The sequence below is a fragment of the Salmo salar genome, chromosome ssa24 (assembly GCF_905237065.1).
Source record: "Salmo salar chromosome ssa24, Ssal_v3.1, whole genome shotgun sequence".
NCBI lineage: Eukaryota > Metazoa > Chordata > Actinopteri > Salmoniformes > Salmonidae > Salmo > Salmo salar.
The window spans coordinates 26786222-26902757 of NC_059465.1; the positions used below are offsets into that span (position 1 = coordinate 26786222).

A 116536-nucleotide genomic window follows, 5' to 3' on the forward strand; every position below is an offset into this window, starting at 1 on the left:
GCTATGAACAATCTGCATAGGATAAGTGTCTCACCAACATCTTACATGACATAACGGTGTTGTTATCAATTGTTTCTGTTTTTCCTCATCTAAGACAACACATAATTCCCAAAGCTGTTGCAATATTGGTGAGTGGTGTTGCCTTGCAGTCATTCTCATTAGCCCCATTTAATGCTGAAACAGTACAGACAGCACATTCCATGATGAGCACATTCCATGATGCACAGTCCATTAACAGATCCACTTCTATAGATTGTCTCATGCCCAGACAGACATTCTATAAAACTGCCTGTTTTAGTCACTCAGGATACAGGCAACTCTTTTGACTTGTTGCCAGAGATTTCCACGTCACTAAGGACCTATCATGGTCCAAACACACCAACACAGTTGTGAAGAAAGAGGACACAAAAACGCCTCTTCCCCCTCAGGAGGCTGACATTATGGGCCATCAAATCCTTAAACAGTTCTACAGCTGCACCATTGAGAGCATATTGACTGGCTGCATCACCACTTGGTACTACTCGGCATCCAACCGCAAGGCACTACAGAGCGTAGTGTGTACGGCCCAGTACATCACTTGGGCTGAGCTCCCTACCATCCAGGACCTCCATACCAGGTGGTGTCATAGGAAGGCCCTAGAAATTGTCAGACTCTAGCCACCCAAATTATAGACTGTTCACTCACTAGACTCTACCCACACACTCACAGATACTACACTGACAATCCAACATACACACATACACAAACACACACACACACACACACACACACACACACACACACACACACACACACACACACACACACACACACACACACACACACACACACACACACACACACATTGACTTCACACTCACATATAGACACACTTTCACACTCTTTCACACTCTTCACATGTGCTTCTGCTACTGTTTATGATCTGTTCTGAGTGCATAGTCACATGTTCCCCTACCTACATGTACATATTACCTCAATTACCTCTTAACCATGCACATTGACTCGGTACCAGTACATAGCCTTGTTATTGTTATTTTATTGTGTTACTAATTTCCTTTTTAATTTAGCATTTTTTTGTTCTTACTTTTTAGCTCTGCACTGTTGAGAAAGGGCTTGTAACGCCTTGATCACGCCTACAGCGTTGTTGCGCAAAATGGTACGCAGCATCATCTGGATATGTGGAAAACAAAAGTTCAACATTCACTATCTGCAACCATTTCTATCAAGCCATCTACGCATACAGTTTGACGCATACGTTCGATAAATCCAATGTATGCAACACACAGAACGCACTGCAACTGCCTCTGCAACGCAATGCTGCAAGGCAAACGCAGCGTTCCATTGGAAATGAATGTACTTCTGGTGTACCAAAATGCAATGATGCTGTCGAAGTGATTGAGGCGTAAGTAAACATTTCAGGGTAAAGTCTACACCTGTTGTATTTTCAGCACATGTGCCAAATAACATTTTATTTTATTCATACTGTATGCCCCATATTTTTCTTGATAGTACATTCAAACAATGTCTTTTGGCATGAACTGAATGGTTAAACATATTCATGAGTTATAATTAATATGAATTTTCATTATCTGTTCAAGTCTTCTTTCACAACTCATCAGTGCTCCTTCACTGGGAACAATAATAGAAACACAATACTTTGTATTGTATCGTGATAATAAGCTTGTAATAATACTGTTGGAAGTGGAACATTTGGGATCTCCTTGTTCTCATGTGTGTGAAGGTGGTTTTGTTCTTCATTATGGCTATAATTGGATTATGCTCTGCTCTGCTGTGTGTGTGTGTGTGTGTGTGTGTGTGTGTGTGTGTGTGTGTGTGTGTGTGTGTGTGTGTGTGTGTGTGTGTGTGTGTGTGTGTGTGTGTGTGTGTGTGTGTGTGTGTGTGTGTGTGTGTAAGTGAGCGTGGCTTGTCCTTTCCACCTGGAACCTAAGCATATGCAGCTGACGAACGGAGGGTTTACACGACTGGAGAAAGCTGGAGAGATCTACTGAATGAAGGTAAAGTATATTACTTCATACAGCATAACACTGTATTTCATATTTCTATAACTTGCAAATAAGTAGCATTAGCAAAGGTTGTCTTGTAGTTTTTGTTATTTTGCTACAATAGGTAACACTTGCATGCTTTCTGCATTTTATGTTGTCATTTGTTTGAATAGTTTATAGCTATAGTGTTAGTTCCAGTAACAATAGTGCTAGTTGCAGTTACATTCAAATATATTGTAATATTACAGTGGGTGTTTGTGCTTTTCTGGTAATGACATTTCATATTAATTTGGTAATGTTGCAGTGGCCTTTTTCAAGCACTGGAATTATTTTCATGTATCTATGTATGTTTTCAATATTACACATAAATAATGTATTATTCAAAAACAAATTGATAGCATTTTGATGGTTTGGGAGCCTGTCTCATTGGAGTATGATTGTTCTTTCACATAAAAATGCTGCTGACAAATAGTACATGCCTATAAGGCGAAACATCTGAAACCAAAACAAAGAAAATCTTAGGGGAAAGAGAGACAGAGCATTTAAGTGCTTGAGTGAGAGATTAAATCCAATCTTAATGACTCGCTAAACTGCTTGCGAGGTAAATGGTCTGCTGTGAGGCCAAAGCAAACACACACCCCCAGGCTCTCATCAGATGTGTGTTAGCATACCCACTGCTGGCTCTGCTTCCCATGCCAGATGAGTCAGTCCCGTAAGTGCCCATTCACATGCCCACTATCAAGCACTTCCACTACCAGCCAGGGTCCATGGCCATGGGACCACTTTCACTATCACAGTGTTTAACCCATTACAGTCTAAGACATCAAAAATATGAAATAACATATTTGGAATCATGTAGTAACCAAAAAAGTGTTAACGTAAAGCTAGGCTTCCCGCTAGCGGGACAACTTCTGGTGAAACTGGAGGGAACGCAATTCAAATAAATAATCATACAAATTATGGATATTAAACATTTAGGTACATACAAGTGTCTTATATCGGTTGAAAGCTTAAATTCTTGTTAATCTAACGGCACTGTCTGATTTACAGTAGGCTTTACAGCGAAAGCATGCCATGCGATTGTTTGAGGACAGCGCCCCACATCAAAATATTTTCCCACCGGCACAGGTTTCATAAATTCACAAATAGTGATTAAAAATTTACTTACTTTTTGAAAATCTTCCTCTGATTTGTCATCCAAAGGGTACCAGCTATAACATGTAGTATCGTTTTGTTAGATAAAATCCTTCTTTATATCCCAGCACCATCGATTTGAGCAATCCACTCGTTCAACATGCCAAGATAGGAATCTGAAAATCTACCCCTAAACTTTGTTTCAAGAAGTCAAAATATGTTTCTATTTAATCCTCAGATACCCTAAAATGTAATTAAACTATAATATTTCATGCAGAAAGAAGTATGTCCAATAGGAAAACAATATTAGCAGGTGCGTGTCCTCTTCATCTCGCGCGCATACACAAATTTCCAAGTCTGTGTCCCTGTAGTAAAACTCATTATTCTTACTCGTTTTGGAAGAAACAAGCCTGAAACCTTGAGCATTGAGTGCTGACATCCAGTGTAAGCCATAGGAATTGCATCCTGAGAGCTAGATTTCAGAATGGCCCTATACTTTCCATTGTAATAGCATGGGCACTCCAAAAACAAAATTCTGGTTAGTTTTTCTTTGGATTTTCTCCTACCATATCTATTGTGTTATAGTCTCCTACATTATTTTAACATTTCTACAAACTTCAAAGTGTCTTCTTTCCAATGGTACCAATTATATGCATATCCTGGCTTCAGGGCCTGAGCAGCAGGCAGTACACTTTGGGCACGTCAGTCAGGCTGAAATTGAGAAAAAAGGACCCTAGCCTGAAGAAGATTTATTTAATTTAAATTAAGCAAATCAAAATATATTTTATATTTGAGATTCTTCAAAGTAGCCATCCTTTGCCTTGATGACAGCTTTGCACACTCTTGGCATTCTCTCAACCAGCTTCACCTAAAATGCTTTTCCAACAGTCTTGAAGGAGTTCACACATATTCTGAGCACTTGTTGGCTGCTTTTCCTTCACTCTGTGGTCCAAATCATCCCAAACCATCTCAATTGCATTGAGGTTGGGTGATTGTGGAGGCCAGTTCATCTGATATAGCACTCCATCACTCTCCTTCTTGGTCAAATAGCCCTTACACAGCCTGGAGAAGTGTTGGGTCATTGTCCTGTTGAAAAACAAATGATAGTCCCACTAAGCGCAAACCATATGGGATGGTGTAACGTGCAAAATGTTGTGGTAGCCACGCTGGTTAAGTGTGCCTTGAATTCTAAATAAATCACTGACAGTGTCACCAGCAAAGCACCCCACACCATTACACCTCCTCCTCCATGCTTCACGGTGAGAACCACACATGCAGAGATCATCCTTTCACCTACTCTGCGTCTCACAAAGACACAGCGGTTGGGACCAAAAATCTAAAATTTGGACTCATCAGACCAAAGGACAGATTTTCACTGGTCTAATGTCCATTGCTCGTGTTTCTTGGCCCAAGCAAGTCTCTTATTATTATTGTCCTTAAGTAGTATTTTTTTTTTCTCAGCAATTCGACCATGAAGGCCTGATTTATGCAGTCTCCTCTGAACAGTTGATTTTGAGATGTGTCTGTTACTTGAACTCTGTGAAACATTTATTTGAGGCTGGTAACTTTAATGAAATCCTCTGTAGCGGAGGTAACTCTGGGTCTTCCTTTCCTGTGGCAGTCCTCATTAGAGCCAGTTTCATCATAGCTCTTGATGGTTTTTTCAACTGCACTTGAAGAAACTGTCAATGTTCTTGACATTTTCCGGATTGACTGACCCTAATGTCTTAAAGTATTGATGGACTGTCATTTCTCTTTGCTATTTTGAGCTGTTCTTGCCATAATATGGACTTGGAATTTTACCAAATAGAGCTATCTTCTCTACCTTGTCACAACACAACTGATTGGCTCAAATGCAATAAGAAGGAAAGAAATTACACTATTTAACTTTAACAAGGCACACCTGTTAATTGAAATGCATTCCAGGTGACTACCTCATGAAGCTGGTTGTAAGAATGCCAAGAGTGTGCAAAACTGTCATCAAGGCATAGGGTGGCTACTTTGAAGAATCTCAAATATAAAATATATTTTTATTTGTTTAACACTTTTTTGGTTACTACATGATTCCATATGTGTTATTTCATTGTTTTGATGTCTTCACTACTATTTCACAATGTATAAAATAGTCAAAATAAAGAAAAAACCTGGAATGAGTAGGTGTGTCCAAACTTTTGACTGGTACTGTAGATGTAGCCCAAACTGTTCAGACTCCACAGACAGAAGTTGGCAGATTGGCTGTACTGACTTCAGACGAGTCCCAAGACGCTGTTCGTGAAAGTCTCATCTTTCCATAGAGGGGTCATAATATACTGAACTAAAATATAAATGCAACATATAAAGTGTTGGTCTCATGTTTCATGAGCTAAAATAAAAGATCCCAGAAATGTTCCATATGCACAAAAAGCTTATTTCTCTTGAATTTTGTGCACAAATTTGTTTACATCCCTGTTAGTGAGCATTTCTACTTTGCCAAGATAATTCATCCACCTGACAGGTGTGACATATCAAGAAGCTGATTAAACAGCATGGTCATTATACAGATGCACCTTGTGCTGGGGACAATAAAAGGCCACTCTAAAATGTGCAGTTTTGTCACACAACACAATGCCACAGATGTCTCAAGTTTTGAGGGAGTGTGCAATAGGCATGCAGGAATGTCCACCAGAGCTGTTGCCGGATAATTAAATGTTCATTTCTCTAACATAAGCTGCCTCCAACGTCGTTTTAGAGGATTTGGCAGTATGTCAAACCGGCCTCACAACTGCAGACCACGTAGCACCTCCACATCCAGCTTAGTCACCTGCGGGATTGTCAGAGACCAGCTACCAGGACAGCTGATGAAACTGTGTTTGCACAACCGAAGAATTTCGCACAAACTGTCAGAAACCATCTCAGGGAAGCTCATCTGTGTGCACGTCGTCCTCACCAGGGTCTTGACCTGACCGCAGTTTGGAGTTGTAACCAACTTCATGTGGCAAATGCTCACCTTCGATGGCCACTGGCACGCTGGAGAAGTGTGCTCTTCACGGATGAATACTGGTTTCAACTGTACCGAGCAGATGGCATACGGCGTTTATAGCATTGTGTGAGCTAGCGGTTTGCTGAGTGCCCCATGGTGGTGGAGGGGTTATGGTATGGGCAGGCATAAACTACGGACAACTAACACAACTGCATTTTATCGATTGCAATTTGAATGCACATAGATACCGTGACGAGATCCTGAGGCCCATTGTCGTGCCATTCATCCACCACCATCAAGTCATGTTTCAGCATAATAATGCACTGTCTCATGTCCCAAGGATCTGTACGCAATTCCTGGAAGCTGAAAATGTCCCTGTTCTTCCATGGCCTGCATACTCACCAGACATGTCACCCCGGGAGCATGTTTGGGATGCTCTGGATCGACGTGTATGACAGCGTGTTCCAGTTCCAGCTAATATCCAGCAACTTCGCACAGCCATTGAAGAGGACTGGGACAACATTCCACAGGCCACAATCAACAGCCTGATCAACTCTATGCTAAGGAGATCTGTCGCGCTGCATGAGGCAAATAGTGGTCTCACCAGATACTGACTGGTTTTCTGATCCACGTCCCTACTTTTTTTAAAAGATATCTGTATTTCCAGTCATGTGAAATTCATAGATTAGGGCCAAATTAATTTATTTCAGTTGATTGATTTAGTTATATGAACTGTAACTCACTCAAATCTTTGAAATATTTTTTTGTTGCATTTATAGTTTTGTTCAGTGTAGTTTTTAGGCCAAACCTACAAACTTGGGCGCTACAGACGATTTTGTGAGAAGACTGTTTTTCAGGACATTTCATGGTCTGACAAACACTGCTCCTAACTCTGTCACCTTTCACCGCAGATTGAGATGCATACAATGCAAAAATATATCTCTAGCTTAAACTGACAGATTGTTTTGTATTTTTAGTTATTATGCTAATTAGATTTGTGTGGGGGTACGGACATGGCCTCTAAGGGGTACGTTTTCTGTGTCCATACTGCCTGCACTGTTACACTTAAATTAGTGTCCAACTGTCAGTCGTCTACTTCAATATTTACATTGAATGGAAATTGAAGTGTAAGCTTTGTTGCCTTTGGTGTTGTAAGTTTCCATACTATTAAAATCAATGTTCATGTGCGTGAAACACACGCCTCTACGAGCACCAACTGTCACATCATATAGTCATTCTATCCTTACATGGACATGTTGGGCTGAGCATGAGCATGAAAGCCATGTGATCAGACAGGCAGCTTTCTTCCAGGGGGGCTGATGATAACTGATCTTCACAGTACAAAGCTCCGCAGTCCTTTTCATGTCACCTTCATTGAGTGGAGGGGCTGCTGCTGCTGAACTGGAGGATGAAGTGGCTGGCCCATTGAAGAGAAAAAAGAGGCTAGTAACAGACAATGCTCCACTGCCATCGCGGTACCACTGAAACACACAACCAAAATAGGAATCCTACAGAGCGAGAGAGAGTGAGAGAGAGAGAGAGTGGTGCTAAGTGAGCTCTTTCATATATTACATGGAGCACTGAGAAAATGCATACACACATGCACAAAAGAACTGCAGCAGTGCAACACAATTGGCAACCCCTTTGGATGCAAAATATTATTAGTTACGCACTATAATAAATCCACAATGAGATGAATAATTGCAAACAACACAGGGAAAATGTGAAATATACCAGGCCAGGCCCCTGATTGAACTGGTCAAACATTCAAGCTACCTTTTTTAAACCTACTTATATAGTATGATGGACACAATGTTTTTCAGGACACGTACACTGCTGGTGCCATGGACGAGCCTCTCTGGACCTCAGTGTCAGGTGGAGCCCTGCAGTAAGATGCTCGAGTCTATGTTTGTCTGCAGTTCCCCTCCTGTGACCTCTCACCTTTGGCTGCTCATTCTCTCCTGCTCTCTTCATGGTCAACCAGCCCTGTCTGACCTGGGTGAGTGAGAGGCAAACTAAATACAGGGTGCACAGTATGTATGCTTTCGCTTTTGTTGCTGTTAATGCCGTTTAATGTTAAAGAGTGGGGCCAAATGTGGTCATGAACTTGGTGTTGCCTAATGTTTGCATCCATAATTAATGCATAGACTGGTTGCTGCACAAGTATTGCAGCATGCTGGTGATTTTTTTCTTGTCATATCATTAATGACACTTACAGAACAATGTTTTCATTAGAGATAGGTCCACCTTTATGAATTGCAACACTAATACTACGAGATAATTATGTATCAATTAAATACTGATAACTATCATGATTTCTGCAATGATCGAGACCAGTTTTTCTAAATAGTCCCAATGCTAATTTCCAGACCCCATGTATAATGTGACAAAAGGCTTTAAAAAAACCTGCTTCAGCTTCATCTGTCTCCTAGCAACATGCAGCATCATGCCACACTGTAATCTGTGATTTCTCTCAGTCCTCAGGTAGACTGGATGTTTGGGAACATATTCAATCATTAGATCTTTTATAAATTCATATATTCATGTTATTGAATCCTCTTATGTTTTTTATTTTACTCTGTAAAGTAATAACTCAAAACAATACTCACTTTTGCTGGGTACTTCACTGTCAATGATTGCATCTAACATTAATGTTTTGAAGTAAAGAATTCATATTACTATACATAACTAGCAATGTGGGTGCCTAACTGGTGCACTGATCATTGCTGTATCCTTTCCTATGACAAGTTACTGACAATTAGACTGACTGGGTCTCATGTCTTACTTAACATAACTTATAGGATCAACCCTTAATAGGGAAGTCTCAGAATACAGTTTGTCAATTTGCCGCCTGTTCTCTCTCTCCGGTGTGTATCTCACACTTGTGTCTGTGTTCAGTGTTCTCCACCCATCCAGAGGATGGTGTTGGTGTACTGGGTGCTCCCCTCACACTGTACTGTGCAGTGTATGACTCCAGCAGCCAGGGGGAACTGTCTGTTAGATGGGAGAGGGCCAGTGGAGAGCCAGCAGCATTGAGTCCTGGTCCTCGCAGAGGGATCCACCAATTGGCCAACGGATCTCTGTTCTTCCCCCAGCTGAGAGAGGGGGACCTGGGGAGATATGTCTGTAGCGCTGGCATTGGAGCCAAACACATCATGACTGTTGTCCAAGTGATGGAAGCTGGTTAGTTGGCCTTCTCAGCTCTTCTATATGCTTCTGCTGAAATAATACAATGCATTAGCTTTAATACACATATCATCTGGCTTTTTTGTGAAATCTGTCTCGGAAGTGAGAAAAACATAGATACATTGGATCCTTTGTTTGATACTGTGTGTCTTTGTGTGTAGACCTGGAGGGGGTGTTCTTCAGTCCTCAGTCTCAGACAGTCAGTGAGGGTCGGGCAGTGTTCCTCCAGTGTGTCTCAGGGGACAGCTCCCCCCCAGCACACATCACCTGGCTCAAAGACAACACACTCTTCACCAAAGGCGCTCAGATTCAGGTATCAAATGCATTAGGCTTTGCATGCATTGTATGGATTTGATCGCATGTCAATTTTTATGTCTTTGTGTATGTAAATTTGATTGTGTGTGGCTGTGTATGTTTAAATACAAAGTGTGTTTCTCCAGGGTCAATATGGAGGGGGTAACCAGAGGAAGACCTCAGGCACTCTTCACCTCTCTAATGTCTCAATGGAGGACGACGGGGAATATGTCTGTGTCACACACAACGCCTTACTGAACACCAGCCGGGAAAGCAAGGCAGCTACACTCAGAGTACAAGGTGAGACAAAGCACAGCCTCTCCCCTACTCCCTATCCCTTCTGTCTGCCCTGTCCTGTCCTCTTAGAACAGCATGGAGGACGGAACTAGTGTTGAGGTCGGTCTGTTTCTGTTTCTGTATCCTGTATCAAAGCAGTGGTGGAAACAGTACACAATTGTCTAACTATGAAGGTAAAGATTTCACCTTTATTTAACCAGGTAGGCTAGTTGAGAACAAGTTGTCATTTGCAACTGCGACCTGGCCAAGTTAAAGCAAAGCAGTTTGACACATACAACAACACTGAGTTACAACAAGCATACAATCAATAATACAGTAGGAAAATCTATATACAGCATGTGCAAATGAGGTAGGATAAGAGAGGTAAGGCAATAAATAGGCCATGGTGGCAAAGTAATTACAATATAGCAATTAAACACTGGAATGGTAGGATGTGCAGAGGATGAATGTGCAAGTTGAGATACTGGGGTGCAAAGGAGCAAGATAAATAAATAAATAAATACAGTATGGGGATGAGGTAGATTGGATGGGCTATTTACAGATGAGCTATGTACAGGTGCAGTGATCTGTGAGCTGCTCTGACAGCTGGTGCTTAAAGCTAGTGAGGGAGGTAAGAGTCTCCAGCTTCAGAGATTTTTGCAGTTCGTTCCAGTCATTGGCAGCAGAGAACTGGAAGGAGAGGCAGCCAAAGGAAGAATTGGCTTTGGGGGTGACCAGTGAGATGCTGGAGCGTGTGCTACGGGTGGGTGCTGCTATGGTGACCAGTGAGCTGAGATAAGGCGGGGCTTTACCTAGCAGAGACTTGTAGATGACCTGGAGCCAGTGGGTTTGGCGACGAGTATGAAGCGCGGGCCAGCCAACGAGAGCATACAGGTTGCAGTGGTGGGTAGTATATGGGTCATTGGTGACAAAACGGATGGCACTGTGATAGACTGCATCCAATTTATTCAGTAGAGTGTTGGAGGCTATTTTGTAAATGACATCGCCGAAGTCAAGGATCGGTAGGATAGTCAGTTTTACGAGGGTATGTTTGGCAGCATGAGTGAAGTATGCTTTGTTGCGAAATATGAAGCCGATTCTAGATTTAATTTTGGATTGGAGATGCTTAATGTGAGTCTGGAAGGAGAGTTTACAGTCTAACCAGACACCTAGGTATTTGTAGTTGTCCACATATTCTAAGTCAGAACCGGCCAGAGTAGTGATGCTGGACGGGCGGCGGGCAGGTGTGGGCAGCGAGAAGTTGCAGGCCACGGAAGGAGAGTTGTATGGCATTGAAGCTCGTCTGGAGGTTGGTTAACACAGTGTCCAAAGAAGGGCCAGAAGTATACAGAATGGTGTCATATGCGTAGAGGTAGATCAAAGAATCACCAGCAGCAAGAGCGACATCATTGATGTATACAGAGAAAAGATTCGGCCTGAGGATTGAACCCTGTGGCACCCCCATAGAGACTGCCAGAGGTCCGGACAACAGGCCCTCCGATTTGACACACTGAAATCTGTCTGAGAAGTAGTTGGTGAACCAGGTGAGGCAGTCATTTGAGAAGCCAAGGCTATTGAGTCTGCCGATAAGAATGTGGTGATTGACAGAGTCGAAAGCCTTGGCTTAGTAAAGTACAGATACCCCTAAAAATGACTTAAGTAGAACTTTTAAGTATTTTTACTTAAGTAAACTTATCAAAAAAAGAAACGTCCTCTCACTGTCAACTGCGTTTATTTTCAGCAGACTTAACATGTGTAAATGTTTGTATGAACATAAGATTCAACACCTGAGACATAAACTGAACAAGTTCCACAGACATGTGACTAACAGAAATTGAATAATGTGTCCCTGAACAAAGGGGGGGTCAAAATCAAAAGTAACTGTCAGTATCTGGTGTGGCCACCAGCTGCATTAAGGACTGCAGTGCATCTCCTCCTCATGGACTGCACCAGATTTGCCAGTTCTTGCTGTGAGATGTTACCTCACTTGTCCACCAAGGCACCTGCAAGTTCCCAGACATTTCTGGAGGGAATGGCCCTAGCCCTCACCCTCCGATCCAACAGGTCTCAGACGTGCTCAATGGGATTGAGATCCGGGCTCTTCATTGGCCATGGCAGAGCACTGACATTCCTGTCTTGCAGGAAATCACGCACAGAACGAGCAGTATGGCTGGTGGCACTGTCATGCTGGAGGAGATGGCTTGCAATGGCAACAATCTCAGTCCGATGATGCTGTGACACATCTCCCCAGACCATGACGGACCCACCACCTCCAAATCGATCCCACTCCAGAGTACAGGCCTTGGTGTAACGCTCATTCCTTCGACGATAAACGCGAATCCAACCATCACCCCTGGTGAGACAAAACCGCGACTCGTCAGTGAATAGCACTTTTTGCCAGTCCTGTCTGGTCCAGCGACGGTGGGTTTGTGGCCATAGGCAACGTTGTTGCCGGTGATGTCTGGTGAGGACCTTCCTTACACCAGGCCTACAAGCCCTCAGTCCAGCCTCTCTCAGCCTCTTGCAGACAGTCTGAGCACTGATGGAGGGATTGTGCATTCCTGGTGTAACTCGGGCAGTTGTTGTTGCCATCCTGTACCTGTCCCGCAGGTGTGATGTTCGGATGTAGCAATCCTATGCAGGTGTTGTTACACGTGGTCTGCCACTGTGAGGATGATCAGCTGTCCGTCAGGTCTCCCTGTAGCACTGTCTTAGGCGTCTCACAGTACGGACATTGCAATTTATTGCCCTGGCCACATCGGCAGTCCTCATGCCTCCTTGCAGCATGCCTAAGGCACGTTCACGCAGGGACCCTGGGCATCTTTCTTTTGGTGTTTTTCAGTCAGTAAAAAGGCCTATTTAGTGTCAGAAGTTTTCATAACTGTGACATTAATTGCCTACCGTCTGTAAGCTGTTAGTGTCTTAACGACCGTTCCACAGGTGCATGTTCATTAATTGTTTATGGTTCATTAAACAAGCATGGGAAACAGTGTTCAAACCCTTTACAATGAAGATCTGTGAAGTTATTTGGATTTTTCTGAATTGTCTTTGAAAGACAGGGTCCTGAAAAAGGGACGTTTCTTTTTTTGCTGCATTTACTGAACACTACTGTATCAATGTATACCTAATTCCTGTAACTCATCCAACTCATATGCTGTATGCTAAATCAAGGTTGACTATAGTAGGGCAACTAAACATGAGGAAACTGAACCTAGGAAAGAAAGCCACTGTATAGTATTGAGGCACACCCCCATGTTTTTCTGTTGCTCTGCAGGAGTCCCTACAAGGCTGCAGATCACTCAGGGCCCTGACAACATCACAGTTGCCATAGAGACGGAGGCCTCCATGCGCTGTGCTGTCCGAGGCTTCCCACCTCCCACAGTGCAATGGTTCAAAGACAGCCATCTCATTGTGAACAACTCTGCCTTGAGTCTGCAGAACAAGGGACAGCTGCTTGTTTTCAAGTGAGATCTTGAGGACATTAAGACATTACAAAAGTTGTTTACCTTTAAATCAAATGTAAAAAGCAAGCAGAGATAACAAAAGTGATATGAATGTGTGTGCTGTGCCCTTTATCACCAGGAACGTGTCTGAGGATGATGAGGGTTCCTACCACTGTGAGGCCAGGAACAAGAGGGAGACAGTCAGGTCTCAGACTGCCTTTCTCCTTCCAGCAGGTACTCTGGTTGTTGTCAATCAAACCCAAATATCATGTCCATACTAGCCCCTTTACTGACATACAGTACCTCCCTCCCTCTCCACAGTGATGGGGTGGACCTTTGTCCAGCAGCCTACCAACAAGGCTGTGAAGATGGGAGAGTCTGTTACTCTGGTTTGTAGACCCCCCTACAGCAGGCCTCCAACAACAGTGTCCTGGTTCAAAAACAACCGCCTCCTCGCTCCCAAGACACACTTCACTGTCAGGCCTAGTGGAGACCTCATCTTCCACAGGTGTGTATGACTAGATAATTTTTCTGTATGATGGTAGTCCTCCAGTCATACTGTACCAGACAGTTTCAAGCTGTATTTAACTGCTTGTTTCTCCAGTGTCTATGACACAGACAGTGGAGTCTACTTCTGCAGAGCATCCAATGTCCACCTGAACAGATCTGTGACCTCCAGAGCTGCCAGACTGACCGTTCTGGGTAGATACTGTATGACATCACACAGGATGTAGGCTTATTATTGTCTAGCCATGTGTCTGTATAGGAGATATTCAGGATGATACTTGATACAGCATGTTAATATTCATACAAATACACTTGTATATAATAATCAAAGACAGTTAATTATCTGAGATATACTTCCTTAGGTACAGAAGTAATAAGCTCACCAGCCTATTCTTCCTCCTCCCCCTGACCACCAGCATCTCCCTCGGTGAGGCTGTGGCCCCCAGTGGTGACGGTCCCTGTAGGGGCCCAGGTGGTGTTCCAGTGCCAGGTCTGGGGACAGCCCCTCCCCTCCATTGTCTGGTCCAAACAGGGACGCTCCATTCAGACTGGTGGCAAGATCGCTGTGGGGTACGTTCAGTGTAACAGAGGTGGATCTGTGAGGCTTTAGCTTAGTGGGTGAACACGGTCTTGTGTTACTGATCACTAGAGGAAGTATTTGACGTAATCAACCAATCTGTCAGGAACCGTTAGCTTACAGACCACTAACCTTCTTGTGATAATGAGTGACACGCTTCTCTGTTCTCAGCGTGAGAAACACTACCCTCTACATCCTGTCTGTCAGGAGTTATGATGAGGGCACGTACACTTGTGAAGCTTCCAACACTGTGGGGCATGACCGGAGAACAGCTACTTTACGTGTCGCTGGTAACTTACCTCCCCCAGTACAGTACACACATTCTGTTTGATGTTATACTTTAGAACTGTGTGTATAATGGTTGTCTGGATGCCTTAATAGAGCCGTGTACTGTTGATCATGCTACAAATCTTGGCCTATATCCCATGTATGGACAACAGAGTTAACTTCATCACATTAGCCGGAAGTGAAGCGCAGGCGTGTGATTAAGGTGCTTAGTACCTGAATGTATTGAGACAATGTGGTGCTCTCTCTCTCTCTCCCCTCTCTCTGACTTAGTAAGCCCCATCATAGTGTCCTTCCTGGGGGCAGTGAGCAGCTCAGAGGGGTCCTCTGTGGTCCTGCCATGCAGGGCAGTGGGGGACCTCCCCATCAGGTACACCTGGACCAGGGGACACTCCATTACTCCAACCCTGGAGAGGCATGTAGATGGTGAGCCAGTCACATTTTAAATAAAACTTACACCTGCCAAGAAACATACCCTACCACATTCCCTTATGATGGCATAGTCCCTTCTACTTTAGTGTTTGCAGATCTGAAGAGATGAGATTGGTGGTAAGGAGAGTAATGAGAGCTTTGGTGAATGTGTGACTGTGCCTTCATGTGTGTGCAGATGAGGGGGCTCTGCATATCTCCAGTGTTCAGGTGTCTGATGCAGGGGACTATCACTGTACCGCTGAGAACATAATGGGACGACAGCAGAGAAGAGCCACCCTCACCATCTCTGGTTTAACCATGTCTTTATGATATCACCTCAACATTAAAGTAGACCACTTTTGCAGCTTCAAAATGACTAACAAATATATATTCATAATGAGTGGGACATAAGGTAATACACTTGACATCAACTTCTTATACATGTGTAGTAACTTTGATTATGACAATAGCAACATTGTTGTTACATAGGACTTGCAATATAGTTGCAAATTGCAATATAGTGCATCACTATTCCTTGTGTACAGTAGTTACAAAAACTCTCAGCTCATTGCTATGCAAGTGTAACAGTGTAGGTTCCGTCCCTCTCTTCGCCCCAACCTGGGCTCGAACCAGGGACCCTTGCACACATCAACAACTAACACCCACGAAGCATCGTTACCCATCGCGCCACAAAAGCCGCGGTCCTTGCAACGCAAGGGGAAACCCTACTTCAAGTCTCAGAGCGAGTGACGTCACTGATTGAAACGTTATTAGCGCGCACCACCGCTAACTAACTAGCCATTTCACATCGGTTACACAAGTATTATGGCATACTAATAAAATGTTGCTCCAAAAGTAATTACAGTTTTATTACACAGGCACAATACCAATTTAATGTTAAGTGTTATTGAGAATGATAACAGTAACAAAATATGTCTATTAAGTGTTGAAAGGAAACTAAATATATAAAAAATGACCTTCTTGAATAAACTACACCCAAGGTAGCTGGAAAATCATGTTAGTTTGTATTCAGCGTAACTATCCCTTTATAAATGTTATAGTGTGTGTTTGAAACAAGAACACTTTCCTTCAGATGGACAAAGAGGTTCAAAGTTGTTTTTGCTAAGCATCCAACTTGCTGTTTGCAATTGGCTTTGAATTTCTCTTCAGTATTTTCAGGTATCATAAAATTAAGGCTGTGGCTACAGATAAATCGTTTTCGCCCCACCCCGCCCCTCCTGAAACCGATTTCTCAAAGCTAATGCTTCTATCACACCTACATCATCTTTGCATTTTGGTACACCAGAAGTGCATGAATTTCCAATGGAATGTTGCGTTTGCCTTGCAGCATTGCATTGCAGAGGCAGTGCAAACATTGGGTTTGACAGAAATGGTAGCAGAAGGTGAATGTTGAACTTTTGTTGCTCACATATACAGATATACATAATATTTTGTGAAATAAAGCAGTCGGTGTGATCAAGAGGTAAGATCTGGGTCACATTCTGCGCATGCGTTATTTTACGCACACATTTGTTTCTCTGGCCTTGGTCACACCGATAGTATTCTTGCGTAAAATACTCAGCATCGACTGGAGATGTGAGCAACAAAAGTTCAACATTCACCTTCTGCTACCATTTCTTTCAATCCGGCTATGCATACAGTTTGACGCATACGACGATAAATCCAATGTATGCACCACACAGAACGCACTGCAACTGCCTTTGCAGGGCAATGCTACAAGGCAAACGCAGCGTTCTATTGGAAATTAATGTATTTCTGGTGTACCAAAATGCAATTTCAATGTCGATGTGATACAGGCGTAACGTAGCTGCTGCTCACCCTCCCCCTCCCTTCACATTTCGGTCTTTACTCACCCTCTTCTACCTCTGGGCAGCCGAACGGTCTAGGCAGCCAAGCATTTAAAGTTATCCAGAAAAGTAAAAATACATGTCGATAATGAGCAATGGACATTCAGGAGAATGGACATTTACAGAATGTTTAGATATAAATGTATTGTCGAGATCAAATATGACTGTCAGATGGATTGGAATAGTACAGGAGATTGTTTGTGCTCTATTTATTTTATTTCCAACTTCAACATGCAGTTCCAGATGCAGCCCTACCATTAGCTGAAGGCAGCCAATCCAATAGTTTCTGAAAAGTAGTTACTTCCTGAGATCTGTATTAAAATATATTTTTTTAAGTAGTTGCTTTCTCAGAACTGTATTCAAATAGTTTAAAAAGTAGTTACTTTCTAGGATCTCTATTCAAAGAGTTTCTGAGATCTGTATTTAAATAGTTCTAAAAAGTAGTTACCTTCTGGGATCTGTATTCAAATATGCTCATCATTATCTTCTCTATCTTAAGCTGAAGATGACCCAGCTGATAGAGAAAGGCAGCATAGACAGATTGTGTCTGCAGTGAGTAATAATGAGGTTGGTGTGAAAGTCTCTATCGCTTGTCTGCTGAATTGTTGACCATAATCAGTAGTAGACATGTCTAACATCCTGAGTCGCATCTTTGTGGCTCTCTTCAGTTGTGTAATTATTTCAAATGGCTTTCAGTGACTCAGTGTGTTATGCGTTTTATCAATGCCAAATTTCATGAATCTGACAAACATCTTTTCACAAATTGCAGGTTCCAAAGACTGAAGCAGAGCAGAGAACGCCCCTGTCCAGTAGTGATCTGAGTCTAGTTCAGCATTCTGAGATGACCCACTCACATGTCTCCCTACAGGGAGGAAGCACAGGTGTGTAGAGACAAAAACATAAACTGTAGTATGCAGTGCAGGCACATCCTTGTACTAACTATCTTTTGCTGTATTTACTTGCCAAAACAATATTTGACCTTTTTAATGTAATGTGCATTCTTTAGATTTTAAATCACACTCTTTGACATCAACATTTATACAGTCAGCTATTGAGCCTAGAAACCCAAAGAAAGCAGTGGTTTTCTTGGTGTTCTACTAGCATGCATTGTTCTGTTTGATACAATTATTTTCTATTTGCAGTCCGAGCAACTCAAAGAGACTCAAGCAATGACATCACCCAAGTGTCTACTCCTGACACTCTACGACTGCTCTCGTCTCTCAGGCAGACAGCTTTAGGACTAGCAGGTCTCTTCAGAGGACAAACAGGACTGCTGGTTCCACCTGACCTTCACTCTCTGCTCCCATTGGACCTGGCCTCGGTCAATCCAACCCAGCCCCCAACACAGATCCAGCATCCAGTGCTACAACCCCCACCTCCACCTCTATTTGAACCCTTAGACCTACTCACCCAGCCTTCAGTAACTCATAGAGTCATCTCACTCACTCAGATTCAAATAATACATAACCAGCCAACATTAACACAAAACCCACCCCCAGTGACACAACGGCAGGTTTTAGTCCCACATAGACAATCTCCATTAACACAGTCCGAATCCCAAAGCCTCCACAACCAGCCATCAGTCATGCATATCCAGCGTCAATTCACTGAGCAACCAATTAAACCCCTAAATCACATTGGCAGTATTACACAGTCTCTTGCCTCACTCCTGCAGCCTCCAGACTCTCCCAGCCACCCTTCTGATCCCTTTACCCAGCGCCCTGATTCTCTTACCCAGCCCAACGAACCTTTGACTCAGTCTCTACTCATACAAAGCCTGCATGCTCCCGACTCAATCACTCAAACCCACCATCCTGTAACTCAAAGTAATCCTTCAGACCCACATATCCAGGATCCTAGCACCATCACCCTGTTTTCACTCTCACAAACCCAGACTCAACCATCCAAAACTCAGCCTCAACCATCACCAACCCAGCCTGAACCTACACAAACCCAGCGTACAGATCTCCTCACCCAGCCTTCAGGCTCAAACACCCATCTTCCTGACCTTATCACCATACCCCCCACCCCTGACCCCCAGGGCCCTAGTGCCCCCTATGCCTCCACCCCAGACCCCCTGCAGCAGAACACGAGCCAGCCTACTAACCCAGCTCATCCAGCCAAACCAACCAGGCCCAATGACACAGAGCCCACAGAGTGGCTGAAGAAGAACACCTCTCAGTCCCCCATGAGGACCAACGAGGACCCCAGGTAGGGCACCATGCGGTACAGAGATAGGAGGCGGGAGATGGAGGGGACTTTTTTTACCTCCCAGGCTTGCCTGGTTACATCACGGTTCCCCAACTAGCAGCTCACCACAAGTGATTTTATTTGGCCCCCCATGTTTTCTGAGCAAAAACAACACATTTTCTATTTTATTTTTATTGTTGCACATAAAAGACTAAAAACACCAGCAAATCAGTTTCAAGTGATTTTAATTTGGAACGTTTTTCCCATATTATTCCCACGCATAATAGAGAGAGATATGTGACCGTTTACAAATGTATGCATGGTTTGAAATGATGTTTTAGGCAAATATTATATCTGTTTGGGCTTCTTGCGGTCCATTTGCAGTCTACATATTATTTGTGATTATGTTCTGGCCCCGTGACCATCCGCTCCAGTAACAGTCGGGCCACAGCTGAATCTAGTTGATGATCCCTGCCTTACATCATACAGTACATAGTTTCCACTGTCTCTGCTTACAGTGTACATACATTTATTTGAGAAAAGCAAAATATAATACTCAATGTTTTAAGTAATGGAATGCAACAATAAGGCTTAATCAATGCAACAACTTTCAAGACCTAAATTTCTTAAAATAGATAATGATCTGCAAAAGATGTCCGGTTTTGGTTTGGTGAAGATTGTAGATACCGGTATGCAGCTTTTATCTATCTGGGGCTGACAGGCTTAAACTCCAGATGAAACTCCATCCCAGCTGCTATCACTTTATCTTGCTTACATAGTTGCACGAGTTACGACATGCACGTGGGCGTGTTATTCTGTTGACTGTAACGACCTAACTTTCTGCATGATGAGACCATGACTTGGTTATGTTCCTAATTACTTTGATTGGATAATGTTGCAAGAGAAATGTACATCACAACTGAACCTCCTAATATCCAAAGTCTGTCTTTTACATACTGTATTTGGATCTTTAGACAATTATAATCACCATTAACAATGAGAATAATTGAACAGTCTCTCTCGCTCTCTCATTCCCTCACTCTCCTCCACCAGAGTAAAGCCTCCTCCTCCGTGGCTTCCAGTGCTGGAGAAACATGACATCCCCATCGTGGTGGGAGTGGGCGTGTCTATGGCCTTCATCTTCATCACCATGGCCTTCTACTCCCTGGTCCAGAAGAACGAGCCTGTACCCACTATTAGAAGTCAGTGGGCCTGTATAGCTCACTCTGTACTGTAACTTCCTCCTATTGTCCACCCTTTGGCATACTGTACTCATTGTTTAAAATACTCTAAGACAACACTCTCTCATAACAAACCAGGGCACCCCCTAGGAATGTGGGAACCCCTATAAAAAATATCAAAATTGTTTTGCTCATTCCCAAGATTCTGTATGTGATTTGAACCTTGCATGGAGTCAGAAGTGGAAATATTAATTTCTCTTATTGAATCCCATTAGCCTTGTCTTCCACAGTTCCCAGGAACCTGGGCGTCTCATGCAGACATGCTGAACGTCTGGACACTGGGAGGACTTATGAGAACAGGTGACTGTTTTCAGCACTATTGTTGTTGTTGTGGAAGGATATCTCTATGAAAATAGGACCGTACTTTCCCTAATGGCTAATATTAAGTATATGTATCCTCTGTACTGAAAGGGCGTTTGAGGATGATGATTTGGTGGCTGTGATTGAACAAAGCCCCAATATATCAGATACACGCGCCAGGCCTCCTGCCCCCAGCCCAGTCACTGTGATGATAGACCCTGCCTCTGATGAGACACAGCCCCCGCACACTCCAGAACACGCGTTCATAGCAGAGACCTATCCTGAGCCCAGCGAAGACACACAGGTCAGTGTGTGTGTGCGCGTGCATGAATATGTAAAATTGGGTCAAATATAACATTTCCCACACATTACCATACCAATATATTACAAATTCGGTTGCAGCAGCTGTCTGGATCCTCTCCACCTCAGGTTGACCCCTTCCTGGATGAAGAGAAGGAATGCAGCCTGTCTCACCCCAGCATCCAGCTGCAGTGTGTGGAGGACTGGGGGGGCGGAGGAGTAGAATACGGACAATGCCAGGGCCAAGAAATCCTACCCCATTCCCCCTCTCTCTCTCCTTCCCCCCCTCCTGTGCGTGAGGAAAGCCTGCGCTCCTCCCTGACCCTCCAGACTGCTGAGCCCTATGCCACGCCGGTCCGCCACAGTGTCAGCATCTGCCACGGTAATGCCCCCCTCCTCCTCTCCCACTGCATCTCCCTGGGCCTTACCACCGTCGCCGTTGATGTCCACTTCTACCCAGCAGCCCCTGCTTCCACCACCACGACGACTGTGGCAGCCGTCACCCAGATCAATGCTACCACCGCTGCTGCTCCAGGGCCCCAGCTCAGCTCTCAATTGGCCCACAGTCAGGAGCATGACCAATCGGCTCCTAGCGTGCGCCAGAGTAAGTAACTAGATAGAGGGAAAGGCAGATGGAGAGATTATTCCAACACAGATTTTGCCATTAGTCCCCACTGGAGAGTTTGGCTGGATTGCTGGTCGTCTTCACATTTCAACTGTCTTGTTCTGACGAGGAGATGAGGAGAATGTGGTGAGGAGAATGTGTGTGTATGAGAAAGAGGGATCCATCTGGATTCTGGAACCATCCACTGAAGACTATAGGACAACAGCCTTTACTCTGATGCCTTTATTCAAACCTAAATGCGCTACACATACTGTACCAGTCAGCTACAAATGTGTCAATAACATACAGTAATGTCAATGTATTCTGTTTCTGTCCTTCACAAAGAAAAATCATGAGAATAATTTATTCATATTTATTATTTCTGCTCAGTTTTCTATTTTCTTCAATGTGTATTACAAATGTCAGTTACATAATGGTTCTTTAGGCCTAAAATAATGCATTCATAGGAAGCAAAAACAATATGTAATATAGGCAGAAAAGTATTATCTGCTTCCATAATCTTCTACATGCCATGGCTTCTGACTTTACTGAATATATATATAGTGTTGTGTACATGTACATTATATTTATATACTTCATAAACTAGTTTGAATGTGGCAAATACATTTTTATCAGTTGTATATTCTACAATGAAAAAAGCCAAGGAGAAAACAGCGGTGTACAAAATATTGCAATCTTTGTTGCTGTACACTTCCTATTCAGGTAACCCTCTCTCTCTCTCTCTCTCTCTCTGTTGGGCCATAAACAGACTGTTACTTCTGTGCTGAAACCAAAGGAAGATGTTATGACGACAGGGCTTAAGTCCCAAATGAGACCCAGCGGACCCAAAATTGAGATGATCAGTGATTTTATGTTTTCATTATCTGGATCAGTTAACTTTATGTTCAGTGAAATGTCTCAATTTCATGAATTTCCTTTTCTACTGCCACGAATTCATCCCTCAGACATTACTGTGTAACAATTTAGAATTCTGTTTTTCCAGTATTTATCATTGTATTTGTTTCAACAACATGTACAGTACCAATTGTTGCTAACAATTACCATGTCAACAGAAGTGATTGTAAACAAAGGTTTTTATTTTGTAATCTTACATATTTATTTTGGTGTATAAAAATATCAATCTTTAGTGATCTTGTTACCTTTGTATGGGTGATAAAATTGCAACTAAAAATATTAAAGTTATTTGACACAGATCTAACATTCACATCCTGTGAAGTAAAACAAACAAAAACAGTACTGTATCAAATAGATTTTTTTATTTACTCAAGAATTGCCAACAAGGTGAAAATAATACTGCTGTACTTCATTTGACAATATTCTATTATACAGTTTCCACAATGTGATTTTCGTTTGTACCTTTTTGCAAAAATACTGTTAAATCAATGACCATAGCTAGATCATTATGGATGTACTGTAATGTAGACCTAAATCAATATCAAATAAACCTTATTACAGACTATTTCACTGTTTGACTATTTTATTATTTTATTTTATTTATATTTTATGAGTTTTTATCCGGGCTACTTTTCATGTTCACAAAGTACAACGTACATAGGGAACTTGGTGATGATTCATAAATGCAGTCCTTGCATTGTAAACATAATATACAGTACAGGCATCAAAGGTGGGCAAGGGCATTAGAATAATACCATACAACAACACTAACGTAACCATGGAATACAGTAAACTCACTATAGCTTACAGTTCAGTGGACGGTTTCCTTGGCGGCGGCTCCTGCCCGGCTGGAGGCACACTGAAGGCTACGTACGGACACCACTTACTGTTCAGACACACCAGTCTCTCCAGCGAGGCTGAGTTGACTATATCAAAGCCTGTCTGGCCTCCGAACGTGCTGGGCTTCCAGTACTCAGGGGAACAGATCGGGTTACCCAGAAGGCCTTTCAGGGAGAACGGAGCCCCCATCTCCACCATGCTCTCGCCAAATATGGCGTTGGGGCGTGTCTTCTCCAGCATGAGGGCAGGGTAGAACTCCAGCGCATCGATGTCACCATAGAGCTCCTCCAGCTCCCTGGCTATCTCCTCCTCACCTAAGAACAATATAATAGATCTTTATTGTCCCAGAAGAGCAATTCAGTTGCAGCACAATTACACCGATAGGGCACATTTAAAGCATATTAATACAACATTTTATTTAGGTTATTTAGCAGATGCTCTTATCCAGAGTGACTTACAGTTAGTGCCTTTATCTTAAGATAGCTACAGTGCATTTGGAAAGTATTCAGACCCATTGACTTTTTCCACATTTTTTAAAAATGTATTAAAAATCGTGGATACAGTACTTCGTAAAGAGGTAGGTTTTTCAGAATTTTTGGAAAGTTGTGCAGGGACTCAGCTGTCCTAACGGTAGGGCGAAGCTGGTTCCACCATTTGGGTGTATACAATACAGAAGCGTAACAGAGTTCATCAGAAACACATGAAGTTAAAAGAGAAGACTGGTTTGAGATGACAGGACGACAGACTGCAGTTGGCTTCTTAACCCATAAGAGTCTAATCCCTATCTAATCTGGGGGGGTGGGGGGTTACTACTAAGCTATATGGAATTGTTTTATTAAGCAGGTCATACCAAGGATTATTTTGCTATTTGATTTAGATTTTTAAATACCCTTTGAAATATATATTAAAAAAACATATTTGGCTTTACTGCTATTAGCCCATAAAAACGCATTGAATAATAGATCTTTTGGGGGGGACTATCTAAAGAAGCTTGCTTTTGTAATTTTTTTTACATGTATTTTTACCCTTATTTGTGTCACTAAACAGTCTCCATACATTGAGGGAAAAAGGTATTTGATCCCCTGCTGATTTTGTACGTTTGCCCACTGACAAAGAAATGATCAGTCTATAATTTTAATGGTAGGTTTAATTGAACAGTGAGAGACAGAATAACAACAAAAAAAACAGAAAAACACATGTCTAAAATTTTATAGATTCATTTGCATTTTAATGAGGGAAATAAGTATTTGACCCCTCGGCAAAACATGACTTGGCGGCAAAACCCTTGTTGGCAATCAGAGGTCAGACGTTTCTTGTAGTTGGCCACCAGGTTTGCACACATCTCAGGAGGGATTTTGTCCCACTCCTCTTTGCAGATCTTCTCCAAGTCATTAAGGTTTCAAGGCTAATGTTTGGCAACTCAAACCTTCAGCTCCCTCCACAGATTTCCTATGGGATTAAGGTCTGGAGACTGGCTAGGCCACTCCAAGACCTTAATGTGCTTCTTCTTGAACCACTCCTTTGTTGCCTTGGCTGTGTGTTTTGGGTCATTGTCATGCTGGAATACCCATCCACGACCCATTTTCAATGCCCTGGCTGAGGGAAGGAGGTTCTCACCCAAGATTTGACGGTACATGGCCCTGTCCATCGTCCCTTTGATGCGGTGAAGTTGTCCTGTCCCCTTAGCAGAAAAACACCCCCAAAGCATAATGTTTCCACTTTCATGTTTGACGGTGGGGATGGTGTTCTTGGGGTCATAGGCAGCATTCCTCCTCCTCCAAACATGGCGAGTTGAGTTGATGCCAAAGAGCTCCATTTTGGTCTCATCTGACCACAACACTTTCACCCAGTTGTCCTCTGAATCATTCAGATGTTCATTGGCATGTATATGTGCTTTCTTTCTTCCCTGTGGCTCAGTTGGTAGAGCATGGTGTTTGCAACACCAGCATGGTGTGTGCAATGCCAGGGTTGTGGGTTTCGATTCCCACGGGGGGCCAGTACAAAAAAACAAAACAAAAATACATGAAATGAAATGTATGCATTCACTACTGTAAGTCGCTCTGGATAAGAGCGTCTGCTAAATCACTAAAATGTAAAAATGTAAAAAATGTTCTTGAGCAGGGGGACCTTGCGGGCGCTGCAGGATTTCAGTCCTTCACGGCGTAGTGTGTTACCAATTGTTTTCTTGGTGACTATGGTCCCAGCTGCCTTGAGATCATTGACAAGATCCTCCCGTGTAGTTCTGGGCTGATTCCTCACCGTTCTCATGATCATTGCAACTCCACGAGGTGAGATCTTGCATGGAGCCCCAGGCCGAGGGAGATTGACAGTTCTTTTGTGTTTCTTCCATTTGCGAATAATCCAACTGTTGTCACCTTCTCACCAAGTTGCTTGGCAATGGTTTTGTAGCCCATTCCAGCCTTGTTTAGGTCTACAATCTTGTCCCTGACATCCTTGGAGAGCTCTTTGGTCTTGGCCATGGTGGAGAGTTTGGAATCTGATTGATTGATTGCTTCTGTGGACAGGTGTCTTTTATACAGGTAACAAACTGAGATTAGGAGCACTCACTTTAAGAGTGTGCTCCTAATCTCAGCTCGTTACCTGTATAAAAGACACCTGGGAGCCAGAAATCTTTCTGATTGAGAGGGGGTCAAATACTTATTTCCTTCATTCAAATCAATTTATAACATTTTTGACATGCTTTTTTCTGGATTTTTTTGTTGTTATTCTGTCTCTCACTGTTCAAATAAACCTACCATTAAAATTATAGACTGATTATTTTTTTGTCAGTGGGCAAACGTACAAAATCAGCACGGGATCAAATACTTTTTTCCCCCTCACTGTATATACTGTACTTCCGTACAATTTTTGACTGGTACCGGGGGGCCTTCAGATTAGTTTTGTGAGACCTGTGGGCATCCTAGAGTAAAACAACGACATGTACGTAGCCCAAATTTGAGCAAATTTATAGAAAATTTCATACATAAATATCTAATTTACATAAGTATGCACACCCCTAAGTCAATAGTCTAAGAGTTTTGCACACGATTTTCAAGCCAATTTAAAGCAAAACTAACTCGGCCATTCAGGGACATTCCCTTTCGTCTTGGTAAGCAACTCTAGTGTATATTTGGCCTTGTGTTTTAGGTTATTGTCCTGCTGAAAGATGAATTTGTCTCCCAGTGTCAGAAAACAGACTGAACCAGGTTTTTCTCTGTGCTTATAGCTGTATTCCGTTTCTTTTTATTAAAAAAACCTCCCAAGTTATTGCCGATGATGATAAGCATACCCATAACATGATGCCACCACCATGCTTGAAAATATGAAGAGTGGTACTCAGTGATGTGTTGTATTTGCCCCAAACATAACACTTTGTTTTCGGGACAAAGTTTATTTCTTTGCCACATTTTTTGCCGTTTTACTTTAGTGCCTTATTGCAAACAGGATGCATGTTTTCGAATATTTTTATTCTGTACAGGCTTCCTTCTTTTCACTCTGTCATTTAAGTTAGTATTGTGGAGTAACTACTATGTTGTTGAGCCATCCTATCAGAGTCATTAAACTCCGTAAATGTTTTAAAGTCACCGTTGGCCTCATGTTGAAATCGCTGAGTGGTTTCTTTCCTCTCCGGGAACTGAAGTAAGAACGACGCCTGCATTTTTGTTGTGTCTGGGTGTATTGATACACCGTCCAAAGTGTAATTAATAACTTTTCACCATAATCAAAGGGATATTCAATGTCTGCTTTTTAACATTTTTACCCATCTATCAATGGGTGCCTTTCTTTGCGAGGCATGGGAAAACTTCCCTGGTCTTTGTGGTTGATTCGGTGTTTGAAAATCACTGCTCGACTTAGGGACCTTACCATATAATTGTATGTGTGGGGTACAGAGATGAGGTAGTCATAAAATAATCATGTTAAACTACACTATATAGTGCATTCAGAAAGTATTAAGGACCTTGACTTTGTCCACATTTAGTTACGTTACAGCGTTATTCTAAAATGGATAAAAAAATATCCTCATCAATCGGCACACAATACCCCATAATGACAAAGTGAACAGGTTTTTAGAAAAGTTTGCAAATGTATTAAAAATGGAAGTAACGTCAGCACAAGAACTGTTCGTCGTGAGCTTCATGAAATGTGTTTACATGGCCGAGCAGTCGCACACAAGCCTAAGATCACCATGCGCAATGCTAAGCATCATCAGGAGTGGTAGTTTACCACCATTGGACTCTGGAGCAGTGGAAATGAATTCTCTGGAGTGATGAATCACACGTCTCTATCTGGCAGTCCGACGGACAAATCTGAATGTGGAGGATGCCAGGACATTATAGATGATTCTGTGCTTCCAACTTTGTGGCAACAGTTTGGGGAAGGCCCTTTCCTGTTTCAGCATGACAATGCCCCCTTGCACAAAGCGAGGTCCATACAGAAATGGTTTGTCGAGATCGGTGTGGAAGAACTTGACTAGCCTGCACAGAGCCCTGACCTCAACCCCATCGAACACCTTTGGGATGAATAGGAGCGCTTCTGGTCATGTAGTGTATTATTGCTGACAGAGTCCATGCAACTTATTATGTGACTCAGGAACATTTTGATTCCTGAACTTATTTAGGATTGCCATAACAAATTACAGTTGAAGTCGGAAGTTTACATACACTTAGGTTGGAGTCATTAAAAATCATTTTTCAACCACTACACACATTTCTTGTTAACAATCTATAGTTTTGGCAAGTCGGTTAGGATATCTACTTTGTGCATGACAAGTCATTTTTCCAACAATTGTTTACAGACAGATTATTTCACTTAAAATTCACTGTATCACAATTCCAGTGGGTCAGAAGTTTACATACACTAAGTTGACTGTGCCTTGAAACAGCTTGAAAAATTCCAGAAATTGATGTCATGGCTTTAGAAGCTTCTAATAGGCTAATTGGCATAATTTGAGTCAATTGGAGGTGTACCTGTGGATGTATTTCAAGGCCTACCTTCAAACTCAGTGCCTCTTTGCTTGACATCAAGGCAAAATCAAAAGAAATCAGCCAAGACCTCAGAAAAAGTTTTGTAGACCTCCACAAGTCTGGTTCATCCTTGGGAGCAATTTCCAAACACCTGAAGGTACCACGTTCATCTATACAAACAATAGTACACAAGTATAAAACACCACGGGTCCGCACAGCCGTCATACCGCTCAGGAAGGAAAATCAAGGTTCTGTCTCCTAGAGATGAATGTACTTTGGTGCGAAAAGTGCAAATCAATCACAGAACAACAGCAAAAGGACCTTGTGAAGATGCTGGAGGAAACAAGTACAAAAGTATCTATATCCACAGAAAAATCGCTCAGCAAGGAAGAAGCCACTGCTTCAAAACCGCCATAAAAAAGCCAGACTACAGTTTGCAACTGCACATGGGGACAAAGATCGTACTTTTTGGAGAAATGTCCTCTGGTCTGATGAAACAAAAATAGAACTGTTTGGCCATAATGACCATCGTTATGTTTGGAGGAAAAAGGGGGAGGCTTGCAAGCCGAAGAACACCATCCCAACCGTGACGCACGGGGGTGGCAGCATCATGTTGTGGAGGTGCTTTGCTGCAGGAGGGACTGGTGCACTTCACAAAATGGATGGCATCATGAGGAAAGGAAAATTAAGTGGATATATTGAAGCAACATCTCAAGACATCAGTCAGGAAGTTAAAGCTTGGTCGCAAATGGCTCTTCCAAATGGACAATGACCCCAAGCATATTGCCAAAGTTGTGGCAAAATGGCTTAAGAACAACAAAGTCAAGGTATTGGAGTGGCCATCACAAAGCCCTGACCTCAATCCCATAGAACATTTGTGGGCAGAACTGAAAAAGCATGTGCGAGCAAGGAGGCCTACAAACCTGACTCAGTTACACCAGCTCTGTCAGGAGGAATGGGCCAAAAATTCACCCAATTTATTGTGGGAAGCTTGTGGAGGCTACCCAAAACTTTTGACCCAAGTTAAACAACTTAAAGGCAATACTACCAAATACTAATTGAGTGTATGTTAACTTCTGACACACTGGGAATGTGATGAAAGAAATAAATAATTCTCTCTACTATTATGGGTCTGGGTCCTGGACTTCCTGACGGGCCGCCCCCAGGTGGTGAGGGTAGGTAACATCTCCACCCCACTGATCCTCAACACTGGGGTACCACAAGGGTGCGTTCTCAGCCCTCTCCTGTACTCCCTGTTCACCCATGACTGCGTGGCCATGCACGCTTCCAACTCAATAATCAAGTTTGCAGACAACACTACAGTGGTAGGCTTGATTACCAACAACGACGAGACGGCCTACAGGGAGGAGGTGAGGGCCCTCGGAGTGTGGTGTCAGGAAAATAACCTCACACTCAATGTCAACAAAACAAAGGAGATGATCGTGGACTTCAGGAAACAGCAGAGGGAGCACCCCCCTATCCACATCGACGGGACAGTAGTGGAGAAGGTGGGAAGTTTTAAGTTCCTCGGCGTACACATCACGGACAAAGTGAAATGGTCCACCCACACAGACAGCATGGTGAAGAAGGCGCAGCAGCGCCTCTTCAACCTCAGGAGGCTGAAGAAATTCGGCTTGTCACCCAAAACCCTGACAAACTTTTACACTCAACTTTTACAGATGCACAATCGAGAGCATCCTGTATCACCGCCTGGTACGGCAACTGCTCTGCCCACAACCGCAAGGCTCTCCAGAGGGTAATGAGGTCTGCACAACGCATCACCGGGGGCAAACTACCTGCCCTCCAGGACACCTACACAACCCAATGTCACAGGAAGGCCAAAAAGATCATCAAGGACAACAACCACCCGAGCCACTGCCTGTTCACCCCGCTATCATCCAGAAGGCGAGGTCAGTACAGGTGCATCAAAGCGGGGACCGAGAGACTGGAAAACAGCTTCTATCTCAAGGCCATCAGACTGTTAAACAGCCATCACTAACTTTGAGGGGCTGCCTCCAACATACTGACTCAACTCTAGCCACTTTAATAATGGAAAAATGTATGTAATAAAGGTATCACTAGCCACTTTAAACAATGCCACTTTATATAATGTTTACATACCCTACATTACTCATCTCATATGTATATACTATTTATTAGATTGAGTTCCCTGTAGCTCAGTTGGTAGAGCATGGTGTTTGCAATGCCAAGGGTTGTGGGTTAGATTCCCACGAGGGGCCAACACAGGAAAAAAAAAATGTATGAAATGTATGCATTCACTACTGTTAGTCACTCTGGATAAAAGCGTCTGCTAATGACTAAAATGTAAATGTAAATACTGTACTCTATACCATCTCCTGCATCTTGCCTATGTCATTTGGCCATCACTCATTCATATATTTTTATGTACATATTCTTATTCATTCCTTTACACTTGTGTGTATAAGGTAGTTGTTGTGAAATTGTTAGGTTACTTGTTAGATATTACTGCATGGTCGGAACTAGAAGCATAAGCATTTCGCTACACTCGCATTAACATCTGCTAACCATATGTATGTGACAAATAAAATTTGATTTGGTTATTCTGACATTTCATATTCTTAAAATAAAGTGGTGATCCTAACTGACCTAAGACATGGATTTTTTTACTGGGACTAAATGTCAGGAATTGTGAAAAACTGAGTTTTAATGCATGTAATCTTCCGACTTCAAATGTAAGTCAAGACATTTCAGCCTTTCCTTTTTTATTAATTTATAAAAAATTGTAAGCCAGTGAAAATCTCAATTTAATACATTTTAAATTCAGGCTGTAACACAATAACATGTGGAAAAGTCAAGAATACATACGGAAAGCACTGTAGGTGCTCTTTCGACCGCAAATCAGTCTTTGTTGACGCTTCATCAATTGAGGTCGAAACGAGTCAGCTTTTTCATTAGTAAAAGAGCAACTATGCATTACAAAATACTATATGGTTGTTGCCGTCTTTTTGGATTCATGACTTTACCCGATTCCATAGAGCCATTTTCTGTTTATCATCAAACGTCACGTTCGATTGATGCGCACGCATCCCGACATCAAAAAGCTCTGTCGCAGGATAGCTAATTCTGATGTCGAGACCTTGACAAAATTAACAGTGAGTGAGTGATGACCATGAAAACAAGCAAGACTAATGGCTATAGCTATGATCAACAAGTATATTATACTTCTGGCTTTATCTAGCTCTATTTGGGATATTTTACCTCGCCTCCCTGGCTTGCTAGGTAATGAATCCTCTCATGACATCTGCAATGTTGTAGACGATAACCATCTGATTAAGTGTTAGTTTACTTACACGATCTGCATTTGAATTTGCATGTGATCGTATCCACTGCTACGTAAACAAAAAGGTTTCTGATTACGAACTGTTTGTGTGTATGTATTGATATGTAGGATACATGTGCCTTTTGTAAAAAAAATATATATATTTAAATACTGATGCAGTTCTGTCCTTGAGCTGTGCTTGTCTATTAATGTTCTGTATTATGTCATGTTTCGTGTAGACCCCAAGAAGAGTAGCTGCTGCTTTCACAACAGCTAATGGGGATCCTAATAAAAGACTAATACCAACTGCGCATGCAACTTCTTATGATGCAGCCGGGAAATGGTTCTATAGAAGCCTTTAGTATCACCGGAATTTCCAAAACTCTAAATATATAGTCTTACCAGTGAAGTCAGAGAAAGATGTGTAGGGCCTCAGGTTGAACCTCTTCCTGTACTCGTTGAAGGGTTGGAGACGCAGAGCCCTGGACTCTTCAATAACACCCTCGGCCACCTTGGTCACCACTGGGTGGATGTTCTTCCCACCTCCTATCTGAGAAACAGAGAAAGGATTAAAACCAACTTAACCTCTGACCCCATACCCATAGGTACTGGTGTAGACTAGATCTAAAAGGATCAGACAGGCATCACCTGTATAAATATAGGATGCATGACTTCATGAAAAAAGTATTCAAAAGAAACAGGTAGCATAATAGCTCTCAGATGGATAGTTGATAGGGATTGATTTGGAAATCGGGAAGAGAATGATCTAGGAAAGATAAACATGTTCAGACAAATAAGAAAGCGAGAGAGCTTAAAACTGCACTATTCAAGGCAAGCATAGTGTGATGGAAAATGTTACGTTTGTGCTTTTCTAATAACCAATTTCTGTGTTCATGCAAGTGACTGATTGAACGAATCCTCACTATCAGTATCTGCAATTTGGCAGTACACTTAGAACCTTGTTTTGAGAACAAAAGGATATCTCAGTTTCAAGGTCTCAGCTTGGAGACAAGAAGCCTCGTAAGGTATTGGTCTGTCACATGCATGAACCAAATGTTAATGATGAATTAATTATGAATGATGAATAAGTTAAATCATGCCTATGTAACGTGTATGTAAGCAGGATATAAGAGATCTAAATGGGACTGCCCCGATAGAGCTCCTGACAGACGTGTACTATGGTGCATCAAGTTTATTGGAACCTCTCCAGTTAACTGTTAATAAACAATGATTCATTTAAGATTGACTTTGAATGTCCCTGTGTAGAATTTCCGCAACAATAGAAATCTAAAAACAGGTTCTTTCACTTAACTCTTCCTGAGTAACCAATGACTATAACGAGCAGAGGATTGCTTCTCAGGCTACATGACAGAAGGTGAGAAAGGCGCCATCTCAGCAATAGTATATTTTGTATACAGTGGGAAAAACCCCTTTAGACATGGAAGTGACTGCATACGAAGATGAAGTTATAAAAACTGCAGTTTAGGGTCAGCTACTCTAATGTGGTCTGGGTGAGAATGGCCCTCCCAAGAAGGGCCCTCCCAAGAAGGGCCCCAAATGTGTTACTCCATATACAGTATACACCCACAGGACTTCACAGTACATGGATTACATTCCGATTGTCTGTCACTGACCTACACACAACACCCCATGCCAAAGTGGAATTATGTCTATTTTTTTATTAATAAAAATTGAAAAAGCTGAAATGTCTTGAGTCAATAAGTATTCAAACCTTAGTTAATTGTATTTATTATGGATCCCCATTAGCTGCAACTGAATCCTGCTAAATTAAGGCAGTTATAACCTCAACTTGCTTTAAAAACATTACAACACATTAAGTGTGTGCCCTCAGGCCACTACTCTACTACCACATATCTACAACACAAAATCCATGTGTACGTGTATGTATAGTGCGTATGCTATCATATGTGTGTGTGTGTGTGTGTGTGTGTGTGTATGCATGTGTCTGTGTTTGTCTCTCTTCACAGTCCCCGCTGTCCCATGTTTTTTTTTTAAATCTAATTTTTAATCTAATGAGTTACTTGATGCGGAATAGAGCTCCATGTAGTCACGGCTCTATGTAGTACTATGCGCCTCCCATAGTCTGTTCTGGACTTGAAGACTGTGAAGAGACTTCTGTTGGCATGTCTTCGGTCTTCTGGGGTATGCATGGGTGTCTGAGCTGTGTGCCAGTAGTTCAAACAGACAGCTGGGTGCATTCAACATGTCAATACCTTTCAGTAATACAAGTAGTGATGAAGTCAATCTCTCCTCCATTTTGAGCCAGGAGAAATTGACATGCATATTATTAATGTTAGCTATCTGTGTACATCCAACGGCCAGCCATACCGCCCTGTTCTAAGCCAATTGTAATTTTCCTAAGTCCCTCTTTGTGGCACCTGACCACACGACTGAATAGTAGTTCAGGTGCGACAAAACAAGGGCCTGTAGGACCTGCCTTGTTGATAGTGCTGTTAAGGCAGAGCAGCGCTTTATTATGGACAGACTTCTCTCCATCTTAGCTACTGTTGTATCAATATGTTTTGACCATGACAGTTTACAATCCAGGGTTACTGGATTAGTTACCTCAACTTGCTCAATTTCCACATTATTCATTACAAGATTTAGTTGAGGTTTAGTGAATGATTTGTCTCAAATACAATGCTTTTAGTTTAAATATTTAGGACTAACTTATTCCTTGCCACCTATTCTGAAACTAACTGCAGCTCTTTGTTAAGTGTTGAAGTCTAACAAAACAGCCCCGACAATCTTTTTATCAATTTCTCTCAGCCAGTCAGTCATTTGACTAAGTGCTGTGCCTGTTGAATGTCCTTCCCTATAAGCCTGCTGTTGTCAATTTGTTTACTGTAGCATTGTATCTAGTCAAACACAATTCTTTCCAAAACTTTACTAAGGGTTGGTAACAGGCTGATCGGTCAGCTATTTGAGCCAGTAAAGGGGGCTTTACTATTATTAGGTAGCGGAATGACTTTTGCTTCCCTCCAGGCCTGAAGGCACACACACTTTCTAGTAGGCTTAAATTGATAATATAGCAAATAGGAGTGGCAATATCGTCTGCTATTATCCTTAGTAATTTTCCATCGACGTTGTCAGACCCCGGTGCCTTGTCACTGTCGATAGACAATTTTTCACCTCTTCCACACTCACTTTACGGAATTCAAAATTACAATGCTTGTCTCATAATTTGGTCAGATATACTTGGATGTGTAGTGTCAACATTTGTTGCTGGCATGTCATGCCCAAGTTTGCTAATCTTGCAAATGGTGAAATCCCTGAGTGGTTTCCTTCCTCTCTGGCAACTCAGTTAGGAAAGGCGCCTGTATCTTTGTAGTGACTGGATGTCTTGATACACCATCCAAAGTGTAATTAATAACTTCACCATGCTCAAAGGGATATTCAACACTATTAAGCACTATTATTGCACACAGAGTCAGTGCAACTTTTTATGTGACTTGTTAAGCACATTTTTACTCCTGCACTTGTTTAAGCTTGCCATAATGCCTCTGCTGATCCCACAGATATTGTATGTCTCTGCCTGGCCGGTTCCCCTCTCTCCACTGGGATTATCTGCCTCTAACCCTATTACAGGGGCTGAGTCACTGGCTTACTTGGTGTTCTTCCATGCCGTCCCTAGGAGGGGTGCGTCACTTGAGTGGGTTGAGTCACTGACGTGGTCTTCCTGTCCGGCCCCCCCCGCAGTAGTTTATGTGTCAGGGGGCTAGGGTCAGTCTGTTATATCTGGAGTATTTCTCCTGTCTTATCCGGTGTCCTGTGTAAATTTAAGTGTGCTCTCTCTAATTTTGTCTCTTTCTCTCATTCTTTCTTTCTTTCTCTCGGAGGACCTGAGCCCTAGCACCATGCCTCAGGACTACCTGGCATGATGACTCCTTACTGTCCCCAGTCAACCTGGCCGTGCTGCTGCTCCAGTTTCAACTGTTCTGCCTGTGGCTATGGAACCCTGACCTGTTCACCGGACGTGCTACCTGTCCCAGACCTGCTGTTTTCAACTCTCTAGAGACAGCAGGAGTGGTAGAGATACTCTCAATGATCGGCCAACTGACATTTACTCTTGAGGTGCTGACTTGTTACACCCTCAACAACTACCGTGATTATTATTATTAGACCATGCTGGTCATTTATGCACATTTGAACATCTTGCCCATTTTCTCTTATAATCTCCACCCGGCACAGCCAGAAGAGGACTGGCCACCCCTCATAGCCTGGTTCCTCTCTAGGTTTCTTCCTAGGTTATGGCCTTTCTAGTTTTTCCTAGCCACCGTGCTTCTGCATTACTTGCTGTTTGGGGTTTTAGGCTGGGTTTCTGTACAGCACTTTGAGATATCATCTGATGTAATAAGGGCTATATAAATACATTTGATTTAATTTGATTTATGGGTATCCTTGCTATCAGCAAGAACTAGGGATTTTTTAAAAACAAAACTAAATGGAAATTCACCTTTTAACAGGACAATAACCTAAAACACGAGGTCAAATATACACTGTAATTGCTTACCAAGACGACATTGAATGTTCCAGACGGGCCTAGTTACAGTTTTGACTTAAAAATTGGCTTGAAAACGTATGGCAAGACTTGAAAATGACTGTCTAGCAATGATCAACAACCAACTTCGCAGAGCTTGAAGAATTGTAAAAATAATAATGTACAACCCAGGTGTGCAAAGCTCTTCAGCCTTTTTCACACCGCAAGCCTTAATGCTCAAATGAGTTTGTTTTTCAAATCCGTGTTGGACTACTGACTGTCCAAACAGCAAATTACAAGTGACCAAATTGGATGTGTGTGTTCTGACAGCAGTCATTTGCTGACAAGGCTATGCTAGTTGTCACAGTAATAATTGGTGTGTGCGCAATTGTATAGGCTGTTTTGTGGTGGTGCTTGTGCTTCCTATCACTCAGAAGTTACGTAGCAATTTGAATGTTCCAAATCATAGAGTAAGAACACTTTTAAACCTTGAAAGGATAAGACGACCCAACTTTCAAAACAAGTCCTTTTTGGCTAGCCACAACAGCCAACTAGCTTGCTAGGTAGCTGTTTAGTTTCCTAGCACATTCACAAATTTGTTTGTAAACAATTATCAAGCTAGTTAGCTACCACATGTGCTTGTCAAACTGTCAGAATACCTAGCAAGCAACAAGATATGTCGAAAAACAGTCGAAAAACAACTTGAGGGCAAATAAGTCAGATTTGACCATTCAAACAAGTCACATGGCCAGGAATCAGATTTGTATTTGACTTCAAACCACCTACAAAGCTGGTTTGAAATGTGGCTTGAAATATGCGATTCCATGTGCTTTTTGGCTGTTCAGACTGCAGGAAAAAATAACAGATTCGAATCGGATATGCAAATAAATAGCATGAGTCACTTTAAACTGCCATCTGCCAATTTAGAGACTTACCCAGAAAGACTCATAGCTGTTAATCGCTGCCAAAGGTGATTCTAACATGTATCGACTCAGGGGTGTGAATACTTATATAAATGAGATATTTCTGTATTTCATTTCCAATAGATTAGCAATATTTAAAAAAACATGTTTTCACTTTGTCATTATGGGGTATAGTGTGCAGATGGGTAAGAACCCCCCCCCCCATCCATTTTGAATTAAAGCTGTAACAACAAAATGTGGAATAAGTCATTGGGTATGAATACTTTCTGAAGGCACTTTCACAGCCTTATCATTTCCTCTCCATCTCTCATACACAACATTTGCCTGGCTCAAAAGAAGAGCTATGACAACACACACATCAGGGTTGGGGTCAATTTAGTTGAAGTCACTTCAGATAAATAGCTTCTGCTTTTTGGTAAAAATAAAAAATGAAAATAGATTACATTCTTCAGAATTTCAGTTTACTCCCTGAATAGACTGACATCAATTCGAATTGACCCTAACCTTGACACACAATCCTATCAGACAGATCATTATAGCCCAGATCTGTATGCACTTTAGACAACTTTTTATGTAGGGGAGAGTGCCAGGTAAGTTAAGCCAAAGAGTTAGTTGAGCAACCCTTTGTTTCTAGGAAACAAAATTAATAAATGTAACGAAATATTTAGGAAGCGGTCATAATTTCATGGAATCTATAAAGGAAAATCCCACATGGAAAAAGTGGTTAGCAAGTTAGGTAAAATAAAAAAGATTTTCACAAAGTCAAATGACTTTATTGTGTTAAGAGATTTCATGATGCTTGTATCTAAACTGAATTAGATTGATTTATAAATCAGTTGGGGTCTCTATAAGCTACGAGATGAGGTCCTAAACATAGCATGAAAGTGCATCCTTGTAGCTGTATGGGCTAATATAGTCAAAATGTTTGCCTGGGTTAAGTTGAACCAATGGCTATCATACCCCATACAAATTATGATTACATTTGTCAGTTTGATGCATAATACAAATAGTATTTTTGCATTGTGTCATGCATATGAATGCATTTTTGTTACAGAGCAGATATCATGCAACAAGCCCCCCTTAAGGTTATTGAGAGAGCAGCCAAGGAAGTGAGAGAAGGGAAGAAGTACAAGCAGCAGCAAGGGATGATAAAAATAACTGAATGACACTGAAGTAGATTGACAAAAAGGAAAACAAACATGTTGCTGTGTGAAAGAGAAGCTATGATAGAGTAGTAGAGGCACAAAAGGTCTTATCTGATGACAAATTAATGATTTAACAGAAATTACTGTAACCAAACAAACATTTTAGAATAGAAATGATAGCAATTAACAGTAAATGTACTATTGGTGATATACTGTATGTAATGGGTAATTGATACACACTAAATCAAAACACAGACAACTCACACAATGTAGTTATGAAACAATGAATGTGCACAAATTTGCAGGAGAGAGCACATTCTAGAGAGAGACATGCATTGTGCATCTTAGCCACAGTCTTGGCCTCCGCAATGGATTAGTTCACTGAGATGGGCGCGAACCAGACAGGTGTCTCGTGTGCCATAAAACAATATGTTTATTTGCTACTTCTCTACAAAAGCGACTAATTGGGGTCAACCCTAATTGTTTTACAGAGTCAGCCCTAGTAGTACGGTGCCCCTGGAGAAAATTAGGGTTACGTGCCTTGGTCAAGGGCATAGACAGATTTTTCACCTTGTCGGATCGGGTATTTGGACCAACAACCTTTCGGTTACTGGCCCAACGCTCTAACTGCTAGGCTACCTGCCGCCTTACTGATTGTACAAAACATTACAAACACCTTCTTAATATTAAGGTGCACTCTCTTTTGCACTCAAAACCGCCTCAATTTGTCAGGGCATAGACTCTACAAAGTGTCAAAAACGTTCCACAGGGATGCTGGCTCATGTTAGCTCCAATGCTTCCCACAGTTGTGTGAAGTTGGCTGGATGTCCTTTGGGTGGTAGACCATTCTTGATACAGACAGAAAATTGTTGAGTGTGAAAAACCCAGCAGCGTTGCAGATGTTGACACGCTCAAACCGGTGTGCCTGGCACCTATTAATGAATAGCATTCTCACAAACATAATTTGTGAATGCTGTTCATTGACTACAGCTCAGCGTTCAACACCATAGTGCCCTTTAACCTCTTGGGGCTAGGTGGGACGCTAGCGTGCCACCCGTGGTGCACTCCATCAACAGCAGGTGCATTTCAAGAGCGGCAAATTTGAATCCAAATAAATGTCAAAATTCAAATTTTTCAAAAATACAACTATTTTACACCATTTGAAAGATAAACATCTCCTTAATCTAACCACGTTTTACGATTTCAAAAAGGTTTTACGGCGAAAGCATAAATTTAGAGTATGTTAGGACAGTACATTTACAAGAGTTGTGTGTAATGTTTTGTCAAGTCAAAGACAGGGTCACCAAAACCATAAAACCAGCTAAAATGATGCACTAACCTTTTACAATCTCCATCAGATGACACTCCTAGGACATTATGTTAGACAATGCATGCATTTTTAGTTCTATCAAGTTCATATTTATATCCAAAAACAGCGTTTTACTATGGCATTGATGTTGAGGAAATCGTTTCCCTCCAATAACCGGCAGTCAAGTCAGCGTCACAAATTAAATAATTAAAATTAGAAAACATTGGTAAAATATTATATTGTCATTTAAAGAATTATAGATTTACATCTCTTGAACTCAATCAACTTGCCAGATTTAAAAATAACCTTACTGGGAAATCACACTTTGCAATAATCTGAGCACTGCGCCCAGAAAAATACGCGTTGCGATACAGACTAGACGTCATGTTGGGGAGATCTAAAATCGAAAATACTATGTAAATAATCCATTACCTTTGATTCTCTTCATCAGATGTCACTTCCAGGTATCACAGGTCCATAACGAATGTAGTTTTGTTCAAAAAAGCTCATCATTTATGTCCAAAAATCTCCGTCTCGTTAGCACATGATGTAAGCCAGCCGGACTTCTCGTCATGAACGAGGGGAAAAAATATATTTCCGTTCGTTCAAACATGTCAAACGTTGTATAGCATAAATCATTAGGGCCTTTTTAACCAGAACATGAATAATATTCAAGGTGGACGAATGCATACTCTTTTATAACGTATTGGAACGAGGGTACCCAACATGAACTCGCGCGCCAGGTGTCTAATGGGACATCATCGTTCCATGGCTCTTGTTCGGTCAGATCTCCCTCCAGAAGACTCAAAACACTTTGTAAAGGCTGGTGACATCTAGTGGAAGCAATAGGAAGTGCCAAAATATTCCTAAACCCCTGTGTTTTTCAATGGGATAGGTTTAAAGTCAATACAACACATCAGGTATCCACTTCCTGTCAGAAAATGTCTCAGGGTTTTGCCTGCCAAATGAGTTCTGTTATACTCACAGACACCATTCAAACAGTTTTAGAAACTTTAGAGTGTTTTCTATCCATATATAATAAGTATATGCATATTATAGTTACTGGGTAGGATTAGTAACCAGATTAAATCGGGTACATTTTTTTATCCAGACGTGCAAATGCTGCCCCCTAGACCCAACAGGTTAAAAGCTCATCAATAAGGACCCTGGGACTATACACCTCCCTCTGCAACTGGATCCTGGACTTCCTGACGGGCCACCCCCAGGTGGTAAGGGTAGGTAACAACACATCCGCCATTCTGATCCTCAACACAGGGGCCCCTCAGAGGTGCGTGCTCAGTCCCCTCCTGTACTCCCTGTTCACTCATGACTGCATGGCCAGGCACGACTCCAACACCATAATTTTAGTTTGCCAATGACACAACAGTGGTAGGCCTGATCACCGACAACGACGAGACAGCCTATAGGGAGGTCAGAGACCTGACCGTGTGGTGCCAGGACAACAACCTCTCCCTCAACATGATCAAGACAAAGGAGATCATTGTGGACTACAGGAAAAAGAGGACCGAGCACGCCCCCATTCTCATCGACTGGGTTGCAGTGGAGCAGGTTGAGAGCTTCAAGTTCCTTGGTGTTCACATCACCAATGATTTATCATGGTCCAAGCACACCAAGACAGTCATGAAGAGGGCACGACAAAACCTATTCCCCCTCAAGAGACTGAAAAGATTTGACATGGATCCTCAGATTCTCAAAAGGTTCTACAGCTGCACCATCGAGAGCATCCTGACTGGTTGCATCACTGCCTGGTATGGCAACTGCTCGGCCTCCGAATGCAAGGCACTATAGAAGGTAGTGCGTACGGCCCAGTACATCACTGGGGCCAAGCTTCCTGCCATCCAGGACCTCTATACCAGGCGGTGTCAGAGGAAGGCCCTAAAAATTGTCAAAGACTCCAGCCACCCTAGTCATAGACTGTTCTCTCTGCTACCGCACGGCAAGCGGTACCGGAGTGCGAAGTCTAGGTCCAAGAGGCTTCTAAACAGCTTCTATCCCCAAGCCATAAGATTCCTGAACACCTAATCAAATGGCTACCCAGACTATTTGCATTGCCCTAACCCCCCCCCCCCCATATCTTTTACACAGCTGCTACTCTCTTATCATCTATGCATAGTCACTTTAATAACTATCTACATATTACCTCAACTAACCGGTGCCCCGCACATTGACTCTGTACCGGTACCCCCCTGTATATAGTCTCGCCGTTGTTATTTTACTGCTGCTCTTTAATTACTTGTTACTTTTATTTCTTATTCTTATCCGTATTTTTTTAAACTGCATTGTTGGTTACGGGCTCGTAAGTAAGCATTTCACTGTAAGGTCTACACCTGTTGAATTCAGCGCATGTGACCAATAAAATGTGATAATTTACCATACCCTGTTCAAAGACATGTATGTGTGCCTATTACACAATCCATGTCTCAAGGCTTATTAGATCGTTCTTTAAACTGTTTCCTCCCCTTCACTTATTGAAGTTGATTTAACAAGTGACATCAATAAGGGATCGTAGCTTTCACCTGGTCAGTCTATGTCATGGAAAGAGTTCCTAATGTTTTGTACACTCAATGTACAATATACCACACCCCCATTCCATGAATTAAACTTTGACCTATCAGCACCGTCACCCACTTACCCCAAGGCGGTTCAACTTACGCTGTCTCTATGCTCAACTTAACCCATACCCTGGGTAAGTTTTGCCAAGAGACCACTTTTTTTGGACATGCTATTTTCTCAAACTGTTATGTTTACATGAATTCTAGCATCCTGAAATATATGTAGATATCTCTGTTAGAAAGAATGCTATATTTCCCTTGAGTTAGTGATGCTGAATAACATATACCCCACTCTCCCCTATGGCATGACAATGATATTGAGACCAGAGTTCATCAATACAACACTGCATATGACATCCCATAGTCACAACACAACCCATACCTGTCCAGCACACTGGCGTGAGAAAGCGTCCACCAGTTTCTCCACCCCGTAGTGTGTGACGATGGAGGTGTTGAAGATGAACTGGGAGTAGAGCACCACGTCTCCGTCTATGTGGAAGCTGTCTGGCATCAGGGGGTGCCAGTGGTATAGTTGGTTGAACTCCACAGCGATGCGGTTCCTGTACTGGAACGTGGACTTGAAGAGCAGGACCGGATCGAACTTCAGATCCAACAGGTAGCCGCTCAGGTGCTGCACGTAGTCCTCGATCACTATCCGGATAGTCTCACCTGAAATATGAACAAAAAATGAATCCACTATAGCGGTGTGTGGATTATTTTCCCCGTAACTATTCACTCAACCCAGAACATGGAAAGGTTTCCTTAATATTAATATTCCGCCTAAAGCACAGTGTCTAAAATGGACAGTGTGTGGCAACATGAAAGACTAGAGTGAGATCTCTGTTCAGTCCAGTGTGTACTTACCTATGACGATGAGCCTGGTGGTCTGGAAGAGCTGCTCATCCCCCCAGGTGGGGTGCTCGGCCTTCAGGATGTCACAGATGCGGTTGTGTTCTCTCAGCCACAGGGTGGCGTACAAGGTGAGGCCTGGCAGCAGCCCAAACACCTCCTGCCCAATGGCCATGCGCTGCCCCTCGGGAACCCCTCGAGGGTAGCTCATATTCACCGGCGCCTCTGCTACCGTTGGAGGGTACACCTCACCTTTAATTACCTGGAAGAGAAGACAGACAGTGAAAAAGGGAAAGTAATACTATGGACCCCTTAAGAGCTTTACTGACTCAATAGCACAATACTGAGCTTTAGTGATTCAATGAGCATGCTTTACTAATTTCTTTGGATGATAAAAAACTAAACATTAGTGACCCCTTTGGGGTTTTGTGGAAAAGACATTTGAAATATGTCACTGACAGGAATGGACCTGACTGTAAACTTTATTATGTATCCTTCCTTTATACATACTGTAACTTAAAGGAAGTCATTTGTTCACCAACGTCTTCATCCTAGGACTCAATTTCACCAGCAACCTGCCAAACTAATCAATGAATATGTCTTGCCAGAGCCCAATCATTAGCAGTGGAGGAATGGGCCGTGCCCATGACCACAACATTTTGAAACACTACTGTTACAGTAAATACTGTTTACCACAACAACCCCCCTAAATAACCAACAGTTGTACAGCCATCTCATCCTGAGTATTATATGCATACTGTTAAGTTAATGTTTTAAGTATCCCCCCTATACTTCTGTTATTACGGTGCTATCGCTCTGTTATTAGTGCACCTGCGCAGAAGTCTCTCTTTCTTAGACCTGGCCTGAGTGTGATGACAACTACGTACTGTGGAAATAGAGCAGGGTTTCCCAAAGTCGGTCCTGGTGCCCCCCATGAGTGCACGTTGTTTTTTTGCCCTAGCACTACACAGCTGATTCCAATAATCAACTCGTCATCAAGCTTTGATTATTTGAAAATCAGCTATGTAGTGCTTGGGCAAAAACCAAAACGTGCAGCCATGGGGGGGGCAAAACCGAGGGAAATCCTGATTTAGAGTTAACATTGGTAGCAGAGGATGGCTAATAACTACAACGTGCCAGCTCGCTTCGACGAGAAGAGGTTTTATGTAAGTTTGAAAAATGAACTTGGAATCTGGACGAGAAAAAGCAAGCATTTGCGGTGGTATTATCGCTCGAGGGGAGAGCGAGAGATACAGCACAGGAAAAATCTGCGAAGGATTTGAACAAGGACAACGGTATTCAAACTTAGATCAGAGTACTGGATTCTGCTTCTTAAAGAAGAGAAAGACTGCCTACGAGGCATATTCAAACTTTGATAGTGTTACTAGACATATTTTGGGTTGCAATGACTGACTACATAATTTATTTTGAACAGAGGTACAACAGGATGTGCAAGTACAACATGGTTCTCCTGGATGCAGTGTTCACTTTCAAGTTGCTAGATACTGCCTGTCTGGATAGTAGGGAGAAACAGTTGGCTTTGACTGCTTGTACGGTGCTGACTTGTACGGTGCTGCGTCTATAAAGTCGGCACTAAAGTCGGCACTACTGTGTTATTTGTCAAAGCACTTCCATTGGGTTAAAGACTGTCCTCATAAAAACTAACAAGTTAAAATAACAGAGGAAAATCTATACAGAGAGATAGAGCAGTGTAACGTTACACTGTTTTCAAACCAATCTGCTTCTAATACTGAGATCTTTATAGTTGAATCCTTAGGATCTGCAGTGATTGATAGTGTGTACATGCACAGTGTGTGGTACAAAATGGCTTGATAGCCATGTCAGTGAACTAAATATGAAAGAAGTACAAAATATGATTGACACACCAAGCAACAGAGCTTTCAAATTTGTAGATGGGAGAGTCGTCCACTCTACCAAGAGAGTCAAGATACCAGCAAAAATTGTGTCACATTAAAACAAGAGGTGGTCCCTGTAGATATCCCTTTATTATTAAGCAAAGCTTCCCTCAAGAAGGCAGGGGCTGTACTAGACATTACAAATGACAAGGCAGTGATGTTTAAACAACCAGTGACCCTTGCACTTACGACCTGAGGCCACTATTGTGCTCAAATTTCAGACAAAGACAACACACAAAGTCCATGTGAAAATGAGATTCTGACGGACACAGAGCACATGGAGAAGAAAAACAAAGTATTGTTAAAACTTCAAACAGTTTGGACCAATGGAGGCTCATAATGGCTGGAACGGCGAGAATGGAATGGCATCAAACACATGGAAACCATGCGTCTGATGTATTTGATACCATTCCAATAATTCCGTTCCAGCCATTACCACGAGCACATTCTCCCCAATTAACATGCAACAGTTGACAGACGTCGGAAATTACTCAGCAGTTCTGGGAATAATGAAGACGAGCGTATTTCCATTCTACAGCAGATAGTGAGCAGTTGTGAGACATTTTAAAAATATATATATTGAACCTTTAACTAGGCAAGACAGTTAAGAACAAATGCTTACTTACAATGACAGCCTACACATGCCAGACAAAGCAAACCCAGACCAGCTGTTGGTTTGCCACTGGCTTCCAAGTAAAATGAAACACTGGCTGTAGATCTACATGAGCTAGGACAAAGTCTGTGGTACCTTCACATAAATGGACCACTTCACACGCTTCAGTGCTGGAAGCATTGTGAATACATAGAAACCCAGTGAAATCGTCAAGCACTTCATTCATTCCTGGATAAGTGCGCATGGCCCGCCCCAGAAATTGTACAATGACAACGGAGGAGAATTCAATAATAATGAAACAAGAGAAATGGCTGAGAAATCCAACATGGAAGTAAAGACAACTGCTGCATACAGTCCATAGAGCAATGGACTTCTGGAAAGACAATCAAACTTGCATTTCTACAGGGAACAGAGCTGTCAAGGGACATTCACGTCTGACCTGAGGGTAAGGGCGATGGAACACTGTGGAAACTAAAAAAGTGTATGTATGGCCTGGCAGATGCATCACTCTACTGGTACAACAAACTCAAGGCAACAGGCCTCCCGAGTGGCGCAGCGGTCTAAGGCACTGCATCGCAGTGCTAGCTGTGCCACTAGAGATTCACAGCCGGCCGCGACCGGGAGACCCATGGGGTGGCGTACAATTGGCCCAGTGTTGTCCGGGTTAGGGGAGGGTTTGGCCGGCAGGGATGTCCTTGTCCCATCATGCACCAGCGACTCCAGTGGTGGACCGGGCGCAGTGCACGCTGACACGGTCACCAGGTGTACGGTGTTTCCTCCGACACATTGGTGCGCCTGGCTTCCGGGTTAAATGGGCATTGTATCAAGAAGCAGTGCGACTTGGTTGGATTTCGGGGGAACGCACGGATCTCGACCATCGCCTCTCCCGAGTCCGTACGGGAGTTGCAGCGATGAGACAAGACTGTAACTACCAATTGGATACCACAAAATTGGGGCGAAAAAGGGGTAAAAAAATCTAAAAAATGTCAAGGCAACAATGCTGAGTACAGATTGCAAAATGTCACAAGTGGGTCCTGCAGTCTTCTATTGGCTTGATCAAGACTGCAATGTGACTGGAGTACCTAACTGTCATGCTGATGACTTCATCTAGTGTTGCTCACAGACCTTTGCTACAACTGTGATTCCACACCTCAAAGCCGTTTTCCATGTGGAATTGAAGCTGATTGAGGTCAAAAATAGGTCAAATGCTATGGGTTGCTAGACAGTAGACCTGATGTAATGTTTGATGGCTGCAACTTGGGATCCAACACAAAACATGCCACTGTACAAACCATTCATGAGGCAAGCCAAGTTGTTTGTAAACTGAAATCAGAACAAGTGACTAAAGTTTCAGCATGTGGGAAAAGATGACTCTCAGAAACCAGTTGTCTTCAGTGATGCTTCCCTAGGGAACCTTACAGATGGAGGCACACAATGTGGACATATAATCGTGTTAATGGGTAAAGGAGGAAGATTCTCACCTATCTGTTGGCAGTCAAAAAGGATAAGGAGTGTTGTCCGGAGAACACTTGCTGGAGAAACCCTTGCTCTTGCGGATGGAATTGACAATGCCATCTTTCTGGCAAGTCTGTTCTCAGAGCTTACCACTGGTGAGTCAAAACAACCCATTGTACCTGTAGTTTGTGTCACTGACAACTACTTCCTAGTTTAAGCTGTCAAATAAACCAAGTCTGTCACAGAGAAAATACTTCATCTTGAGATTAGCAGCATCAAGGAATTTATTCAAGCACAGAGAATCCAGCGGATTCTGTGGTCAGCCATAAAGGAACAGCTTGCTGACTTTCTAACTAAAAAGGGAGCATCATGTCTTGTGCTTCTAAAGGCACTCAGTAATGGAAAGTAGCAGCTTGATTAATAAAAACAAACAAATTGTCAGACAACCCATTTGTAATGGGGGACTTGAATAATACTTGGACATTTAATTATTTTGCTGATGTTCTATTTGTCTTTAAAGAAAAGTGGGAGATTGTTAGTCATGTTTTAAATATCCCTATACTTCTATTATTACGGTGCTATCACTCTGCTATTAATGCGCCTGCGCAGAAATCTCTCTTGCAGTTGGACCTGGCCTGAGTGTGATCGCAACTAAGTACTGTGGAAATACGGTAAAGTAAACATTATTAAACTGGAACGTCGTCGTGGTGTCATTTATAGTTAACACAAGCCACTGCTGAAAGAGACATTGATCAATGGGGTTGTTACAACATCAGCTCTCCCTGACTCTGAACCAACACCCAGTTCCCAAAAACAGATACCAATCCCAAAACTCCTTTCTGTAGAAGTTCATTTCAACAGATAAAGCCAACGGGTGTACTTCTTTATCCCGACATGAGTCAAGATGTATTCCCTCTTAAAAGATGTGTATTCTTTCATGCTAGTGATGCGATAAGATCATTTATGGGGCTCGGAACCAATAGTGTTTACTTTAAGCACAAGTTCCTCAGAGTTACCACAGAGTGGTACCATGTTTACAGCAACATTCCAGTGGAGACCTGTCCATGCTTTCGCACAGCTGGAGTGAAGTTATGCATTGTTCTACATACCTGGTATTTCATCTTTCCGTCTTTAAGAAGCCGGAGGTTCAGTTGACGCACCAGATTATCGCCGTAAACATTGCCGGCATCCACCTGATTAGAGATATTATAAAATATGAGATTAAAAAGAGATTTTGTGAGACATGATGCATGGAAAGAGATAGAGATGAATATGGTTCTCATGTCTCTCTCTCGTAGAGTGTGCAGGGTTTGTTTCATTGATGGTGATGACATCGTGATGAGACAGATGATGGTTTAGCTTATTTGAACTTGACTGGCGCTGTGCAGTAAAAAAGTCTCACAGCGCACAAGTGACATTGAGTAACATGCCTATTCCTATAGCCTATTTCAAATCAATACAGTGAGAACCAAAAGTATTGGAAAGTGACATTTTTTTTGTTTTGGCTCTATTTAGTATTTGGTCCCAAATTCCTAGCACGCAATGATTACATCAAGCTTGTCACTACAAACTTCTTGGATGCATTTGCTATTTGTTTTGGTTGCATTTCAGATTATTTTGTGCCTAATATAAATTAATTGTAAATTACGTAGAGTCATTTATTGTAAATAAGAGTCAAATAAATTTGTTATACATCCTTATTTTATTTTTTTAAAACCCTTTTTCTACCGAATTTCGTAATATCCAATTAGTAGTTAGTCTTGTCCGTACGGGAGTTGCAGCAATGGGACTCGGGAGAGGCAAGTTCGAGAGCCGTGCGTCCTCCAAAACACGACCCCGCTAAGCCTCACTGCTTCTTGACGCAATGCTCGCTTAACCCAGAAGCCAGCCACACCATTGTGTCCGAGGAAACACCGTACACATGGCGACTGTGTCAGTGTGCATTTCTCCCGGGACAAGGACAACTCGGCCGGCCAAACCCGGACTACACTGGGCCAATTCTGCGCCACCTCATGGGTCTCCCGGTAGAGGCCGGCTCGGACACAGCCTGGGATCGAACCAGGATTTGTAGTGACGCAGCTAGCACTGCAATGCAGTGCCTTAGACCGCTATAGAATACATTTCTAAACACTTCTACATTAATGTGGATGCTACCATGATTACAAATTGTCCTGAATGAATCATGAATAATGATGAGTGAGAAAGTTATAGGCAAAAATATCATAACCCCAAGACATGCAAACCTCTCACCATTACAGTAACAGGGAATGTTAGCATTTTCGGGGGGGAGGGGTAAGATATTTGTGCGACTAACTTTCTCACTCTTCATTATTGATGATTTTTTCAGGATTATCTGTAATCATGGTAGCATCCACATTCATGTAAAAGTGTTTAGAAACGTATTATATTCTTATTTACAATAAAAGCGACAAAAAAATTACAATACATTATTTGTCACTCACTTCTTTTGGCCACAAAATAATCTGAAACAACAAAAACAAACATAAAATGCATCCAACAAGTTTGTAGAGTCACACACTTGATGTAATCATTGTGTGCTAGGAATATGGGATGAAATACTAAACTTTTGACTACTTTAATACACATAAATGAATTTGTCATTCCTCCAAAATGGACTATGTACATAAACTGCTGTAATTTCGAAAATAGTTCACCCGATATGGATGAAAATACCCTCAAATTAAAGCTGACAGTCTGCACTTTAACCTCATAGTCATTGCATCATTTCAAATCCAAAGTGCTGGAGTAGAGCCAAAAAGAAATAAAAAAATGGTCACCATCCCAACACTTTTGGCGCTCACTGTCTGTTATGTAGCTTACAGAATGCAAGACAGGAATTCAGGCCAGACAGAGTGGAGAATTCCACCAAAGCAGTGCAAAATGTCCAGTCAGGAAATATTGTTTCTCTCCCTCTCACTCGGTGTCAGATGCATGGGCATTAGGCTATATCCTAAACCTATATTTTTTTGATAACACTTGACACCCAGTGTCATAACATGTTATAACCATGTCATAACAGCTGACGCGTCATAACCTGTTATAATATGGTCATAACACTCATGACATATATGTAGACCTTTTGTGACATATATTGAGTTATTTTATGCCTGGTTAAAAGTGCAAAAACCCACAAAACCTAACACGATAGTTCTTTTATGGCTAATTATGATACCAACACAAGAGTGTAAAAACCCACAAAATCTACCACTTAAGGAAAAACATTCCATTACACCATGGCCTAATGGCAACAGTATGTTTACATTATATATACACAAACACTTCTTTTTTTGTCTTTGACCATATTCAATTATCATTGTAATTGCGCACACGCTGATATCAGACATGCACCTACCCCAATGCTCTGTTGCTGATGACCGAGATGAATGCAGAAACAGATTTCAGGAGTAGGACAAGACACCTTTTCGACTGATGACTGATTAAAGGGCATGTAAGTGATTGGCCTATCTGAATTATGATGGTCATATTGCTTCTTGACAGTGTATATTTTTTGTCCACATAAAGTGACACAGGATGGTCATAATCCTTAATGACAGTGTCATAAAGTACATTTTTGACAAGTGATCTAAAATGATGGGAAAAAAACACGACTAAAGAATTAATTAAGGATAAAGATAAAAAAATGTTACTTTCAAACAACCCTTCTCTTTTTCCACTGTTACGTTACAGCTTTATTCTAAAATGGATTCAAATGTTTTTCCTCTCAATCTACACTCAATATCCCATAATTACAAAGCGAAAACAGGTTTAAAAATTCTTGCACATTTTAAAATAAAAAACGGAAATATCTTATTTACATAAGTATTCAGAACCTTTGCTATGAGACTAAAGTGAGCTGAGGTGCATCCTGTTTCCATTGACCATCCATGAGATGTTTCTACTACTTGATTGGAGTCCACCTGTGGTAAATTCAATTGATTGGACATGATTTGGAACGGCACACACCTGTCTATATAAAGGTCCCACGGTTGACAGTGCATGTCAGAGCAACAACCAAGCAATGAGGTCAAAGGTATTGTCCTTAGATCTCTGAGCCAGGATTGTGTCAAGGCACAGCTCTGGGGAAGGGTACTAAAATATGTCTGCAGCATTGAAGATCCCCAAGAACACAGTGGCCTCCATCATTCTTAAATAGGAGAAGTTTGGACACACTAAGACTCTTCCTAGATCTGGCTGTCCTGCCAAACTGAGAAATCGGGGGAGAAGGGCCTTGGTCAGGAGGTGACCAAGAACTTGATAGTCAAGCTGACAGTGCTCAAGAGTTCCTCTGTGGAGATGGGAGAACCTTCCAGAAGGACAACCATCTCTGCAGCACTCCACCAATCAGGCCTTTATGGTAGAGTGGCCAGACAGAAGCCACTCCTCAGTAAAAGGCACATGGCAGCCCGTTTGGAGTTTGCCAAAAGGCACCTAAAGGACTCTTAGACCATGAGAAACAAGATTCTCTGGTCTGATGAAACCAAGATTGAACTCTTTGGCCTGAATGCCACGTGTCACATCTGGAAGAAACCTGGCACCATCCCTATGGTGAAGCATGGATGGCAGCATCATGCTGTGTGGATGTTTTTAAGCAGCAGGGACTGGGAGACTAGTCAGGATCGAGGGAAAGATGAATGGAGCAAAGTACAGAGAGATCGTTGATGAAAACCTGCTCCAGAGCACTCAGAACCTCAGACTGGGGCGAAGATTCACTTTCCAACTGGAGAGCGACCCTAAGCACGCAGCCAAGACAACACAGGAGTTGCTTCGGGATAAGTCACTGAATGTCCTTGAGTGGCCCAGCCAGAGGCCGGACTTGAACCCGATCGAACATCTCTGGAAAGACCTGAAAATAGCTGAGCAGCGACACTCAAATCAAACTTTGTCACATGCGCCGAATACAAGTGTAGACCTTACCGTGAAATGCTTACTTACAAGCCCTTAACCAACAGTCCAGTTGAAGAAGAGTTAAGAAAATATTTACCAAATAAACTAAAGTAAAAAATAAAAAGTAATAACATAACGAGGCTATTTACAGGGTGTACCGGTTCCGAGTCAGTGTGCGGGGGTACAGGTTAGTTGAGGTAATTTGTACATGTAGGTAGGGGTGAAGTGACTATGCATAGATAATAAACAGCGAGTAGCAGCAGTTTACAAAACAAATGGGGGGGTCAATGTAACAGTCCGGTGGCCATTTGATTAATTGTTCAGCAGTTTTATGGCTTGGTGGTAGAAGCTGTTAAGGAGCCTTTTGGTCTTAGACTTGGCGCTCCGGTACTGCTTGCCGTGCGATAGAGAAAACAGTCTATGACTTGGGTGACTGGAGGCTCTGACAATTTTATGGGCTTTTCTCTGACACCGCCTATTATATAGGTCCTGGATGGCAGGAAGCTTGGTCCCAGTGATGGACTGGGCCGTACGCACTACCCTCTGTAGCGCATTATGATCAGATGCCGAGCAGTTGCCATACCAGGAGGTGATGCAACTGTCAGGATGCTCTCAATGGTGCAGCTGTAGAACCATTTGAGGATCTGGGGACCCATGCAAAATCTTTTCAGTCTCCTGATGGGGAAAAGGTTTTGTTGTGCCCTCTTCATGACTGTCTTGGTATGTTTGGACCATGATAGTTCGTTGGTGATGTGGACACCAAGGAACTTGAAGCTCTCGACCCGCTTCCACTACAGCCCCGTCGATGTTAATGGAGGCCTGTTTGGCCCGCCTTTTCCTGTAGTCCACTATCAGCTCCTTTGTCTTGCTCACAGTGAATGAGAGGTTGTTGTCCTGGCACCACACTGCCAGTTCTCTGACCTCCTCCCCATAGCCTGTCTCATCATTGTCAGTGATCAGGCCTACCACTGTTGTGTTGGAGTCGTGTTTGGCCACACAGTCGTGGGTGAACAGGGAGTACAGGAGGGGACTAAGTACACACCCCTGAGAGGCCCCAGTGTTGAGGATCAGCGTGGCAGACGGGTTGTTGCTTACCCTTACCACCTGGGATCGGCCCGTCAGGAAGTCCAGGATCCAGTTGCAGAGGGAGGTGTTTAGTCCCAGGGTCCTTAGCTTAGTGATGAGCTTTGTGGGAACTATGGTGTTGAACGCTGAGCTGTAGTCAATGAACAGCATTCTCACATAGTTGTTCCTTTTGTCCAGGTGGGAAATCGCATTGTGGAGTGCGATTGAGATTGCATTATCTGTGGATCTGTTGGGGCGGTAACCGAATTGGAGTGGGTCTAGGGTATCCGGGAGGATGCTGTTGATGTGACGCATGACCAGCCTTTCAAAGCACTTCATGGCTACGGGGCGGTAATCATTTAGGCAGGTTACCTTCGCTTCCTTGGGCACAGGGACTATGGTGGTCTGCTTGAAACGTACGTATTACAGACTCGGTCAGGGAGAGGTTGATAATGTCAGTGAAGACACTTGCCAGTTGGTCCACATATGCTTTGAATACACATCCTGGTAATCCCCATTCAACCTGACAGAGCTTGAGAGGATCTGCAGAGAAGAATGGGAGAAAGTCCCCAAATACAGGTGTGCCAAGCTTGTAGCGTCATACCCAAGACGACGAGGCTGAATCGCTTCCAAAGGTGCTTCAACAAAGTACTGAGTAATGGGTCTGAATACTTATGTAAATGTAATATTTTCCGGTTTTATTGGTAATATAAATTTGCAAAAAATTCTAAAAACCTGTTTTTGCTTTGTCATTATCAGGTATTGTGTATAGACTGAGGATATATATTTTTTTTAAATGCATTTTAGAATAAGGCTGTAACAAAAGTGTGGAAAAAGTCAAAGGGTCTGAATACTTTCCAAATGCAGTGTATGTCACAGGTGTAAATATGGGTCATAACAGTGTTATCACATTATGACATGGTTATGACCGTGTCATAATGTGTTAGGACACTGGGTGTCAAGTGTTAGCTTGATTTTTATAAACGGACACTACCTAACTATCTTGTGTCTAGCAGTTTTTAAACGTTTCATAGTTTTATGCATGGCTTTTTCCTAATCAAACAATCCATCTCAAAAAGTACGTTAGCAAGAGGACTAATAATGAGAGAGAACAATCAATATCAATAGCCTACAGAAAAAATTGAATGATGATAAGCTTAAAATGTATTAAATGTAATCAAGAAGTTATCCATAAAGGCCGAGAAAATCCTTGCATGCGAGGTTGAAAACCAAATGGCCAATAAGTCATCCTCCTACTAGGCCTATCATAAACGCTTTAAGACAAGTTAAAGTTATGATTAGTAGCGTAAGTCCCAAATATTCTAGCCTACGAAGGTGTCAAAGTTGTTGTAGCTTTCAAAAATAACATTGAAAGTCTATAAGCCTTACTCAAGAACATTCTCAAATCACAGCATTATGAGAGAGAAGCAATATTTATTTTTATATTATTTTATGAGACAAATAAAGCAAGTATTATCCAGTTCTGAAGACGGTAGACTGCTTCTATCCAGCCCATGGTGTACTGTAGGTTTATAACCCAGCTCATTATGGTAAGACAGTCATTGCTCCATCATGTGCTCGCAACAGACAGACAAACCTGTTTTGCTCCTCCACCAGAAAGGAATATAAGAAAAGTTGTGCCATTGCGTCCACGTGCCAGGCTTTCAACAACATTATCTTTTGCCATGATTTATTCAGTTGCATTTGATTTTGCGCTATACCCCAAGTCGTTTTAAGCTGATATTTTAATGTCATTTTTGGGGATTTTTTTATATACTGTATCACAATGTTTTATGGGTACTTATAATCAAGATAGGACAAAAAGTTTGACGTCGCCAAACACTAGTTGGAATAGATTTTTGTTTGCGCCAAGGATTTGAGTTGTCCGCCCCCGCTAACACCTAAATACATTATCTCCCCTAAATATAATACAATATAATGCAATAATTATATCATAATTGAATAAAATACTGTACAGTACAGGGAGTACATGTACAGTAGCGGTAGTAACATTCTCACCCCATGCCCCAGCGCCCTGGTGAAGCCCAGGCCCATGCTGTTTTGAGTCTTGAAGAACTGATGGGTGAAATGCTGAGCGAAGAAAGCAAACATCAGGTTGGTTCCCTGTGGATCTGGCCTGAACTTCCTCCTCAGCAGAAACTTCTCCACCACCAGCTTTGGGTCTGGGAGGACAGACTTTCCTGGAGAAAAGTATGTATGTTAGCTATGCATGTTGCCGTTGGGAAGATTTATTTTCGTAAGTAATCTTCAGTAGTCATTATTTTCTGATAGGAACTTTGGATGCCCTCTCACCTTTGGCACCCATAGGGGTGGGGCAGTCTTCAGGCACAGGCGGTAGGATACGGGTGTAATAGGAGACATTAGAGTAGGATTCCCAGCTGAGGTATCCATACTTTGAGTTGAAGGTAGGAGGACTGGGAATAAGGTTTGCTCTGACTTTGGCAGGGAGAACACAGAATTGTTTGACACATTGATCATTAAAGGCCTGAAGATTCACTGAAAAAGCAATAATGGTTGGAGGAAATACAACCCATAGGATGGAAATGCATGCGTACGTAGCGTGCGTGCGTGCATCACACATTTTAGATGAAGAGAGGTCACTTCTCTCATACTACAGTATGTTACAGGAAACATTCTGTAATGTCAGAGAATAACTGACTTCCAAACAACCCTGATGATAATCATCTTTTAAAACTGCAACTTTCAACTCAGTCAAGACACATTCTCAACATTGAAGAAACTTCCAATTGAAGTTGAGAAACATTCAACTTTTATAGTTTAAATCCGGAATCTAATCGAAGGCCGTTGGCTGAGATTCTACTCATGGTAAACGCTGAGGAGGTCGGCTCAAGCGTAAAATACCTTTAGAGAGGGGCATTGTTGGCTGTGTAGTTCCCTGCAGTATAACACGCCTTGGATTTCAGCCCAAATTAAGTTAAAGTTGAGAAAAATAGTCTAGAAAATATTAGTTACTTCATCAGAAGTGTTGCTTGACTTTGCAATGCCACAAGCAAACATTTGAGGGAAGAAAGTATCAATATGATGCAACTGAAAAACAATGAACATTATAGTATATAATATCAAGAAACAAACTTTGTTGTTCATCTGCAAAGCAAAATAAACCAATATTTCTTAGACACACAAGTCAGTCAGGTTCTGCTTGTGTTTATAGCACATGACAATCAGCTATACATCTTGAAACAACTACGGCTGTGGAAAAATACACGGATCAGATCCTGTCATAAAACTGAAAAACCGTGAGGAAATCCAGCTACCAGCCAGGGAGGGAATATAATCCTGTGAGGAATGCAGCTGCCAGACAGAGAGAGGGGGTGAGGGGAAGCCTGGACATCCAGTAAACAAGCTCACGTCGACAAACACACTTAGCTCAGACGCCATGCCATGAAAGATTAGACCTTAGGAATTCTTAAGACACATGGGGCTTGCTATGGCAGACGAACATGACATGGTTGTTAACAGGGTTGACACAGATGTGTTGGGGTTTAGTGGAGGAACAACGTTGATACAGTACATACTGATGAGATGAACAGCATGGGTTTTAATGTTAAGGCTTAACACAGTAGCCTTTTAGTATAATGGAAGTACAGAAGTGACCCATGCTCCGTCCCGCCATTCCCTTCCATTTCAGTCATTTAGAAAACGCTCTTATGCAGAGAGACTTACAATCAATCAGTGCTTTAAAATAAAGTAGGTAAAACAACCACATCACACCTAGACGATACCAGTATTGCAATACTCGTTAGTATGGTGGCAAGGAAACAAAAGACGAAGCAGATTTAACATCTTTAGGAAAACAGCCCTAATGTTGGAAACAAACATGTCATCCAGTCACATTTATTTCCCAAGCTAAAGAACACAATATTTTATATATGGCTGTTTTTTTAAAAGGACCAAAAACGTTGGTCTGCTTTAGGCTTACATTTTTGGCATGGATAATATATTACGAAACTGGTATCGTCCCGGGCCTAATCACTACCCTCTCTCACCTTACCACCCTAACACACCCCAGAGATTGGTAGCACACTAGTGTCGCTTCCCAGTCATGGGGTTAGAAAGAGGGGAGACAGATGTGAGGAAGTCTCCATTCCAATCTCCATGGAAGGAAGCGATGTGTAGAGCGAGGTGGTAAATCAGCTGGAGGACCATGGAGCACAGGCCTGGGAGAGAGACTGAATAAATAAGGTCAGGATGTCAGGCCAGGGTGCGCTGCTCCACCCAACTACCAGTTAGCACGCACACAAACACAGACAGGAGGAAATTGGTCGAGAGAGTGAGGGCCAGCATAAAAACACTGGACCATGCCAGCTTAAAAACAACCTAGCTGTACAAATGAATGACAGAATGGTTAGTAGAAAGCGTTGTAGGGTGCAAATATACATTTAAAAAAAATATTGGACAGCTCAAATAAAAGAAAAGTCCATAATGATCACAGCTGCTGCTGCTATTTCGACTTTAAGGCAGTGTGCATCTGCAGATGAGTAGTGAACTCAGTGAACTCTTTCTTCATCTTTTCTTAAGGCAACAGCCCGGGCTTCTGAGATGACTTACAATACCTCACCATGCCCCTCTCCTAGATGTTAAACCTTGTAAATACACCTAAAACTGTATGCAGCTGTAGCGAGTTATAAGGGAGAGCGCAGAGTGTGGTGATGAAACCATGGGCCAATATTTGTTAACCAAATATTTACATGCTGGGAACATAACAAAAGGAACCCAGAGGCAAATGAACACAAGTTGTAAGCAAACTGTCCAATTAATCTTCCGTAGTCGGACTGCATTGGTAGGGAAGAGAAACTCTCCTCTTAGTGCAGTAACATAAGGTAGATATATGAATATATGGCTCTGGAGAGCGTTAAAGCATTTAACAACATAATTGATCCATGCATGCATTTCCATCATCATAACTTGTTCCCCCTGGTTGCAAAGCACTGTACATTGTAGGGCATTAAGTTAGCCATTCCACCCCTTATACATAGCACCCACACGGCAACCATTTTGTGCCAGAATGCTCACCACGGCTGCATTGAATGCCAGGCGACTCACCTGTGAGGACCACCCTCATGAGCCAGTCCCGTAGGAAGGTCCTGTTGATGAGGCTCCACAGCCAGTGGAAGTGTGTGAGAATGTAGTGGACCACATCAGGGCTCGGCTTCAGCTTCAGGTAGACCCTTGTCCAGAACTCAGCTACACAGAGAGATAAGGCACACAACAGGGATAAAAAAAGATAATGCACAAAGCTTTGATAAAGCAGGCGTTGCATACAGTACAGCAGAGTTCCCAAACTGGTGGCTCACAGGTTTCATTTGGCCCCCCCTAAGTTTTCAGTAAAAAAAAAAACAATTTGGGGACATAAAAGACTAAAAACAACAGGAAATGAGCTCCAAGTGATTTTAATTTTGGATATATGTTCAAGTATTCCCACACATAAGAGAGAGACACGTGACTGTATACAAATTAAAGCAATATTTGAAATAATTATGTTTTAGTCAAATATGTGTGTTTGGGCTTCTTGTGGTCAATTTGCAGACTGCCAGTCAATGTTTCCCTCAGATTACTTCACAGGCAGGGTGAAGAGGGTCCCTAAATAATCATCCAGGGCTTCCAAAGCCAACATTTTCAATTGAGACTAATTCAGGCCAAACTAAAGGGTAAACAGAGCAAGGCAGATGGCCCACCCTGCCTGAATAATAGTAAGGGAAACACTTCTGCTGCCAACTATAATAGCCAGGGTTGAGGCGATAAACCATGGTAGCATTCTAGACTACTGATGAGCACTCCACATAAGGAGACATTTAGCAGTGACAGAATGATAACAAGGAAGAGGATATACAGACCATTGATGGGATAGAAGAGACTCACTTCTGAGTTTATCCAATTTACACTCCACTGTATTTGACATTGAAAAGCTATATTATCAGAAAACCCCTGAGCAGGACAACACTGGAAATGGCTTGTTTTCCTTTTAATCTAATTTCTACTGGTGTTCAACTCAAACCTGGCCGGTTTCTTTTGACTTTGAGCTGTGATAAGGGGATGTTGTTTCATTTCACCTCAGTTTGAAAGTCCCCTCTCCACAGACATGCAGTTTGAAATGTTACTGAAAGTCTATCCTTTATTGAGTATCTATAGATGGACTACGCCAAAACTTCCACAGCTTAAATGTCCTGAATGTAGAGTTGTATAGTGCCACAAACATGCCTGTTAGATATGCTGGGCCAGCCCAAGACAGAGTGTCCTAGTAGTGGCGGTTAGAGAGGAGGTGAGAAATGCAACCATGAAGTGCCATCTGCATCAATCACTACTGGCTCGTCTGGTATGAAAATATTTACATATGTCTGGATTTCCAATGCCTTCAGAAAGTATTCACACCTCTTGACTTTTTCCACATTTTGTTGCGTTACAGCCTGAATTTATAATAGCTTACATTGAGATGTGTCACTAACCTACACACAACTACCCATAATGTCAAAGTGGAATTATGTTTTTTTCGAAATGTTTGCAAATGAAAAGCTGAGATGTCGTCTCGAGTCAATAATATTCAAACCCCTTGTTATGACAAGCCGAAATAAGTTCTGGAGTAAAACATGTGCTTAACAAGTCACATAACACGTTGCATGGACTCACTCTGTGTGCAATAATAGTGTTAAACATGATTTTTGAATGACTACCTCATGGTGACTTTAAAACAGTTAAAAGTTTAATGGCAGTGATAGGAGAAAACTGAGGATGGATCAACAACATTGTAATTACTCCACAATACTAACCTAATTGAGTGAAAAGGAAGCCTGTAGAGAACACAAATATTCCAAAACATGCATCCTGTTTGCAACAAGGCACTACAGTAATATGGCAAACAAATGTTACAAAATGAACTTTATGTCCTGAATATAAAGTGTTGTATTGGATTTGCCCAAAACATATTACTGAGTACCACTCTCCATATTTTCAATCAGAGTGGTGGCTGCATCATGTTATGGGTATGCATGTAAGTGTGGGGATAAAATAATAATGGAATGGAGCTAAGCACAGGCAAAATCCTAGACACTGGGAGAAGAATTCACCCTTCAGCAAGACAACAACCTAAAACACAAGGCCAAAGATACACTGAATTTGCCTGTCAAGAAGACAGTGAATGTTTCCGGGTGGCAGAGTTACAGTTTTGACTTCTGCTTGAAAATCTATGGCAAGTCTTGAAAATGTTTGTCTAGCAATGATCAACAACTAATTTGACAGAGCTTGAAGAATTTTGAAAAGAATAACAGGTAAATATTGTACAATCCAGGTGTGGAAAGCTCTTAGTGACTTACCCAGAGAGACTCACAGCTGTAATCTCTGCCAAAGGTGTCTAACATGTATTGACTCGGGTGTGAATACTTATGTGAATTAGATATTTATGCATTTCATTTTCAATAAATTTGCAAAAATGTCTAAAAACATGTTTTCAGGAGAATATTTTTTTTTTAAATCCATTTTAAATTGAGGCTGTAACACAAAATGTGGTCAAGGGGTATGAATACTTTCTGAAGGCACTGTAAATGTTAAATTTTTTGATAAGCAAGGTTTACACTGGTATGCCAGTTTGAACATGGCATTCATTTTTAACCCTAGACTGTATATCTGTTATCTTTTTTCATAACTGGCAGTATTAAGAGACAACATTGAAAGTAATTTCATTTCATCTTGGTATTATTCATTAAATGCTGGTTCAATAAAATCATGCACTATGATTCCCAGAAACCTTTCCTACAAGTGTGAAAAGTATGCCACAAAACATGACTGAATTCAAAACACTATTAACTATTACTTATCGTGAGGATAACGTCAGTTCCCGTTAGGATGGAAGAGGGGGAATGAAACAAATGAAGTGTTTACAAGCTACTAGATGGATGAGGGACCAGTGGAACTTTAAAAGGCGTAGACATTTCTCAAGTAAACTATCAGTGTTAGACTGGACACAAAAATGTTTACCTGGCTTTGTTAAGCCATACCCCAGCTGTGCAGAACCCCACTACCAAAATCATTCACTTTTATGGCCTAGAAATGTTGTTTCCTGGTTATGCACTCATCTTTTCTTTTCATTTCATTTTACAAGTCCTTCTGCACATCAGGAAAGGATAGCAATATTTTGATAAGCCAGGGAGGAAAATGGAAAATGTAACTTAATCAAAAGAATAATAATGAAAAGAATGTATAAGCAAAACATTTCACTTACGGATAGTGCAATTCTGTCCATAGAAGCCAGTGCGAGTGCAGTCACATTCATAGCGGTCAGTGCCAAACCTTAAACACACACCCCAGTTTTGACAGGGGTAATAGCAACAGGGATTCACTGCAAATGAGAAAACATACACTTCGATTAAAGTAGTTTGGGCACTGAGCTTTTTCCTGACCATTTGAAATTACCAAGAATGCCAAAGTTTTCCCTAGTAGAGCACATACTTTTTCCTGATCAGCATTATTGTCATAACAACGCACATCCCTATTGTCAGCCAGGACAATATTCAGATGGTGTCCAATGTCTCTCTAGCTTGGATGCCACACTGAAAAATGTGCTTAAAGCATGAGCAGAACAATAATCTCAGGCTGGAATTTGATGTGTTGCCCTCCTCCCTGGCGAGGTAGGGAAGATATATTTAATTATACAGTTATGTGCACATAATAACTGCAGTAAAAGTCAAGTAGAAGGGAGGAGGGCAACATCAAGTTCCAGCCTAAGTTCATTGTTTTGCTCATGCTATAAGCACATTTTTCATGATTGTCATCTGGCGAGGACACTCACCAAAACGACAGCTAAATGAGCATGTCATCTTAGTCAGGGCCAAATCCTAACTCGAGGTGTGTACAACCTAACCTACTATTTTCACACAAATCTTCCATTAGCAGCAATGCACTATTGCATTAACAGTAAGTTCAATGATTTCCAGTTGAGATTCAGCCTGTAATTAATTTACAAGCCAGGAAAGAAGAGTGTTGGGACTACTGAGAGTCAGACTGGGGTTGGAGAGCTGTGCTAACAGAAATGTCTGCTGCCATGAGACAAGCAAGATGCCAACTCTCACATCCTTGGCCATGCAGTCACTATCATGTTATGGCTTCCTGTCCTTCCCTGCAAGACACGCATCCATTGAGATGATCATAAATATAATTTTCACAATGAAGAGTATGAGTGGCAGTATTTCAGCAGATCCTTCCTCATTAAGCAGTATTCTTCAGTCATTTAGATAACTGGAGTCTTTGTCTCTTTCTGCTAAGAGGAAATTGTGGCTTCTTGATAGGAGACATAGCCCTATACTGGTAGTCAACTCATTCAACCGACAGGACAGATATTTGGTTGAATATTTACAGTATGAAATATGTATTAAACGCCATAGTGTTCCTAACCCTTTCAAATGTACAAACAATGGAAGTTTAAGATTTGTACCATTAACTGAAGAAAAAAAATATGATACAGCAGAATTTGTTCCCGGCAGATCATCTTATAGCACAGAATTTAAAACAGTCTTCCTCCGCCTGCAAATATGCTTTGTGCCATCTGTGTTAACACAAACAAGTAAGTGTGCCAGTCGGTATTAGGCCATTAATACTACAAGTTTAGATAGCTGGCTAACTTAGCAATCTAAAAATTGTTAGCTTACATTCTAATTGAGTGAATTTCAGTGACAAATAAGAGAAAAAATTCTAAATGGTGTATTTTACTATTCTAACCCTTAACAGTAAGTTGAGACCCCGACAGTTTATTATAAAATATTGAACTGGGGTGTATTCATTAAGTCCTGCACCAGAAACCGTTTAAGGACCAAATGGAATAAAACGGGGAGGGACCTACCTGGGGTATATTCATTACGGAAATCATTTACCATTTAAGAACCAAACGGAAGCAAAACGAGAGCTTCTATTGGGCAATTTCAGTTAGGTCCCTCCCTGTTTCGTTCCATTTGCTTGAGTTTAAGAAACTCTTTTTTTCATTGCTAAATGTTTTCCGTTTGGAGTAAACAGTTTGTTGCAAAACATTTTGCAACAGACTAACTATTGACTTTCAAATTAACTCATGGCTAGATGGCTTGCCTAGGGCACATAGCGGTCCTATGAGTGGGAGCTATCAGTCAGGGATGTAAATCACGTCTTGAATGGCAGACTACACTTGCCCGCTGGCGATCGGAATTTATGGTCTAAATAGTAAGCGGAAAATAGCAAGCGGGAGGAATTTTATTGCCATCTGGGCCCCTGTTCATTAGCTTCATATTCATGTTGTATACTTTGGAAAATGTACATAAAACTGTGCTCTTTATACGTTTTGGACATTATTTGCTGTTTTCAACACCCACACCAGCAGAAATCCACTTTTTCGAACTGAAAGACAAGAGCTTACCCATGTTTCACAACAATTCAAGTCAATAAGTCATTGTTTTAGTCAAAGTATGATACACACAGAACAGAAATATAAAAACGCAACATGCAACAATTTCAAAGATTTTACTGAGTTACAGTACATAAGGAAATCAGTCAATTGAAATAAATTCATTAGGCCCTAATCTATGGATTTCACATAACTGGGAATACAGATATGCATCTGTTGATCACAGATTACTTAATTTTTTTAAATGTAGGGGTGTGGATCAGAAAACCAGTCAGTATCTGGTGTGACCACCATTTGCCTCATGCAGCACGACATCTCCTTCGCGTAAAGTTGATCAGGCTGTTGATTGTGGCCTGTGGAATGTTGACCCACTTCTCTTTAATGACTGTGCAAAGTTGCTGTATATTGGCGGGAACTGGAACATGCTGTCGTACAGGTCGATCCAGAGCATCCCAAACAATGGGTGACATGTCTGGTGAGTATGCAAGCCACGGAAGAACTGGGACATTTTTCAGCTTCCAGGAGGTGTACAGATCCTTGCGACATGGGGCTGTGCATTATGCTGAAACATGAGGTAATGGCAGCAGATGAATGGCACGACAATGGGCCTCAGGATCTTGTCACAGTATATCTGTGCATTCAAATTGCAAACGATAAAATGCAACTGTGTTCATTGTCCGTAGCTTATGCCTGTCCATCATAGGGAACTCTGTTCCACACGCCCACACGACGCCATACACACTGCTTGCGATCTGCCTGGAACAGTTGAAAACGGAATTCATCCATGAAGAGCACACTTCTCCAGCTTGCCAGTTGCCATCAACGGTGAGCATTTCCCCACTGAAGTCAGTTACAGTGCCGAACTGCAGTCAGGTCATGGCACTGATGAGGAGGACGAGCATGCAGAAGAGCTTCCCCGAGATGGTCTCTGACAGTTTGTGCAGAAATTCTTCGGTTGTGCTGTGGAGGTCGTGAAATTTTGTCAAGCAAATAACTGCTAGTCTCACGGTAATTAACAAACACTTTAAGCATCTCCTGGCTTCCACGCATAACCTACAAGCCACTGATGTGGACCTTTGGAACATCTACATTTTAAAAAGTCTATATGCTACCCATCACAATAAATTGATTATTTACAGCATATTCTGAGTTTTCCTTATTTTAAGCCCTCATCTGGCTTTGGCATATGGCTTTGGGCTACACTAGTTCATTTAGAAGGCAAAATTTGCTTTGAATTCCATGGTGTTATTTTACAGTATGAAGAAAACAGGAAGTGGCTGGCACGTGGCTATTCTGTGTTGAGCGATTAACAAAGAAACAGGTCCACCTACAGCGCATTCAGAAATTATTAGGACCCCTTGACTTCTTCCCCAAAATGTTAGGTTACAGCCTTATTCTAAAACGGATGAAAAAAAATCCTAATCCCAGCAATCTAAACACAATACCCTAAAATGACAAAGCAAATAGGTTTTTAGAAATGTTTGCAAATGTATAAAAAAATTAAACAGAAATATCACATTTACATAAGTATTCAGACCCTTTACTCAGTACAGTGAATTATAAGTGAAATAATCTGTCTGTAAACAATTGTTGGAAAAATGACTTGTGTCATGCACAAAGTAGATGTCCTAACCGACTTGCCAAAACTACAGTTTGTTAACAAGAAATTTGTGGAGTGGTTGAAAAACGAGTTTTAATGCCTCCAACCTAAGTGAATGTAAACTTCTGACTTCAACTGTATATAACCTTTACTTAACTAGGCAAGTCACTTAAGAACAAATTCTTATTTACAATGACAGCCTACCGGGGAATAGTGGGTTAACTGCCATGTTCAGAGGCAGAACGACAGATTTTTTTCCTTGTCAGCTCGGGGATTCGATCCAGCAACCTTTCAGTTATTGGCCCAACATTCTAACCACTAGGCTACCTGCCACCTTCTTGGGTACAAGCTTGGAACACCTGTATTTGGGAAGTTTCTCCCATTCTTCTCTGCAGATCCTCTCAAACTCTGTCAGGTTGGATAGGAAGCATCGCTGCACAGCTATTTTCAGGTCTCTCCAGAGATGTTCGATCGGGTTCAAGTCCAGGCTCTGGCTGAGCCACTCGAGGACATTCAGAGGTTTGTCCCGAAGCCACTCCTGCGTTGTCTTAGCTTTGTGCTTAGGGCCGTTCTGTTGGAAGGTGAACATTCACCCCAGTCTGAGGTCTGGAGTGCTCTGGAGCAGGTTTTTGTCAAGGATCTCTGTATTTTGCTCCGTTCATCTTTCCATCAATCCTGACTAGTCTCCCAGTCCCTGCCGCTGAAAAACATCCCCACAGCATGATGCTGCCACCACGATGCTTCACCGTAGGGATGGTGCAAGGTTTCCTCCAGACATGACGCTTGGCATGCAGGCCAAAGCGCTCAATATTGGTTTCACCAGACCAGAGAATCTTGTTTTTCAAGGTCAGAGTCCTTTAGGTGCCTTTTGGCAAACTCCAAGCAGGCTGCCATGTGCCTTTTACTGAGGAGTGGCTTCCGTCTGGCCACTCTACCATAAAGGCCTGATTTGTGGAGTGCTGAAGAGATGGGTGTTCTTCTGGAAGGATCTCCCATCTCCACCTAGGAACTCTGACAGAGTGACCATCAGGTTCTTGGTCACCTCCCTGATCAAGGCCCTTTTCCCCTGATTGTTCAGTTTGGCCAGGCGGCCAGCTCTAGGAAGAGTCTTGGTGGTTCCAAACATCTTCCATTTAAGAATGTTCCAAACATCTTCCATTTAAGAACGATGGAGGCCACTGTGTTCTTGGGGACCTTCAATGCTGCAGACATTTTTTGGTACCCTTCCCCAGATCCGTGCCTCGACACAATCCTGTCTCGAAGCTCTACGGACAATTCCTTCGACCTCATGGCTTAGTTTTTGCTCTGACATGCACTGTCAACTGTGGGACCTTATATAGACAGGTGTGTGCCTTTCCAAATCATGTCCAATCAATTGAATTTACCACAGGTGGACTCCAATCAAGTTGTAGAAACATCAAGGATGATCAATTGAAGAAGCAGGATGCACCTGAGCTAAATTTAGAGTGTCATAGCAAAGGGTCTGAATACTTACGTAAATAAGGTATTTCAGTTTTTTTATTTTCAATAAATGTGAAATTCTGAAACCTCTTTTCACTTTGTCATTATGGGGTATTATGTGTAGATCGATGAGGAAATGAATATATTTAATCCATTTTAGAATAAGGCTGTAACGTAGCATGTGGAAAAAGGGTCTGAATACTTTCCGAATGCATGTTATATGCTTAATTTAGAGTTATTTATGCTACTTCAGTTGTGAAAAACATTAGAATGTATAAAAAAAAATCAAAACATATAGCCTAAGGCTGCATGATGCCACTAACGATGTTTTGAAAAAGTTGCATGGAAAGGCATGAGCTCTGCTCTGTTTTTTTTTGTGCAGGCTGCACACACTTCAGTCTCTCATGCACAATTTGACGAGCACTTGATAATACTCTCACCCATCAGACATTTCTTAATTTAATCTGGTCTTTACATATAGCCTACTAATATATGTGTGGAATTATTTTGGATTTAGAACGCCCTACAAAAAAATAAACATGTTATCCATTGCCTGCACTCAAATAGTAAATTGAGGTTATGTGCGGCTACGTTTTTAAAATGCAAGCTTAGGCCGCTCTCCTATAAGCCTAGGGGAAGCTTTCCCTAAAGTAAAGTTTATAAACATTTTAAAAATTATATATCCTAGTTAGCCTACGTCTGTCTATACAGAAATCACTCAAAAATAGGCTACTAAAGAATAATTTGTCCATAAAGGATCAAAATTATGTTGTGGATTGTTCTAAAAATCGCATTGCCTACAGTTGGAAGGAAAGGCAGCGCGGGCAATTTGGGGACATTATTGTTGAGTTACGACTGTCTGAAAAGTAGGAGGCAAAGCCAGGGATATCGCAATATTTCAAAATACAATTGCGGGAAAACAGTTTGGAAAGCAAATGGTTATTGCTTTAAAAGAGAAAACTAAAAAACAGTCTCTTCTTCTATGCCACACCTGTCAGGTGGATGGATTAGCTTGGCAATGGAGAAACACTTAACATTTTGCATTTATATTTTTGTTCAGTGTATTTGGGCTTGAAGTGACAAAACCGAACTGCAATGCTTCCTGCAAATTCGTGCCGATAGAGCCCCACAGTGGAGGTGTCATCATACCCCAAAAAACATAGCGGTCAAACAGGGAAATGGTTCCAAACGTTGTTCCACCATTCATTTTTCCAATAGGGGATTTTAGAAACACTTAAAATAAGGTCTGTGTTTCGTGTAGGCTTACCTTAGCGTGATGTTTTGATAACCATTTAAAAAAAAAAAATTGAAGTCTGATATGCCAACTTGTGTCTTTGAAAATAAATGTAATAAGCATTTATGGACAGTGATGAATATAGGATAAGTCATAAAATGAGAAATGCCCCTTGCCTTAAATATCCTGTTTTGACATTTTAGTATAGTGCACAAGCTGCTAGGCAAAAAAGGTAAGCATAACTGCAACAACAACAAAAATCTCTAGCCTATGTAAGATGGCAAGGTTTTGCAAATCTGCCTCAAACACCTTAAAATTGATATTCATTAGATTTTTCTTGAATGTGGGGTAATTGTGTAGAAATCAAATGTCACACGAACATATTCAAACTCCCAGTATTTGGGGAAAAGATCAGGGGTGGGAAGCCAACCCTCTTGGAGAGCTACAGGTAACTGACAAAATAAAGGAAACGCTTGAGTAAATAAGGGATAAAGTATATTGAAAGCAGGTGCTTCACACAGGTGTAGCTCCTGAGTAAATTAAGCAATTAACAGCCCATCATGCTTAGGGTCATGTATAGAAATGCCCAGTATTTTGTCTACCATGGCTAGAAGAAAAGATCTCAGTGACTTTGAATGAGGGGTCTCAAAGAAGCATAGGGGGTTTAAAGTGTATCTGTGTTTTTCCAAGTGTCCAAGCCATAGACTGTTCACTCTGCTACCCTCCGGCAAACAATACCGGAGCATCGACTCTCGGACCAACAGGCTCCGAGACAGCTTATACACCCAAGCAAAAAGACCGCTAAATAGCCATAAGACTGCTAAATTTGTTAATTAAATGGTTACACAGACTATCTGCACTGACCCTATGCACACTCACAAGACTAATGTGTGTGATTTTGTTGTCAGCACATTCAACTATGTAAAGATAAAAGTATTTAATAAGATTATTTAATTCATTCAGATCTAGGATGTGTTATTTTAGTGTTCCCTTTATTTTTTGGAGCAGTGTATATCTCTCACACACACACACACACACACACACACACACACACACACACACACACACACACACACACACACACACACACACACACACACACACACACACACACACACACACACACACACACACACACACACACACTACGTGTCTATATATTTCTTAATCCCATTTTACCTTTAGATATGTGTATTGTCAGATATTACTGCACTGATGGAGCTAGGAATACAAGTATTTCGCTACACCTGCAATAACATCTGCTAAATATGTGTACGCAACCAATAAAAGTTTTAAAAAAAAATGATTTTATGCTTTTCAGCAACTGGGAGACTGGTAAGGATAAAGGGAACAATGACCGGAGCCAAATGAAGGCAAACCCTTGATGAGGATACTTGAATCCCACTGAAAATCTGTGGAAAGACTTGAAGATTGCTGTTCGCTCTAACTTCACCAAATCCAGATGTGCAAAACTGATAGAGATACCCAAGACGACTCAAAGCTGTAATCGCCGCCAAAGGTGCTTCTTCAAAGTATTTACTCAGGCGTGTGAATACCTACGTAAATGTTTTAACTTTATTTAACTAGGCAAGTCGATTAAGAACAAATTCTTATTTACAATGACGGCCTACCCCGGCCAAACTCGGACGACGCTGGGCCAATTGTGCGCCACCCTATGGGACTCCCATACAGCCTGGATTCGAACCAGGGACTGTAGTGATGCCTCTTGCACTGAGATGCAGTGCCTTAGACTGCTGCTGTATTTCATTTTCAATGAATTTGACACTGTCATTATAGGGTATTTTGTGTAGATGGGTGAGAAAAATAATATACTTAATCCATTTTGAATTCAGGCTGTTACAACAAAATGTGGATTAAGTCAAGGGGTATGAATACTTTTGGAAGGCACTACAAATGCTTTGTAATCCTGCACATTGATCTGGTACTGGTACTGCCTGTATATAGCTTCATTCTTGTATTTTATTCCAAGTGTTAGCATTTTTATTCTTACTTTTTAACTCTGCATCGTTGGGAAGGGCTCGTATTAAGCAAACATTTCACCGTCAAGTTTACACCTGTTGTATTCGGCAAATGTGATAAATAAAATTTTTGGGGTGTGTGTGCACCTATCTCAGTCACCAGATCTCAACCCAAATGAAAACTTATGGGAGATTCTGGAGCCACCTAAGACACCAGTTTCCACCACCATCAACAAAACACCAAATGATGGAATTTCTCATGGAAGAATGGTGTTGAATTCCTCCAATAGAGTTCCAGACACTTGTAGAATCTATGCCAAGGCGCATTGAAGCTGTTATGGTGGCTCATGGTGGCCCAACGCCTTATTAAGACACTATATTGGGGTTTCCGATTATTTTGGCAGTTACCTGTACCTCAAGGCAGGATTTTCTAAGGTCCTATTTTCAAGGGATAGTTCATCCAAATGAATTACATATTTACATGTTGGTTTCTTAAAGTCAAGGAGAGACTGCAATTCGTACTATGGTTAGCCACTGCCACCAACTATTAATATCATATACAGTTAGCATACTCTAAATTCAATGGCCAAATAATCTGAAAGTAACTTAAACCAAGTCGTCGAGTTTTGAGTGTGTATATTTAAAATAAACCTTAATACATCTGACCAGTGCTTTAAAAAGGGCCTAAGGCTAAACCATGTGAAAACATGTAGATTTGCAGGAAATTAGCTTTAAAATAGATTTTTTTCCCTGGGCTGGATCCCCGGAAAAAGCTTGACGCCCCTGGAAAACTTGGCACCCCTGAATAATACTATAGGTTATAATAATACAAGATATTATAGCTTACCAACATTCGCAGAGACGTCTTTGATCTCTTCCCCTGGACATGTTGGTAACCTTAGCAGCAGGATAAACGCCCATACGCACACGAAGCACTCTAGAAACACAATTATCAAAGTTAATTAATTGAGAAACCACCGATAATAACCAGGGTTGGCGACTTTGATTAAATATGTTCGGGGGGGAATTAATTGTAAGGAACTCACCTCTCATTGTAAGATGTAATGCATAAAACGCACCTTCAACGCGCGCGCTCTTCTCAGTAAGGGAGTGCAACAAAAACAAGTAGTTATTAGAGTACTCTCATAAATAAACACCCATACCCGATACGAAGTATTTTCAGACAGGAAACTATTTAGATACCATCTAAAAACTGACAAGTCCACACAGAATTACATACAGGACATTATGACTGCGAGAAAGTAGAAGCGAAACGAGTGGTGTAGCTCCCCATCTCCTGGTTCACTTCAGTATGCAGCCTACTCAACACCCTGACCGGCTAGTGTGCAATGTAGTTTACTGGCTCCATCTATTGGTTGTTATGGGAGCATTACAATCCTAGTGAAGATACTTTAAACTAGTATGAATACTTGCTTTTCTTGCAATTGCAATATCCTTGAATTTTGCAAATTACACACCCTGAAAATCATCATCATCGTAAGTGTAACCAGTATAGAGGTAAAATGGTTTTATAATGGATATTCAGTTCTCTCGTCAATAGCTATTGAACCAAACATGTCATTACTATGAACATAGTATATTCTGAATCAGGGATGGATGGAGAATTTTTTTTTTTTTTTAACATTTCAGATTTCAATCTTCACACAAAGCGTTCCAAATACTATGAAAATGACATATTCTGAATCGGGGGAGGATAGACAAAAACGTACAGAGTCATCATTTAGGATGTGGAGTTCCAGGTCCCAGTGGGAATTTACAATGCAGGAGGAAAAAAATAAGAATAATAAACAAACTTAAAAAAGCTAGCTTGCTTTTAGGCTACGTCCATTTGGCGCAGGCCTACATGTGTAACCGATGTGAAATGGCTAGTTAGTTAGTGGTGGTGCGCGCTAATAGCGTTTCAATCAGTGACGTCACTCGCTCTGAGACTTGAAGTAGGGTTTCCCCTTGCGTTGCAAGGGCCGCCCGCGGCTTTTGTGGCGCGATGGGTAACGATGCTTCGTGGGGTGTCAGTTGTTGATGTGTGCAAGAGTCCCTGGTTCGAGCCCGGGTTGAGGCGAAGAGAGGGACGGAACCTACACTGTTACACATGCAACACGCTTCTGAGTATCCCTTCATCTGCAGTGGGGAACTTTACGGAAAGAAACCTTTTATTTTTCTTCTTCTGTGGGTTTTATGGCAGACTACACCCCCAAAAAAGTGTAAAGCCACTACAAACTGGACATGGTTAAAATATTTTTCTTTAAAGAAAAGCCATATGTGATGGGGAAAACTAACTTCATCCACCCAAATAAAAGCAAAACAAAACTCCCACTTCTTCCTCCCTTCAAATCTTTGCATATGGCTCTAGCCCAATATTGGACTAAAGGAGCCTAATGTTACTCCTTAGTCCAAGGACCTTACTTGTTCTGTTTAAAGTGTGAATTGGCTCTTGGAGCCAAAACAGCCAAATACTCCAATTAAACTTGATTCGATTCTCAATTGTGGTATGGTTCTAGAAACATAACCGGTTTTAACTCAGTTGCAGCCAATAGTATTTGTCAGACAGTGAAAACACATTTGTGGCGTCTGTGCTGACAAGGTAAAAATCTGTCGTTCTGCCCCTGAGCAAAGCAGTTAACCCACTGTCCCCGGGCGCCGAAGACGTGGATGTCGATTATGGCAGCCCTCCGCACCTCTCTGATTCAGAGGGGTTGGGTTAAATACAGAAGACACATTTCAGTTGAATGCATTCAGTTGTACAAATGACTAGGTATCCCCCTTTCCCTTTCTTCCGTTTACAAACAGGTGTTCGGAGATGCAGATAGCTAATTAGCACAGGTAGTCCACTCTGTCTTCAATCTGTTTTCCATAAACAAGCGCTGTAACATGGAAATATGGCCGTGTGGGAACACTAACCCTATAAAGGTGTATATCAATTTAACATTTTTTTAATGATTTCTCGCTGATATTAAAGCTACAGTCTTTATGCTTCCAAACCGCAAAGCGGTGTGTTGCTGTTCAGAAGCTTTGCGGCTCTTAACAAAACTCCCCCCTACAGAAGACACCTTCATCCAATGACTCGTATGTATAATGTAATGGAACTGAGAGTCATGATCAAGGGCTATATTGTCCCTCTAAACACTCTGACATCAATGCAAATGTAATCGAAAATCTAATCAAACACTCCATGAGAGCCCATGAGCTATTGTTGCGCAACATTTCTAAAGGCTATGCAATTGCATGAGAAAAACAGAGTGATCATCTTTCTATAGGCTAGGCATACTATATTTATTTCTCAACTTTACTAATATTAAGCACATTGCTTCTCTTCACAACAGGAGTATAGCCTACCTGGCTGACATGAAAATCAACCACGGGAAAAGTGTACTCCATTCGCTATTTGAGTGCATAGACAACATGTATTTTTTTCCGCTGCCACTGTTTTGAGACAGGTGCCTGATAAGGGTCCATTCTAAATCAAAACAAATTTCCCACATATATTATTTAGTATATGTAAAGACAAGATTAAATCAAGAATAGTCTGCTGGTTGACAATACTAGCCTATCACTTTTGAATGATGTATTATCACTTGTGAATGATGCCCAGTGTATGGCAAGAAACAATGCCTTTTTTTGCAACTTTTTCTAATCATAGTCTCACACCTCATGTAGCCTAGCCCATAGGCCTATATGCTTTGATACAGTTTGTATCACAACTAAAGTGGCCAAATAACTTCTTAAAATGAAACACATGAATCCGCTTTACAAGGGCTGTAGAGCCTAACTGGCATACAGCAGGGGAAAAAGTATTTGATCCCCTGCTGATTTTGTACGTTTGCCCACTTACAAAGAAATGATCAGTCTATAATTTTAATGGTAGGTTTATATGAACAGTGAGAGACAGTGAGAGGGATTTTGTCCCACTCCTCTTTGCAGATCTTCTCCAAGTCATTAAGGTTTCGAGGCTGACGTTTGACGTTTGGGAACCTTCAGCTCCCTCCACAGATTTTCTATGGGATTAAGGTCTGGAGACTGGCTAGGCCACTCCAGGACCTTAATGTGCTTCTTCTTGAGCCACTCCTTTGTTGCCTTGGCCGTGTGTTTTGGGTCATTGTCATGCTGGAATACCCATCCACGACCCATTTTCAATGCCCTGGCTGAGGGAAGGAGGTTCTCACCCAAGATTTGACAGCACATGGCCCCGTCAAATGATGCGGTGAAGTTGTCCTGTCCCCTTAGCAGAAAAACACCCCCAAAGCATAATGTTTCCACCTCCATGTTTGACGGTGGAGATGGTGTTCTTGGGGTCATAGGCAGCATTCCTCCTCCTCCAAACACGGCGAGTTGAGTTGATGCCAAAGAGCTCCATTTTGGTCTCATCTGACCACAACACTTTCACCAGTTGTCCTCTGAATCATTCAGATGTTCATTGGCAAACTTCAGATGGGCATGTATATGTATTCTTGAGCAGGGGGACCTTGCGGGCGCTGCAGGATTTCAGTCCTTCACGGCGTAGTGTGTTACCAATTGTTTTCTTAGTGACAATGGTCCCAGTTGCCTTGAGATCATTGACAAGATCCTCCCGTGTAGTTCTGGGCTGATTCCTCACCGTTCTCATGATCATTGCAACCCCACAAGGTGAGATCTTGCATGGAGCCCCGGGCCGTGGGAGATTGACAGTTCTTTTGTGTTTCTTCCATTTGCGAATAATCGCACCAAATGTTGTCACCTTCTCACCAAGTTGCTTGGCGATAGTCTTGTAGCCCATTCCAGCCTTGTGTAGGTCTACAATCTTGTCCCTGACATCCTTGGAGAGCTCTTTGGTCTTGGCCATGGTGGAGAGTTTCGAATCTGATTGATTGATTGCTTCTGTGGACATGTGTCTTTTATACAGGTAACAGGCTGCGGTTAGGATCACTCCCTTTAAGAGTGTGCTCCTAATCTCAGCTCGTTACCTGTATAAAAGACACCTGGGAGCCAGAAATCTTTCTGATTGAGAGGGGGTCAAATACTTATTTCCCTCATTAAAATGCAAATCAATTTATAACATTTTTGACATGCGTTTTTTCTGGATATTTTTGTTGTTATTCTGTCTCTCACTGTTCAAATAAACCTACCATTAAAATTATAGACTGATCCTTTCTTTATCAGTGGGCAAACATACAAAATCAGCAGGGGATCAAATACTTTCTTCCCCCACTGTACATAAGCAGCGCGTGAGTTTCATGTTTGGGGAAGATACATTTCTCCATAAAAATGCACCTTTATAATAAAAGCATTACATGCATAATCACATTTGCGGTCACTTTTGATAAAGGTGTTTCCTGCTAATGGAACATTCGCACTTATAGCCTACTGCCCTGTGCACATTGCTGCGCTTATAATGTGAAGAAGAGTTTATCAACACTTTAAGCTAAATGCTGATCTGTTCTGTCAGCTTCATTGCGTAAAAACGTTTTTTTTATGCTAGTGGTTGTATTAATTTGGGATCTATGGCATCCCACAACTGTTCCTGACTATGTTTGGAATATTTATTTCTTGCACAGAATAGGTCAACTTCTGTAATATGGGGGATAGTAGATTGACATAGGCTAGTACTTTTGCTGTTAGTTAGGCCTACTCATCTTGTTGGCTGATGAAAAGTAAATGTGGACAGTTCTTCCAAATTCTTCAATATGCACCTCGGAATTGGATAAGGACACGCGCAGTTGCGTTCCTGATCTGTCTGTCTTAACTTGTAGCCTGTGAGAAAGACCCGATCACGTGATGGAGAGCCATGTGAGTGAGATGTGCTTCAGAGCACGCAGCACTCAGTGAGAAGGGAATTACAATTATTATATCTGGCCACTGGCCGTAAAAGGCATGGATTTTTTTAGGGGGCATTACAGCCACACAAAGTGGATGCCGTCGGGAAATTCAAGACATTATCAAGTGCTTGTCAAACTGTGAATGAGAGACTGATGAAGTTTGTACAGCCTATGCAAAAAAAAAAGCAGAGTTCATGCCTTTCATGCAACTTTTTTCAAATCATCATTAGAGTCACATCATGCACCTTACAATGTATTAAAAATCAAAACATACAGCTCAACATTTGTAGAACAACTAAAGTTACATTAATAACTCTAAATGAAGCATATAGGAGTTCCTGTTTATTTGTTAACTGCTCAACACAGAATAGCAGCATGTGCGCACTCCCTCAAATCGTTTGGAGAAAATATCCTTTGCATTTTATTCAGCTTTGTTCAATTGTATTATTCATACTATGAAATAATAATAACGCTATGGGAATTCTAAACAAATCTTGTCCGCTAAATGAACTAGTGTAGCCCATAGCCATAGCCAGATGAGGACCTAACATAAGGACAACTCAGAGTATGCTATTCTGTTCTTCTGAAATAGACTACATCTTCTTCATATCATGTTTCTTTAGACCTGTCTAAAGTAAATAATGGATTTATTGTGAAGGTGTAGGCTATATTACATGGATTTATTAGACTTTTTAAAATGTAGATGTTCCAAAGGTCTGCATCAGTGGCTTGTAGGCTATGTGTGGAAGCCAGGAGATGCTGAATGTGTTTACGTTAATGAACAGTCATTACCCTGAGACCGGCAGTTATTTGACAATCACCAGCTGACGAAATTTCATGACTGCCACAGCCCTATCCACCACCATGGACTCTTCAGGAAGACATCTCGGCTTCTAACCTTCTGCAGACACTTGAAACAAGTCAAAAAGCTTTACAGTGATCACACTGCATTGGTCTTGGGATAAATGCTCTGACTCGATAGTTTATATACCCCAACTGCACCTGAGTAGGGAAAGACTCCATGTAAAAAAAACGAAAGAACAGATAGACTCTTCACTTTCTCTTCATTTACCACACAATTCATCCGACATGCATCAATCAGTCCTGGAATATTCTTAATCTCAGCAACATCGACTTGCCGTTAGATGCCAGATATTACCCTCTAGGGGCGCCCTATTCCGAAGAGGCACACATAACACGTCAAACTTCTCAAAATCGGGTGAGAAGCAACACACATTCCTTCTGATCCTCAGAAGTACAAGAAATCAAAACAAGCCCACTTCTCGTGATCCTCACAGCCTTACTTTACCCAGCACTCTCTCCACCAGTTTGGATCTCTCAAATGGATTCTTCAAGATTGGTAATCCAATCAGCTGCTCCTCATCAACAAACTGTACTCCTACAAGATAAGAAGGGACATTCTCAGCACTGTACACTACTTTGCTTTATTTTCCATTCTTTTGGACAATAGTCACATTTTCCTTGATTCCACTGCCATTACATTCAAGATCCACATCAGTGTCCGCCATCTTTTTTTCCCCTACCAGAAAGAAATATCTTTCTTCTTCTATGTTATTATTGCGGTCCACAACCATATGTTAGAGGTGCATGCCGCCACCCACTGTACGGGGTATATTCAAGGAATGACGGGGGGGCAACACACTAATTGTTCCCAAAGACAAAGAAAGAAAAACCAAATAGTTCTTCTTTATTCAGATTCAAATGTCAACTCCGATCACTACATGCTCTGGGGCCTGAGAAGGAAGAGCATCTTCGGACGGAATTCCTTGAAATGTTTTGGCTGTGAAGTCCTGGAGACCCAAAAACCTTTCAGCCGCAGATACAGGTATGGCCACTTCTGTCACGTCCTGACCAGTGAAAGGGGTTGTTTGTTATTGTAGTGTGGTCAGAGCGTGGCAGAGGGTGTTTGTTTTGTGTGTTTCGGGGTTTTTGGTGTATGTTCTATATTTTCTATTTCTATGTGTTTATCTGGGTTTTCTATTTCTATGTTGGGGTTTTGGAACGACCTCCAATTAGAGGCAGCTGGTTGTCGTTTCCTCTAATTGGAGGCCATATTTAAGTGGGTTAATTTTCTCTTGTGTTTGTGGGTGGTTGTTTCCGTGTATAGTCTGAGCACCTTACAGGACTGTTTTTCGTCGTTTGTTTTGTGTAAGTGTATTTTTGGTTTTTCCTTCTAATAAAAAGAAGATGTTCACTATACCTGCTGCAGTTTGGTCCGCTCCCTACAACGATGCTTATGACAAGTTCCTTGGACTTCTTGTTTGTTTGGGCAGTACAGTTAATCACATGCGCAATAAACGTCACAAAATCCACCTTATTCAAGATCAGCATATCACTTTCCCTCAACTGTTAAACAACACTCTGAATTTCCACAAGCTGCGGGGCATCCACCTCCATATCTTCAGCCCCACTCGCTCCTTCATCTATTTCACATGCCTCTGTGTAGGAGACCTGCTGTACAGCCCTGACCCTTGCCACTTCAAACTCTGGGGAATTGGGAACGTGATTTCCAGCACAATTGCAACACCGTACATCCTCAGATTCTTCAGCAACATTCTTTCGGCACACACTTGACACATGGCCATACCGTTTGCAATTCTGGCAAAAAAGAAAATTAACCTAATTTTTCTTCTTCTATGGCATTACGGTGGTCCGTAAACAAACGTTAGAGGTGCATGTCACTACCTACTGTACTAGAGTGTGTAGTCAATCACAGCTTACAGACTAAATGTATAAAGAAACAAATATTAAGAAACACTAAACCCTCCTGAGTAAATCCACATGAATTCAATGACTGTTTGACAGCATTCCTTTTGCTTTAAACAAAACTTTCCATAGATGTTTTCCTATGGAAGAAGTGGTCAGAAAGTGACATTTTGAGCCTGACTGCCAAAACATTCAAGAAATAGAGGCACTCAAAGTTGACTCATTTTGCATACTCAACTATATCATGAAACATCCATGTCTTCAACACTGGAAAAGGTTAATGGTTGAGTTTGATATAATTTAAAACCTTACAAACAGGGTTGTCAAACTATTGTATAATTTCTTTAAAAAAATGTTTACAAGGAAATTATTTAACGTCAATTATCAAAAAATGCGTAAACACCCATTTTTTTTTCTCCAGATTTGCATATGTTGTAGCTTAGGCCCGACTTTACATCATCTGAGGTTTTTGTCTTGCACCCACCATCAGTTGAGACACAACATGCTTTTGAATACAAGCTGGGTGTCATTTCTTTCATAGGTCCATTCTATGGATTCTATTTCTATCACTTTTTAACTACTGCAATTTAACTGGTACACCATCAAAATTGAATCTTATAAATACTGCCACAAAGGTGGATGCCGGTCCACCCACCGTCGAACGTCAACTTAAATGGTCATGTCTGTTCTATTCTCTGTATTTCTATAATTTCAATAGGTTTCCTATGGAGGTTTGAAAGTATAATTTAAAACAACAGATATTCCCTTTCAAGTCAACATTCTCTGATGTGTGGACCTCCAACAATCTTTGTGGTACCATTTGAAAGTTGAAAATGTATATTTTATTATAATTTTAGTACATTTAGAATATCAGCCAAAACATGACACCCACCCTGTATTCAAATGCATGTTGTCTCAAACGATGGCAGGCACAACACTAAAATCTCAGGTAATGTAAAATAGGGTCTAAGCTACAACATATGCGAATATGAAAAAAAATCTGATTTGACACGTTTTTACACAATTGACATCAATCTACACACAATACCCCATAATGACAAAGCAAAAACAGTTTTTTAGACATTTTTGCAAATTTATAAAAAATAATAAAACGGAAATATCACAGTATTCAGACCCTAAACTTAGTACTTTGTTGAAGCACATTTGGCAGCGATAACAGCATCGAGTCTTTTTCGGTATGCCACTACAAGCTTGGCACACCTGTATTTGGGGAGTTTCTCTCATATCTATCTCAACCATTTATCTTTCCTAGTGATGAAGACAGACTTGGATGTCTGATGGTATGGTGGGGCATGCAAAATAGGTCAACTTTGAGCATCTTTACCTCATGAATGTTTTGGCGATGGGCAAATACATTACCGTTCAAAAGTTTGGGGTCACTTAAAAATGTCCTTGTTTTTGAAAGAAAAGCACATTCTTTGACCATTAAAATAACATCAAATTGATCAGAAATACGGTGTAGACTTTGTTAATGTTGTAAATGACTATTGTAGCTGGAAAAGGCCGATTTTGTAATGGAATATCTACATAGGCCTATTATCAGCAACAATCACTCATGTGTTCCAATGGCACGTTGTGTTAGCTGATCTAAGTTTATAATTTTAAAAGGCTAATTGATCATTAGAAAACCCTTTTGCAATTATGTTAGCACAGCTGAAAACTGTTGTGCTGATTAAAAGCAATACAACTGGCCTTTAGACTAGTTGAGTATCTGGAGCATCAGCATTTGTGGGTTCGATTACAGGCTCAAAATGGCCAGAAACAAATAACTTTCTTCTGAAACTCGTCAGTCTATTCTTGTTCTGAGAAATTAAGGCTATTCCATGTGAGAAATTTCCAATCTATTCTTGTTCTGAGAAATTAAGGCTATTCCATGTGAGAAATTTCCAAGAAACTGAAGATCTCGTACAAATGCTGATGCTCCAGATACTCAACCAGTCTAAAGAAGGCCAGTTTTATTGCTTCTTTAATCAGTACAACAGTTTTCAGCTGTGCTACCATAACTGCAAAAGGGTTTTCTAATGATCAATTAGCCTTTTCAAATTATAAACTTGGATTAGCTAACACAACGTGCCATTGGAACACAGGAGTGATGGTTGCTGATAATTGGCCTCTGTACACCTATTTAGATATTCCATTAAAAATCAGCCGTTTCCAGCTACAATAGTCATTTACAACATTAACAATGTCTACAATGTATTTCTGATGAATTTTATGTTATTTTAATGGACAAAAAAAGTGCTTTTCTTTCAAAAACAAGGACATTTCTAAATGACCCCAAACTTTTGAACGGTAGTGTATGTATGGAAGGTTACGTTCAAATCAAAAGGAGTGCTGTCAAAACGTTATTGAATTCAAATGGATTTACCCTCCTACCTAATTCTGTACTTCTAAGAAAATAAAAAATTGCCCTACTAATTAAAAAAAAAAATCCACCATCCACCATCCCATTCAATACCACCTTGCACACTCTCGCCTGCATCTAGCTGATCTAGGGTGTAATCATTAGTCCAACAGTTGCAAACAAGAGATTCTATTGGAGAAATTCAGGTATGTTTATCCCCGTTTCATTCCATTTGCTTCCGTTTTAGAAATGTTTTTCAACAGAATCAGAGGAATGAATACACCAGTGGAGGCTGCTGAGGGGAAGATCGCTCATAATAATGACTGGAATGCAGTTAATAGAATGGTATCAAACATGTGGTTTCCATGTGGTTAAAACCACTCCATTGACTCCATTCCAGGCATTATTATGAGCCATCCTCCCCTCAGTAGCTGTCACTTCCTGACCAGTAGAGGGAGTATTTGTTATTGTAGTTTGGTCAGGACATGGCAGAGGGTATTTGTTTCATATGGTTCGGGTTGTGTGTGTATGTAGAGGGGTGTTTGGTTATGTATTCAGTTTTTTTTTTGTATTGTTCTATGTTAGTATAGTTCTATGTTCTGTCTAGTGTATTGTAGTTCTATGTTTAGTTTATTGGGGTTGGACCTTCAATTGGAAGCAGCTGGTTATCGTTGCTTCTGATTGAAGGTCCTATAATTAGGAGTTTGTTTTCATGGGGGGTTTGTGGGTAGTTGTTTTTGCACTGCGTTTTGTTAGCTTGCGAAACTGTTCCTGTCGTGTTTCTGTATTTTCTTGTTTTTTTTCGTGTTCATGTCTTTAATAAATAATATGTTGAGCACACAACCCGCTGCGCCTTGGTCTCATCACTACGACAGCCGTGACAGTAGCCTCCACTAGAATACACCCCTGATCACATACAAACACAGTTAACTTCATAGCAGCCACACACAAACAGCATGATCAATTTACTTGTTAATTCCTTTCTCGCATCTATGTGCTCTTCTCCTCTCACCTTTTCCCTTTGCTTGTGGACTTTAGTGCACAACACATCACCTGCCTGTGACCAGGCAAAAAAAACTTTCCAAGCCAAACCTTCATATCATAACTGTAATAAAGTCTGTGTGAGTGTAACCGATGTGAAATGGCTAGTTAGTTAGCGGTGGTGCACGCTAATAGCGTTTCAATCAGTGACGTCACTCGCTCTGAGACCTGAAGTGGTTGTTCCCCTTGCGTTGCAAGAGCCGCGGCTTTTGTGGCGCGATGGGTAACGATGCTTCGTGGGGTGTCAGTTGTTGATGTGTGCAAGGGTCCCTGGTTCGAGCCCGGGTTGGGGCGAAGAGAGGGACGGAACCTACACTGTTACATGAGCTGGTGTGGAGGAGTCAGGTGCAGGACAAGCAGATATGAGTAAAAAAATGTATTTACTCAAAATACAAACAAATACAACGCAATAATGCGAGCCCACAATAACGAACCGTATTACATACAAACAATTACTCACAAACAAACATGGGGGAGCAGAGGTTTAAATAATGAACAAGTAATTGGGGAATTGAAACCAGGTGTGTAAGACAAAGACAAAACAAATGGAAAATTAAAAGTGGATCGGCGATGGCTAGAAGGCCGATGACGTCGACCGCCGAACACCGCTCGAACAAGGAGAGGGACCGACTTCGGCGGAAGTCATAACAATAACTGCTCGACACCGCCTTATTTGTTGTCACTACATTGGCTAAGGTAATAGTCAACATACAGTGCATTCAGAAAGTATTCGGACCCCTTACGTTTGTCCAAATTTTGTTATATTACAGCCTTATTCTACAATGTATAAAGAAATACCCAGAAATACCCAATAATGTCAAAGTGAAAACAGGTTTTTAGAAATTGTTGCAAATTTATAATAAATAAATAAAAAGACCTTATTTACATAAGTTTTCAGACCCTTTGCGATGAGACTCGAAATTGAGCTCCTGTTTCCATTGATCATCCTTGAGATTTTTCTACAACTTCATTGGAGTCCACCTGTGTTAAATTCTATGTATTGGACAACATTTGGAAAGGCACACACCTGTCTATATAAGGTCCCACAGTTGACAATGCATGTCAGAGCAAAAACCAAGCCATGAGTTCAAAGGAATTGTCCGTAGAGCTCCGAGACAGGATTTTGTCGAGGCAGAGATCTGGGGAAGGGTACCAAAAAAAATTCTGCAGCATTGAAGGGCCCCAAGAACACAGTGGCCTCCATCATTCTTAAACGGAAGAAGTTTGGAACCACCAAGACTCTTCCTAGAGCTGGCCGCCCGGCCAAACTGAGCAGTCTGGGGAGGAGGGCCTTGGTCAGGGAGGTGACCAAGAACCCAATGGTCACTCTGACAGAGCTCCAGAGTTCCTCTGTGGAGATGAGACAAACTTCCAGAAGAACGACCATCTCTGCAGCACTCCACCAATCAGGCATTTATGGTAGAGTGGCCAGACAGAAGCCACTCCTCAGTAAAAGGCACATGACAGCCTTGCCAAAAGGCACCTAAAGGACTCTTAGACCATGAGAAACAAGATTCTCTGGTCTGATGAAACCAAGATTGAACTCTTTGGCCTGAATGCCAAGCATCACGTCTGGAGGAAACCTGGCACCATCCCTACGGTGAAGCATGAGGGTAACAGCATCATATTGTGGGGATGTTTTTCAGTGGCAGGGACTGGGAGACTAGTCAGGTATGACGGAAATATTAACAGAGCGAAGTACAAAGAGATCCTTGATGAAAACCTGCTCCAGAGAGCTCAGGACCTCAGACTGGGGCGAAGGTTCACCTTCCAACAGGACGACGACCCTAAACACACAGCCAGGGACAAACATCTGAATGTCCTTGAGTGGCCCAGCCAGAGCTTGGACTTGAACCTGATCAAACATTTCTGGAGAGACCTGAAAATAGCTGTCCAACGACGCTCTCCATCCAACCTGACAGAGCTTGAGAGAATCTGGAGAGAAGAATGGGAGAAACTCCTCAAATATAGGTGTGCCAAACCGGAGGAGATGGCTACAGATTTATGGGCTCCTAACCAATTGTACTATTTTGTGTTTTTTTTGCATTGTTTGTATTTTATTTTGTACATCATTTTTCTCCCACCGTCTCTTATGACCGAAAATAGCTTCTGGATATCAGAACAGCGGTTACTCAACTCAAACTGGACAAAGATTTTTTCTTTAACGAGTCTAAGGATTTATTGCTGACACCGGACCAGGCCCAAATCCCCGTCATTCGCATGAAGAAGGGACACCGATACAGAGGACGCAGGTCCATGTGCCTTGTGAAAATGTGTTGGCGAGTGGGTAACCCGCCTCTACCATCCGTCCTATTGGCCAAAGTGCAATCATTGGAGAATAAACTGGATGAACTCCGTTCAAGACTATCCTAGTATATCCTACCAACAGGACATTAAAAACGGTAATATCTTATGTCTCACCGAGTCGTGGCTGAATGATGACATGGATAATATACCGTTGGCTGGTGTTTTCCACGCATCGGCAAAGCAGAACAGCTGCAACCGGTAAGACAAGGGGTGGTGGGCTGTGGCTGTTTGTCAATAATGGCTGGTGCGCAAAATCGAATACTAAGGAAGTCTCAAGATTTTGTTTGCCTGAGGTAGAGTAATTAATGAAAAGCTGTAGACCACACTATTAACCAAGAGAGTTTCCATCTATATTTTCGTAGCTGTCTATTTACCCCCACAACTTATGCTGGCACTAAGACCGTACTCAACGAGCTGTATAAGGCCATAAGCAAACAAGAAAACGCTCATCTACTGGTAGCGCTCCTAATTGCCAGGGACTTTAATGCAGGGAACTTAAATCCTTTTTACCTAATTTCAACCAGCATGTTACATGTACAACCAGAGGGAAAAAAACTCTAGACCACCTTTACACCACACACAGAGATGGGTACAAAGATCTCTCTTGCCCTCCATTTGGCAAATCTGACCATAATTCTGTCCTCCTGATTCCTGATTACAAGCAAAAACTAAAGCAGGAAGTACCAGTGACTCACTCAATAAGGAAGTGGTCAAATGACGGAGATGCTAAGCTACAGGACTGTTTTGCTAGCACAGACTGGAATATGTTCCAGGATTCATCCGATGGCATTGAGGAGTATACCACATCAGTCACCGGCTTCATCAATAAGTGCATCGATGACGTCGTCCCCAAAGGGACTGTCCGTTCATACCCCAACCAGAAGCCATGGATTACAGGCAACATCCTCACTGAGCTAAAAGGTAGAGCTCTGGACTCTTACCTGGACTTTTATAAGAAATCCCGCTATGCCCTTCGACTAACCATCAAAAAAACAAAGCGCAAATACAGGACTAAGATTGAATCCTATGACACCAGCTCCAACTGTCGAATGTGGCAGGGCTTGCAAACTATTACGTAATACCAAAGGAAGCCCGGCCGCGAGCTGCCCAGTGACATGAGCCTACCAAACAAGCTAAATGACTTCTATGCACACTTCGAGGCAAGGTAAACTGAAGCATGCATGAGAGCACCAGCTGTTCCGGACTACTGTGTGATCACGCTCTCCGTAGCCAATGTGCGTAAGACCTGTAAACAGGTCAACATTCACAAGGCTGCAGGGCCAGATGGATTACGAGGACGTGTACTCCAAGCATGCGCTGACAAACTGGCAAGTGTCTTCACTGACATTTCAACCTGTCTCTAACCGAGTCTGTAATACCTACATGTTTCAAGCAGACCAACATAATCCCTGTGCCCAAGAAAGCGAAGGTAAGCTGCCTAAATGAATACCGACCTGTGCGTGCTTAGTCCCCTCCTGTACTCCCTGTTTACCCATGACTGCGTGGCCAAGCACGACTCCAACATCATCATTAAGTTTGCTGACGACACAACGGTGGTAGGCCTGATCACCGACAACGATGAGACAGCCTATAGGGAGGAGGTCAGAGACCTGGCAGTGTGGTGTCAGGACAACAACCTCTCCCTCAACGTGATCAAGACAAAGGAGATGATCGTGGACTATATGAAAAGGAGGGCCGAGCACGTCCCATTCTCATCGACGGGTCTGTGGGGGAGCAGGTTGAGAGTGTCAAGTTTCTTGGTGTCCACATCACCAACAAACTTACATGGTCCAAACACACCAAGACAGTCGTGAAGAGGGCACGACAATGCCTATTCCCCCTCAGGAGACTGAAAAGATTTGGCATGGGTCCTCAGATTCTCAAAATGTTCTACAGCTGCACCATTGAGAGCATCCTCACTGGTTGCATCACTGCCTGGTATGGCAACTGCTCTGCCTCCGAGTGCAAGGTGCTACAGAGGGTAGTGCATGTGGCCCAGTACATCACTGGGGCCAAGCTTCCTGCCATACAGGACCTCTATAGCAGGCGGTGTCAGAGGAAGGCCTGAAAAATTGTCAAAGACTCCAGCCACCCAAGTCATAGACTGTTCTCTCTGCTACCGCACGGCAAGCGGTACTGGAGCGCCAAGTCTAGGTCCAAAAGGCTTCTTAACAACTTCTACCCGCTAAGCCATAAGACTGCTGAACAGCTAATCAAATGGCTACCCGGACTATTTGCATTGAACCCCCCCCCCCCCTTTTTTACACTACTGCTTCTCACTGTTTATTACGTATGCATAGTCACTTTACCCCTACCTACATGTACATATTACCTCAATTTCCTCGACTAACCTGTACCCCTGCACATTGACTCGGTACCGGTACCCCCTGTATATAGCCTCGTTATTGTTATTTCATTGTTGCTCTTGAATTATTTTACTTTACTTTATTTTGTAAATATTTCCTATCTCTTATTTTTTCACACAATACCCCATAATGACATAATGCTAGATTCATTATTTGATCATTTTAATTGGTGGAGAACATGTCAGTTCATGCTGCAAGAGCCCTGTTAGGTTGGAGGACATCCTCTAGAAGTTGTCATAATTACTGTGTATGTCTAAGGAAAGGGGTGAGAACCATGAACCTCCAATGTTTTGTAATGAAGTCAATGTACCCAGAAGAGGATAGAAACTAGCTGTCCTCTGGCTACACCATGGTGCTACCTTACTGAGTGCTGTTGAGGCTACTGTGGTCCTTTATTGCAAAACAGTGTTTTTAATCAATTATTTGGTGACGTGAATATATTTAGAATAGTTGTATCTAAAAAGGATACATTTTTTATGTTTCATTATTTTATTTTATATTAAATTCACTGAGGAGGTTCCTCCCCTTCCTCCTCTGAGCCTCCACTGACACAATCTGTGCACAAACCATTCACATGCTTGCCAACCAGATGTAATGATAAGTTTAATGTACAATGTCCTAGGTTCAACCGAACAAACAGCACCTCTTCCTTCCTAATCGGACCTTTGAATCTTGGTCCACAGACCTTTCTTTTGAGGGCATATAAATGTTGGCTTTTGGGCTCGCTGTCTCAAGCCTTCTGCCACACATCTATCATAATGGCTCTATTTTTACATTTTGCCTCACCACTACCCAGGGAAGCAAGAATATAAATCTAGTTTGAAAGCCCTTTTGGCTACCTGATCTACTTTCATTCCTGCCCACCCCGAGTGGGCTCAGACCCAGCAGAATCGCACTACTACACCCAGTCTCTCCATAATAGTAGGTCACTCCTATTAGATTTGTCAGATGATAAACTATTCAATACAGACAGGGAATCTGAGCATACTACAATTCTGACAGGTTGAACATCCTCCACCCACTGGAGGGCAACTACTATCGCCAACAGTTCAACAGAGTATACTTAAAGTTCATCTGTTAGTCTTTGATATATCTCCACATCAAATTCAGGAATGTAAACTCCTGCTCCTGTGCGACCACGATCTGGGTCTTTGGAGCCATCTGTAAAAAATGGTAAAAGCTTCAACCAGTGTAATTGTTAACCAGTACCATAGTGATAGATAAATGACTCATCTTTATATCTGTGCCATTATAGCGCCTGTGACAGCAAGGGCATCGCTATTGAGGCTACAACCCTTAGGAATCCCCACCCATTTGACTACTCTGACTACTTTAAAATGGTGGAAGCATGGTGGAAGCCCTCAATGGCCCTGGGCCACTAAAGGTCTCTATCATTCTCCATGACCAGTATATTATTTTTCGTCTTCTCTAAGGTTTTATGGCGTACCACAACTAAGTGCTGTATTGTTGCCACCAACTGGATGGGGGTGAATAAATTCACAAAAGAAAAGCAGTGTAGGCTGCAGTGTAGGCCTACCGGTATTCACTACCATGGGACCTTTACAGATCTTTCTACCTGTTTGACAGCCTCCACATAGAACACTCTCTAAAGCGCCCTGATTTTGGCAATCTCTTTCACTCTAATTGGGCATTCCAAGGACTTCAATTCATGATCTCCACCACAGTTACAGCACTTTGCTCCTTCATCATTCTCTCCTGCTACACATTCTCCTTCATAGTGTTTTTTCCATACATATCCCACACATTTGCATCTTCTTCTTCCTCTTCGGTATTTATTGACAGACTACAACCAAGAAAAGGTGTATTGCCACCACCTACTTCATATTTTTGCAAGAAAATATGAATATTAACTACCAAAAAATGTAAATAAATTCAACTCCGCATTCATTTCCGCCATTGTTCCCTCTCCCACACCTTGGCTTCTCCCTTCGGCAGACACTTGATGCATGTCCAAACATTTGACAGTGGCTGCATTGCAAAGGCCTGTATACAAACACTCTGACATTACAGAATCCTGTTTGCACCAGGCCTTTTGTAGCCATAGCTCCTCCTACAGAGACAAACCAAAGATGGGTAATCCAATGAAACAGCACAACATTCAAAATTATAAATAACATTCTCCATAGTATAAGGTAGGCTACCATAAATTAGTACAAGTATATTATAATTAAAATACCTACATTTAAGGGTATACTTAAACAGTAGGTTAATAGGATAAAATTCCCAACTTTTCAAATGGAAAACTTCCACTTATACTATACCATAGCCTACAGTAAGTACCTGGTTTGAACCCCGGGAACCCCTACTTTCAGCCAGGGGTATAGAACAGACTGCTGTAACCTGATTGGCTGAATGCGGTGTGCAACATCCGGAAGTTGTCAGAAAATCCAAAAATGGTGGTGGAAAATTGTGTTTTATTTACACAGTACGCATATTTGGTTTCTGGCGGCACACCATTAAACTAGTTAAGGAGGAAACCGATGCCTTTGCAGCCTTAATGGAGGATGTTTTGTGTACGAACCTGTCGCGGGGGACACGAGTGTAATACCAGCAGGGCACATTAAGCCAAGACGACAGTGGAGATCCATAGCCCCCACTAGCGACTGCCCAGATGAACCACTGCATGTTTGGAGTGGACAGAAGGAGACTTCAATGGCAACAACAAACAATTCTGATTTCAATTATTTACTATAAAGATAACGTAATTAGAAAATATAACATTTGTATTTCTTTGAAATAGTAAATACATGTCATGATAAATCTGCAACGATAAGATATAACAATGATATGCGAGGACGTGCTGGCAAAATGAATGTGCAGCGCTAATAATACACAAGTAATATTGCAAACGTTATTTATTGTGTATCGGCATGATGCAACTGAGATATACAGGAATGAAAATGACTTGTATGGAGGTGTTCTTGTAGTTCTTTCACATCAATGCAGGTGAAGAGAAATCCACTTTAGACTATTGAGATGCATACAATAATCCACTAAAAGTAGTGATGGTCTTTCAACACTTTCAAAAGTCATCCTCAGCACAATCAGTTTTTGGCTTTCTATGGAGCCCAAGCATGAGCCAATCCCAACCCTCTGAGACTGCCAAATTCATTCCGTGTGTTCTGAGAGGGGGATATATGGGGGGGAGCTGTAGTTGCATCACTCAACAGCCCAGAGACTGGAGGAGAGAGAGAAGACCCAGCTCGCCCTGTATCCTTCATGTCCAAGAACCCAAGACTGTGTCAGCAATACATTCACTCTGACAGTGGCTGGCTCTCCGTCAGGGAGCAGAGACACATTACGCAAACAGTTGCAGCTTTCCCTTTTAAGGCTAATCCCAAAATGGGAATTTTAAATCTGTAAACTGGAGTATTGCAAGCTAAACTCATTGATTTGCTATTAGGCTGTGCCAATCAGACCTGGGTTCTAATAAATATGTATTTGAGTATCTGGTATTTAAAATATTTTTTTTTCTGTGTATTTTTGTATTTTCAAATACGCAGTCAAAAATAAGTACTTTTATTTGAGTATTTGAATGGTTATTTGAAAAAACTAAAAGTCTACCAAATTCACGGAAGTGCATTTGAGTCAGTGTATTTGAGTATTTTTAAATACTTTCCAAGTGTTTTTATATTACTTGTATAAATATTTAACTACTTTTCTTTTCAAATTAAATATATCTGAATACAAATGTTATTTGTCATGTGCTGAACAGGTGTAACAGGTGTAGGTAGACCTTACTGTGAAATGCTTACTTACAAGCCCTTAACCAACAATGCAGTTCAAGAAATCTAATTAAGAAAATACTTACTAAATAAACGAAAGTAAAAAAATCTAATCAAATCGAAAAGTAACACAAGAAAATTACATAACAATGGCGTGGCTATATACCGAGTCAATGTGAGGGGGTACAGGTTAGTCAAGGTAATTTGTAAAGTGACTATGCATAGATAATAAACAGCAAGTAGCAGCAGTGTACAAATCAAATGGGGGGGTCAATATAAATAGTCCGGGTGGCCACTTGATTAATTGTTCAGCAGTCTTATGACTTGGGGGTAGAAGCTGTTAAGGAGCCTTTTGGTCCTAGACTTGGCACTCTGGTACCGCTTGCTGTGCGGTAGCAGAGGGAACAGTCTATGACTTGGGTGACTGGAGTCTTTGACAATTGTTTGGGCCTTTCTCTGACACCGCCTTGTATATAGGTCCTGGATGTCAGGAAGCTTGGCCCCAGTGATGTACTGGGCAGTACGCACTACTTACTTTGAAATGTATGTGAGGTAATTGAGATATCGAGAGCTTGGGACTATAAGGTTCTATCTGCATTTTTTGTCAAAATGTTGTTATTGCCATAGCCTTGTCCTGTTAAATTGTCTCTACTTATATAGTACTCTAAATATCCCAAATTATGTTGTTAAATTCAAAAGAATACAATGTAAAAATTGTTGACACCATTCAAACCAATTAGGGTTCAGAATTTTAAAGCCAATTATCTCAGAATCATCTTTTTGTAGATAGAACCTTATAGTCCCAAGCTCTCAATATTTGAAAAATTATTTGAACCCAGATCTGGTGCCAAAACAGTTCCCTCCGGAATGTTTGTGATTGTACAGTACACTCCATAAAATTTGAATATTTATATTCTATTACATTCTATTTCTATGGTACACACCATGGTCTACTACACCCCAGAACACTACAGTCTGAACTTGACTATATCTGATGTCTCTCCAAATTGAGCTCGCAGCAACAAAACCACATGCATCTCGTGATGGATATTTAAAGGAATGAAAAGGCACCAGGAACCAATTATCAAATAATAATTTACCCCTTTTCATGATGCATACCGTATCTGTATGGGGCTATACTCTCTCTATTGGTTACCATGGCTGCACTGCATTATTTGCTCAGGCACGGGTAGTGTTGAGGTTCATATATAGGTTCCCCAGGCAGCAGTAATTGAGATCAGATGCGTGATACGTCTCCGACCTGGGCCCTGACTGTGACTGAGTGACCTGGAAGCATTTATTTTATCGAGAAGATGTTTAGTTAAGAGCGGCAGTGTGGCTTAATGAGTCTGGACCCGGGCGGCCCGGCCTGGTGATGAATATGATTGGTGAAAGCACTGAAGGCTGGTTCCTGAGCCCTTCCTTCCCCCTGGATCAGGTTTCAGATTAGTAGACTTCCTGTCCAGTGGGTGAGCAAGCGGAGTGGACTGACTCTTTAGCTCCAACTGATGTATTCTGGTGGTGGTGGGGACCATCAAGTATTATCTCAGATGTGGTTTACGACAGAGTCAGGAGGCCCTCTGAGTCTCATTTGTTACATCTGAGGAGAAGCAGCTGATTCGAAATGAGTTCTCCCCTGTCGGGGGGGTGTAAATTTACCTTGATGGCCCTAGTGTAGTAGGTGGTCTCTGACTTCATAAGCTGCTCTCTCCCCTTTTCGGTTCTTTATGAATTTGTATGGGGATCAACTTGAGTTTATATACAGCATGTTTACATGTTATAGGGCCTAATGATGTCTACAACACACGTGACAATTCAACATGTATTATATAAACAGGAAGTCTAGTCAACATGTAGCATAAGAGTATATCATCATCAAACAGAATAAAGTGCTACTAGAGGGATCATTTCCTACCACCCTAGTCCTGCATGTAATGATCGGTAGGCTCAATGGGAGAGCCAGTATTGTGCTCATTTATCAGCTGTCAGAAAGTTGGCACAGTTCACCGTAGGAAAACAGAGAGGCCCCTCATTGTAATGTAGTGACTCTGAGCCCTGGGAGGAAGGCAGTGCCGTAAAGGGTTAGGCGTTCAAAGGAAATTAGTGAACGAGTACTTAAGGGATTGACTCCCAGTGTGCATCAAAACACATTACACACAGGAGTACATGAGTTTATTTTTTGCTCTAGCACTTTGTTTGTGTGTGGGTTATGTCACTTGATGATGTGTGGATCCTTACACTTAACATCTTTGCCCCTCAGTCCCTGATAAATGTCCAATTGCTTATAACTATTCCTGTGCTGGGTAACTAAATGGTCGAGACTGGTTTCACACATTTCGTCTCCTTCTCAAAAGCGGTGAATGACTAGGGGGACTCATTGAAAACACACTGCTGGGGTAGATGAAATGACTGATTGTAGTCCAGGTAACAGGTTACAGACTCTATCCAGTCCCACTCTTAAACACTCCTCTTCTTCTGGTTGTTCAGAGTGCAGGACTGGCAAGCCTCGGTCAGCTCTCCTTGACAGTGCTAGATTTTACACACTGAGATGTTAGGATCAACAGGAGGAGCAGGATATTGCAGCCGGCATTAAACCAAGCATACAATGGCCTCCTGCGCAAGTAATCTCCATGTTGAGCCGATTGGATCTGACAGTTTAAACACTTGAACTCAAAGATGTCCTGTTTTGAGGGGGATTGCTCAGTGCCGGGGTGTGTTCTGGACATGCTGCACGTGGACCCAAGGGGGTTTCCTTTTGATTAGGGGCTTATTTCATTGTGAATTGCTCAGGTCACTGTAGGTGAGTGCAAGTAGTCGGATGTAAACAATTTTCCACCTGGAAGTAGTTACCTGATTGTGTAAGTAGTTGACCCCTGACGCCAGCCCCACTCCATACAAATATGGGGCTGGTGCTGGGGCTGGGCCTAGGGCTATGGCTGGGACTATGGCTGGTCAAGGGCTGGGGCTGGTATGCTTATCTAGGGCAGTATTTCTACAATACAATAAATGTGTCACCACAGCATTTGACAGTCAGTCAGACAATCAGTCACCTGGATGCCTGCACAATGACCATATGTAACCGATGTGAAATGGCTAGTTAGTTAGCGATGGTGCGCACTAATAGCGTTTCAATCAGTGACGTCACTCGCTCTGAGACTTGAAGTAGGGTTTCCCGCGGCTTTTGTGGCGCGATGGGTAACGATGCTTCGTGGGTGTCAGTTGTTGATGTGTGCAAGGGTCCCTGGTTCGAGCCCAGGTTGGGGCGAAGAGAGGGACGGAACCTACACCGTTACATTGGTGCCGTGACCCGGATGATTGGTTGCTGCGGAAAAGGAGGAGGTCAAAAGTGGGGTGAGTGTAACCGATGTGAAATGGCTAGTTAGTTAACAGTGGTGCGCGCTAATAGCGTTTCAGTCAGTGACGTCACTCGCTCTGAGACTTGAAGTAGGGTTGCCCCTTGCATTGCAAGGGCCGCGGCTTTTGTGGCGTGATGGGTAACGATGCTTCGTGGGGTGTCAGTTGTTGATGTGTGCAAGGGTCCCTGGTTCGAGCCCAGGTTGGGGCGAAGAGAGGGACGGAACCTACACTGTTACACATACACCTGCACAGGACCCTTGCAAATAGTGGAAAATCTGTTACCATGTTCACAGATCTCTAACAGCTTGTATATTTTCATCCTGCAGAGAAAAAGCATTAACTCTCCTCTCTGCTCAGCTCCAACCTATGTGCTGCCTCCTAGTAGTAAACACAGAGGCATACTGTAATACACTTGATAAATATCAACCGAAATAAAGCAATCAGCTGCAAGCAATTTCCATGTCTGTGTTGGAGCCAGTGGCGAGTGATTTTCTCTGCTGTCATCCATCATGGGCTCCAAGCTCGGGCCAAGATACACAATGCCCTTAAATTGCTGTCATATGGAGCCCAAGTGCAGAAAAACCCACAATTTCTACTGGTCTGTACTTCAAATAACACTTGTGTTTAATGTATTTTTGTCCACTTACAGTACAACAATGCTTCAGAGAGAGAGTTGGTGGAATGTTAGGACCCTAATTTTATCTGAAGAGTAGCTCCAGACCAGTGTTACAGTAAACTCCTCATGGGGATTTTTCAACGGCCCACATCTGTACCAGCTCTCAATTCAATATGATAAGATATGCAACAGTGTCCACTCATCATTTATAAGAGATCATTTTCATGTAGCCTGATTTTCAGTAAAATAAAGAGGTCAGGAGTCCCCGCACTAAGCCAAAATTATAGAAAAAGCTGAAGGCTATATGATCTGTGGTGCTTACCCCAAAAAGTCTCAAAAAAGGGTCCGGCTGAAATATATAGAATTCAATCAATGTAAAGTAAGCTAAAACAAACTTTTATTTTTTGCTCTACAATAACTGACCAATGGAAATATGAATATAATCCAACCGCCAACACCCGTTTGTTCAGCGATCATTTTTATCAGTGTGTCATATGGTGAAACAAGCCCACAATGGCAGTGGTGCTACAGAGACAAGATAAGGTCCCAGCATTGCGTTTGGGCTTCGCTGCCTCCTTCCCCAAACACTTTCTTTCAGCGAACATGTCAAGCAGAGCATCTGTCATTCTGTCACTTGGCTTTAGGCTGTGTGTGTGTGTGTGTGTGTGTGTGTGTGTGTGTGTGTGTGTGTGTGTGTGTGTGTGTGTGTGTGTGTGTGTGTGTGTGTGTGTGTTCAAGTTCAAGTCACATGCACAGGATGCACATGGTGTACACAGCCCAATCAAATGCTTACTTGGAGGATCCCTCTCAACAATGCAACAACAATAATAAATAATACAAAATAAAGATAATGTAATTAAATAGAATACACATTTTGCATAAGTATAAATACAGGAAGGAACTCTACAATTTTACAGTACAATATTTACATTTGGAGAGCAAAGTGTTTAAAGTGTGCAGTATTTAGCAATAATACATAAAAGTCTAGTAGCAGCAGTTGTGTAGCATGTATGAGTGAGTGAGTGAGTGAGTGAGTGAGTGACTGAGTGAGTGAGTGAGTGAGTGAGTGAGTGAGTGAGTGAGTGAGTGAGTGAGTGAGTGAGTGAGTGAGTGAGTGAGTGAGTGAGTGAGTGAGTGAGTGAGTGAGTGAGTGAGTGAGTGAGTGAGTGAGTGAGTGAGTGAGTGAGTGAGTGAGTGAGTGCTAAGGTGCGGAGAGTCAGTGCAAATGATCAGTCCACTCTTACAAAAAAGTCCTACAGGAATCTTGCAGAAATGTGACCCTTTGTTAAGGAATTGTGCTAGTGTCCTGCAGGATTCACAAGTATGAATTTAGAAAATCCTACAGGACCATGTCAATTCCTTCAGGAATTCTGCAGGACCGAAACCTTCAGGATTTTGATATTCCTGTAGGTTATGGAAATTCCTGCAGGACCTGGCAATTCCTGCAGGACCAAGTACATTACAGCACGAATCCGGCAGGACGGAATCCTGCAGGATATTGATATTCCTGCAGAATATGGCAATTCTGCAGGGCCAATTCCAGCATGAATCCTGCAGAATTTTGATATTTCTAGGGCCATATCAGATAGTCAAACTGCTGAAAGAGGAGATAAAATGTGTGGAGGTGAATGCACATCATTTTGTATATAGCTAGCTATTTTTATTTTATTTAAAAAAACATATTTTTAACCAGTGCTGTAAAGCACTTAAGTAAAAATACTTTAAAGTATCTGTACTTAACTTTACTATTTATATTTTTGACAACTTTTACTTTACTTCACTACATTCCTACGGAAAATAATGTACTTTTTACTCCACACATTTTCCTTGACACCCAAAAGTACTCATTACATTTTGAATGCTTAGCAGGACAGAAAATGGTCCAAATCACACACTTATCAAGAGAACATCCCTGGTCATCACTACTGCCTCTGATCTGGTGGACTCACTAAACACAAATGCTTCGTTTGTAAATTATGTCTGAGTGTTGGAGTGTGCCCTTGGCTATCGGTAAAAATATATACAGTATATAATTATTTTTTTTGTTATTCATACTTTTTTACTTTTGATAGGCAAGTATATTTTTGCAATTACATTTACTTTTTATACTTAAGAATATTTAAAAGCCAAATACTTAGACTACTCAAGTAGTATTTTACTGGGCGACTTTCACTTTTACTTGAGTCATTTACTTTTACTGAAGTATGACAATTGTGCACTTTTTCCACAACTGTATTTAACACTCCTTTACAATTTACAACAAGAAGAGGAATGGTCATATGACATCTTGGTCACCATAGTAACAGTTGACAATTGGCAGTTGGGGAAATGGCTGCCAGGCAGTGTAGCTAGTTCAAGCACAGATAGAACAATAAAAAAATATTTGGTTCAAGTACTGCTAATATTACTGTTTCAGAGAAACATACTAAAACTACAACAAATATGTATGTATATGAACATGTTAGGGGGTAGCATAGTTGTTTTTTATGTGTTGTGTTTGCAGAATATTTTTCATGAGTAAGATACTTGCTTAGCTAGTATGATCTCTACCACTGGCTGCTAGCTAGCTTTGATTAAAAAAATATGTTTTAAACTTTTGTTTCCATGGAAAGTGACAAATGAGGTCTGATTTCCCTCTTGCTACTGTACGTCTCTGGTACTTTTGTCACAAGTTAGGCTATAATTTTTAAGTGTTTTGAAACTGATGGCCACAGATTCAATTTTTAGAATAGGTATCCTTTACTACTACAGTATATAATGTGCAATACACATAAGTTGTTCATGTGACGTCACCATTACTCTCACTCTTGTTACAAAATATGCTTTTACCATATTTATTCAAAATCTCATATTTCCTTTCTCCTAGGAATCATATTTTATGCAGTGCTGGTGAAATGGACAATCAAACATGTCCACTGTTGCTGCATTGAATAAAAAAATTGCCATGCAATCTGATACCTTGTGCTTTCTGTCCATTCATTTGAAAGAATGTGGATTATCCTACAGTAAATTCTCTCTGAAGGATGAGAAAGGAATCCTGCAGGAAAATGGCCCTGAAAATCCTGTAGAATTACCTGCAGGATTTTTACCTACAGGATCTCCCACTTGATTTTGGGGCCATCTTGCTGTAGGACAATTCCTGCAGGTAGTTCCTGCAGGTAGGACTTTGTGTGCATGCACAACACGTCTGTAATTGACACCAACATGGGGAAAGCCTGCGGTACTCCAGGAACAGGGTTGCCTACCCTTGGACCAGAACATGTTGTTTGTGTTTACTTGTTTTCCACAATAGGACTCCTCCTTAATAATTATCATTTTCCTGTAAGCAATAGGTACACAAACAATGCCTTTAAATAACCCCTCCTTACCTTGTGAATGCATTCACACAGAGTGGACGACACGTGATCCATCGTCTTCGTACTGACCCATGGACTGTCCACTGGGGCCTATTCAGTGGCTGTGATGGCTTCAACATGTGTTATGCAGGTTGTTGTTATTGAGGTTGTGGACAGAATGCTTATTGTGTGTAGAACATGGACAGATGTATTCTACCTACCGGAAAGGCAGGGCAACAGGAACACGGTCACATCGCTGCACCTCACCTCACAACTTCCACAGAACAACACAGGAAGCAGCAGGATGGCACAGGTGTCACCTCCCCGCCAGTGACCTTTCCTATTGTCTGAGGATACAACCAATCAAAACACACTTCATGATTTTGTTGAAGAAGCAAAGCCAAAGACATTGATGCCGTATACAAAATGACTATTAAACAGAGAAAAGAGTAATCCATTAATTTTTACTGTATTACAGTAGGATCATAGGTGACAGTAGTTTGAGTGCCAGTCTTCCACTCCTTAGTCCTTGTACTCCGGGTAATGTTCCAAATAACATGGAGTACAAGGAGTGGAATGTTGCAGAGGCTGGTCCCCATCCTAAGGTTACAGTATATTGTATGGTTATTCTACTTTATAATATAGAATGAGTGAAGGAGACCGCAAAAGCCTGTTACTGACAAGACCACAATGCTACTGACAATCCCATGGTGTTACTGACAAGCCCATCCCACTGGGCACAAACTGGTTGAATCAATATTGTTTCCTCATAATTGCAATGAAATGACATTGTACCAACGTGTAATAGACATTGAATTGACGTCTGTGCCCAGTGGGACGGCTGTGCCATTACAGAGCTGCATGGGAGGCTTGCCGGTGTCTGGGAAGTTTTTATTTTTTTATTTAACCTTTATTTAACAAGGCAAGTCAGTTAAGAATACTTAATCACGTTTGTTTTGGTGTCAGAACAATTAAGTAGGTCTACAATTCATCAATGAATGTTCCTGAGACAATCCCAAAGTGTAACACACAAGGAACACTCAATGTCCTCATGAAGACATTGAACGCTGTTTGCAGTGTGTTCTCTCTACAAGAGAAAGAGGTGTGGCATGGTTTTATAGAGAGACATTCCATTAAAGGATGACTCCCATCAAAACACACACACACACACACACACACACACACACACACACACACACACACACACACACACACACACACACACACACACACACACACACTTCTGAAATGTCCACTAATATTGAGATGTGTTGAATTTAAGAAACCAGTAAATGAACAAATAAGTAGACCTAAATGTTTATTTTGATTGGCCAATTATTCATATTTGATCTCCTGTTACTATAAAACAGGGGTAGGCCACCCTGGTCCTGGAGTGCAGCAGGCACTTCATGTTTTGGATTTAACCGACCTGGAAGACCAGGTGTGTTGAATTTAGGCAATCATTGAACTGATGGATTAGTTGTTGGTCAGGTGTGGTGCCTAGTTGGAAGAAAATTCTGCAGTACCTATGGCACTCCAGGAGCAGGGTTGCCTAGACCTGCTTTAAAAGTTTCAGTATCTCGAGTACGATCAAGAAAGTATGCATTCAGCTGATTCAAACCTCAAATCATCACAATTACTGCAGACAAAGTGAATGGGGTAGGAAACATAATTTAGTGCTCCTGTATTTGTGAATTTACCACATATCTACTTTTTTCGAAGCCAAAAGTGTTCTATTTTACATAATAGTAGGCCTATTTATTGAATTGTAAGTATCATATTTATGCATGATCTCACATTTACTGTAGCACTTTGAAGCATCCATGTATAGTACTGGTAAACGAGATTATAGATAGGCCTATTTTCATCATCTGCTGCCCGCAACAACAATACAAAAACATCTTAATTATGTTATTTATGCCCCCACTCCGATTCCTCTCAAGGCAGACCGGAGTAACGGCGCATTTGGAGAGGTGGAGAGGGCGAATGTCTGAAGGACCAGTGATTGTCTTTCATCCCCTCAAAAGCTTTCTTGAAAGGAAACCGGTCGCTGAATTTCCTGAACGCACCGACCTACACCGTGCAGAGCGCGCGGGATAGCCTCTCCAACTCAGAGCATGCCGATACATCGCAGGCCACCGTCGATTTGGACTAATTTGCTGCTTGATGCAGCTTCAACAACATATAGCGCAAAGGACTGTATCTTGGAAATAAACACCAAGAGGGAGTGGCAGTAAAGCTAACTGTCATGGACAATTCAACCTAATTTTATGAATGTCCGTGCAAAGGGTTAAACGCTTTTTTGCTGTTTGAAATTTAATTGTCATGTGTAAAATCGTAATTCGCTACTAAACCCATCCCGGGACCCTACTTGGATACCGCCTACCTCTCACTTAGACGACAGTGTTAACTGGTCCTCTGCATGTACTGGAACAATGTACTGGAACAATGTACTGGAACAATGAAGTTCCATCTCCACTCCCGGAGGAGAATAAAGTCTTATTGGACAATGTTTTCGTTAAGCAGGTATGACATGACATCTAATTATCTGAGGATATGCAGTATAGGCTATCGACTCACTGCAAGTGAAGACTTATGCTAATTGCTTGGCTGCGCTGCTCGTTGAATAGCCCAGCTGATTGCCTTTTTGTTTTCCACGCTCCAGCCTATGTTTAATGATAATTATAAACACATTTCACAATTGTGCTAGCCTAATTTTGTTTAAACGAAGGACAAAATAGATTCTGAATTCCATCCAAAACCAGATTTCTGGCACTCTTTGAATACCGTTTTAATCACCAAGAGAGGCTCAAGTGTCCTATCATAAGGGAAGCCGAGACAATCACGCTCCTTTATGTTTCAAGATCAGCTGCAACTTATGTAGGCTACATTGTCTACTATGAATAGTGCGATGTTCAATTGAGGCTCTTCAAATCTTAGTCTTGTGTTGAGAAATTCGATTTTCGATTACGGCTATTAAAATTAAAATATGCAATTATTCTGGTGGCGTGATGCCTTCTCTGATTGACAGTTGAAATTGACACTGGCTGCCTCTTATCCCGAGCATTTGAAGCCATCACTAATTGCAGGTAGTCCATCTTTTCAGTGCTTTCGATTGCATGGGAACTATATGCGATTATTTAAGGAGGTAGTTTACGGGTTGTGCGTAAAAGAAAAAGATAAGGCCTAATTATAATTGCTTTAGCAAATGTAGCTTTTGTCGCCAGCATTTAAATGCAGTAGAAAGTGTTATTCATTGTTTTGGACTGGATATAGCTTGCAGTATGGGCTGGTAGGGATGCGTAATGCTCAGAGCAGAGCAAGGCGCAGAGCAGACTTTTGGCGCAGCTCCAGGCTTCATCTACACCGCTGTTTCTCCACAAACAGAATAGCTTGATAATGGTGAGTTATTCCGATTTAAGACATTAATTATGTTATCTAATCAAAGTAGGAACATCGACATAGTATAAACTGATAATCGGAGTCTTGGCCGAACTTGGACTACATGCTTTTCATTTCCCAACCCCATTTTCATAGTTTACTTTTGTGACAGGCCTTTTACGTTTTGTTTTCAGTAGCAGGGTGTTGTAAGCCCATTTCATTCGAAATGTGTGTTGCATTTAGGCTACTGCATACAATGCTTGTTTTCTTGTACCCTGTGAGTATGTCATGTGCTGTGCCATGTGTCCTGGAATTTATACAAGTCGAGAGGCCTTGTAGCCTACCTTGCATCCCTGGCGATATAAGATTATGACAAGAAAAATATATCCCAAACCTCAGTCTCATTCGGACGGGGAGTCTCACGCAGATGTAAAAGAAGAGGCTCCTCTCCTGCCCAGTCCTCCGGTAACACCGTCTATGTGCTCGCATCCGACCCTGGCCTCCCCGACGCCTGTTCGGTCCACGGGGAAAAACCAGTGTGCCAACTGCGGCACAGAGATCCAAGACAGATACCTACTGAAAGTGAGCATTATAATGCCTTTTATTACACTGCTCAAATCAATAATCATTTAATATTGAATATTGTTTATTCCTCACGAATTGCATGCATATTTGCATAGTCTTTCACATTACTTCCATTTTATTGAATAAGTACGGCGAACAAAACTGTATTATTGTTATTATTATTATATGATTGTTATTGTTATTATTATCATCATTATTGTTATGCGTGTTTATTTATCATTGCAGGTGAACAATTTGAATTGGCACGTGGGATGTCTGGAGTGCTCAGTCTGCAGAGTATCATTACGTCAGCACAATAGCTGCTACATCAAAAACAAAGAAATATTTTGCAAATTGGATTATTTCAGGTAGGGTAAGTTTTGCTATTTGTTTTCCTTAAAATGTATGTTCTATGTTTGGCACGAGGACGAATGTTCATAAACAATTGATTAAACATATCATCGTTATTATACATTTGACTAAAAATGCATTGTTATAAGGCGAGTGTTTCATTATGTCTCGGGGCAAGTAAACAGGATTGTACAGTTTTTTTCGTTGTAACTTCTAAATCAAATAAATACAACTACACGCTTTACTTTTGGTAAAGCAACAACACATGCAAATCTGTTAACGAGGCTATTTGAATAAAAACCTAGACCATTTATAACATATCATAATAATGCATACTTTTACGACCGATAAATAGCTTTTGTCACGTTATTTTTCTCTTCTTTATATATATTTTAATTGTTGTCTTTAGTGATAATGTGGCGGACATTATCAACATTTTTACTCTCAACCATGATTCTTACAACTTTGAGATTATTCGTTTTTGTTGTTCTTCCTTTATTCGTGTATTATTCCCTCCTCAGACCGGGGCCAATGCTAAAACATTATGTCCTTTATCAAGGTCTCTTTTTCTCATTCACTCTATACCTGAAGCATGTCAAGTAAACGCTATTGTTATATTCTAATCATTATTCTATAATTATATTGTTATTATTATCTTATTGCAGTTGCTTGTTATGGTTTTAATTAACAGAAGGATAAATCATATTTGACTAAAGTGAAATTAGTTTGGAAAACTGTAAGCAATGCTGTCTGTAATCTTTTACAATAAAATTACATCTTTCTATTCCTGGCCTGCACAACATTTAGGTTGACTACAAGTTTATTTTCATTAGCAGTGAAAGACTACTGACAATGCCCCCTGCTCTTCTCTGTCTCACCACAGTAAGTTTGGCACCAAGTGTGGCCAGTGCGGGCGCCAGGTGTATGCCAGTGACTGGGTGCGGCGGGCGCGGGGCAGTGTGTACCACCTGGCCTGCTTCGCCTGCTACTCCTGTAAGAGGCAGCTGTCCACAGGGGAGGAGTTTGGTCTGGTGGAGGGCAGGGTGCTGTGTCGAGCCCACTACGACACCATGGTGGAGAACCTCCAGAGAGCGGCTGAGAACGGTACGTGTTCAGATGGGTGTCACAGACAATGTCAGGGAGTAGGGAACCCAAACACGAGCCAAGGGAAGGGTACTGATTCCTAATACATTTTGTGTGGAATGCATGCAGCCTCAGAATTTTAATCAAGTAAATTACCTTGTATGGGATTTTACAGGTAGGATTCGTCCCTGAGTAAACTGTACTGGGGGAGAATTCAGACATAATTGGGGTCCTACGTTTCTTACTCTTAGGATTGTATGCTTTGATATCCAGCACCTGCACACATTATATGTGTAGCCTATTTCTCTTTGCGTTGTTTTATGAGACAAACAATATAACCCTGTGTGGTGTTTTTTTTCCACCCTGTTCGTGTGATTTAGGGACAGGTCTCACTTTGGAGGGAGCCTTCCCCTCTGATCAGGATGGCCAACCCAAACCAGCCAAGAGAGCACGTACTTCCTTCAGCGCTGAGCAGCTACAGGTACGGTCAGTGTGAGTGAGTCTGTGAAAGTATGCACAGTATTTGTATGACAGAGAGAGACTGAACAAAGAAGACAGGATGAATGTTAGTTTTAGTGTAGTGCGTTCTACATCATTCAGATAAATCTGACTTGTTGGCTTGATTCAGTGAATATTCAGCTGAATATGTAGCTTCATGACTGAGTTTGCTAGGTGTGTGTTCCCAGGTGATGCAGTCTCAGTTTAACCAAGACAACAACCCTGATGCCCAGACTCTACAGAAGCTGGCAGACATGACAGGACTGAGCAGACGGGTCATACAAGTATGTATGACAATATCAAACTAGTGGGTGTAAGGTTGTTAGACATATAGGATTTTTTTTCAATAATGTAATAAAATAAATCATATGATATAATAAAATCATTCATCTCTACCAGATTACTTGTTGCATGCATCATTCAACGATCTTTAGTAACGTTCCATTTTCATATAGGTTTGGTTTCAGAACTGCAGAGCAAGACATAAAAAGCACCCTCCACCCCACCCCCACTCCAGAATCCCCCCCTCACTGCCAGACAACCTCTACTCCCCCTTCAGCAGTCCCGACAGACCACACCTGCTGGCTCTGCATGGATACATAGACAGTGAGTTGTTTTTTTCATATCCATGGACAACACATGCATGTACATTTAGGTGACTTTGGCTCTAACGTAATTCCATTTTTTTAAACTCCATTCTTCGATGCAGATAATCAAAGACAGTTACTGACTATAATGTATTTAAATTCACATCGCATCACTTATAGTTCTTGTGTATTTAGTCTAATTGAGTAAAAAAAATGATGTATATATATCTTTCTGTGCACAGGTCATCCCTTCTCGATGCTGTCCGCCCCTAACCACCTCGCACACCCAGGCATGGCCTTACCACAGTTACCCATCAGTCGCTAACTAACGCCCCTGAGACCACCCCTTCCCCCACAAGCTTTATTTCTCACAGAACTTTCCATCCCGCAAAGTTGAGAACATTTCAACATTTGCCTCTCCCATTTTACTATACAAGAGGACTGCTGCGGTTTCTTCCGCCTCCATGGTCTGCAGAGTTGGAAATATCACATTGTCCACTGGACGGACAGTTTTATAATGGCAGCTAGACTTTAGATCATCTGTGGAAAAACATCCAGTCCAAAATAAATATTAGAATCATCAGGACCAGATTTGACCACCCATCCATTCACAGGGAATAAATTGGAACTCCAGGACCAGGATTAGGAACAGGAAGACTCATCCAACAGGAAATCTCCTTTCATTCATTGTGGATTATGATTTTTCATCATCTTATTCATCAACTGGTAGTACTAAAGGTATTTCATGTTTCAATTTCCATCGTTTTAAATAATACTTTTTTCTGTCACTCTGTCAGCTTGTTTTCCTGTATATATTTATGTGTAAGGTGACGATGAAGACTCTTCTGACCTTGTGTGCTGAGAGAGAGTATCGACTGTTGATATTTACTTGTTTCAGTTCAGTAAAATGGAAAGCTTATGTGTCGCTTTATTTATTAAAAAATATACTTCACCAAGAAGCACTTTTAAAAATGTTTTCAAATGAAATAAATAATTTATTGTAAATATTTTACTGAATTAATCAAATGTGCCTGAAAGGCTGTTGGGAAAAAAATCAGTTGAGAAATAAAACATTTCACATAACATTTTTAGAAATAAAACTATTTGGTTTTACATGGACCCAACAGGAAACATGAAGGATTCAAGTTCTATTATCGTGTGGAATAGGGAACATGCTGTGCAGAAGATAAAATACACAAAGTTGAACTAATTATTTCACTAACACACACACACACACACATACGCATGCGCACACACAAACACTTTTATTTATTGCTAAATACTGCACAATTTAAACACTTTGCTCTCCAAATATAAATATTGTACTGTAAATTTTTGAGCTCCTTCGTGTATTTATACTTATGCAAAATGTGTATTCTATTTAATTACATTATCTTTATTTTTATTTTGTATTATTTATTATTGTTGTTGCATTGTCAGGAAAGAACCTGCAAGTAAGCATTTGATTGAACTGTGTACAACATGTGCATCCTGTGCATATGACAAATACACTTAAACACACACACACACACACACACACACACACACACACACACACACACACACACCCTGATAGAAGCACCTTACACTCATTCAACAATAGTAATTCCATTAGGTTACCCAGTAAAGGCCAAGTACCCTTTATAACCTGTATTTAACAGCAATATTCATAAGTATGTAATGATCATGCTACAGGTTGAGGGTCCCCAATTTAGTCCCTATGTGTTTAATGGCTGCAAAAATCAATCCGATGGCAATAACCATTTAAAGCGTTTAACTATGTGGATAGTATTGATCTAGCACTATGATTAATTCCATAAGACCTTTTTTACTGTGATAATCTGAAGTTGTTGTATTATTTGGCAGCCCTCAAGCTGCTGTTGTGGCAAAGAAGAGCATAATGAACTCTGAGGAAGATATAGTCCTGACCGTTTCCTTTGTTAGGGACCCTAGTCAGTTATCTGTTGTTAATACTAACTAAGTCTGAATCAATTCCCGCCTTTCCATTTTCATGCTCTCTTCAGGTAGGTTGACGGTCCGTTTTCCCTGATCTTTGAATTTGATAAAATGAGAGAAAAATACAGCTCAATGTACCTTGCATAAAAAACATATAACACTTCAACATGTTTTACTACCTGTCATTCTTTGCCTTGTAAAACTAAAGTGAAACACTGATTATACATAACAGTCATTGAATGAACAAAGTTATTCATACTCATATTGCATACAGTGTTTTCAGCTCACATAATCCAAATTCTCGTTATAACAGTACATTTAATTAAACAAGTATTGTCATAAGCAGTGAAAGTGAGAGAGGAACAATACTCCGGCAGACCTCATACACGCAGTGCCACATACTGTGGAACAAATGGAAACCGCAATCGTTCCTAGCTTGTGACATTCGTTGGTGCTTTAACCATGCTAAAATATCTGGCATCCCAGTCAGAACCTCTCTCTGTCAGAGGGAATTCACTTGAAATCAAAGAATCTTGCTGTTGGCATTCAATAGAGGGAAATGTGTTTTGAATTTGATGCATGACAGCACCAGCAAAGTATGTTTGACAAAGAACAGGATTTACTGTACACTATCTGTCTGTTTTTTGAGAATCCGAAGGATTCCATTTTTTAATAAAGTGTGTTGGTAAAGGCCAAATAGAACCATTTGAAATGAAGATACCTCCAGCCTCAAGGGCCCTCTATTATCACCATTCCCCGCAGGCACAGATCTGGGATCAGCGTAACCTTAATCGATCCTCAACCATTAGGGAGGGGAGAATGCAAATCTGACCTTAGAGGAGTGTTTAGGGGCAGCGTCAACCTATACTCTCATCCGTACTCAGAGGGACCACTGTTCACCACAAGGGGGCATACATCCAATAACCACATCATCCCAAGCCATAGACCAATGGTGCTCTCGGGAGTAGTAGTTGAGTTGCTCCTTGACACTGATTTAAGGTCCGTTTTTAATTTTCCCTCCTAATGGTTAAGGTGATGATTGAGAGGGTAAGCTGATCCAAGATATGTGGTTATGGGCAACTTCTACCCAGAATATGTTCTTGCTGTATTAGGAGACAGATAGCCTCCACCAGGCTTTCACCTGAGTGAGGCCTGAAAGCCTTGGCTAGGAGATAGAGAATGTTAGATACATGACTGCATGTTCCTTGACCCAGTGACACAGAAACCAGAGCTACAGTAAAAAGAGGGGTATATACTGTAGATAGAAGCAGCAACAGTGGCTTCCCTTGTGCTGTGATTTGACCATTGAAGATTTAATTAGAGATGGGTATGCATTGACTGAGCCAGGTGTGGATCAGGCAGAGATGTGAAACCCACCCAACATGAGTGGAGCAACGGAGAGGACATTACCATGCCTGACACATGGAAACAAGGACAAGGAGGAGGAAACGGAATCTCAAGATGTGGCCAATTACAGAGAGATGGAAAATAACAGTCAGGAACAACAGTTGAACAGCTTGGAATTTAACATGATGTTTACATTCATTCTAATTACTCTAATTACATTTGTAATTACATTGTAATAACTTTATTTTTTTTATTAAAACAAGTCATTATGAACGGTCTCTACAGCATATTCAAAGTCACTTTTTTTATTATTCCTTTACAGTCAAACCAATTGTGAAATAGAAAACAATTCTGAATTCCTTGAGGTGAATTCCTTGAGGTGACTGGTTTTGCAAGACACTTTACCAATAACCAGTGCTATCAGCTATATGATCTGATTTGCCTTTCTTTTGCCCTTCTAGATGTAATCTGTGAAAGGAACTTTTTTTGTGTGTTGTACAAAGAACTACCTGATGATTATCAATCAGGCATATTCTGGGCTACAGTCCAACTAAATGAGATATAAATGCAAATTCGATTTTTTTGGGTCAAATCAAAATCTCTAACACAGCAACCAATACTAATTGAAAGCATGAAGCAGACAGAACAGAGGATTTAGAACCATGTTTCTCCAGGCACAAGCATCTCTGATAGTTAGAACTGTCTCATTTTGTCATAATGTCATGCATCTGCCCTGTGATTGGCAGGCTCAAGTGCTTACAGATGAAATGGGGCCCCATGCTAATGAATAGGCCTCTGATTGCAGGATTCCTCTTCCTGGATTACAGCGTAGCTCCACTGATTAGCAATTACATCTACAGTAGCTCTTGTCTCTGCTGCATATTCACATCATCACATCACTGTTCCTGCTACTCACCATCATGCTGATCAGCAGCACTTAACATCTCTCGCTGCAGACAACAAAAGTCTGTGCCGGTTGGTGTTAGTTACTCTACCCCCTCTTTTTCCTCTTTCTCTTCCTAAAGTTTATTTCTGAAGTTTCATTTTCATTTTCTGCCTGCTTTTTTTGTATGCGCACCTTTTTTTCTGTTCAGAGGAACCCTCATCCATACAATGTATCGCAATGATGTACAGAGAATAGCCTATGACAAAAACAGTCGTAATGGTCACAAGGACTTACACAATCTAACACAGATAATGATGATGACATACTGTAAACTAGAAAAAAAGACAAGCTGTAAAAGCATAGTGTTCTAGGAATGCCTCAGCTTGTTGACAACTTTAAAAGGCCTCTTCCTGTCATCATTTTCAGAGTATTCACATCGGATATCAAGAATAACAGTCATGCAAGTCCACCACAAAATATGGGTTGAGTGTAGCTTTTTTAAGCATCAGAGAATATTTTTGGTTGGAACACTATAGTTGTACTTAAACCTCATATTTAAAGTATTTCTGGCATGCAGGGTTATTCATCAGCTGTTTTTGTGACACAAGACAGAAGAAATATCTACATGAAGGACGTTCAACCCCACTCTCTATTCTGGACCTGAACTAGCCGGATGGGGGCCAGTGGTGAAAACCATCTACAAGGGCATAGTAGTTGACACACTACTGTACATAGCAGAGCATTGCTGAGAGAAACACCTCACTTTGAGGCCAAGAGCATGCTGTTTATGAACATTATGTTGAGTTAGTTTACAACAAAAAAAATAGTACATGTGTATTTTTGTTAAATATGGGAAGGAGAAATGTGAAAATCATGGAGACTGTACATAAAGTAGTTTCTGAATGCTAGAACATGAAAACCGTAGTATAATAAGCTCAGATTCTTACTGTAGCACACAGTACAACTACGCCTACACTAAGAACCATACACATATGCATTTAACATGAGGAGTAACATTTAACATTTAACATCTCAGCCTATGCTACCCTCCAGTCCCTAGACTTCCTGGCGCTGACGGAAACATGGATTACCACAGATAACACTGCTACTCCTACTGCTCTCTCCTCGTCTGACTACGTGTTCTCGCATACCCCTAGAGCATCGAGCCAGCGGGGTGGTGGCACTGGAATCCTCATCTCTCCCAAGTGGACATTCTCTCTTTCTCCCCTGACCCATCTGTCTATCTCCTCATTTGAATTCCATGCTGTCACAGTTACCAGCCCTTTCAAGCTTAACATCCTTATCATTTATCGCCCTCCAGGTTCCCTTGGAGAGTTCATCAATGAGCTTGACGCCTTGATAAGTTCCTTTCCTGAGGATGGCTCACCTCTCACAGTTCTGGGTGACTTTAACCTCCCCACGTCTACCTTTGACTCATTCCTCTCTGCCTCCTTCTTTCCACTCCTCTCCTCTTTTGACCTCACCCTCTCACCTTCCCCCCCTACTCACAAGGCAGGCAATACGCTTGACCTCATCTTTACTAGATGCTGTTCTTCCACTAATCTCATTGCAACTCCCCTCCAAATCTCCGACCACTACCTTGTATCCATTTCCCTCTTGCTCTCATCCAACACTTCTCACTCTGCCCCTACTTGGATGGTATTGCGCCGTCCCAACCTTCGCTCTCTCTCTCTCCCGCTACTCTCTCCTCTTCCATCCTATCATCTCTTCCCTCTGCTCAAACCTTCTCCAACCTATCTCCTGATTCTGCCTCCTCAACCCTCCTCTCCTCCCTTTCTGCATCCTTTGATTTTCTCTGTCCCCTATCCTCCAGGCCGGCTCGGTCCTCCCCTCCTGCTCCGTGGCTCGACGACTCACTACGAGCTCACAGAACAAGGCTCCGGGCAGCCGAGCGGAAATGGAGGAAAACTCGCCTCCCTGCGGACCTGGCATCCTTTCACTCACTCCTCTCTACATTCTCCTCTTCTGTCTCTGCTGCTAAAGCCACTTTCTACCACTCTAAATTCCAAGCATCTGCCTCTAACCCTAGGAAGCTCTTTGCTACCTTCTCCTCCCTCCTGAATCCTCCTCCCCCCCTCCTCCCTCTCTGCGGATGACTTCGTCAACCATTTTGAAAAGAAGGTTGACGATATCCGATCCTCGTTTGCTAAGTCAAACGACACCGCTGGTCCGCTCACACTGCCCTACCCTGTGCTTTGACCTCTTTCTCCCCTCTCTCTCCAGATGAAATCTCGCGTCTTGTGACGGCCGGCCGCCCAACAACCTGCCCACTTGACCCTATCCCCTCCTCTCTTCTCCAGACCATTTCCGGAGACCTTCTCCCCTTCCTCACCTCGCTCATCAACTCATCCTTGACCGCTGGCTACGTCCCTTCCGTCTTCAAGAGAGCGAGAGTTGCACCCCTTCTGAAAAAACCTACACTCGATCCCTCCGATGTCAACAACTACAGACCAGTATCCCTTCTTTCTTTTCTCTCCAAAACTCTTGAACGTGCCGTCCTTGGCCAGCTCTCCTGCTATCTCTCTCAGAATGACCTTCTTGATCCTAATCAGTCAGGTTTCAAGACTGGGCATTCAACTGAGACTGCTCTTCTCTGTGTCACGGAGGCTCTCCGCACTGCTAAAGCTAACTCTCTCTCCTCTGCTCTCATCCTTCTAGACCTATCTGCTGCCTTTGATACTGTGAACCATCAGATCCTCCTCTCCACCCTCTCCGAGTTGGGCATCTCCGGCGCGGCCCACGCTTGGATTGCGTCCTACCTGACAGGTCGCTCCTACCAGGTGGCGTGGCGAGAATCTGTCTCCGCACCATTCGCTCTCACCACTGGTGTCCCCCAGGGCTCTGTTCTAGGCCCTCTCCTATTCTCGCTATACACCAAGTCACTTGGCTCTGTCATATCCTCACATGGTCTCTCCTATCATTGCTATGCAGACGACACACAATTAATCTTCTCCTTTCCCCCTTCTGATAACCAGGCGGCGAATCGCATCTCTGCATGTCTGTCAGACATATCAGTGTGGATGACGGATCACCAGCTCAAGCTGAACCTCGGCAAGACGGAGCTGCTCTTCCTCCCGGGGAAGGACTGCCCCTTCCATGATCTCGCCATCACGGTTGACAACTCCCTTGTGTCCTCCTCCCAGAGTGCTAAGAACCTTGGCGTGATCCTGGACAACACCCTGTCGTTCTCCACTAACATCAAGGCGGTGACCCGATCCTGTAGGTTCATGCTCTACAACATTCGCAGAGTACGACCCTGCCTCACACAGGAAGCGGCGCAGGTCCTAATCCAGGCACTTGTCATCTCCCGTCTGGATTACTGCAACTCGCTGTTGGCTGGGCTCCCTGCCTGTGCCATTAAACCCCTACAACTCATCCAGAACGCCGCAGCCCGTCTGGTGTTCAACCTTCCCAAGTTCTCTCACGTCACCCCGCTCCTCCGCTCTCTCCACTGGCTTCCAGTTGAAGCTCGCATCCGCTACAAGACCATGGTGATTGCCTACGGAGCTGTGAAGGGAACGGCACCTCCATACCTTCAGGCTCTGATCAGGCCCTACACCCAAACAAGGGCACTGCGTTCATCCACCACTGGCCTGCTGGCCCCCCTACCTCTGAGGAAGCACAGTTCCCGCTCAGCCCAGTCAAAACTGTTTGCTGCTCTGGCACCCCAATGGTGGAACAAGCTCCCTCACGACGCCAGGACAGCGGAGTCAATCACCACCTTCCGGAGACACCTGAAACCCCACCTCTTTAAGGAATACCTAGGATAGGATAAAGTAATCCTTCTAACCCCCCCCCTTAAAAGATTTAGATGCACTATTGTAAAGTGGTTGTTCCACTGGATATCATAAGGTGAATGCACCATTTTGTAAGTCGCTCTGGATAAGAGCGTCTGCTAAATGACTTAAATGTAAATGTAAAATGAGTAGCCTACCATTGAGGAAAACTGAGGAAATAGCTAACACAAATGATAAACTTTGACAAAGCTCAAAGCCAACTGCCCACTTTGCACAAATAAATATGAAATATCAGCGTGAGTCAAAAATGTGTTTATTTATCAGGGTGACAACTGTTAAAACTGAACAGCAGTATTTCCGTTTGATTAATGATTGGCTACACTCACTACCCTATAATTGACTGTAACATCTTCGAAGCATCACCCTGACTGTGGCTACTCTATTGTATTGTACTGGCAGAAGGGGGGGGTATATAGACTGTGGATCAAGCATCTGGAAGACTAGAGTATAGACTGTTTCCAAGCAGCCTTTTAGCTTAACGAATACACCCCTGCCCTCTCAGCCATAGAATGAGAAATCAGTGTCTATATTCTTAACCCAGTTTAATTACGTATGTTTAGGCCTACAAATTATTTGATTTCTATTTTGCACTAAGTTACTGAATTCAAATGCATCTACACTGAGTATACAAAACATTAAGAACACCTTCTCTTTCCATGACAGAATTACCACTTATTGATGTCACTTGCTCAATCCACGCTTGTAAGCAGGAATCAAGAGGATAGAATTATGGTCGGATTTGCCAAATGGAGGGCGGGGGAGAGCTTTGTATGCACCGCATACAGAGATGCATACAAAGCTCTCCCCCACCCTCCATTTGGCAAATCCGACCATAATTCTATCCTCCTGATTCCTGCTTACAAGCAAAAACTAAAGCAGGAAGTACCAGTGACTCGCTCAACACGGAAGTGGTCAGATGGCGCGGATGCTACGCTACAGGACTGTTTTGCTATCACAGACTGAAATATGCTCCGGGATTCATCCAATGGCATTGAGGAGTATAGCACCTCAGTCATCGGCTTCATCAAAAAGTGCATTGACGACGTCGTCCCCACAGTGACCGTGCGTACATATCTCAACCAGAAGCCATGGATTACAGGCAACATCCGCATCGAGCTAAAGGCTAGAGCTGCCGCTTTCAAGGAGTAGGACAGTAATCCGGAGGTCTATAAGAAATCCCGCTATGCCCTCAGACGAACCATCAAACAAGCAAAGCGTCAATACAGGATTAAGATTGAATCCTACTACACTGGCTCTGACGCTCGTCGGATGTGGCAGGGCTTGAAAACTATTACGGACTACAAAGGGAAACCCAGATGCGAGCTGCCCAGTGATGCGAGCCTACCAGTCAAGCTGGTAGGCTAGCGTAAAATGCCTTTTATGCTCGCTTGGAGGCAAGCAACACTGAAGCATGCATGAGAGCACCAGCTGTTCTGGATGACTGTGTGATAACGCTCTCAGTAGCCAATAAGAGCAAGACCTTGAAACAGGCCAACATTCACAAAGCTGCGGGGAGAGATGGATTACCAGGACGTGTACTCAAAGCATGCGCGGACCAACTGGTTTAGTCTGATTTAGTCTGTAATACCTACATGTTTCAAGCAGACCACCATAGACCCTGTGGCCAAGGAAGTGAAGGTAACCTGCCTAACTGATTACACCACTGGAGCACTCACGTCAGTAGCCATGAAGTGTTTTGAAAGGCTGGTCATGGCTCACATCAACAGCATCCTCCCGGATACCCTAGACCCACTCCAATTTGATAACCGCCCCAACAGATCCACAGATTACGCAATCTCAATCGCACTCCACACTGCCCTTTCCCACCTGGACAAAAGGAACACCTACGTGAGAATGCTGTTCATTGACTACAGCTCAGCGTTCAACAGCATAGTGCCCACAAAGCTCATCACTAAGCTAAGGACCCTGGGACTAAACACCTCCCTCTGCAACTGGATCCTGGACTTCCTGACCGGCCGCCTCCAGGTGGTAAGGGTAGGAAACAACATGTCTGCCACGCTGATCCTCAACACTGGGGCCCCTCAGGGGTGTGTACTTAGTCCCTCCTGTTTTCCCTGTTCACCCACGACTCCAACACTATCATTAAGTTTTCTGACGACACAACAGTGGTAGGACTGATCACCGACAACGATGAGATAGCCTATGGTGCCAGGACAACAACCTCTCCCTCAATGTGAGCAAGACAAAGGAGCTGATCGTGGACTACAGGAAAAGGCGGGCCGAACAGGCCCCCATTAACATCAACGGGGCTGTAGTGGAGTGGGTCGAGAGTTTCAAGTTCCTTGGTGTCCACATCCCCAACGATCTATCATGGTCCAAACACACCAAGACAGTCGTGAAGAGGACACCACAACACCTTTTCACCATCAGGAGACTGAAAAGATTTGGCATGGGTCCCCAGATCCTCTAAAAGTTCTATAGCTGCACCATCGAGAGCATTCTGACATCCTGACTGGCATCATCGCCTGGTATGGCAACTGCTCGGCATCTGACCGTAAGGTGCTAAAGAGGGTAGTGCGTACGGCCCAGTACTTTCCCTGGGGCCAAGCTTCCTGCAATCCAGGACCTATAGAATAGGCAATGTCAGAGGAAAGCCCATAAAATTGTCAGAGACTCCAGTCACCCAAGTCATAGACTGTTTTCTCTGCTACCGCACGGCAAGCGGTCCAGGAGCGCCAAGTCTAGGACCAAAAGGCTCCTTAACATCTTCTACCACCAAGCCATAAGACTGCTGAACAATAAATCAAATGGCCACCGGACTATTACATTGACTCCCCCCTCCATTTGTTTTGTGCACTGCTGCAACTGTTTATTATCTATACATAGTCATTTCACCCCTACCTACATGTACAAATTGTCTCTAACCTGTATCCCCGCACACTGACTCGGTACCGGTACCCCCTGTATATAGCCTTGTTATTGTTATGTTATTGTGTTACTTTTTATAATTTTTTACTTTAGTTTATTTGGTAAATATTTTCTAAACTCTTCTTTAACTGCACTGTTGGTTAAGGACTTGTAAGTAAGCATTTCACGGTAAGGTGAGCAAGTATTCGGTGCATGTGACAAATAAAGTTTGGTTTGATTTGATTTGAAGGGGATGAGACAGGTTAAAGAAGGATTTTTAAGCCTTGAGACACTTGGAACATGGATTGTGTATGTGTGCCATACAGAGGGTGAATGGACAAGGCAATAGACGTGTGCTTTTGAACGGGGTATGGTAATAGTAGGTGCCAGGGGCCCCAGTTTGTGTCAAGAACTGCAACACTTCTGGGTTTTTCAGACGCAACAGTTTCCCGTGTGTATCAACAATTGTCCACCACCTAAAGGACATCCAGCCAACTTGGCACAACTTTGGGAAGCATTGGAGTCAGCATCCCTGTGGAATGCTTTTGACACCTTGTAGAGTCCATTCCCGGACAAATTGAGGCTATTCTGAGGGCAAAAGAGGGTGGGAGGGTGGGGGCAGGGGGGGGTAACTCAATATTAGGAAAGTGTTGCTAGTGTCTGGTATATCAATTTAAGTATGCTTTGCTATTTCAGAAAAGGAATGTAGTTGCCTATAAATGCAATAGCTCCTTCTTACCACTGAATGGGGTGAGAGCACTGCCAAAGGCAGCTCCTATCAACATTTCATGTTGGGGATGTCAACAGGTATGTCTCCACTCTTAATCTTAATTATCCCAACAATTTGTTTATATATTGTTAACAACTTTGGATTTCCTCATGTGGTCAGGGTCCAGGTATGGCAATATGAATGAGGTCAGTTTTAGTATCTGATGTGTTGGAGGTGGTGATGTTTCCCACAAGGAACCACTTCAAACTTATTCTTTCCCAGCTTGACTCAAAAAACACCTATCTTTCATTGTTTAATGCAGATGTAGTTCAATCTGACAGTGTTTAGATATCAAAAATAAGGACTGCACGAAGGCACACATAGACATTACCAAAACCTAGACTGCAATGCAAAGGTATGTCTGTGTTTTTAGGCCAGAGCTCAGCCCCAACCCAATCTCCTACTTCCGCCCACCTCGGTACAATTTCTCAGGGGTTTTTCCTTTCTTTCCTTTCTCCTCACTCTCTCTCTCCATTGTCCCAGCTTCCTCCCTTCCTCCCTGCTCTCCCCAGCCCCTCGGCCCTCAGCCCATCCTCACATGGAACAGTTGTATCCGGTTACTCTGTATTGTGCTGCGGCTCAATAGGAGCCGTGTAATAGTGAGTGTGTGTGTGTGTGTGTGTTCACCCCTAGCTAAACTCTCCATTGTAGCTAATCAGGTCAGACAGAACAGTGCCTTTAAAGAGGATGCTGTTACTGTACTGACATTGGAAGCATAACAGGCAGTAGAGACTGTCTGTGTGACTTCTCAGTTTGCCCTAGCATTATTGGTCCGTCATTGATGTGCTAGCATTGATTTTTAGTATAACGTTAGTCTAATTAATATATGTCTATTGTATTATATATTTGTGCCATACTTGTTCAGTTAGTGGTGTATCATTACGATGATGGGATTTTTTGTAAGCCTCCATTTTTGTCAATGAAGGAGCTGAGAAATAAGACATATGGGATTACAATATTTGAGGGTGTAACGGCCGTCGAAAGGAGTAGACCAAGGCGCAGCATGTTGAGTGCTCATCATATACTTTTAATAGAACACTTAAACAAAACAAGAACACGAACGACAGCCAAACAGTTCTGTCAGGAACATCAACTAAACAGAAAGTAACCACCCACAAAACCCAAAGAAAAGCAGGCTGCCTAAGTATGGCTCCCAATCAGAGACAACGATATACAGCTGTCCCTGATTGAGAACCATACCCGGCCAAAACAAAGAAATACAAAACATAGAAA

At 42.0% G+C, this 116536-nt stretch overlaps 3 protein-coding genes across 8 annotated transcripts; 2 read left to right on the forward strand and 1 right to left on the reverse strand.

Moving 5' to 3' along the window:
* The first annotated feature begins 1945 nt into the window (after nt 1-1945).
* On the forward strand, nt 1946-23058 carry LOC106585417 (uncharacterized). 5 transcript variants are annotated; one of them, XM_014171588.2, is made up of 21 exons: nt 1946-2015; nt 7920-8095; nt 8995-9279; nt 9444-9595; nt 9723-9876; nt 13127-13316; nt 13435-13529; nt 13617-13803; nt 13900-13997; nt 14219-14372; nt 14551-14669; nt 14938-15090; nt 15272-15385; nt 17443-17510; nt 17713-17824; nt 18086-19154; nt 20187-20335; nt 20590-20674; nt 20786-20978; nt 21077-21578; nt 22348-23058. In XM_014171588.2, the coding sequence occupies exons 2-21, from the start codon at nt 7990-7992 to the stop codon at nt 22398-22400; spliced, it is 4038 nt and encodes a 1345-aa protein (XP_014027063.1). In that variant the 5' UTR covers nt 1946-2015; nt 7920-7989; the 3' UTR covers nt 22401-23058. The 5 variants fall into 5 exon arrangements, with proteins under 5 accessions (XP_014027063.1, XP_045562625.1, XP_045562627.1 ...); XM_045706669.1 differs by having other exon boundaries at nt 21080-21578; XM_045706671.1 differs by having other exon boundaries at nt 21104-21578.
* On the reverse strand, nt 22837-70836 carry ptgs1 (prostaglandin-endoperoxide synthase 1). Of its 2 annotated transcripts, XM_014171594.2 has the most exons (11): nt 70572-70836; nt 70373-70462; nt 61107-61223; nt 57938-58078; nt 55166-55309; nt 54872-55053; nt 47992-48075; nt 42914-43160; nt 42432-42718; nt 32001-32148; nt 22837-23647 (listed from the first exon to the last, which is right to left on the reverse strand). In XM_014171594.2, exons 1-11 carry the CDS (start codon nt 70576-70578, stop codon nt 23298-23300), a joined length of 1797 nt encoding a protein of 598 aa, XP_014027069.1. In that variant the 5' UTR covers nt 70579-70836; the 3' UTR covers nt 22837-23297. The 2 variants fall into 2 exon arrangements, with proteins under 2 accessions (XP_014027069.1, XP_045562629.1); XM_045706673.1 differs by lacking the exon at nt 61107-61223.
* A 28304-nt stretch (nt 70837-99140) lies between these two features.
* LOC106585416 (LIM/homeobox protein Lhx6) lies at nt 99141-104615 on the forward strand. Its single transcript, XM_014171584.2, has 8 exons — nt 99141-100597; nt 100976-101158; nt 101387-101508; nt 102375-102595; nt 102955-103055; nt 103261-103356; nt 103528-103678; nt 103902-104615. The coding sequence occupies exons 1-8, from the start codon at nt 100595-100597 to the stop codon at nt 103982-103984; spliced, it is 960 nt and encodes a 319-aa protein (XP_014027059.1). The 5' UTR covers nt 99141-100594; the 3' UTR covers nt 103985-104615.
* Nucleotides 104616-116536: the final 11921 nt, after the last annotated feature.

Excerpts from the sequence above, each read along its gene's own strand:
- LOC106585417 (XM_014171588.2), top strand. The coding sequence starts at position 7,990 with ATGCTCGAGTCTATGTTTGTCTGCAGTTCCCCTCCTGTGACCTCTCAC. Across the intron at positions 14,373-14,550 it reads GGTGGCAAGATCGCTGTGGG|CGTGAGAAACACTACCCTCT; the intron begins GTACGTTCAGTG and ends CTCTGTTCTCAG. Across the intron at positions 20,675-20,785 it reads GGGAGGACTTATGAGAACAG|GGCGTTTGAGGATGATGATT; the intron begins GTGACTGTTTTC and ends CTGTACTGAAAG.
- ptgs1 (XM_014171594.2), bottom strand. Across the intron at positions 48,076-54,871 it reads CCAGGGCGCTGGGGCATGGG|GTGGATGCCGGCAATGTTTA; the intron begins GTGAGAATGTTA and ends ATCTCTAATCAG. Across the intron at positions 32,149-42,431 it reads CACGCCAGTGTGCTGGACAG|ATAGGAGGTGGGAAGAACAT; the intron begins GTATGGGTTGTG and ends TCTGTTTCTCAG.
- LOC106585416 (XM_014171584.2), top strand. Across the intron at positions 101,159-101,386 it reads AAGACAGATACCTACTGAAA|GTGAACAATTTGAATTGGCA; the intron begins GTGAGCATTATA and ends TTATCATTGCAG. Across the intron at positions 103,056-103,260 it reads TCAGCGCTGAGCAGCTACAG|GTGATGCAGTCTCAGTTTAA; the intron begins GTACGGTCAGTG and ends GTGTGTTCCCAG.